Source organism: Schistocerca cancellata, chromosome 1 (assembly GCF_023864275.1).
Source record: "Schistocerca cancellata isolate TAMUIC-IGC-003103 chromosome 1, iqSchCanc2.1, whole genome shotgun sequence".
Taxonomy (NCBI): Eukaryota; Metazoa; Arthropoda; class Insecta; order Orthoptera; family Acrididae; genus Schistocerca; species Schistocerca cancellata.
In genome coordinates, this window is record NC_064626.1 from 75550131 (window position 1) to 75694309 (window position 144179).

General features: G+C 40.9%; 1 protein-coding gene across 1 annotated transcript; it reads right to left on the bottom strand.

Annotated features, from left to right (window-relative positions):
- Positions 1-556: 556 nt before the first annotated feature.
- On the bottom strand, positions 557-60138 carry LOC126165338 (protein deltex). Its single transcript, XM_049920311.1, has 8 exons — positions 59717-60138; positions 55435-55583; positions 50293-50467; positions 37021-37215; positions 29563-29774; positions 20083-20394; positions 12015-12157; positions 557-3326 (listed from the first exon to the last, which is right to left on the bottom strand). The coding sequence occupies exons 1-8, from the start codon at positions 59913-59915 to the stop codon at positions 2987-2989; spliced, it is 1725 nt and encodes a 574-aa protein (XP_049776268.1). The 5' UTR covers positions 59916-60138; the 3' UTR covers positions 557-2986.
- Positions 60139-144179: the final 84041 nt, after the last annotated feature.

Consider the following 144179-nt stretch of genomic DNA (forward strand, 5'->3'; position numbering starts at 1 on the left):
TTTAGCTATTATTTTTGAACTAACAATGACAACTCATTATTAACTGCAGTTTTAGTACCTGAATTTTTGTTGACTATTCCAGTGTCACTTCCAAATCCATTCCTGCATCATACATCTCACCAGATTCAGATTTTAAAACAAAGTTCCCATTCCTCCAATAATCACAAATATTACTTACATTCACGTTTTTTTTTGTAATAAATAATTTTTTAAAAGTTATAAAAGCAAGACAAGCAACCATATATATCTTGAGTCAGTGAGCTGCCGACAAACTGTTCCTGTTTTCGTTGATGGTAAAAAGCTGTTTCTCTCCTGTATGAAATACTGAAAAAAGTTTTGGTTTAGATTTCCTTATCTTAGAAAATGTGCAGTAAAGAAAGAGTATTATGTCACTAGAGAAAAATGAAATGAGTTCCAGCTGATTGTTTATCCAGAACACAGAGAACTGTGAATAATCATTAGAGAAATAACATTAGTTCAACTAATGAATAAGAAATATTATAAAATGTAAACAATTTATTATATTCAATAAAATATAAATTCTACACAACAGCATGATAATTTTAGTGTAAATTTTTGTATCTAATTTTGTTTTCTATTTCACAATAAAATTTGTACATCTCAAAATATATGGCAATTCTCCATTAATCTCATTCTGCAACCATAAATGTCACAGAAAACTTAGGTAAATATATAGTAATACACTGATACATAGAATCTTATTTAAAAAAAAAAAGTGCAAGCACACATATATGCACTCTCTCTCTCTCTCTCTCTCTCTCTCTCTCTCTCTCTCTCTCCCACACACACACACACACACACACACACACCTTCACTGGATACATGTTTGTTTTTAATGCAGACACACACACTATATATTACACAAGTAATATGAACTAGTAAAATGCTTACAAAGGATTAATGAGGTAGTCTGCAGGCATAATACTATTATTCATTGCAATATAAAGGCCACAAAACACTTATATTAACTTATTTGAATGATCAGCACAGTAGTTTAATTACCTGCATAAATATCACAGATACAAGGGGGGGAAACTGAAACCGTATGCTACATGTTTCACACTAACATTTTTAGTTTTTTGTTCATTATTTTTAATTTGTTACAACAGGACAGTTGCAAGGGAGGATAAGCTGTAAATCAAATTCAATATCTATTTCAGAGATGAATGGTTATTTTCTTTGTCTTTTTTTGTAACACTATTACATTCATATCATGAGAGCAGTAAATATTTAAAGATAAAGATTTTTTAAAAATGTGTCGTTCCTATAATCTGATCCTTCAGATACCTAATTTGAACATCATAATTTATGGAAATGAATATTACAAAAGGAAACTATATCCCATAATACTGTACAACACAAAATACAAACAATGTACATACACAGACAGCTGCCACAGAATAATTTGAACTGCATTAATACTATTTGTGATGAAACTAAAGACAACAAGCTTCAAGGTTTGAGAACTTCCGATGCACACTTTTTTTTCCATTTTTTTTTTATAGGTGCCATGAGTTAAGTTTGAACAGAGTGACAGTTGCAATACTGATGAACCTGTAATTCTAAATCTCACCAAATCACTGAAGCAGTATAATGATGAGAAGGTTTAACTGAAAAGTATTCACACTGTGCTGAGAGTTACATAAAAGACATAATCATAATCAACTTTAATTTTTTTTCTAATTAACCATTGGCTGTCTGAACAATAGCCCACTACTCAGAAGAAGGGTCTGATTTGAAATGGAATTAAACCATTTAAAATAGTTTTGTAAATAACGTATTTTATGATTTGCAGAAAAAAGGAAACAATACTGGTTTCAAGTTTAGTGTACCACAAGATAATATAAGGTCAAGTGGTAAGAAAGTGATGCACAAATATATTTTTGCTTTGTGCTTATAATTTATATGACGTATGACAATTTTTCACCAAACAATGTGCCTACTTACTTCACTTACTAAATGGAACAACATCCTACAATACTGAGAGCTAGTTAACTTGAGAACCTCTACACCAATATTTTATTCATGTTCTCAATCACAACTGTTACTCTTAGTCATATTTTGAAGCTCTATTCACAAGCCAAACTTTTGGTAACATGCACCTGGCTCCATGATAGCCAGGGACTTCATAGCTATTGAAGAAAATTATTACAATAGTAATAGAGAAGAAAGACTGGAAACATGAAGAGGAAATGTTACAATTTGTCTTTTGATGCTCATACAAAACTCTTAAGAATCTTACTGCATAGACAATTAAAAGCATCATCAAAAAAATTGTTCTGGCAGTTTACTTTTTATACAGACAGAGAGGTGTGCTTCATAGACCCTCTGTAAGTTTTCAGGAATCTAATTAAGAGAAGTCCTTATCTGCCAAATAAACACTGTTCACCCTTTCTGCAGCTTCTCCATTAACTTTTAAATAAATATTTTTTATTTTGTTTCTACTTCATATTGCACACTTCTTCTATAGTACTGTCTTAATCTCAGTTCCATGTTCTATGAAAGTCTTAAGATACATCCACTTCAGAATTATGAAAGATCTTATAACCATCTGTTCAAGCTATCAGCAGCTTTGAAAGCCACAGCAAATATCATAAGGTATGACAAATACTTAATTTTGTTTCAAAAACACAATAAGCACATTACTTCTACAAACAAAAAGTGGATTTTTTAAAGAGCATCCTCCATTAAACAATGCTTCAAAAGTTGTGAGACAGAGCTACTACCACAACTTGGTGAATTTAAAGGAAACAGTATTTCTCATTTCATTAAATGAAATGATTTTACATATATAAAAATCTTTTACTCGACGTCCAATCTATTATACATATTAACTTGCAATTTGGCACTTAGATATTTGCATAAAATTTTAAATGAGACGAGTTTTTGAAAAAATGATCACAGAGCACACAATGCACTGTTGTATTTACATCAGACAGAGAACACATTACAGGAACATAATATTTTACAGTTCTTGATACAAACTCTCATCTGTAACTCCATGAGCAGCCAGTTCTCTTAAACAGTTGTCCAGATACCCTGGATCTGGATAACCATGTCCCATATTTGATAATCCTGGCTCAGTCTTATGATGTATCTCATTCCATGTTACCACATCTTCCCTGCCAGTAGTAACTGATCGCCCTATTGTAAATATAAGTCTCCGTTCAAATGCAACTGACAACAGTTTCAGCACTTTCCTCCCTTTCTCGCAATCAGGAAGATAGCATATTCTTGGAAATCCAACAGCATAGTATGGTCGTCCTGGGTTTGGGTGCTCTGGGCCCTGGATTCCAGAAGCTATACTGAATTGGAAAAAAAGAAAAGATTGGAGCTTTGCCGAATACCAAGTGCAGAATGCATTAGATATAACATTAAACATGTCTATAATAGCTTAGTTGTCTTTTTTAAAAGTTGTACACAGGAAGTAACGAAGCAGGGTTGCCCACTGCTATCCTGTTTTGGTTTTACACCCCTTCAGTAACTTAGTTAAGCAATGAACTTTTTTTTTTTTTTTTTTTTTTTCATTTCCACTACTCAGATTCCAACTACAGATTCTGTGGCCTTCAGGCTCATAGTACAGAATTCAGAAATAGTTTAAATAAAATTCCCCTAGTAAAATCAATTATTTCAGTACATTCTAATGTCTATTCTGAAAGTAATGAGCTAATTAGTTTTATTGGAAATGCATCCTATTAACAGTTATGAACAATGACATATATTGTGCAATACATATTAAGTAAAATTCGAGTGAGCTAATCGATCGAATTCAGCTATAAGACAGCATCCAAAAGAAAGCCTAAATTTTACTGATTCCTGCAAAATGTTTAAATTAACCTAAAGTCTATTACTTAAATAGATATTAAGACTTGAAATCTGTATGACTTTCAGTGCCTATTGTGACCAAACTACTAAATAATTCCGAGATCTGTTTTGATACTTTTGCTACCTTTATTTTTCTACGTAAAATGACTCCAGTCTAAACTTTGTAAGTGCATTAATTAAGAATTAAGTAAATTTGAAAAAGTAAAAATTATTGTTCAAGATGGCTGCCATGGTTATCAGTCGGGAATTCCCACTGCGGATGCATAAGTTAGATCCGTATATTTAAATTGATACAGCTCACTCATGTTATTTAAGTAATAAAATCAAATAGTTAACTTCAAAACCAATTAGAAAGGATCATTTTGACCCTGGGAAATTATAAACTATAATATATTAACAGAAATAGTCAAATATTCAAGCACTAGTCTATATAAGGTCCGAGCTGGTGCAGTTCTCAAGTTAGTTCTCGGTCAGATTCTCATGGCGCAAAAGTGTGGCAAGTCGGTTAATTTTTTTCGGTCGGTACCAAAAAAAAGTGTAATTGTTAACATTGTTAAAGACTGGAAGTTTTTGACCTACCTAATGTGACGATTAAGTGTAAGAGGCCTGGTCACATGAATATTGTGTGTGTGAGTGATAACAAATCGCACTGTGGTTGACATAAACGTTCAACAATGAATACGGTCTTGACTTTTGGTTTTGGAAAACTTAATCTAGGATCCTGGCTTCTTAATTTCAGTGTGATTTGGGTGAGACGGACGCAGCTACCGGGGAGACAATATTGAATAGGCAAAGCAAGGTAGGTTGGGAACACTGTGCACTGTGCACTATCTACTGGGTGAGGAAATGTTTCAATACCGGTACATCCAGTTGTGACGGGCACTAACGAACAAAGATACAGCCCGGCACGTTACAAGGACTCATTAAGTATTTTGGAAGTATTACTTTTTAACTGCATAGATTCACTGCATAGACATGAAGTTCTTAGTAAAAAAATTCTATCTTCTCATTTGTTCCTCTTTAGACTTCTGCAGGCAGCATAAATCAAATAATTAGTTCGCCTTCTAAAGATTCAGGATTCCTTCTAGGACGTTTTGAATGCAAACTAAATTCAGCTTACGTAATATCTTTGACAGTTTGCTGCATATAAAAATCTTATAGCGTCAAAGCAGATGATGATATATCGGAAGTTATAACACCACCACATTGTGTACATAACTTTCAGCAAGATACATCCATAACTTTTTAAAAAATAACATGTTTCTAAACTCTGTTAGCAGTAAGCCATTTCTCGCTAAGCATATAATTTGACCATTTTATATTAATTTACATGATTTTACTCTTATTAGATAAAGTTTTTATAAACGCTTACAAATCAGCAAGAGATTATTAGGAGAAAAACTTGTCTCTATATTGATATGCTGACTGAAAGCTGTCTATTCTTACTTATCAGAGTTGCTAAGTCAATAATACCAATTTTCCAAATGATTCTAGTGCTGTATAAAATAAGGACTGAGCTCACCAAATTTTACATTCAGTTGTAGTCCAAGAAAAAATATATAAATCAACAGGCTTCCAAAAAGCCAAAAATGCACCCAGATGATGCCATTTAAAAGCGCTGATATCTTGGCTGGTGAACACCTAGTCATTTTCAAGCCACAAGTGCGAAAAGAGAGTGCTGAAGAAGAAAATTTAAACACTCAATCGGTCAGGCTACACTCACCAAGAACCATAATATGAATATGTGGAAAGACAATACATACATCATAAAGCACTAGCACCATCACACAACCAAAGATGACCAACATCACAAGTTATAGATACTGGGCATTAACTACCAACTGTTGGGCAAGTAGCATCATCTTTGTGCCTATGTTGTCTGACCAAGGAATGAGTAAGATTCCAAGCAGAATTTAGCCAAAAACCTCCACCTCTATTTATAAGGTCACTTGTTGAGTTTCTCCTGTTATGTAAGAGGTTCAAACAACTTATTCTGGATGCAGATGGGTGACGTCTTTGGCTACTGTCAATATTTTGATGAGAACACCCACCCTGTCATTTCACCTTCTAAATAGAGATAGAAGTTTCTGCTTAAATTCTGCTTCGAGACCTGCTCTCTCCCTGGTAAAATAAAGAGCCAAAGTTAATGGTACGAGCCACATTCAGAAAGTAAGTGTATTAGATTTTTGTTTCTTTTAGAAGCATATTTGGAAAAAAGAGGATATTGTTGATACACTGTTGACCATTTCTCTAATAATCACCATTCTGTTCAATTCATGTGGTGTGCTGTAGCACAAACTTCTTTATGTCCTTCTTGAAGAACTCTCCTGCCAACTCTTTCCCCCACTTCAGAACCTCTTTCTGCACCTCTCATCAGCCAAAAAGTTAATTCCATAACTCATGCGCACCTTCAGGGAGATTAAAAGAGAATAATCTGAAGGCACTAAGTCAGGTGTAAGTGGAGGGTGGTTCAAAACATCCCAAACACGTGATTCAAAGAGCGCCTTCAAGGCTAAGGTTGCAAGAGGGTGAGCGCTGTCATGTGACAAAGCACACTCCTCTCGTCAGCATTCCCCTCCTTTTGTTCTGAATTCTCATTTTGAGTTTTTTTTTTTCGAGTCTCACTATATTGTTGAGCATTGGCAGTCTCCCCCCGTGGTAGAAATTTGACAAAATGATGGCTTTTCAGTCCCTAAACACTGAGGCAATGATTTTTTTGCCTAACATTGTGGTTTTGAGTTTTTTGGCAAATGGGGAATTGGTGTGATGCCACTGCGATGACTGTCTCTTTGTTTCAGTTGTGTAATGTTTCATTTCTAATCAAAACAGAGTTTAGAAAATCCTCACCTTCCAATTCAAGTCTCTCAAGAAACACACGTCTGCTATCCTGAATTTTTCTTGCACTGCTCTGTCAGCTATTTTGGGACCCATCTTGCATATAGTTTCCGGTATCCCAGTGTTTCTATGTCCTGTACACTACTGGCCATTAAAATTGCTACTCCATGAAGATGACGTGCTACAGACGCGAAATTTAAGCGACAGGAAGAAGATGCTGTGATATGCAAATGCTTTTCAGACATTCACACAAGGTTGGCGCCAGTGGCGACACCTACAATGAACTGACATGAGGAAAGTTTCCAACCGATTTCTCATATACAAACAGCAGTTGACCTGCGTTGCCTGGTGAAGCATTGTTGTGATGCCTCATGTAAGGAGGAGAAATGCGTACCATCACGTTTCCCACTTTCATGAAGGTCGGGTTGTAGCTTACGGCGATTGCGGTTTATCGTATAGCATTGCTGCCCGCATTGGTCGAGATCCAATGACTGTTAGCAGAATATGGAATCGGTGGGTTCAGGATGCTAACACAGAACACCGTACTGGATCCCAACAGCCTCGTATCACTAGCAGTCGAGATGACAGGCAACTTATCCGCATGGCTGTTCGTGCAGCCACGTCTCGATCCCTCAGTCAACAGATGGGGACGTTTGCAAGGCAACAACCATCTGCATGAACAGTTCGACGACGTTTGCAGCAGCGTGGGCTATCAGCTCGGAGACCATGGCTGCGGTTACCCTGGACAGGAGCGCCTGCGATGGTGTACTCAACACCGAACCTGGGTGCATGAATGGCAAAACGTCATTGTTTTGGATGAATCCAGGTTCTGTTTACAGCATCATGATAGTCGCATTCGTGTTCAACACCATCGCGGTGAACACACATTGGAAGCATGTATTCGTCATCGCCATACTGGCGTATCACCCAGTGTGATGGTATGGGGTGCCATTGGTTACACGTCTCGGTCACCTCTTGTTCGCATTGACGGCACTTTGAACAGTGGATGTTACATTTCAGATGTGTTACGACCTGTGGCTCTAGCCTTCATTCGATCCCTGCAAAACCCTACATTTCAGCAAGATAATGCATGACCGCATATTGCAGGTCCTGTAGGGGCCTTTCTGGATACAGAAAATGTTCGACTGCTGCCCTGGCCAGCACATTCTCCAGATCTCTCAACAATTGAAAACATCTGGTCAATGGTGGCTGAGCAACTGGCTCGTCACAATACGTCAATCACTACTCCCGATAAACTGTGGTATTGTGTTGAAGCTGCATGGCCAGCTGTACTTTTACACACCATCCAAGCTCTGTTTGACTCAATGCCCAAGCGTATCAAGGCCATTATTACGGTCAGAGGTGGTTGTTCTGGGTACTGATTTCTCAGGATCTATGCACCCACATTGTGTGAAAATGTAATCAAATGTCAGTTATAGTATAATATACTTGTCCAACGAATATCCGTTTATCATCTGCATTTCTTCTTGGTGTAGCAATTTTAATGGCCAGTTGTGTATAAAAGAATTCTGGAGAGCTGTTGAAACATCGCAGAAATTTCATCCACTGTCAATCAGCGATCTTCACAAACAGTTTCCTCATTTTTTTTGCACCAACTCATCATTCAAAATAGTAGGTCTCCAATTCATCTGTTCACTATGAATATTTGTTCTGCTTCCACTAAATTCCCTATAGCACTTAAATGTACTCATTCTGTTCATAACACTGGCTGTGAACCGTTATGATTCACAAAATAATCTCGATACGTATCATTCCTTCTGCAAGGAGGAAGCAAATCACAGCATATGGCTTGCACTTGGTGGGATTTCTTACTGATATTTTTCACACAACTAGAAACTATGATGTGAGTTTATGTACTATTGTTTTCCTGCAAAGCTTGCTCTGGTCAGGGGATCCCCGTCTACAACTCAGTGTTGACAGCCCTCAAAAAACAAAAGATCCCAACCCATTACAGCCACAGTACACTTACTATTTTAATATGCCTTGTATCTGCTCACCCACTGGCAATTAATAATCACTATCAATGACTTCTCACACTGGTAATATGGATATCAAAGCAAACATATTACAAGGAAAAGATAGTCATATCAGATACCAAAATAAAGACTATATGGGATATAGTGAAGGAGGAGACCGATAGAACCAGACATGAAGAGGGACAAATAGCATTAAGAGTAAATGACACATCGGTGACAGGCGTGTATAGTGTTGCAGAACTTTTTAACAAACATTTTATAACTGTTACTGACAAGATGGGGTTGCCAGGTTCTGTAGATGCTGCTATGGAATACCTCAGACCAGACATTTCAAGTAACTTCCACAATTCCAATTTGACCCTCACTACCCCAGCAGAAATAATATCAATCATAAAATCATTAAAATCAAAAACATCTAGTGGGTATATGAAATATCAACAAAGTTAATTAAAGAATGTGATTCTGAGTTAAGTAATATATTAAGCTATCTGTGTAACCAGTCATTTATCAGTGGAATATATCCTGAACGGTTGAAATACGCTGAAGTTAAGCCACTGTTTAAGAAGGGAAATGAAGAAATAGCATCAAATTTCCGTCCAATTTCACTTTTGCCAGCATTCTCAAAAATTTTAGAAAAAGTAATATACAATCTTATCTAAAATAACATACTGTCAAAGTCACAGTTCGGATTTGTAAAGGGTTCTGATATTGAGAAGGCTATCTACACTTACAGTGAAAATGTGCTTAATTCATTAGATAAAAAATTGCAGGCAACTGGTATATTTTGTGATGTGTCAAAGGCATTTGACTGTGTAAATCACAATATTCTTTTAAGTAAATTAGAATATTATAGTGTAACAGGAAATGCTACAAAATGGTTCAAATCTTATATCTCTGGCAGGAGATTAGGAAAGAGACATGTATCAAGCTATCAGACATCATCCAACTGGGAACTAATTACATGTGGGGTCCCACAAGGTTCCATTTTAGGGCCCTTACCTTTTCTTGTGTATATCATTGAACCTTTCATCAGTAACATTACCAGAAGCCAAGTTTGTTTTGTTTGCCGATGATACAAACATTGCAATAAATAGCAAATCTTAGAAAGGTCAGCTAACAAAATGTTTGTTGACAGTAATCACTGGTTCCTAGCCAATTCTTTTTCACTAAACTTTGAAAAAACACATTTCATGCAGTTCAGAACTTGTAAGGGGTGTCCCAAGAGTATTTGCCTAACATACGATGACAAGCAGATAAAAGAAGGGGACAGAGTTAAATTCTTGGGATTACAGCTGGATAATAAATTCAACTGGGAAGAGCACACCACAGAACTGCTGAAGCGTCTTAACAAATCTCTATTTGCAATGTGAATTGCGTCAGACTTAGGGGATATAAAAATGAAAAAGCTGGCATACTATGCTTACTTTCATTCCATAATGTCATATGGGATTATTTTTTGGGGTAATTCATCAAGCCAAGCTAAAGTTTTCTGGGCACAAAAACATGCAGTAAGAGTTATATGTGGTGTGAACTCAAGAACATCTTACAGAAGCCTGTTTAGGGAACTAGGGATACTAACTACTGCTTCCCAATATATTTATTCCTTAATGAAATTTGTCATTAAAAATGTATCACTTTTTCAAACCAACACCTCAATTAATGGAATCAATACTTGAAATCAGAATAATCTTCACAAGGATTTAAAGTCACTTAGTCTTGTACAAAAAGGTGTGCATTATTCAGGAACACACATTTTCAATATCTTGCCAGCAGCCATAAAAAGCTTAACAACCAATGAAATTCAGTTTAAGAGAAGCCTAAAGGATTTATTGGTGGCCAACTCCTTCTACTCAATTCATGAATTTCTCAGTAGAACCAACATAACTTCTGCACAATTTCAGTGCAGTAATTTGCTCATTGTAAATAAGTGTGTGTGTGTGTGTGTGTGTGTGTGTGTGTGTGTGTGTGTGTTTAAATAAAAAACTTTTTATTTTAAATTCATTGCATTAGTATTTGTAAAATGATTCTTTCATATAGTGTTGGTTAAAAAAATGACGACCATGCCATTTGGGACCTGTGGAGTGATACATTAGCTTATTTGTTTGAGTTGTAAATATTTGTCATGTATTGTTGTTTTTCTGACATGTTCTACATCCTGGAGGACCTTCTCACTACAGATCAATTGGAATGAAAGTAAATCTAATCTGTTGTGTGGTGGCATTGGTTATGCATGTGTTGTCTTCCTGCATGTGCTACATTATGTTGCTCAGTAGGCATAGCCCTGCCTGCCGAGGATTTAAATTTCCTTGCACAGGACTCTGTCATAGCATTTGTGGCTTGAAAATAATAGGTGTTCATCTGTTCAAATACTGGCAGTTATGGAAGACGTCACCTGTCTGCATTCCCATAAGTTGTTTGGACACTTTATGCACTGGGAGAAACCCAAGTTTCACTTCTAAAATTCCTCACTGCATTAAAACTTTATGCCAACATAAGAATGATTTAATATTAAAAGTACAGGATTGCCAATGGCTTAAATTCATGGTAATGACACAAACTCACTTCACTTCACATTTAGATTTCAAATTTAATATATGTGTTACCCCTTTCCAACAAAAATGGAGGAAAAAAAATAGTGCAGGAGGCTAGTATTGGGCCCCTGCTAGGTTTTGAGAACCTGTTACCAGTGAGTTGATTGCATACTGACTTACAGCTCAGTAAGATGAGCATGGAGAAATGAATCAATAGCCTTGTTGATGGAGGAGTTACACTTACTGCCTTCTAAAGTTATTCTGTGAAAATTGTGGCAAAGCCAGATCTGGATAATCACAACTAGTGCTTGAACATGGCTCCTGCATGTCACTCCAGAGAATTATTCAACACACTCTAAATTTGTAACAACATTCAGAATACAAAAAACTTTGGAAAGTTGAAAGCAAAGTGGGTATACATTGGTATAAATATGCTGTTCTGTGCTGCAGGAGGAGGGAGCAGGGAAAAAGGTATGCAATGAACCTTTCTTTTATAGGAAAAAATAATGGCACACATGTAATGGTATATTTCTTAAAGGCCTTAGTACTTCCCTGCTTTGCATTCAGAGAGACTTCTTCCTTTTCCAGTCTTTGCTAAATTTTCAAGGATTCCTCTTCTTTCCTGAATTTCATGCTCATATATGAGAGGTCATCAATTATCTACTTCTTTGATTGAAACTTTACATAATAGGCTGTCACCAAGCATTTTCACTTTATCTACATGTTGCAGTCTGTAGCTTTCAATTTTTGAGTTTGATATCACCTGCCTGGCACAGAAAAGTACTCAATATGATAAAATACTTACTTATATGTTATCTGTATAGTTCTAACTCCTTGATGTCCAGGCAGAGAATAATTCAAAACTGTCCAGTCCATGCTGCCTTCTGGTTGGTTTCCAAATTTCTCACCATATATTGTCATACATACAGGACACTGGATGAAGAGATTCTGCAATGCAATGAAGCAAAATGTTCATATGCAGCACAAAACACACACCTCATAGTACATGATTACAGACATTGTTAGAATAACACTTTGCAAGGACAAAAAAGTTGGTGAAAGGGTTTTTTGCATCTGACATTTGACTTTATGTGATGCTGCCTAGGAAATTTATTGAAGATTAATTAAGTGAAAAAAAATTGTGTTAGACTTTAACATTTCTACCATCAGCTTTCTTCAAAAATTTTCCACAGACTTTCCATGGATGACACATTTTGGGAATATTTCACAACAAACAGGACTAAATATCTACTACGTAGACAAGAAAGAAGAGTTCTGCTTGTATTATTAAGGAATTATTTGATATGGCATATTAGAACATGACTTTTCTAACTGTGTCCTTATGCTGTAACAAGTTTCATTAAAATATATCAATTCACTGGAGCAGGAGTTTACTTCAAAAATTTAATGTGCAAGGAAGGTGTGGCAAAAGAATTGAGAGTGGTGCTGCAAAACTGTGCACTTTACCAAATATGTTCTATTAGTAGTAATCACTTTCAAGATGGAACCCACTTAACCCTTGACTTTCATTCGTTCCTTTCACAGCTCAAAACATTTCTGATATTGTTTTCAATGAGCAGGGACCGGAAAAATTCACATTTTGTGATAAATGGGAAATAAATGCAAATTATGCCTCAAAATGCGAAAGCGTAAAATTATTTAATAGACAGTATTTTATAGTGATTTGTATCCATATGACCTATTTTATCAGAGATAGTTTGAAATAGCTTTATTTTCTGCATATAAATATCGGAAATGTAACTAATTTTCAGTTACTGATACTGTACATCATCTAGCAAAGCCCAATTTGGGAAGATAATGGTGTTAGAACCTGTTTGCAAAACAAAAAGTGTACAAACGCAATGATGTATCAATGGGCACAATGATCTGGCGCCATGCCAACTGTGGATGGTTGAATAGTCTACTGAAGATACATATCATGTAATGCAACGCAGTAGTAGTCAGGAATACAGAAATACAAGTCGCTGAGGAATGAAATAAATAGGAAGTGCAGGGAAGCTACGACGAAATGGCTGCAGGAAAAATGTGAAGACATCGAAAAAGATATGTTTGTCGGAAGGACAGACTCAGCATACAGGAAAGTCAAAACAACCTTTGGTGACATTAAAAGCAATGGTGGTAACATTAAGAGTGCAATGGGAATCCCACTGTTAAATGCAGAGGAGAGAGCAGATAGGTGGAAAGAATACATTGAAAGCCTCTATGAGGATGAAGATTTGTCTGATGCGATAGAAGAAGAAACAGGAGTCGATTTAGAAGAGATAGGGGATCCAGTATTAGAATCGGAATTTAAAAGAACTTTGGAGGACTTACAGTCAAATAAGCAGAAGCGATAGATAACATTCCATCAGAATTTCTAAAATCATTGGGGGAAGTGGCAACAAAACGACTATTCACGTTGGTGTGTAGAATATATGAGTCTGGCGATATACCATCTGACTTTCGGAAAAGCATCATCCACACAATTCTGAAGACGGCAAGAGCTGACAAGTGTGAGAATTATCGCACAATCAGCTTAACAGCTCATGCATCGAAGCTGCTTACAAGAATAATATACAGGAGAATGGAAAAGAAAATTGAGAATGCGCTAGGTGACTATCAGTTTGGCTTTAGGAAAAGTAAAGGGACGAGAGAGGCAATTCTGACGTTACGGCTAATAATGGAAGCAAGGCTAAAGAAAAATCAAGACACTTTCACAGGATTTGTCGACCTGGAAAAAGCGTTCGACAATATAAAATGGTGCAAGCTGTTCGAGATTCTGAAAATAGTAGGGGTAAGCTATAGGGAGAGACGGGTCATATACAATATGTACAACAACCAAGAGGGAATAATAAGAGTGGATGATCAAGAACGAAGTGCTCGTATTAAGAAGGGTGCAAGACAAGGCTGTAGCCTTTCTCCCCTACTCTTCAATCTGTACATCGAGGAAGCAATGATCGAAATCAAAGAAAGGTTCAGCAGTGGAATTAAAATACAAGGTGAAAGGATATCAATGATACGATTCGCTGATGACATTGCTATCCTGAGTGAAAGTGAAGAAGAATTAAATGATCTGCTGAATGGAATGAACAGTCTAATGAGTACACAGTATGGTTTGAGAGTAAATCGGAGAAAGACGAAGGTAATGAGAAGTAGTAGAAATGAGAACAGTGAGAAACTTAACATCAGGACTGATGGTGACGAAGTCAATGAAGTTAAGGAATTCTGCTACCTAGACAGTAAAATAACCAATGACGGACGGAGCAAGGAGGACGTCAAAAGCACACTCGCTATGGCAAAAAAGGCATTTCTGGCCAAGAGAAGTCTACTAATATCAAATACCGGCCTTAATTTTGAGGAAGAAATTTCTGAAGATGTACGTCTGGGGTACAGCATTGTATGGTAGTGAAACAGGGACTGTGGGAAAACTGGAACAGAAGAGAATCGAAGCATTTGAGATGTGGTGCTATAGACGAATGTTGAAAATTAGGTGGACTGATAAGGTAAGGAATGAGGAGGTTCTACGCAGAATCGGAGAGGAAAGGAATATGTGGAAAACACTGATAAGGAGAAGGAACAGGATGATAGGGCATCTGCTAAGACATGAGGGAATGACTTCCACGGTACTAGAGCGAGCTGTAGAGGGTAAAAACTGTAGAGGAAGACAGAGATTGGAATATGTCAAGCAAATAACTGAGGATGTAGGTTGCAAGTGCTACTCTGAGATGAAGAGGTTAGCACAGGAAAGGAATTCGTGGCGGGCCACATCAAACCAGTCAGTAGACTGATGACCAAAAAAAAAAAAGTACTCAGCCATGGCACCCAGCATTTTACAACAAAGAAACGCATATGTTTGTTAGCCAAAGCTCAAAAGATTACATAATGTGGAAACTTTTAATGTGGCAAATTAGGTGGTGAATGTTTTGAACTGTAGTCACATCAAATACTGCTAGAGGTCGAACCTGAACTACGTCATTAACAATGCACTGCTAACTTCAACAAGCAATTGCATGTAGCTGTCCCCGAATGCCTTGAGTCGTACTTTGCTTGTGGTTTCCTTTTCTTATTTTGAAAAAACTGAAGCGATTAATACTGGTCTATCACAGATTTCGATTATCATCCTTACAACACCAGATGAGATTGGCGACATCTGTAACAATGTGTCAGTCCTGCTGTAGACTGCTGCCCTGCTAAAGCGAGGCGGGGCTTGCTTCCCTGCACCTTTCCCCTCGCGTCTGGCTGTCAAAATTCTACACTTGTGGCTATCTGCCACTATAGCCAATGATACCCGCACTCTGTGCTGTAGTGACTGGAAAATAAAATTTGTAACATTTTTGACTGCAGCGAAATCCTTCCCCAGACATAAAAATACAATTACCATATGTTCAGCTCTACTTCTATGCGGAATACCTAGTCAGTTCAATTTTTAGCGTAGTCAAGTATGGGTCACACAGCTATGAATGCCCAAGAAAATTCGAAATTAATAGTCTGCAGACTTTGTAATCATTGAATTGGGCGGGACAAGACAAGTAATGTCCAGAACTCCTTAATTTGACAATGTATTCAGGTCACTGGTGGGAAAATGCTGCTGCTCTTCAACAGATCAATCATTCCTGAAAGCTTAAATACTGCCAAACCAAGAAAACAAAGGCCATTTCAGAACAAAAAGGTGTTGAAGTTTTTTGCAGAAGCAAACAATGCAGTCAAAAAGTTCCCAATCGGCACTTTTTAACAGTAAATTTCAAAGAACTACGGCTTTGTTCGTCTTCACCAATGTAGTGTGACAACTTTTTATATTAGTGCAGAAAAAAATGCAAATTTTGTCACAAATAGATGCAAATTTTGCCACAAATAGACGCGAATTTTCCGGTCCCTATCAGTGAGGTTGTACAAGAGCTCAGTTGCTTCTACACTGCAACAGAGTGCAAAATCGCGTTAACTGTAAACTGCTTCTTCCTCTGTCACCAAGATGACCAATTTTGATGAAACATGAAACTTACCACAGAGTAGGCAGTTCTGTAAAAGATTACAATCAGAACCTGTCTTACTACAAATCTTTCAGTTCAGTTTTGCCTTTCAAGTTTGTATATATCACCACAAAAACTGCTAAATGTGAGTTGGTGTAATTGGACCAACGTTTTTCTTGTCACCACTGGATCACCATCCAACACTAAGTTATCACACTGTCAAGATAGGTCAAACACTGATGTATCTCTATAATAGGCTCACACTCTAAGTGCTACACTGTGTTTGAAGGATAATTTGAAAGTTGTTAGGAGGACTGAGTTCTGCTCATTTGTTCTGCCTTCACAGAATTATGATATTTCAAGAAATAATGATTTGGATTGGTGACCTAGTGGTTAAGTGTTGGATTACAGTGAAAAGGTCTCTGGTTTGATCCCTAGTCAGCCCTAGGATTTTTATCTGTCACTTATCACTTCTTTCCCTCTGATAATGTTTGTTAAAGTGAAAAATACTGAGTTGCACTGTGGTTTCTAATCCATGTGTAACTGTAGGTCCTCCTATAAGTGGCTAGGTAAGTCAGTTCAAAGATCAGATGAATACAATAGAAGCACGAGCAGTAAACCACTATGGTGTTCAAACCAAACTTCTGGTCGATGACAGCTGTACCATTTCTTACCTAATACTCTGGGGATTCTTTCGCTAGTGTGGCCTGCCTTAGTGACTCGCTGAATTTAGACAGGAAACAACTATTCTTTATGATGAAAGTTAGTTCATGTTTTCAGCATCTGTTGTATAAAAGAAACCTTGTTTCCAGAAGGAATTTTTCTCACTGCAGCAGAGTGTGCACTGATATGAAACTTCCTGGCAGATAAAAAAACTATGAGCTAGAACCTGACTCACACCTGTGGACTTTTGCCTTTTGCAGGCCTGTGATCTACCAAGCAAGTGTTTCTCAAACAAGACTCACAACCTGCCCTCACATCTTTGTTTCTGTCAGTGCCTCATCTCTTTATTCTGTGAAGTTTGGATTGTAGGAGATGAGGTACTGGCAGAAGTAAATCTATGAGGGTAGATTGTGAGTCGTGCTTGGGTAACTTAGATGGTAGAGCACTTGCGTGTGAAAGGTAGAGGTCCTGGGTTTGAGTGAAGGTCCAGCGCACAGTTTGATTGTGCGAGGAAGTTTCAAAACATCTTTGTGTTCAGAAAATGATTAAAGAGGATACACAATGCACCTATTCACACATTCAGTACATTCAAAACAACCCAGACTAATCAACAAAGTCATCTTAAAATAAAGTTAGAATAACCCTCTTAAAGGACAGCCAAAAGTCAAGCATTTCTTGAAGAAAGAAAGAAAGAAAGATGGGTCAGATTTTAATGTCTAAATCTATGTCCATTCTCTGCATGTCAGAGGGTACTTTCCTTTGCACCTCATGCAATTACCTTCACATATTTCTACTGGTGTAACCTCTGAAACCACTTGCTATCAGCTCCTTGGTATGTGTCCTTAGAACGGTTGAACAATTATACTCCATTATCATACACGTTATCGTACATACACGTTATCGTAGAGATTTCTCTCCATTTTATTCACTTATGTCAAGAGAAGAATGTCCGTTTAAATGACTCTGTGTGTACTGTAATTAGTGTAATAGTGTCCCTAAGAGACTGATATGTAGGTGGCTAAATTCCGCAATTAATAAGATTCTTTAAACTTTGTAATTAGGCTTTCATAACATGGTTGAAGGCTATTCCCAAGTTTCTGCAAGTTCAGGTTTTGCAGTATTTCTATGATGCTCCCCCACAAATCTAGTTAACCTGTGACCATTCATGGTACCCTTATTTTTATATGTTCAATATTCACTGTTAGCTCTGTTTGGTATGGGCCCCACACATCTGAACAATATTCTAGGATAGGTTGCATAAGTATTTTGACACCAATATGCTTTGTCAAATGACTGCATTTTCTCCTTATAGTTCCACATTACTCAAGTCTGCCAACCGCTTTGTCAATGACTGGGGCTATATGAGCATTCCATTTCATATCCCCACAAATCATTTCATCAGAATCTTTGTATGATTTGACAGATTCCACCAGTAACTCACTGACATTGCTGTCAAGAATGTACATTTCTCCATTTTGTGAAGTGCACAATTTTAAATTTTTGAACATTTCAATCAATTTGTCAATCCCTGAAGTCTTATGAAGATTTGACTGAATGTTTGTGCAGATTTTTCAGTCTGGTGTTGTGGTCATTAAAGACAGAAAACAAGCTCTCGTTGGACAAGGATGGGAAAGGAAACTGGCTTGGCATTCATCTCAAGTAATTTATGGAAACTGTGGAAAACAATCAGGACTGCTGAATGGAAATTTGCTCTTCACTCCTCCTGAAAACACGTCAAATCTTAACCACCGTCTCATATTTCTCACTAGCATTTCTTGAGAAACCCTAAATACACACTCTTCTGTTTGCATGTTACGCTACAGATCCTGCCCAATATGGCTTCTTCGCCCTTCTCCATTCTAACAGAATAAATAGCTTTCTCGTGATGAGTCACTAGTAGTGGCTGTACGATAACGTGTATGATAATGGAGTATAATTGTTCAACCGTTCTAAGGACACATACCAAGGAGCTGATAGCAAGTGGTTTCAGAGGTTACACCAGTAGAATCAACTTCGTGAAGAGTACTTAGGAAATATGTGAAGGTAATTTTTAGCACATTTGGAACTAGTAATACTGTATCAAATTTCTAGAATGAACCTTATATGTAACACAATCTACATCAACAGAAAATTGTTTAAATGTATGTTGCTGCATCTTCATCTTCTTCTTCTTCTTCTCCTCCTCCTCCTCCTCCTCCGTGTCACAACATAAAGGAAGAAAATACTACATTTCATAAAAAATTAATAAAATAAAATGAAAAACCCTAACTCTTGACTGTCTTCTTGTAAAGTTCATTTCTTACCAATCATTTGGTTTTTGATGCTCCGGCAGAAACCATGTTTGCGGACAAAAATTACTGGATTTCATATCCACCTCTATGCAAACAGCAGTTGTTTATAAATGAGAATACAGACTCTATATTTTAAAACTAATTGTAACTAATTGCAGAATATAGTTGCAACATATTTTTACATGACAAAGTTTCATTTCATAGACAAAGTGATATGCTAACTCACCAACCAAACTCACAGTAACATCACTTAGTTGCAGATGACAAACAAGCAGTATACAGAGAGGTAAATAGCATCCTACAGAATCCAACAATGCAAAAAAATAAGGTAATAATTACAACTGGCAAACTGTTTTGAGCCTAATTTCATTATAATAATTATTACATAAATCATGTTTACATTGTACGTAACGGAATAAAAATACCCACTGATGAAACAATGGAAAATCCAGGAAGGAATGTAACAATATTGTGAAAGGGAAAGTAGCTACTCACCAAATACCGGACATGCTGAATCACAGATAGGCACTAAAAAAATACTGTCACAAATAATAGCTTTTGGCCAGTAAGGCCTTGGTCAGAATTAGAAGGCAAACACACAAACATACACAATCACGCAAAAGCAAGTTTGCATGAGTGTGTACGAGTGTGTTTGCCGTCTAATTCTGACGAAAGCCTTACTGGCCGAAAGCTATTATTTGTGACAGTCTTTTTGTTGTGCCTATCCGCGACTCAGCATCTCTGCTATATGGTGAGTAGCACCTTTCCTTTTCGCAGTACCCACTGATGATAACACAAAAGTGCTGAAACATGTTAGGGCATTTATAAACAACAGCTATTTGTGTAACAGGCAGACCTGAAGTTGGTAATTTCAATAGTTACTTTTATAGAGAACTAGATATCTAGCATATAGCTATATAGTGGGCCCATATCTCACTCTGCCCAGTAATACCTTCCCTCCCGGTATCTGCCTGGTGAGCATAGAGTTGAGACAATCCAGATGAAGTTGATGGCAGCATCTTGTCAATGCCACAACCACACTACCCGAGTCCACCAGTCCTATCAAGCAAATGGGACACCGAGCATCAGTCCAACAACCATCTTCTACTACTCGGACGTACTGGGATATAACATTGCTTGCTGGGTCAACACCGACTATTGTGCCACTCTCTGTAGGATATTTCTTCTGTTTATAAGCAACATTAGTTTTATGTCCACTTTCAAATACATCCTCACTTCCAGCACTGCAATCCAACAAATCCCTCTGTAAACAAACAAACAAGAAAACGTTAATGGTGATGAAATAACAGAAAATTAACCAATTAAGGTTGCATATAAAGGTTCCATGACATACATCGCATACTTTATTAAGCAAACTGCATCTTCAAAAGAATTAATTAAGAAATTATCAGGTCAGTTTGCATATTTTAACATCAAAAACTTTTATTACAGTCTTAAAGGAGGGAAGAGACTAAATTTCTAATTGGCAAAGGCTCTCTTTCTTTATTCAGATTTGATGGTATTAATACATTGCACTACATTCAAAATTACAAAATGAAAGTAAGAATCAAATTAATATTTACAGCATCTGATATTATGATAATGGCATCTTCAGAATGGAAATAACACAGTGGTGGGGGCATGAGGGAGTGGGCAGGATACTGTGTGTGTGTGTGTGTGTGTGTGTGTGTGTGTGTGTGTGTGTGCGTACACAGATGTATATCTGTCTTTACATCTACATTCTCTGCTTGCCACTGTTCAGTGTGTGGCAGAGTTGCCATCCCTGTTCTGCTGTTCTGTTTACATCCAGATATGGGTGGTTATTTAATCTAAACAAATTCTGAAGAGGTAAGAAAGAATTTATTCTGCCCAAACTATTGATCAGAATTTAAAAAAAAAGAGCAACATTTCAACAATACCTGTACTGTTTCACTGAAGGTTATGGTATCTGTGACAATGAGTGAACTAAATATTTTATGAAAAGGTCCATATTTTCTAAAATTTTACCCTCAAAGTGAAGATCTTACAGCTAATCTAGATGCCTAGAGTTTGTAATTATATAACAGTAAAATCCCATTCTCCTTAGCATCGATTATTGTTGCCAAATGCTGTTATACAATTGTGCTCAGAACATCTTACAGATGCCCCAGCATCTCATAGCTACTAACCATCAAGGTCACAGCAATGCACTCAGCTTATTAACTAAACAGAGATCAAAGTATTGAATCTGCCATTCCTGCAGGCAACAACATCATCATTTTTTGTTTGCAAATGGGTTGGCCTAGTGACGCAGTATTGGAAGTTTTGAAGTGGTAGCACGATGTACCTGTAATATGGAGTTCATCTTCACTGATTACAAAAATTCGTACATCACTTATGCTGCTTGGGAAAGACTTAAGATATGTCATAAATACGATGTCGCTAAACTGTAAAATAAGGATTTATTAATGGTATAGTTTAGGATCCGCTTAAATACAGTAAAGTTTGAGAACCTTATCTTCTCCTCGATTTCTTCTTCTCTCTTAACATACAGTCACACACCAGCACTACAAAAGCAGCGGCACTAACTACAAGTTTCCAATTGTTTTCCTTTCTGTAGAGCTACTGAACGATGAATATCTGTTGCTCCCAGAGTGACACAATGTATGGCAATGTGCACATGTCTAATTCAACGTGATCATCATCTGGTGACTCCTCCTTGACAGCTCAGTGAGCAGTTTGCCTACTCAACATTCGGTGCGCACTAACTTGGTGCATGCCGAATACCATATGTCTGGCGCTGCCTCTTTGATTAGCTTTGGCTAACTTTTTCCTTGCCTTCACAACCTGTAATATCTAACATTTTAGTTTTTGAGTTCCCTATCTTTCATTTCTTCCCAAAAAAAATGGAAATTCAGTGGTTTTCTCTTGTTGCGTGAGCCTTTCCCAATTATGAAAGAAAAGAAGAATGACAAGTAAATGCTTTCTACAAAATGTAACGTTATACAGTTTTCTGGGTACACTCTTGCTTAAACTTTCCCAGGATATTGCATCTGCACTACTATAATTAGGTACAATGTCAGGTGAATTTCAACATTGTACTTTCCTTTAATCATAGTTCACATTATAACGATATTGGACATTTCCCCTTAGGCATTGCCCTTATTACTCAAAACTATTTATTTATTTATCTTATAATATACAAGTGTACAAGATATAAAACACTAGGATATTTGTGTTTAGAACAAGTCACAAAAATGGAAAGAAATTATATGTGTAGTTGACCTGTATTTGTAGCATTTTCAGAGTATATGTTTCTTACAATTAAAATTATATTGTGGAGAGAATGAGGTAATGTAGTTAATGCAAGTTTATTTACAGGTACAGAATCAAAGGTAAGTTTTATTAGCATTTCCTTTACATTATTCCTTGAAGTAATGGTTTTATTTACAGTGGATAGGGGTAGTTTGCTGAAGTGTATGCTGCCCATAATTCTTACCACATCATAATTTCTGTTAATGTTTGGCTCACCAAATGAATATTTACCTTGTTTCATAAGTCACGCTTGTGTGTTTCTCCTACTGAGGCAAACAAATCAAGTTTTTTCTTGCCCTTTTTCAAAAGAAACTGTTTCTAGAATATAAGTACAGAACACAGGTAACATTCACTTCTCTGAATATAAGTCACATTGGTACCCCCTCTATTATTTTTACTGTTCTTTTATGCAAATGGAAAATATTTCTGTGAGAAGCTCCCCCTCCCCCTACAGAGGGATGCCATATACTGAGTGTTTTGGTCTATGATAGTTCTCAGTGTTTTCATATCACATGACTGACTGGAAATTCTGAATACCGTATTTACTCGAATCTAAGCTGCACTTTTTTTCCAGTTTTTGTAATCCAAAAAACCGCCTGCGGCTTAGAATCGAGTGCAAAGTAAGCAGAAGTTCTGAAAAATGTTGGTAGGTGTTGCCACAACTAACTTCTGCCGTCAAATGTATGTAGCGCAACACCAGGTATGCTTTGCAGGCACAAAGATAAATACTGGTGCCAAAACCTCTGCATCAGTAAATAAATTAAAAGAAAAGGTAGAAGAATGTAAACATTATGCCATATATTCTTTCATGTTTGCTGCTATCTCATTTAAATCCTGTCTGCCTAATAAACTACGAAACTAGACCGAGGCAACAGTAAATGCGGAAGGATATACATATCATGTCATGTTTATATCCGTATTATTCTTATGCTGAATAGTGATACAGTCAGAAATGAAGCACGGCAACTGACTAAATTTTTAAATCTAAGATGACTAATTTCTGTGCAGAATCTAATGTACTAAACAGGCGTCTGCAAAGATTTTCAAACGGAGAAAAATTTTCACTAAACTCTCGTTTAGAACATCATCTATTATACGCAGCTATTATTTGGTTCTTGTTGATCATTATCAAAGAAAGCAGCAGTGTAAGTAATAACAAATAGCAGTCTCTTGCCATTGTTTCGCTAATGAGATAATTCCTTTCTCTCTCTCTCTCTCTCTCTCTCTCTTTTTTAATTGTAAGCGGCGGTAGCGCGCACAAAAGCAAGGCATGCCGCAAGCGGCGACAGGCTGTAAACACTCACTGTCAGAATGCAACAAACAATGCATGACAAAGTCCAATAATGCATTTTCAGCTTAGAGTGACATAAACACTTATAACAAAGAGAACGGCACTTATCAGATCAAAGAAAAATAAGCAATTGATTCAAACCAGACGAAGCACGTGAAAAAGGAAGGGTACCCATATAAACACGGACTGAGCACCTGACACATGGCAATGGCTACTTGGTAAAGCTTAACAGTTAACCTTACGACTCGAACCAAACTACTGTAGCTGTACCTTCATCCATTCGACCTCAATTGTGTTTCAAGTTACAATGGACCAACTTTGTTTCGATTTGGAGGGGCGGTCTAAAACTTTTCTCTCACCTTGAATTTCGAGTCTCAAATTTAAGGAGCGACTTAGATTCGGGTAAATTTTTTTTTCCTTGATTTCGAGTCTCATTTTTCAGGTGCGGCTTAGATTCGAGCGCAGCTTACATTCGAGTAAATACAGTACATAGCATAGGCTGCCCAACTTTTTTAGCAGTTGATCTCTTATAGTACTCCCACTGAAGTGTACTAACAATGCAAACTCTCGAAAATTTTGCCTTTGCTACTTGTTCAGTTGGTTTGTCATGACTTTTTAAGGTTTCCTCGAGGGCAGGATGGCTTCTTGTCGGATTATATGAGTTGCCTTGCTTGTGTTTCTTCTGCAATCATGACAGTAGCCTTTAGATGTGTCATTAATCTTGGACTTCAGTCATAGAACTGGATAGGAATATCAAATTTGCCACACCTGCAAATGACACAGGAGAAGCATTTGAGAGGTTTAACGAAGGTCACCGATAAAAAATAGAAAAAGGACAGAGTATACCGCTGAGTCTTGTGAGACTCCACAGTTTATCAGAGCTTTGTCTCAGAAATTTTTTTTCTGGTTCTGGGCTTATCATTTCTGCCATCAGTCGGTGAAACAAAATGGAAATCTCACTGCTTGTATACATTTGAAGCCAAACAATTCTAGCTTCTGAAGTACCCATAAATGATTAATAAGATAAAAAGTCTTCCTTAGATCAAAGAAAGGTGCTGAGGAAAATTCCTCCTGATTCAAGCATCGAAGAATCTGGTCAGTGAAACTGAAAAGTGCACCATTAACAGTGATGTTCTTAGGAAATTTAAAGTGGTGTTTGGTCAATGATTCTATTTTACTGAGAAATGCTGTTATTTGATTGTACACAATTTGTTTCATTCATCTTTGATATAGCTGAGAGTAAGGAAATAGGACGATCACTGCTTAAATCAAAGCTGCCCTGCTTTTCATTACTGGAATTACTTGGAGTCCATTAACACATATATTACATCCCTTAGGTGAAACAAATGGAAAATTGATTTAAATAATTTAGGAGTAAAAGAGAGCACTTCCCAAACAACAGAAGGTTTAGCCATCAACAGGAACACACATTGCCAGGGCAGGATGAGAGTTGTGTTAGGTGGAGTGGCTAAAGGGAGAAAGAGGTGTGAAGCAGAACAAGGGAATGAGGATGGGTAACTGGCAGCTAGAAGGGCAGTAGCAGATGTGCTGGCTATGAACGTAAGAGAGAGGGGTAGCAGGTGAGGGGCTAGGCATGCAATACATGGGTACCAGAGCCGGTGAGGTGTGGCACACAATGAAGATATCATGGAGGATTGGGAATAGTGAGGCATGACACAGGAAGGGGAAACTGTTGGGTACACAATGTTGGGACAGTGGGTTAATGCAGACTGAGGCTAAGAGGATTATGGGAGGGAAGGATGTTTTGTAACGATAACTTCCATCCACACAGTTCAGAAAAGCTGGTACTGGAGGGAAGGGCCTGGATGACATGGGCTGGGAAGCAGCCATTTAAATCGAGCATGTCGTGCTCAGCTGTGTGTTGTGCCACTGGGCCATCAGCTTTGTTCTTGGCCACAGTTTGAAGGTGGCCAATAATTCTGGTGGGCAGCCAGCTAGTTGCCATGCCAACACTAAAAGCTATGCAGTGACTTTAGCAGAGTTGGTATACGACATGGCAGCTTTCAAGGGTAGCCCTGCCTCTGATGAGATAGGATAAGCCTGTGACTGGACTGGAGTAGGAAGTACTGGGTGGGAAATCAGGCAGGTCTTGTACCTGGGTCCCCTTTAGCGATATGGTCCCTTTGGCAAGGGCTTGGGAATGAAAGTGGCAAAGAACTGGATCAGGATGTTATGTAGGTTGGGAAGATGGTGATGGAATGCCACTTTAGGAGGGGTGGGAAGAATCTTGGGTAGCATGTCCCTCATTTCCGGGCATGACTGTACATAATCAAAGCCCTGGAGAAGTATATAGTACAACTAATCCTGTTAAGAGGTAGTCCTTTGCAGCTGATTCTTGGAGGAGATGGTTCGATTTGGGGTGTGTGAGAATATGGCATGGGAATTCTCTTTTCAGACTAGGTTTGGGGGAAATGGGGAGTGGGGAGTGGGGGGGGGGTAGTGCCTGTCTTTGGCCATGTAATACCTTCAGTATACTGGGCAAGGGAATTCTTGTCACTGCAGATGTGCTGTTATGTACTAGCTACACTGTGTGGAAGTGATTTTTTAGTATGGAAGGGGTGTCAGTTGTCAAAATGTAGGTTCTGTTGATAGCTAGTGGATTTAATATGAACAGAGGTGTGGACGGGGTCATCAGAGAGGAGGTGGTCATAGTGCAGGGAGGTGGCATGTTGGGTAGAGGAGGACCAGTTGAAGCAGATGGGAGAGAAGATGTTGATGTTGTCGAGAAATGAGGATAGGGTATCTTGGCCCTGAGTACTAACCACAAAGACATCACAATGAACCTGAACCAGATCAAAATTGAAACCATTGCCCTCCAGCCCATGGGAGAGCACTCCAGACACCACCTCCATGAATTATGCAACCCATTGACACCGTACAGGGTCATACCTCTGTGTAAAATCCAGCTGCATGAGCTGTCTGATTCACTCACTTGTGCAAATCCTACTCCAAGCGTATCAAAGGCCTATACTGTTCCATCAGAGGCAGGGCCACCTGTGAAAGGAGCCATGTCATGAACCCACCCCTCTGCAATCCCTGCACAGCTTTTTGTGCACAACATGACACTGAGCACTACATTCTTAAGTTAAATGGCTGCTTCACAAATCCTGCCATCTGGATTCTTTCCTCTAGTACCAGCTTTTCTTAACTATGTGGAAGGGAATCATCCTTGCAAGATATCCTTTGCTCCCATAATCGTCTTGGTCTCAAAGTAAACTAACCCACTGTCCCCACATCCTCCACCGAACAGTTTCACCTTCCTGTGTGATGTCACTCCCTCCCAATCCAAGCCTCTGCATCATCTTCATTGTGCTTCACACCTTACTAGTTCCCGATTTGTGTATTCGTGTATCACAGGCCTAGCACATCCACCAGCCACCCCTCCCTCTCGCATTCTTAGCCAGCACATCTGCTGCCTTCCTCTGAGTCATTAGCTACACATTCCCAACCCTTCCTCCTGCTTCTCACCTCTCTCCTGCTTCTCACCTCTTTCTTCTTGTCCCCTCCAAGACCATCTGCCGAACTGCGAAACTGGCACAATGTGTCTAGCTGGCATAATGTACAGGCGCAGGGGTGTGTGTGTGTGTGTGTGTGTGTGTGTGTGTGTGTGTGTGTGTGTGTGTGTGTGTGTTTTCCGAAGATGGCTTTGGCTGAAATCTCAATGTGTAACAGTCTTTTCGTTGTGATCTGCAACTCAAAATGATTTCTTTGCAAAGCTAGTAAGTTTTCATTCTCTTTTGTGTGTGGGTGTAGACAACTCAACAATTCCGCTTTCGATGAGTTGTCTCCTTTACTCCTAAATTATTTAGATTCTGCCAGAAGTTTCCTCACTGTGTGTAAGCTGATTTAAATGTCAACCTAGTTCTACACACACTGACAAATTTAGTAATATTGCATAAAAGCCTTTGCTATTGTTCAACTTTGGTTAACAATTTTGAACCATATATCCTAGTTTTCCATTAGAATGACTATTTCATTAATATGAAGGTTCGATACACGGAAGTACAGTGTTGATGTTTCATTTTAATTTTTTTATGTAAGTTTTGCAGGATCTGTAAGTTATAATAACGCTATCTCCTCTTAACAACCAAAAAGTATTTTTTTAAAATAGTGTATCTTTTTCTGTTGTGTTAATTCAATATTAATGTAGTTAATGAGGATTGGTAAAAAAGATTCCTCAATAGAGTATAACTTTCAATTTGAGTATTTTATTGTTAAGTAAAATTATTTAACTAGATAGAGAAAAAAGTCTACTCACCAAGCAGCGGCAAAACACACACATAAAAGACTGTTGCGATTTGAACAACAGTCTTTTATGTGTGTGTTATGCCGCCACTTGGTGAGTAGATTTTCTCTCTATCCAATTAAATAATTTTATCAATAATTGTTTTCATTGTTATTGGTAAATAACACTGTACTGCAAATCACTATCAACCAAATAATGAAACACAAAGATGTGCATAATGTGGGAGTTTTATCCTAAATGGTGGTTTTTTCCACACAATACAGAAGAGTAATGACAAAAACAGAAACAAACTCTGCACAAGCAACAAACATGTAGCATTCCAATGACACCAACATACAGAATTCTGTTAAAACTCTCAAAATGCTATGTACAATATCACAGTTCATAAACTAAGGGTTGAACTACTATTAATAAAGGAACTTAAGGAGGGAAAGAAGAAAATTTTGACACAAAACATCAATCCTGACAATTGGTCTAACATTTAGGTTTACATACAGAGTTAGTTTGTAAAGTAATAATGAGACTGGCTACCAAGCAGCACTCCAGTTGACAGTAGCACACTCCCCATCAGGAAAAATACTGCATTCACTGGAGCAGTGTTGCACGATTAAATTTTGCTTTAACCTGGGCAAAACCGCTTCCGAGACACTTGCCTTTGTTAAGAAGGCTTACAAAGACAATGTCCTGTCAAGGGCCCACGTTCTCCATTGGTTCAGCGAGTTCAAGAACGGACAGGAGGCTGCTGAAGACATGGAGCGATCTGGATGCTGGTCAAGTGTTTTGTGCAGAAATGCGGCAAAATAAAAAAATATATAATAATAATAATAATAATAATAATAATAAAATTGTACCCTTGGTATGAACTGTTTTCTCCAAGGAAGTCCTTTCATGCTGCACAAAGCTGTCACATGATGGAAACCACTGGAGATTATCGATAGCTGGAAGCTCCCCCATGACAACACTCCAGCCCATACTGCCTTCATTGTGACTGCCTACAAGGCCCGGATAAGAACTGGAATCTTGCTGAGAATTCTTCCAGGTTGTATGACCGTGGTCCATGCAACTCTTCTAGGGATAGAAGAGCTCCATGGACCATGGCCATACAAACCGGAAGAATTCTCTGCAGCTGAAACATCCGGTTGTGAAAAGCTTCATTGTACAATTGAAATCTTACTGCAGCCACCATAAGGCCTCAGTATGAGCCCATTAGGCTTTTTTCTGTTCCCAGAGCTACAGAGAATCCTGAAAGGTCACAGTTTCAACAATGTTCCCACCATCCTGTGGGCTGTTACAGAGTTTCTGAAAGGGGGTATGACAGCTAACATCCAGGGAGTCTTTGCAGCACACGAATCAAGTTTGCAGTGATGTATCAATGCCCAAGGAGACAATTTTGAAGAATTTTAACAATGTGTATTGATCAGACCAATAAATTCTTTAGACCAGACCCAATCTTATTACTTTGCAGACAAACTCTGTATTAAATTCCAGTACTCAACATAAACAGATGGATGCAACAATCTTCTCTCACTCTCTCAAACACACACACACACACACACACACACACACACAAAAATTAGTACCTGTGAAACTCTGAGCTCTCCATCCTTTGACTCATGGCTAAGATAGGTGGAGACTGTGTCAACACTAGGACGTCGCCCACTTTTTGTGCTGCTGGAATCTGCATCTAATACTGATTCACTACCACTGCTTCCACGAACAGGAACTGCCTTAGTGGAACTTGTGACAGTCACAGTAGGTGGAAGTGGAAGAGAGTTGTTACTTGCTTTATTACCTGTAAACGATTAACTGCAGTCATTTTATGACACCATGATTTACACTGTAATTGTGAAATTTAAGATTATTCCATAGGAACTGAGAAAGGGGTTACAGGACAAAGAAAATCACAAATACAAAAGGAAAAAAAATTGAGTAGGAAAAAACCATTTTAAATTTCAGCATACTTTATGCCATCCAGTAGCGAATTGCACAAATTAAATGATTAAATGAGGCCTCAGCAGTTACATACTATCTTCCCCGAATAATAATAATAATAATAATAATAATAATAATAATAAATGTCTCCCATCGGGCGCCTCCCCAGGTGGCGGATAGGGAAATGCTCTCCAGATATGGAGGGTATCGGGGGAATAAAATACCCAGGGTGGACCAAAACTATCAACCGAAATCCACTAACGTCTGCCTGGTATCCAGCGGTTAGGGGTCAGCGTCTGTTCGCCTAGATGGTGCGGCTGCAGCAACCTTCTTGATCTCAACAATCAAGTCGTATTCCTCGTGATCTTTCCTCGGAAGGACCACCACCAAGTTAGTTTTCAACTTGAAAACCAAACATGACGATAACACAAGGAATGAATCCACTACCCCGGGCACCAGTCACAAGGCTGGCTTTACCTGGTCATCGGATCCCGGGGGACCAGGAGCATCATGTTACGCTTAAGGTTGAGAACCAGACGACGTCCAAATTATTACACACAAAACAAAGACACTTCATCGGTACACTTAATACTAATACTCTTTGCAAACTGGGCAAGATCAAACAACTTACAGACGTGCTGCAAAAATTCCAGATCAAAATCCTTGCAATCCAGGAAACACGATTTACGGACGAAAACCATTTTGATACAGACAACTACAGGATCTACAAAGGAAAACCAGCAGTTAAAACTAATGAGAAAGGACTCAAACAGTTTGGCACAGCATTTGCAGTCCACAAATCTATCAGTGACTCTGTCATTGACTTCCAGTCTGCCTCAGAACGTATATCAACGCTCTCCGTCAAATTGGCCAACAAAGCATATACCTTGATCAACGCACACGCACCTACAAATAACCATAACAAGAAGAACCGCCAGAAAGTGGATGACTTCTGGAATGATCTTGAAGAGACGACAAACAAAATTGCCAAACACCATATAATAATCTTGTTAGGCGACTTTAACGCACAATTAGGTAAAGAGAAAAAATACAGGAAAATCACCGGAATCCATACAGCTCACAAGAGAACTAACAAGAATGGGGAAAGATTGATAAGCTTTTGCAAAAATTTTGGCCTCGTAATTATGTCAACACAATTCAAAAAACCGAACAAGAAACTGTATACTTGGAAGTCGCCCAACACAATGTTGGGTGAATTCCAGATAGACCATGTGGCCATCTCCAAGAGTAACACAGCAGAAATTCTGAATGTGAAAACGAGAAGAGGATTTTTTGACTCAGACCACCATCTTCTACAGATAAAGACCAGAATACAACCCAATAGAAAAAAGCCAAAACTAAACAAAGTGCTGAGACCAGACCCCGAATACATAAAACTCAACAAGGAAAACATCTTACAGGAAATTAGTCAGACAAACACCACAAACTGGACAGAACTTGTGGACGTCCTCAAATCCACGATGAAATTGGGTCACCCCCGAGAAGGAGAAAACACAGGTGGTGGGATATAATATGTGACCAAGCAATAGAAGAAAGGACCAATGCCTGGAAAAACTTCAATAGTCACAAAACATCAGAAAAACGGCAACAATTTCTAGTAATCTGAAAACAGACATCAAAAACTATTCGGAGGGAAAAAATAAATTATGACAAACGGCAACTAGATGAGATAGAACAAGATTTTAAGAAGAACAACACCAGGAATTTTTATAAGACGTTTAAAGAACATATTGCAGGATATCAGCCACCCAATCTTTGTTTCAAGAAACCAGATGGTTCACTAGAAACTAACACGAAGAATAACTGCCAAATCCTCGCAGACTATTTCAACAAACTTCTCAACTGCGAAATACCTACAGAGGATATTCACTACGAGACGTCTACATCTACACCAAATCCCGACGCTAAACCGCCAACCATCAACGAAATAGTAGAAATTATCAAGACACTGAAAAACAATAGAGCCCCAGGAGAAGATGGAATTATTGCAGAACTATGGAAACTAAATGATGAAAGATTAACAGGAAAAATTCACAAAATCATATTAAACATTTGGGAAACAGAACAGATCCCTTCTGAATGGAAATGCGCACTCATCCATCCACTCCACAAAAAAGGGGACAAAACTGAACCAAATAATTACAGGGGTATCTCACTCGTACCGGTCACATATAAAATCCTATCAAAAGTTCTCATGAATAGATTAGAAGAACAAGCTGACCCACAAATAGGAGAATACCGGGCTGGTTTTCGCAAGGGACAATCATGCACAGAGCAGATCTGGAATCTGAAAATTATTCTCCAGATGAGAAACACCCGAAACACAGTGGTTACTTTTGTAGATTTTAAAAAGGCCTACGACTCAATAGACAGAGTAGCACTCTGCAAGACGCTGGAAGAATTCAGCATTGACAGAGAGACAAGAGCAATCATTCGGGAAACATTAACTGACACAGTCTCCAAGGTTAAATTTATGGGGGATATCTCGGAACCATTTGAAATCCAAACTGGAGTGCGACAGGGTGACGGACTTTCACCATTACTCTTTAATGTCTTTCTTGAAAAAATTATCAGGACATGGGAAAAAGAAGTCAAAGGAATCCAAATTGGCATAAGCAAAGATAATAGATTCAATGTGAAGTGTTTAGCTTTTGCGGATGACCTTGCAATCCTCACAAATAATAGAAAAGACGCCACTAACGCCATAGAGAAGTTACACGAAATTGCACAAAGAACTGGCCTGCAAATCTCATATGAGAAAACCCAGTACATAGAAAGAGTGCCCCAAGACAAATTGCCTATTGTGACAACCCACGGGAAAATCATACAAGTACCACATTTTAAGTACCTGGGAGAAATCATCCAGCCATCAGGGATCAACCTAAAGGCCAATGAAGAAAGAATAAAAAAACTACAGAAAGCATATAAACTCACATGGAACTATTATATCAAAAAGTCCATATCCATTAATGCAAAATTGAGGCACTACAACACTGTCGTACTTCCGGAGGCACTGTATGCATCTGAAACAACACAAATAGGTGGGCAAACTAAAATCAAAGAAATAGAGAAACAAGAAAGGAAAATTCTCAGGAAAATTTTTGGCCCGATACAAGAGCAAGGAATCTGGAAGAAGAGACCAACATCAGAATTATATAAATACACAGACAAGATTACGGATACAATGAGGAAAAGAAGGATGCAGTTCTACGGACATATCCACAGGATGAATGAAAACAGAATTTCAAAGCGAATTCTTAAAGTCATCAACTCAGGCAGGGGAAAAACAAAATGGATAAAAGACGTTGAAGAGGACCTCAGACAAGCACACACAACAGTAAACGATGCAGAAAATAGAACTGAATTCAGGAACATCATCAAAAAACATAAATTTGACACCACAACACAGAAGAGACCAGGATGCAAATGGACAGCGGAGCGAAAGAAACAACACAGTGAACACATGAAGAAAATTTGGGCTCAGAAAAAACATAAACAATCATCATAAAGGAATTCAAGTTCAAACGCTCTCTTAAATGGGAATAATCGAAAATAATAATAATAATAATAATAAACAGTTAATTTTGTTTTTACTACTAACAGGAAAAAGGCCACAAACCCACACATGTAAGAATCATACTGTCATACTGAAAGTAAATGGTCTCAGATGATGATTACCATTCATATCCCATCTGTCTCACTCTTTCTCTGATATAGTAGGGATTATATTGTTTTAAAAGCTGAAGGCAATTGTGGGTCTACTTGAGTCCTACTATTCTGATGCAGACAATGTACTTTTCCATCAGAGGATGAGGAAACATGATACAGTCATCTTCCCACATAGATAATTTTTGTTGCTGAGAATCGTGCAGAGGGTGAGGGGAAGGGAGGGAGGGGGGGGGGGGGGAGGGCCAGATGGAGCCAAGGTAAATGACTTAGCATATAGATTAATAGGTAACTGCAATAAACACTGTGAATACAGCTTTATATTTTGACAATAGAATAGTGCTTAATATCTTGTGAAAAAAATAAAATAATGTCTGGTTGATTAAATGTGCATGTTTTTGAGAGAGTGTATTTGTCACATTTAATTAATGTATCTCAGTGACTGAAAATTAATAGTTTAAGTGAGCATTTTGTGGACTTAGTGATAATTAATTTTGTACAGTTAATATATTTATTCACATATTGAGTGCTCATTCTGTAGTTTATTTGACAATTTTATGATCTAAAGTTAATGTAAGTGTCTTCTTCTTCTTCACACTTTTTTTCCCCTTTCAAGTTAAGATGGAAAGAAGTTATTCAGTATGAGCAAACTGCAGTGAAAAGCGACAGCTTATCAAAAGAAACTGAAACTGACGTAAAATTGAGAGAGACTACAGCACTGCTGCAACAACAGACAGTATAGTTTACTTTCCTTATTTACAAAATGTATGGTGTCTTGTGAAACTGGTTACACAGCTAGGCAACTTATTTGACTGTTAGAACTTTCAGTTTGATTCACTTTCACACATTCTTAATACCTAAGATTACTAGCAAAAGTACATCACAGAATGAACTTCTTGATGATGTATTGCTTGTCTGTCTGTCTACCACGCACATAAAGGAAACCATATGTGAAACAGAGAACCTGGCCAGACAACTGACCCCATTGAAGAGCCCACTTCTGGAGCACGGGGAGGACTGTTGGCTCTGGATCAAATCCACCTCGAGGATTAATGACAGTGGCCAATGTGCTGGTCAGTCTGGATGTGGTTTCACCTACATAAATACCAAGCTGGTCATCATGTCCCACCTTGGATACGCGACGCACATACACACTGACAAACTAACATATTTGATCATGCAATGTACACTAAATGCTGATAGAATGGTTACACGAATTCCTCCCCAGGGCGGGAGTTTGCTGGCAGTAGAATTAAAAATGTTTTTGGGAGTAGCAACACCTCCATAATAATAGCCTGTATAACAGTAGGGATGGTTCTCTGTGAATGCTGAAGATGAACCATACCAGTTCCAACCTGGCAAAGAGTGAATATGGACCACCAGAAAGGAAGGACAGAATTTTAAACTGAGAAGCAGTATATTCCTGCAGAGAAAATAGCGAGAAAGGACGAGTTACAACGTATGTTAGAAATAGCATGTTCCAATCTATTGTAACCCCCACTGTATGCTTAGACTAAAAATGTTAAGAATTTGTTCGTGCATTGCTGCTACTATAAATTCCATTAATAATTGTTGGAATGTACAGATACCAAATGTGAATGTTTAAAATATTTATAGAAAACTTTGTATCATTATTATGCCACTCTGAAGATGAAGGAAAGCAAATGATAAATAATAATCTGTTCACATTTTACTTTTCTCAAAGCTTCATATAGAAGAGACATTTTAGAACTCTTACTTGCCACTTATAACCTGAATTCCATGGATTTTTCCACCAGAATTTCACATGACAGCAAAGTACTATCAAAAACCATATTTGTAAGTAAACTCTTAAATGTCTAGTTAGTCATGAATTTCACCTCTGATGATAATGCACAACTGGCTATACAAAATAAATTGTCTGATAACAATGAAATAGTATAGTGGAAAATAGAGTGATGTATGAACAGACTAGAAAATATTTCAAAATATTTGAATGGAACATTAAGAAAAGTTTTGTGTTCAAGTCCTTCGTAATGCAGTCCTTGGCTAAAAAGTTCTCGGTTAAATTTCTGCAACAAATTAGGATAAAATCCCAAGCTTTCAATCACTTCCTCCTTCACCATTGTCAGGAGTTAAGTCTGTCATGAAACTAGGGAGGCTTACATTTTTATGCCTGAAGGATGGCGTCTGATTAAATGAGTTCATGATGACATATGGAGATGGTGCATGTTTGTGTGGCACCCTCTGCATCCATAGATTACATTTGTGCTCACTGTCCAGCATCACACGCATTGTTCAATGTGTAGCAATTATTGAAGTTGTTATCACATAGTCTAATTTCTATTGCTTCTCTGATAACAGAGTCCAATAAGTAGAAGTGTGAACCAGAATTCTTGTATGTTCAAACATAATATGGTGCTTACTTATTAGACTGTGTTCAGCTACCACCAATATTTCAGAATTCCTGTACTTAATGTGCACATTCCATTCTGAGGAACTCTCATTTCCTCCAGTTCTTTCTCCTTTCATCTCTCGGGTGAAGGAGCCCTGGATTCTATTAACAGTATAGCTGCTTCAACTGTGTCAGACCAACACAGATTAATGACACTTCATTTCACCATCTATTTTTGAAGTGTGTTTTCCAACCGCAATAAAATTAATTTCAGAGAAGGAGACGAACAGCATGAGTGCTGATCAGAATGTTGTGGACATCAAGAGACACAGAAATTAGAACGTCCTCTTCCTGAAAAATGGGCACTTGACAGTTTGTAAAACTTCCAAACTAAAAGATAACTAAATGATAAGTTTAGTTACCTAGTACAATATTAAATACTGATAACAAAATAAAATACTCCTGACCAATAATATTAGTTGTGATCATTTATCTCCACATCAAGTAACTTATAGTAGAAGAAATAACACTTTAACCAGGTGATTTTATCAATAACAAGTATCAATATCAAATCCAGTGAATATGTGAAAATATTTTACAGTAACAAAAGGTAATACAACTGGATCGAGGTCAACGGCCAGTTCTTGAAACTCGCAACACACATTTTATTCTGAAACAGTAAAATGTAAGCTGCAAAATAACTATGCAACCTCATAATACAAACACAGCATCTAATTAGTTCTTTCAGTTCACATCATTCAAACTTACTTCTCACAATCAGTTGGAATATCCCTAACACATTACATTCTCAATAACATACATTCAAGATTAGATCGTTAACATTGTGTACAGAACATACAAATAACTATCATGGCCTTTCAAAACCAAGGAAACTTAAATTTTCAGTCTCACTGCCAGGCACAGCACCCAAGCTGTTCATAACTATTAAAAAAAACCTGAACAGCAGCCTGAACAAAATGTTAAACTTCCTCGGTAAAGAAATGGCATTTATTCATATTACAACGAAAATAAGTTTTTTACTCACCAAATATATTCAAGTTATTCAAGATACGTGCAATGTTACCAGCACCTTCATTAGACGTTTTCCCTTTCTTCACATTCTTTTTAATCCCAGAGAATGTCTGTTTTTTACTTGTGCCAACATTATCCTTTGACAGCCCTGCTGTTGTTTTCTGGGTAACAACTTTATTGCTGCTGGTGTTGTTACTGACCTTCCTTCCTGTGAAAACATTACATATGTGATTAGTGGCAAGTTATCTTTTATGATTTACTGTTCCAGTTCACAGGAGGAGGAGGAGGAAAGTGAGCTTAATGTCTTGACAACAGCAACATCATTAGACATGGAAAGGAGTGAGGGAAAGAAGAGAATCCACTCTGATGACTGATTTAAGAGATCTGAGAAAACTTCAGCACACTTAAATTCCAGAAGACAGTTGATACTGGACTAACAGAAGCTATACATAGCTTGCTGGGCCATGAAATATGTAAGCTGATACTGTGGCATGCATTTAACAGCATTCAGAACAAGACATGAGTATACACCGAATCCCTAACTTTGTTCTTGCTGCCTTCATTGCTTCCAACATGGTTGAAATGCATGCTGCTGTGTTGATTATTCAAGTCCACCCCTTTATTCAGGTCTGCAAGCTCACATTTCTCATAAATCTTCAGACCCAATTTTTTTCTGGAGGAACGAAAATTTCTTTCTACTCTTAAATGATATTTTACGATTTTAGATGCAAGATTTATATAAATTTATCCATTTTCGAAATATACTTTGTAAATTTGGCTTCTTTCTATGGACTAAAGTAACTAAATTTTGATACATTCACTGTTGTAATGAATAAACTGATCAGTCAATAATTACCATGCAAAATAACAATACTAATATTCAATTATACAGTGGAATGTAGCTAACCAACTACTTCCATTTGTTCTGGCGATCACAAGTTGCTGCACACTGCTACAATGACTTGCATATATTTTTATAGTGAACCCCAACAGCTGGCAGCACTCGTACATGATAAAATAGACTGAACATTCACGAATGTCTACATGAGGTTTCCTCTGTGGAAAAATATTTCTGTTGCAACTAAGAGAGAGTAAAAGTTACTGTACACAACTGTAGCCAGTGTTTCTAAAAGGGGTAGTGTATTCATATTGACTCTATGAGAAAGATTTAATAGTGCACACAGTACACCACTAACAAACTCAAATGTATAAGCAGACAAAGAAGGGTGGCATCAGTGGAGGAAACAACACTACTTAACTCCTATAACTGTTATTATGAGTAGGTTAGTGCTACTCATAATCAATTGTTAGCATACTTTACAGAAATAGCCTCCAGAGCCTCCTTTGGAACCATTTTAACACAACAATAATGACAACACTAGATTTCAAGTGGATCCCTGCATGCAAGAGATCAGCCACCACGTGGATAGTCATCTACACAGACCAATAGACTGAGAAATTGCTGTTTATCCTTGATAATGTACAACCTGATTCTTTCCACATTCCTGGACTCTCTCCTTCATTACCGGAGTTACAGAACATGATGTCTGAATGACTCAATGAATGAATGAAGACTATAGGAAACATGGTGGGACAGTTTACTGCATAAGGTGAAGATGTACAGCTGAGATCTAGGTACACACTAGCGAGGGGTGTGTGAAGTGATCTGATGGATACAGTGAAGTGGAGGAAGGAAATGATCTCTGTGGAGGATTTCCAATTGAATTTCAGTTTAGAGTCCTGCCCTACATTGAGCAAGTGTTAGAGTTCTTAGGGAGAAATATGTGAAACTGAGGTCCAGGTTGCCCACAACTGGGGCCAAGGGAGGGCTGCACCCCTTCCCTAACTATAGTATAGTCGGGAGGTCTTCTTCCAAGGAAATGATTAAAAAGTCAGTATTACCTAGGTTTTTAACAGGGTTGGAAATGGAACTTTTTTTTTTTTTTTTTTTTTTTTTTTTTTTTTTTTTTTTTTTTTTTTTTTTTACAGCTTCTTACAACCAGCCATTCGTCTTTCAAAAGATTAAAAATACTTGATACCACCAGGTTTAGCCCTGCCCCCTACCCCTGCACAAGCTATTGTATGGGCACCCTTTGCTGAGGTAGTTAGAGAATTAGTGGATAGTGGAGGCACAGATAAGTAGTAATTGACAATGCTCAAATTGCAAAGGTAGGATCCCTGACTACACCAAAAAACTCAACTTGTTCAGAAAACCATGGTGGCAAGCCTTACCCCATAATGGCAAACAAGGTCTAGAAGTTGCACTGCCTGATGCCTCGGAACCACATTCCTGGTATCCATACTCCAGCTATGATAAAAATAAGAGCTCTGCAGTATATAGATGCCTAGATGCCTAGAAATATGGCAGAGAGCGGAGTGCATTCAGTTTCCACATGCAGTTTTATCTGACCTGATGGATGTGAAGCAGCTACAACTGTCTGACATCACAGGTAGACCACTTTTTTTTTCTTTTTTTTATGGTTTTAGGGTGCAAAACTGCTACGGTCGTTAGCGCCCGGTCTGTGACTTAGGCCAAGGTAAAAAAAAAAAAAAACTGGAAACCAACAGCAATGGGAGCGAAACTCAAGAAAGTGGGGAAACTAAAAACAGAAGAAAAGCTTCAAAAACCACTATAGAAGGGGGGTTGTTTGTCTCCAAAAAGAGCTTCAAATGACTGACGTCATCTCACTGGCACTAATAAACTCAAGAACGCGATAGGCTGAGTGCGTGTCATCTGCTAAAATGGAAGACGTATCATGCAATAGCTGTAGACGGGCACATTATGGAGTAAAATAGGGGCACTCAAGTGAAAGGTGTCTCACCATCCACAGTTGAGAGCAGTGGGGACAAAGTGGGGGAGGATCGCCACTTAAAAGATGTCGGTGGCTAAAAAGACAGTGCCCTATCCAGAGTCTAGTTAAAATTACCTCCTCCCAACGACGGGTTCGGAGGAAGAGGTACAAGCACAGGGAAGAGCTTTCACGTCCCGCAATTTATTATTTGGAAGTGTCGACCAATGTGCGTGCCATAAAAGAGCAACACGACGACATAAAACACTCCGTAGATCGGCGAAGGGAATCATGCGAATTGCAGGCTGAAGAAGAGAGACTGCAGCCTTGGCCGCTATATCGGCCGCCTCATTTCCACAGATACCAACGTGTCCTGGGATCCAGAGGAATGCTACAGAGACGCCCCTCAAGTGGAGCAAGTGTTGGCAGTCCTGAACCCGGTGGACCAGAGGGTGGACAGGGTAGAGAGACTGAGGAGAGCACTGAGGGAATCTGAGGAGATAACATACTGTCTCTGCTGATGGCGACGGATGTATTGGACAGCCTGGAGAACAGTGTAAAGCTCCGCAGTAAAAACCGAACACTGATCAGGAAGCCGAAACCGATTACGGGTGTCGCCAACAATATGGGCACTCCCAACACCAAACGATGTTTTTGAGCCATCAGTGTAAATAAATGTGGCATCCTTCATTTGTGCGCATAGAGCAGCAAATGCTCGATGATAAACAAGAGAAGGGGTACCATCCTTGGGAAACTGACAAAGGTCACAGAGCAGGCAGGTCCAGGGCTGGAGCCAAGGCAGTGCTGTACCCCAAGTTGTCAAGAAAGTTTTAGGAAAGTGGAAGGAAAGAGAATGTAGCAGTTGAAGGAAGCAGACTCCCGGTGGTAGTAGAGAGGAAGGGTGGCCTGCATACCCCAAATCCAAGGAGGCGTCGAAAAAAATGTCATGGGGTGGATTAGCAGGCATGGAAGACAGATGGCTAGCATAACGACTCAGAAGGACAGCTCGTCGATTGGACAGCGGAGGTTTAGCAGTCTCAGCATAAAGGCTTTCCACAGGGCTGGTGTAGAAAGCTTCAGACGTTAAACATAATCCACGGTGGCAGACAGAGTCGAGACGCCGAAGATGGTTGGTTGGTTGTTTGTGGAAGGAGACCAGACAGCGGGGTCATCGGTCTCATCGGATTAGGGAAGGACGGGGAAGGAAGTCGGCCGTGCCCTTTCAGAGGAACCATCCCGGCATTTGCCTGGAGTGATTTAGGGAAATCACGGAAAACCTAAATCAGGATGGCCGGACGCGGGATTGAACCGTCGTCCTCCCGAGTGCGAGTCCAGTGTCTAACCACTGCGCCACCTCGCTCGGTGACGCCGAAGAACAGACAGCCGAGCAGAGGAGTAAACTATGCTTCCATAGTCCAATTTCGAGCGCACTAAGGCGTGATAGAGGCAGAGAAGGACCACTCTGTCCCCTCCCCAGGAAGTACCATTCAGGACACGGAAGGTGCTGAGGGGTCCAGACAGCAAGCCGAAAGATAGGAAACATGGGAGGACCAGCACAGTTTTCTGACAAACATAAGACCCAAGAATTTAGCGACATCCGCGAACGGAAGGTTGACAGGGCCTAGATGTAAGGAAGACGGAAGAAACTCCATACGACGCCAAAAATTGACACAAACGGTCTTACTGGGAGAAAAGCGGAAACCGGTTTCGATTACTTTTGGACCTCTGTTTCTCTATGGCGTATTTTATAGATCTTTCTCCACATCCCTGTATTTAGCTGTCTTCTCTTCCGTTGATTGGGATTAGTGTGTAGTTGTTTATAACTCCTCTTTGTCTTTGTGTTCTACAGTTCTGACATGGGTGCGTAAATGATGCCTAAAACAGCTGATAAATCAGACAGCAAACACAAACAGGAATGTAAACAGTTAAAAAAAGGGCACTCCATCATGAAATGGCAGGTAATTAAAAGTCGAGCGCAATGTGGAGAAAGGGGTGGGGGAGCACCACTTGACAAATGGCAATCGTTAAAAAGGCAGTGCCCAATACACAACCTAGTTAAAATGACCACCTAGCGGCAGAAGGGCCGAGAGGAGGTCATCCAAGCCGCTGGGAGAGGCTTAATAACCCACGGCTTATTCCCATGAAGGGAGGCTCAGAGGCGATGCCAAAGTAACACCACCTCCTGACAGATGGCAACACAGTGATCATCGGAGGGAATGTACCGTATTTACTCGAATCTAAGCCGCACTCGAATCTAAGCCGCACCTGAAAAATTTGACTCGAAATAAAGGAAAAAAAAATTTCCTGAATCTAAGCCGCACCTGAAATTTGAGACTCGAAATTCAAGGGAAGAGAAAAGTTTTAGGCCGCACCTCCAAATCGAAATAAAGTTGGTCCATTGTAATATGAGAGACAATTTAGGTCGAATGAATGACGATACAGCTACAGTAGTTTGGTTCCAGTCGTAAGCTTAGCAATTAAGCTTTACCACGTAGCCATTGCTATGCGTCAGGCGCTCCGTCTGTATTTATACGGGTATCCTTCCTTTTTCACGTGCTTCGTCTGGTTTGAATCGATTGCTTATTTTGCTTTGATCTGATAAATGCCATTTTCTTTGTTATAGGTGTTTGCGTCACTCTTAAGCTGAAAATGCATTACTGCACTGTGTCATGCATTGTTTGTCGCATTCTGATACTGCGGGTTTACGGCCTGTCGCGGCTCGCGGCATGGCTTGCTTTTGTGCGCGCTACCGCCGTGTACAATAAAAAGAAGAGAGAGGAATCGTCTCATAAGCGAAACAATGACAAGACTGCTATTTGTTGTTACTTATACTGCTGCTTTCTTTGATAATGATCAACAAGAATCAAATAATAGACTGCGTATGATAGAACATGTTCTGAACGAGAATTAGGCGAAAATTTTTCTCCGTTTGAAAATCTTTGCGGCCGCTTCTTTATTACATCAAATTCTGCACAGAAATTAGAGTCATCTTAGATTTAAAAATCTAAGTCACTTGCCGTGCTTCATTTCTGGCTGTATCACTATTAGGCATAAGAATATTACAAATATAAACATGAGACGATACGTATATTCTTCCGCGTTTGCTGTTGTCTCACTCGAGTTTCGTGGTTTATTAGGCAGACAGGATTTGAATGATATAGCAGAAAACACGAAAGAATACATGGCAAAATGTTTATATTCGTATTATTCTTATGGTGAAGAGAATACTGTATGTGATTCAAATTTCATCAGGTTCCTATTAGCAACCATCTCTTCTCACAGATAGGAAAAAATTCAGAACGTAGAGTTGGCCATATTGACAAACATCCCAAACAGTCTCGCCAGTCAGATTTTCGTAGTACACTGAAATTGTGCTACATTCGAAGATGAACAATACGGAATTTGTATTTACTTCGTTGGATAATGTATGAAAATGCAGTGGTCGAAAGTCACGGCGGAGAAAAAAACCTCGTCTTCCACGTTTTTAAAAAAATTATTTACTGACGCAGAGGTTTTGGCGCCAGTATTTATCTTTGTGCCTACAAAATTGCCTGCGTAGGGCTACATATATTCGACGGCAGAAGTTAGTTGTGGCGGCACGTACCAACATTTTTCATAACTTCCGCTTGCTTTGCACTCGATTCTAAGCCGCAGGCGGTTTTTTGGATTACGAAAACCGGAAAAAAAGTGCGGCTTAGATTCGAGTAAATACGGTAAGAACTAGTGGGCTGAGGTACGAGGACTGCAGCCTTGGTAGCAGCCTCAGTTCCTGTCAAACAGGCATGACCAGGAACCCACATAAACATCAAAGTGGCTCCGTCAAGGGTGAGCAAGTGACTGTTTTCCGGACCAGTTGCACTAAGAGATGGATGGTGTACAGCACACAGAGGCTTTGAAAGGCGCTGAGAGAGTCTGAGCGGAAGACACAATTGAAAAGCCTGTATCGCCGGATGTATTCGGTGGCCTGATACAGGGCAAAGCGCTCTGCTGTAAATACTGAGCAGTGTGCCAGAAGCCGATACTGAAAAGAGCCAGTGCCAATGACAAAGGCACACCCGACACCACGGTCAGTCTGAGAGCAATCAGTGTACACAAAGGTACTATCGTGAAGGTCCAAGTGAAGGTCATGAAACTTAAAGTGATAGAGTGAGGCTGCAGTAATGTCCTTAGGAAGAGAATGAAGTCCAAGGTGAACACAGGCCACCGCACGAAGGTGGTGAAGGGTTCACACTCACCGGGAAAGTTGCAGAAAGTGTGATATTAATATGTTGGAGCAAGAGGCAAAAGCAAACTCCAGGAGGTAACAGAGGAGATGGACATGCCCTATACTGGTGATCAAAGGAGTCATCAAGGAAGGAGGTATAGGAAGGATGGCCACACGTGGCAGACAAATGGCATGCATATCTGCTGAGGTGAAAGTCACGGCAGTAGGACAGTAGTAGTTTGGCAACTTCTGCATACAAACTCTCAACCGGGCTAGTGTAAAAGGCGTCAGTGACCAAACTGATGCCACGATGGTGGATAGTATTGAGACAGTGTAAGACGGACAGATGTACAGATGCATCAACAAAGCACCCATAATCTAGTTCTGAACAACAAGGGACCAGTACAAATGGAGAAGGGTAGTTCGATCTGCACCCCCAAGAAGTACCATTGAGGACACATTGGACATTGAGGGACCGCGTACAGTTGGCTGCCGGGTAAGACACGTGGGAGGCTCAGGAGAGTTTCCTATCTAGCACGAGTCCAGGAATTTCGTAGTTTCAATGAAAGGAATAATAACAGGCCCAAGATGTAAAGATGGTGGGAGAAACCAATTGTACTGCCAGAACTTGGTACAAATGGTTTCGCTGGTGGAGAAGCAAAACACACTGTCGGTGCTCCACGAGTAAAGACGATCGAGACATTGCTGAAGACACCGCTCAATGAGACAGGTCTGTGGAGAACTTACAGGGTCTTTCAAAAATGACCGGTATATTTGAAATGGCAATAAAAACTAAACGAGCAGCGATAGAAATACACCGTTTGTTGCAATATGCTTGGGACAACAGTACATTTTCAGGCGGACAAACTTTCGAAATTACAGTAGTTACAATTTTCAACAACAGATGGCGCTGCAAGTGATGTGAAAGATATAGAAGACAACGCACTCTGTGGGTGCGCCATTCTGTACGTCGTCTTTCTGCTGTAAGCGTGTGCTGTTCACAACGTGCAAGTGTGCTGTAGACAACATGGTTTATTCCTTAGAACAGAGGATTTTTCTGGTGTTGGAATTCCACCGCCTAGAACACAGTGTTGTTGCAACAAGACGAAGTTTTCAACGGAGGTTTAATGTAACCAAAGGACCGAAAAGCGATACAATAAAGGATCTGTTTGAAAAATTTCAACGGACTGGGAACGTGACGGATGAACGTGCTGGAAAGGTAGGGCGACCGCGTACGGCAACCACAGAGGGCAACGCACAGCTAGTACAGCAGGTGATCCGACAGCAGCCTCTGGTTTCCGTTCGCCGTGTTGCAGCTGCGGTCCAAATGACGCCAACGTCCACGTATCGTCTCATGCGCCAGAGTTTACACCTCTATCCATACAAAATTCAAACGCGGCAACCCCTCAGTGCCGCTACCATTGCTGCACGAGAGACATTCGCTAACGATATAGTGCACAGGATTGATGACGGCGATATGCATGTGGGCAGCATTTGGTTTACTGACGAAGCTTATTTTTACCTGGACGGCTTCGTCAATAAACAGAACTGGCGCATATGGGGAACCGAAAAGACCCATGTTGCAGTCCCATCGTCCCTGCATCCTCAAAAAGTACTGGTCTGGGCCGCCATTTTTTCCAAAGGAATCATTGGCCCATTTTTCAGATCCGAAACGATTACTGCATCACGCTATCTGGACATTCTTTGTGAATTTGTGGCGGTACAAACTGCCTTAGACGACACTGTGAACACCTCGTGGTTTATGCAAGATGGTGCCCGGCCACATCGCACGGCCGACGTCTTTAATTTCCTGAATGAATATTTCGATAATCGTGTGATTGCTTTGGGCTATCCGAAACATACAGGAGGTGGCGTGGATTGGCCTCCCTATTCGCCAGACATGAACCCCTGTGACTTCTTTCTGTGGGGACACTTGAAAGACCAGGTGTACCGCCAGAATCCAGAAACAATTGAACAGCTGAAGCAGTACATCTCATCTGCATGTGAAGCCATTCCGCCAGACACGTTGTCAAAGGTTTCGGGTAATTTCATTCGGAGACTACGCCATATTATTGCTACGCATGGTGGATATGTGGAAAATATCGTACTATAGAGTTTCCCAGACCGCAGCGCCATCTGTTGTTGACAATTGTAACTACTGTAATTTCGAAAGTTTGTCTGCCTGAAGATGTACTGCTGTCCCAAGCATATTGCAACAAACGGTGTATTTCTATCGCTGCTCGTTTAGTTTTTATTGCCGTTTCAAATATACCGGTCATTTTTGAAACACCCTGTAAATGGATGGCAAAATTGTAAGCAAAAAGGAAGCTCGAGATGCTTGGCGGGAGACAGGTCATTACATGCTCAGGACAGACACCTGAGGCGCACCTTTTTCCAGGATAAAGATGTCCGACAAGACAGAACCCAAATGCACCTTGAAAACTTGGTCTTTTAAAGATTCCTGAAGGAAATGACGCAGGCAGCCACAGAAGTCCCAAGTGTAGAGAGCACGGATGATACCAGTCTCCAGCAGGTGTCGTAGGCTTTCTCTAAATTGAAAAATACAGTCACACTCTGGGATTTCTGCAGAAAACCATCCATGACATGAGTGGACAAAGTGACGAGATGGTCAACTGCAAAACGACGGTTCAAAATCCACACTCTGCAATGGTTAGTAAATTGTGAGACTTGCGTCACCAGACCAGCTGGGCATGAATCATATGTTCCGTTACATTGAAAACACAGCTAGTGACAGAAATGGGGTGGTAGCTATAAGGAAGGTGTTTGTCCTTACTACACTTAGGTATGGGTACGACAGCGACTTCACATGAGTGTCTGGGAAACGTGCCCTCTGCCCAGATACGGTTGTATGTATTAAGCAGAAAGTGCAAGAGAAAGATGCTGCAACATCTGAATGTGAACAGCGTCTGGCCCTGGGACAGAGGATCGAGTTGAAGTGAGAGCATGATCTAGCTCCCTCATAGGAAAGGCAGCACTGTAACACAATTTTGAGAAGAGAAGGGTATCATCCGAGCCTCCACCACTCATTTCAGGTGGAGGAAGGCAGGGGGATAGTGGAAGAGCTGGATATCTCCACAAAATGGCGACCCAAGGTGTTGGAGATAGTAACAGGGTCCACGATGGCATCGTCTGCTACTGTCAGGCCAGAAATTGGGGAATGGATCTTGGCTCCAGAGAGCTGTCAGAGGTTGGCCCACACGACAGAAAAGGTAGGGGAACTGTTAAAAGAACTAGTGAATGAAGTCCAGCTAGCTTTTTTGCTTTCCTGAAGAACACAATGACACTATGTGCACATCTGTTTATAACAAATGCAGTTTTCCATTGTGGGGTGATGGTTAAAAACACGGAGAACACGTCTCCGCAAATGAATTGCGTCACGGCATGCCTCGATTCACCAATGGACCAGGACACGGTGTGGTACAGACGAAGTGTGAGGAATGGGACATTCTGCAGCAGTAAGGATAATGGTTGTTAGATATTGCATCTGGACATCACAACTTGTGAAATCTTGTTCATCGAAGGTCACCAGGAGGAGTAAAGTCTTCAGTTAGCCTTAGCAATATGTCATTTGGATGGGCATACAGGTGGGGTAGGAATCAGCACATAGGAAATAGTTATTTAGTATGTGTCAAAAAGAACAGACCACTCGAGACGATGGGCAAGCTGGGCAGTGCAGGAGGTTAGGTCCAGATTAGAATAGGTGCGCGAGGAGTCTGAAAGCAATGTGGATGCTCCTGTGTTACAGCAGAAGAGGTTAAGTTGATTAAGAAGGTCAGCCAAGAAGGCACCTCTCAGACAGGTTCCAAGAGAACCCCAAAGGGGATGGTGCAAATTAAAGTCACCGAGCAGCAGAAATGGGTGAGGTAGCTGCCCAATAAACTACAGGAAGTCTGTCCTGGTGACATCAAATGACAAACAGATATAAACAGTACAAAGGGAAAAGGTCAAGTGAGCAAGGAAATGGCGAACTGCAACATTCTGAAGATGGGTAGACTGTATGAGCAGCATGATGTCCTCATCAGGCGGAATGCCGACCTCAGGGGAAGATCAAAACGGACTGGGGAGAAATGTGAAAGCTCAAAGCAGTCCTGAGGATACAATGTTGTTTCCTAAAGGCAAAGTACAAGTAGACACTGCAATTCTAAAAGAAGATGTAGACCCTTGTTGTTGGATCATAGGCCATGAATGTTCCATTAGAGGAGAGTCATGATGAGAAAAAATGAAGGGGTGTCACCTCGGCGGCTGGCGAGTGACGGCCTGTGAAGACTTGCTGCTACAGGGTACAGAGGCAGGAGGATACTGTTCCATGAGGTCCACAGAAGCGTCAGTTTCCTTCTGATTTTGGCCCGTGGAGTCCATCACAGAAAAATAGTAGGTAGTGCATACCAGCGACATGAAGCCGGCCTGGTGAGGGAACATGTGGTGACGTAGTTGAAGAGGATCTTCGAGTCATCGAAGGAGAAGATCTTTTGCTTTTGTTGGACTTCTTCGAGCCTTTCCGGTTAGCAGAGGAAGACTCAGCTGTTGGTTGGCTGGAGGGATGGAGGGACATAGGAAGTCTTCATGGGAGTACTCCTCCTCTCCTTTCTGACCTGCTGGTGACTTTGCCCCATGAGGAAAGAGTTTGACGGCTTGTTGCACAGCTGGACGAGGGGACAGTGATGCTTCCATGATGCTGGGTGATTTCACAACCTCAAAGCTGAATTTGAGGTTGCATGTCTGCGTGGCCAATCCTTCATGGAGCTAGATGTAAGAAGAATGGTATGATAAGGGCCAGACACAAGAACGCAGGGTTTGCTACTAACCGATAACTTGCGAGTGACTGGGTAAGGTACTTTTTCCTTTACCCGATCTCCTGGAGAGCCCGCTCAGCAAGATACACGGGACAATCTCTAGAGGAGGTGGCATGGTCGCCATTGCAGTTAATACAGTGGGGAGAAAGAGGCAGACAATCGCTCTTGATCGCATCCCTACCACAGGTTACATATTTGGCCAGGAGTCGACAAGACATTCGAGTGTAGTTGAAATGGTGACAATGGTAGCTGTGCATCAGGTTCGGAATGTACGGTCAAACTGTGATAACCTCATAGCCTGCTCTGATCTTGGATTGAAGCACCACTCTATCAAAGGTAATAAAGAGTGTGTGTGGGCACTAAGGAGACACCTACCTTTTTCATAAACTGATGGGCGGCAATGAAACCCTGATCAGAGAGGTACATTGGATTTTGGCCTCAGTCAGACTGTCAAGCAGCCTAGTGTAAATAACACCACTGGAAGAGTTCAGAGTTCTACGACACGAATAGGATAGCCGTGGAGAAGCAAAGTGGCAAGCAGTGGTTGTGCTTGAGTATCAGAAGTAGTCTTCAAAAGCAATCTGCCATTCCGTGAATGTTAGCAGAATTTCACAGGGCCGGTAATTGCATCAACAACTTTCTGTATCATAAACAGATTTACCGTGGTGAAAGACTGACTGTCTTCACTAGATGAAAAGATGAGAAAGCATGGTGCAACTCGGAGGGTCTTTGAATCGGAAGCTTCATTCCATTTATGTTTGGTAGATGTGGACTGCAAAGACAATGATTGGCTCATTGCGAGGAAATACCCCATGATTGCCAGTGTCTCTGATGGCCCACTCCTTCCAACTGGGGGCCCCCTTCACAAGGAGACACACCCGCCTTAGGTGATTGTTCACACCTCAGATCACACCTCCCAGAGGGGCAAATTGTCAATCTGGAAAGATAATAGCTCAGGCAATCACCCCTCCTTGTGCCTGGACTGCACCAAGCAGTACGTGCAAACCGCATCTGTCAACCTGGGGCTGGGAATTGCGCATTACCCAGTCCCCTGTTATGCAACAAATGCATAGGCTGGCTTCAGGAGCAGACAGGGAGGAAGAAGAAAAAAAGAGGAGCCAAACACCGAAAAAGAGTGGTGAGACTGTTCTTATGTCAGCTACAAACAGTGTGGAACATTCCACAAAAACACCCCAGACAGGTTCCCCAAGGGAGGGGAAAAGGATAGCAAGGCGATAGACATGCAGCATGGAATGGAAAAGATGCTGCAAAGGCCGGGGCCCTGTGGCAGGCAAGCACAGACCCACCAAAGAGCAGCAAGTCCCCTGTGTGTGTGTGTGTGTGTGTGTGTGTGTGTGTGTGTGTGTGTGTGTGTGTGTGTGTGTGTTGGGGGGGGGGGATGTGAGAGGGAGAGGGGGGAGGGAGAACACCATGTATTTTTTCCTATGTAACTATATTTACTGAACAGGAAATATTACCTGCCACACTACCAATCTCTTCTGGCTGTACTTTCACCAATGGATAAGGAGCTTGTTGAACTCTTCTGATATTACGCACATAACCAGTGTTATTCCGTACTTGGGTCAGGTTACAAAAATTAATAATGTAGGGAAAACCACCATGGGTCTTGCTAATGTCAGTCGTCTGGTCTCCCTGAAAAATTAGAAACATTTAGAATCAAACATGGTAGCATACAAATAAATCTGTTTATCAACAACACTATCCAGTATACAATAACCTCATTAAACAACACAGAGATTTGTGGTTTTTAAACAAATCACCACATAGTCAGTTTTTTTCTTCTAACTTGTTTAAATATGCTGCACATGTGTCAAGCAATACAATATCGCAACCTACAAATCATTCTACAAAACAAATTTTAAATTAATTAATGTATTCATATGAGGAGATATATATATATATATATATATTATATATATATATATATATTCACTGCTTATACCTATAACAAGGTATAACAAGTATTCATACAAAAAAAGGATAAGAAATGTATTATTGCTACATAACCCAGCATCACACAAGATGTCATTAAAGATAATGGCTATGTAAAAACCATAAATGAAATGATAAGAAGATGGGAGTAGCTCCCAATAACTGACAAGCAATGACAGTATTCTGAAAAGGACAGATTGCTACTCACCATACAGTGGAAATGTTAAGTTGCAAATAGGCACGATAAAGATACTGTCAAACAATTTGTTTGAGTTTTTGTTGTGCTTATCTGTGACTCAGTATCTCTGCTATAAGGTGAGCAGCAATCTATCCTTTCCGTACAAGGGTCACATCAAAAGAAATGCATACTATTTTTGTAAAAATAGTTTTCATTCTGCATGTGTGAAAGTTTTACAGTGTGCAGATATATCCTTCCCACTTGTTTTCAAACTTAGTTCAACCTGTTCCCGTGAGTGGCGCCGTCACAGCACGTCTTCAAGATGGCTGCTCCACTTGACATTTGTCAGAAGCAATGTGCTGTCATAGAATTCCTGTGCTGTGAAAACGAGACAGTGGGAAACATCCACAAGAGGTTGGAAAAGGTGTATGGAGATGCTGCTGTCAATCGAAGTACAGTTAGTCGGTGGGCAAGCAGGTTACGTAATGAAAGCGGGCACGGCAATATTGAGGATTGTCCTCGCAGTGGCAGGCCTCATACCGCACACAGAGAGTTAACAAATTGGTGACTGCTGACAGACACATCACAGTGAACGAATTGTCACGCTACATTGGGATAGGGGAAGGAAGTGTTGGTAGAATACTGAAAGTGTTGGTGTTAAAAGAGGTTTGTGCCGTGTGGGTTCCCAGGATGTTGACAGTGGCTCACAAAGAAACAAGAAAAACGGTATGCAGTGAACTTCTGGAACAGTACGAGAATGGTGGAGATGAATTTCTTGGAAGAATTGTGACAGGTGATGAAACATGGCTCCATCATTTTTCACCAGAGACAAAGAGGCAATCAATGGAGTGGCATCATGCAAATTCGCCCAATACAAAAAATTCAAAACCACAACTTCTGCTGGAAAAGTTATGGCTACAGTGTTCTTCGATTCCGATTGCTTGTGGACATCATGCCAAGTGGAACCACCATAAATTCTGATGCATATGTGACGACACTGAAGAAACTTCAAGTTAAACTGAGTCGTGTTCAACCACATTGGCAAAAGCAGGATGTTTTGTTGCTGCACGACAATGCACGGCCACACGTAAGTCAAAAAACACTGGAAGCGATCACAAAACTCAGATGGACAACACTGAAACACCCGCCTTACTGTCCTGACATGGCTCCATGTGACTATCATCTCTTTGGGAAACTGAAAGACTCTCTTCATGGAACAAGGTTTGAAGATGATGACTCCCTTGTGCATGCTGCCAAACAGTGGACAGGTTGATCCAGAATTTTACCATGCGGGTATACAGGTGCTGGTTCCAAGATGGCGTAAGGCAGTTGAGAGGCGTGGAAATTATGTGGAGAAATGAAAATATTGTTCCTAAAGGATGTATCTACACACTGTAAAACTTTCAAACATGTAGATAAATTATGGATCTTTTTTAAAAAAAAAAGTGTCCATTTCTTTTGGAGTGACCCTCGTAATACATCATTCCATTCTGGATTTTCCATTGTCTGATCTTATCAATACACAAATGTTTTTCAAAATCGTTTTCGGTTGGCTCCGTTTATGGTATCTATGTAAACAAGGAATATATATTACAAGTATTTTTATATTACTAAATGAATACGAACAGATGTCTACAAACCACACTGACAAGCCACTCAGGAGCAGACAGGAACATTTAGTTAAGTTGTCAGATCAACTCATTCACAAAATGTAGAACACACACACACACACACACACACACACACACACACACACACACACACATACACATATTCAGCTCATACATTGTCACTGTTGTCTCTGAGCATTGAGATGCAACTGAGGTGAGTAGCGATTTCAGCTGGGGTGGGTGGTGGGGGTACAGAAGACGCATGTGGCATGAAGGAGGAGTAGCACGGTAGGGGTGGGTGAAGATGGTGTACCATGCCTGTGGGAATGTGCAGCGAGATGACGGGGAGAGGATGGTGTGCTGCACAGAACAGCACTAGATGGCTGTGGGGAAAAAAGGGAGAGAAGGACAAACAGCTATGCAGATGTACTGGAGAGATTACAGATGTCTGGGAGATGCAGGAGGAGGAGGATGGTAGGGGCCAGAGGCAGATGGAGGACAGGGACTAGTAAAGGTTGAGGCCAGTGGAGATTACGGGAGGAAAGGATATACTGTACGGAGAGTTCCCATGTGTGCAACTCAGAAAAGCTGAGTGTAGATGGGAAGATTCCAGATGGAATGGACTGTGAAGATGAATCCTTCCTGGTCACCCAGAATCCCACAACCCTCACCTGGTTCAGAAATTCTGATGACATCTTCATGATCTGGATCAAGGATGAGGACATGTGATCCACATTTCTTCAGAACCTTAACACCTCATTCACTTACCTGGTTTTCCTTAATCCAATAACCCACCTACACTGATGTCAATCTCCACCTCACAGAAACCTACCAGCCACAAAAAATACCTGCATTTCAACAGCTGCAATCCATTTCACACAAAGAAATCCCATCCATACAGCCAAACCCCCACAGTTGTCACATGTGCAGCGACGAGCAGTCCCTCTCCAGATATGCCGAGAGTCTTGCTGAGGCCTTTGTAAATTTAAATTATAATCCCCACTTTGCTCAGAAAACATATCTGCACCTTGTCTCCCCCATCACCCACCACCATCTGCATACCTATTGATCTGTCACAAAGGAGTAATTCCTTCATGACTCAGTGCCATGCAGCAATAAAGCATTACAATATTCTCCACTATGGTTTCCTATCTCTTGTTGCCCCTCCCTCCCACAGAGGTATTCTGCTATCCACCCAATCTACACAGCATCCCTGTTCATATCTATTCCACTCTTGCCCCATGACTCATATCCCTGGAAAAGACTTTGATGAAGAGCTTGTCCCACACATCCTCTCAATACCACCTACTCGATTCCTGCCACAGGCATTTCCTAACCCATCAAAGGCAGGACCAAAGGTGTAAGTAGCCATGTGGTCCATCACCTTAGCTCCAAGTACTGTACAGCAATCTATGAGGGCATAACCATTAACAAGTTGTCTGTCCACATGAATGGCTACCACCAAACTATGGCTGGATAATCCAGCTGGTGAGAATGCAGCGCAAAACTGTGTGCTTTGACTTCTGCAACTACTTCGCAGCCTGGGCCACCTGCATTCTTTCAACCAACTCCAGTTTCTCTGAAGTGTATGTGTAGGAACATTCCCTGCAAAATACCATTTGTTCCCATAACATCCCTTGTCTCTTCACTACCTGTCCTTCACTTGCCTTAATCCCCTCCCTGTTCCCACTCCTGCCTGACACACACCTTGCATGCTTCCAGGGATTCAGTATAGCACCTTTCCCTACTCTGCTTCTCTTCTCTGGTGTTCCCCACCCACCATAGCCTCCCAATACTGCACCTAACAGCCCAGCATCCTGTTCCTGCCACATCCGTGTACAGTCACACAGGCCGCACTACAGTATCTTATTCCACCTCTACCATGCTATCCCTCTCAGTATAGTGATTCACTACTCACTTCAGTCAATCCTCAGCATCCCAAAATGTATGTGTGTGTGTGTGTGTGTGTGTGTGTGTGTGTGTGTGAGAGAGAGAGAGAGAGAGAGAGAGAGAGAGAGAGAGATATCTGCTACTCACCATGTTTTGGAGATGGAGTTGTTGAGTAGACAGGCACAACAGGAGAACTGCTAAACAAGTGAACTTTTGACCATAAGGCCTTCTTCTAAAGTAGGCAACATAAACATATTCATGCAAGCACAACTCGCACACAACTCCTGTCTCTGGCCACTTTGGCCTCAGTGGCCAGAGACATTGGTCATGGGTGAGTGAGTTGTACTTTCATGAGTGTGTGTGTGTGTGTGTGTGTGTGTGTGTGTGTGTGTGTGTGTGTGTGTGTGTGGTCTACTTTACAAGAAGGGCTTTTTGGTCAAAAGTTCGCATGTTTATCAGTCTTTTTGTTGTGCCTGTTTGCGACTCAACATCTCCGCTAATGGTGAGGAGCACTCTATGCTTTTTATAAAATTGACGTTATTCCATCTAATATTTCCCATTGTTTGAAGGTCTTACTCCAATAGCTTATCCAACAGCCCACTTTTAAATGTACGTGTCTGCTTCTCAATGCCCCCTCTATGTGGCAATTTACTCTTAACTTGTACTGTTACTCAGATTTTCCCCTATATGACACAACTATAATTGATATGACTCCAGCTAACTAACAGTAATGAACATTTGCTTGGTATCTGTTGATTAATTTACAAATTTATCCTAAAAAAGGGGCAACTACTGTTCACCAGGCATGAAAGATATTTCTAAGCTTCTGATTAATGGCACTGCCAATTTTTGATTAGTATTCTACTAAAATATGTCTTGTAACCCAGCAACATGTAACCAGCTAACATAATTGCATAGCTTGGTAACTTAACCTTCAAAAATGTTCTAATCATATATAGCTAATACGAAAATAACGTCATATGTCTTACCCTTGCCCATGCTGTTTCTATAAGGCACTGGATATCCATATCGTAAGTATGCCAGTCTCCCGGGCTGTCACCAGCCCATTCCCACTTTGCTCCTTTTGCTGCAGGTGAATCCAGGGAATAACATTTCCTCCGAACATTGTGGGGAACACCTGTAAAGTAGATATCATTCTGTCAGAATAATTATAAATGAGAAAATATGAATCATGTAAAGCACAGAAAAAGAACAAGCATATACACAACTAGAGCTTTTGTAGACCGAACCTGACTTGAAGTATGCCACTGGAACCACAAGTTACATCCTTTCAGATCACAGCACGGAGAAATTATATTAAAATTTTACGTACAAAATACAATTTGGATCTCACTACTCCAGAATAGTGGCAATGAAGCGAACAGTTAGCATTACCTTTAATTACAGATCTACACTGACAGCAAACACTGTGGGAAATGCTGACTACATCTGATCACAAAAATATGAGAATAAGGTTACAAAAGAGACAGGATACTGCAACGGGGTCAACAGAAACATCCGATCTCACGCGTCGGCTTTGACCCGTGACGTAAGGGTGTTGTGGTGTGTGACGTCATTATGGCGCGGAGTTTGGTTTGTGAGTGTGGTGTGTTTGTAGATGTCATGTTGTTGTTTGTTGTGCCCTCTGGTGGTATGTTCATGGTTTTCGTTTGTTTGGTGTGTTGGGCTCAGTTTGCTGTTGGTCAGTGGTGAGTGCTGCGTGCGTCTTTTTGAAGCGGAATTTGTATTAGTGAGTTAACGGTTTTGTGTGATGGTTAATGTAATGATGATTGCTGTACGTCGGCTGAGTTTGTTATTAAGTGTATTCGGTTGTGGTTTTTTGTTCAGGAATGGATACGAAAGGCCGGATTAATAGTTCTCGGTTGAGGGCTATTTTCGTCTTTATGATACGTATGCGACGTTTTTATATCCGCCATATTTGGTATTCGTATTGGGAGATGTTTTTGAGTTACATAGGTCAAGGGTAGTGGTCGATCCTAAGTTATGGGATTGGTAGCTGCTGTTGAGCTATGTAGTTGGAGGGAAGTGTTAAATCTCAATGTTTGGTGGAGTATGTTGATTTTTGTATTGGGGGATGGGATCTGGAGATGCTGTTGAGCTATATAGGTCAAGGGAAGTGTTCGATCCTAATTTATGGGATCGGGAGCTACTGTAGATCTATATAGGTCAAGGGAAGTGTCAGATTCCGGATAAGAATGTGTTTTGTGGTATTTGGTGAGTTTTGTGATGTCGATTTTTTTCGTCGTCTTGCGTGGTTTTGTATGGCGGTGGGTGGCTAAATTTGTGTATATTTAGTTTCTCCCCACCCAAAAACCCCCAATTTCCCACGCTTGTCCCGTTAGAGTCATTAGGCTTTTTGTGAAACCTGTGTGTGTGTTGTTTTTCTATGTATTTTCGTCTTTATGATACGTATGCGACGTTTTTATATCCGCCATATTGGAATTGTCGTTTATGGTCGTTTCCGCCATATTTGTGACGTCATGGGTCAAAGCCGACGGGTAGGATCGGACGCTTCTGTATTTCCCTGCAATGAATGTAATTAAAATAGCCAGCCATTGGAAAAGAAAGCAACACATCATCATCTGGACAACAGTGTCATTAAAGTTGATCTCCATCTCACTTGCGGCTGTTTCTAACTTTAAGTAAACATTAACAGAACATGCAGTAACTGTGTCAATCAAAAGGGTTTGTTTTTCCGCCTAGCCTTGATATCAACAGAAAGTCATGCAAAAATCTGATTGGGTCCAGATTTGTTAAATGAACACATGTGATCCTTAGTCCTCACACTACCCCTGGGACATAACACTACACTCATTGCTGTGCACCAACAAGTGTTCTCACTGGTTTGCAATTTTCTAAGTTGGGCCAAAATGAGGACCAACTTACACATTATCCTGTCAGATAACACAGAACTGCCACTGCATCTTAGGTTCTTACTTCGCACATTTCTGCATACTACGGTTCACATCATTGTGACTGCCCCAGAGTGAAATGTGCGGCCTCCTACTAATACACACTCCTGCACCACTCTTTAAAAGGAGAACACCTGTGAAGTGTTCTGGCTAATACATCAGTGGCACTGTAACAATTTTAGTTTTTTATGTGGAGATGACACCCACATCATCTTTTACAGTTTCCAAATCCTGGCCGAGTCTGCTTGGAACAGAAGCCTCTCCATCTTTTCCTGTCCTTTCAACATTCTTCTCCTTTTACTCTGTTCCAGTGTTGTTCTCTCTTCTTCATAAGGTCCTTCACTCCAACGATCCATCTGTCTGTTAGTGTCCCTCTAGGTCTTTGGCCTTCTACTCTCATTTTGTGGCCTTGTCTTTGGTATCTTGACCACTCCCATTCTTTTAACATGCCCACACCATCTTAATCTTGTCTTTTCTATGATTTCTTGCATGGGTTTGTCTTTCACAATTTCACTCACGATCTCATTTCTTACTCTATCCATTCTTGTTAGTCCTGTCTTACTTCTTTAAAATTTAATCTCGCAAGTCTGTACCCTGCTCCCCGCCTTTTCTCCACTATCCATGTTTTTGAAGTACATGTATGTATTAGAGCATAATATGCTCAGTACAACATTGTTTTCATTTTATGGTACATTCCTGCTACAGGCCAGGAATCCACACAAAGTGTAAACAAATCAAATTTATACAAAGTAAATTAAAATATAGGGTTTTACATTTTGTTGAGGATTAGCCATTACAGAAACACTACTTTGGATATACAAGCTTGGCAAAGGAAATCACCCATATTCTCCTCACAGGAACAACTCTCAGAATCAACTGGTTTTACACACACCACAGGAAACCTTAACCTCAATGTTCCTCCTGAATGCATATCTAGTGCTTCAACAGGTTTGTCATCCTACTAGAAACAGAGAACCCCTACTTGTTACACAGACTTTGGTAGCATCTTCACCACATCGGTGATTTGATTCTTCATTGCTTTGCAACTTGTCAGGTGGGGAATTGCTATACAGAAAGTATTTAGGCCTACTACCGAACATATGCTTTGTCTCAATGAAGCAAACTGTGCCTTCTGATAACATCTGCCTTCTCGTGGAACACTCCATGGCAATTTTACATTTTTTTCTTTTCCATCCCTCGACCACTTCTTATGGATTTTTGGCCTTTTTTAATTTAAGAGGACCCCCCCCCCCCATTTTTTGTTTTTGGATATGTCATATCAAGACCTCGATAAGTTAAAAGTTAGAGCTGACACCCATTAATGAAAGCTAAAGCTGACCTAAATCTTAGCATCAGATTACAGAGCCCCGAGCTGAATCCTAAATCACAATTCAATTCAAACTGACTTATTATTAACAGCAAATATTATTCAGTAATAACTGAATAATCTATACAGATGCCTCTGCATGATCCACAATACACAATATTTTTATTGCTCACTTTTTCTAAATAATTAGACTATGACCATTAGGCCTAATTGCTATTTTTGGCAAGAGGTCATATTTTCTTGTTTGAGTAACATATAAAATTCTTTAAGACATTAAGACAAACTGTAAGTTGCAAAGCAGTTGCATCTCTGTTTATGTGGCACCTCAGGCATGTCTGGTATGGTTTAGTTTGGTCCTTGGATTGTATACTTGTGTCATTAGCAGACATTAAAGTTTTCAAACAGTCCTTTAGAATAATTAAAAGATAATTTTACAGGGGTTCAAGTAGCTTGTGGTAAGTGAGGTGAATAGCTCCTGGTCCATTGCAAGCAATATCTACAAATTCTTCTTGGGAAAGAACTTAATCTACCTACAGTGGGGATATGCTTAGTGCATCATTTTGCATCAGGTTTATGGGACCTATTACACCAACACAGCTCCTCTCCTCTGTGTACACCCTGCAATGAGCAGAACTTACTTCCTCCATTCCTAAATAGTAAGAATCAAGAAAAATAGTCACACAAGCAAAATTAATTGGTCACCCACTGAATAAAACATTGATAAAATTGAAATTGCTAGTTGATTACACATTTACTTATGAAATGGCGAGGAAGTGTTAAGCCAAAAAAGAAAGGAAACTTTCTGGGCAAAATATACATTCCACGAAATGTACGAGTGTGTTTTTAGGGTTATTGAACAATCACTAGAACACAGTAGTTTCTCGATGAAAGACTCACTGAGATACTTAACTAGCACACTGAGAATGAAGACTGGGGATCCAAAAAGTGAAAGAAAAAGGCCGCCTGCAATAGCTACTTGTTGCAATTCGTATAATTAATGTTATTCCTTACCTGCATCTTCGGAACACTGGGTTTTCGTTTTCAGATCTATGTAGTACTTCTCTAACGATGGGTCGGCGTCACTCAGGAAGACCCTTGTCAGTTTCTTGCAGTTAGCTCTTTCAAGATGCTGTGAAACCTCTGGGCTGTACGGTCGCCAACGTCCGTGTCTATTTTCCCATTCCCACACAACAACAGCGTGTCCCGACATGATTAATTAGAACACTAATAGGAATACAGCAACCACACAGTACCAACATTTCGTTTATGAGCAGTACTTATACTAGCCATGGCGCTATTTTTGTAGACAAGCAATTCTTGTTATAACTGTAACAATTAACAACTACGAAACAGAAACGTTAAATACCTATCACATACTTCACACGACACTTATATCATACTTTCAAACAAGTGTCAATGCACCAAACATACAACAACAGTAGCTTCAAAGATTATAAATGGTAAACACAAAACAGAGATTATGATTGTGTGACCCACAAATTGAGACATCGTACGAGCACCGTACCGTCCCGTTCGATTCCGTTTAGCGTGGAAAGACCTCCAAGAAATGAACGGAATGTTGACTAAGACAAACAGAAATGGATATTATCATTGGCAAGTAAACTAATACTTCGCCTACGACGTGTATAGATACAAATACAGGGACTGAACAAACAGATGCAAACATTGCGAGAAATGCATGCTCGAACATAAATGCAAATGCGAGCCGAGCCTGCATGTTGTGATATTGTGTTTCAGCACGAGCGGCACCTGTGCAATGTCGTCAATACGTTGCAACTATCAGTCGTGGGCAGAACAATGTTCTGTGCAGTTGTAACTGCATTTTGTCGGAGCTAAGTAAATTAGAATGTGGGAAAATTGTTGATGCTGGTATGGTGGGTGCTTCTGACCCAAGATAGCCAAAGTGCTTGGTGTTTCAGGCGACACCATGTCGTAGATTTATACCGCATTCCGAGTTGGTTGTTTGATTCGTGCGACGGGACCAGTCAGTGAGGACATCGGCCCAATCAGATTAGGAAATGATGGGGAAGGAAGTCGGCCGTGCCCTTTCACAGGAACCATCACGGCGTTTACCTGAAGCGATTTAGGGAAATCATAGAAAACCTGAATCAGCGTGGCTGGACGCGGGGTTGAACGGCCGCTCTCCCGCATGCAGGGATAGCGGAAAAACATCATCCGCTAATTCACAACGCGGACGAAAGTATGTGTTGAATGGCAGTTAAGGATGGTCGTTGAGGAGGATTGTGACGAAAAATAAGGCAACGACAACTGTTGTAGCTACTGTATACCTGAATGTCATACTCCAATTCCAAATTCACTCATCAGTGATGCAAATGCCCATAACCAGAAAACGTGATACCAAAGCCATAAAACCTGATAGTTATACAACAAATTAATAACAGGAATCAACCATAATTATAAGTATCCAATATTGGATACTCTACAAGAGTAGAGGAATGAACAATAGGACAAACAGGAGTAGGAGCAACGATAGCCACAGAAAGTCAAGAAGAAAAAGGAATCTGAGCTCTTTTAGTGTTTCTTGCAGTCATGGAGAAATTGAAGAATGTCATTTTATCGGACAACTCCTGTTTCCCATTGTTCGCAACTTCTGACAGAGTTTACAGTGAAACAGGGTAAAAGAGAACAGTGGGGTAACATGAGCTACTTGGACTTTCACCGTGTTAAGTACACGGTGACTACACTGTTGGTCTAGTGATATTGTCTATGTTATCACAGTCTAATATATAGTCGCGAGACTCTCGCTGATTTTTGGTATACACATCGAGAACAGCGCCCCAAGCAGTGGAGAAGCTACCCTGCTGAATATGGTATTCAGTAAACGTAAACAGTATCGTTTATATTCATTTTTAAGATGGTATTTAAGAAAGGCAGCGTATGTAGCGCAATCAATTGCAGTAATAATAGGAAGAAGACACCACATTTTTCATTCTTCAGGTTTTCTAAGGACCCTGAGAGGTATGAAACATCACATTAGAGGGCTCTTTATTTACGATTTTTTTCTAAACTGTATTGAATTAGTGAATTTGTTTTTCTTTTTTAGGAGCAAGAAATGGTTAATAAATAGTAGAAGACAGGACCTGCTGCAAAAAGATGTCCTTTATTTGCACAATAACGTGAAGTTTTGTGCGTTACATTTCGAGTCAAACCAGTTCATGAGCGCGGAAAAGAAGACATTGGTATGGAATGCAGTTCCTAAGTTATTTGACGTGCCGAATAAGCCACAACTAGTGACGATGAAGAGAAAATTGCCACACAAACGTGAAAGTGTTACTGCAAAAACAATAAAACTGTCTCCTGACACAGAAGAAACAGCTACCACAAGTGTTACTACACGAGAGACACATATAAAATCACTAACAAAGGAATCTGCAACACAGACATCTTATGAAGATGAAATACTTAGATTACGTGAAATTATTCGCGTGTTGGAAAATCGTGTGAAATGTAAAAATGTGCAAATCATTAGACTTTGTACAAAATTACTACGTGACAAGGAAAGTGCCCATCCTAAGAATAAACTGCAACCACGTCACAGGACACAAATACAAAAGGACAAGCTCATTTAAAAAGTATTGGTTCCAAGTACTTGAAAAAAGATGCTCTCAATTTATTGATGAGCCAAATCAGTATACCATTGAATGGAAAACGTGGTGCGAGATGGAAAGATGAAACTAAATTATTTACACTTAATTTGTTGTATTATAGTACTCAGGCATACAGTTTTTTATCACACTGTTTTAGCCTTCCATCAGTACGTACCTTACAAAGGTATGTGGAAGATATACAAATAAATTGTGGGATAAATAATAACATATTTCATCTTTTAAAGCAGAAAGTGCAGCAGTTACCAGAAACTGATATAACTGTTAATTTGTCTATGGATGAGATGTCACTAATGGAAAATTTGATATATGACAGCTCTAGGGATCGTGTTATTGGATTTGAAGACATGGGTTTCATACGTACATCTGTGGTTGCCGATACTGCATTAGTTATAATGATTAACGGCATCTCCTCAAATTTTAAACAGCCATTAGTATATTATTTCTCCAAAGGACCAGTAGGAGCCACCCATCTGACGCGCATATTTTTTTAAGTTGTTTTGTGGTGTGGAGGAACAGACTGGCTATCACACCAGTTAATCCATGCTTAGTACACGAAGGGAGTAAGATCTACTTTTTTTATGACACCCCACACTTGATACAAAGCATACGTAATAATTTATTCAGGTATAACATTATCCACAGAACAGATGAAAGAGGGATTGGCACTGCTTCATGGAAGGACATTTGTCAGTTGTACTCAAATGATTGTGAAAGGAAGTACAAGTTGGCCCCCAAGCTCACTAAAAGAGCTGTCCAACTGCCAGCATTTTCAAAAATGAAGGTAAGCACTGCAGTTCGTGTGTTGAGTCATACTGTAGCAGCAGGCATTGAAACACTTGTTACTTGTGGCACCATACCATCATCTGCTACTGCTACTGCATATTTTTGCCAAAAAGTAAACGATATTTTTGACATATTTAATGCATATAGTGTTAAAGGGCCTGTATCCTTAAGGAACTGGATTACAAGTAACTCAAGACATTTAGAAATATTAACGACACTGAAGCCGTGGATACAGTCATGGAAATTTGTAGATGTTGATGGGAAAGATTTTTCATCTAGGATTAAGTGTGTTAAAGGACTTCTGGGTAACATAAGCGCTTTGGACATGTTTGTTGATGACGTTTTGGATGGAACCAAGTTATATTTATTAACACGCAAAATTAATCAAGATCCACTGGAAAACTTTTTCTCAGTGATAAGGCATAAAGGTGGTTTTTGTAGCAACCCATCACCACGACAGTTTTGTGCTGCATTCAATAATTGTGCTTTAAGCAAATTAATGAACACACATAGTGTAGCCACCTCCAATTGTGAGGGGATCAACTGGGGTCAGACAATAGTGGATATGAAAGCAGCGCCCAAATTACTTGTTTCACCACTGTTGGACATCAGTGACACAAGTTCAGTGATCAGACTACCAAATGTGGAAGTCCAAACACACCTCGGAGAGACAAACAGCATGACATACGTGTTTGGTTATGTATTAAATAAACTGCTTACCATTCATGTCTGTTATAAATGTAGGACAGTACTTGTAGATGGCAGCCAAGTCTTAGACTCAAATGACAAAGTTTATTGTCATTTTAAAAGTTATGAAGGGAACTTTGGAAGCCTATTTATTTGTACAGAAGATGTCAAAGAATTTTTAACTCATTGAGAGACTAAGATGACTTCTACTTTTGATGAATATGCTCACATAAGTAAGTGTGGTGCTTTCTTTGTGAACATGTTGATGGACATCCCCAATTTTCACCTGGGTGCTGTGCTGAAACCAAGCTGCTGTTAATAAGACTGTTTGTGAAAGTGAGGCTCTTTTACATTATTAAATTCAGGAATCAAGACTTAGTCTGTAGAAGCAAGAGAAGAAATAAAAAAGTGATGAAGCTGGCTCATTGGGGTTGCTAAAGTGTTAGGACTGACTCATTCATTTAATTTTATTTTCGTTAAATGTATCAATGGGACGTAATAAAGTTTTAAAACAGTCATACTTTTTATTGAGATAACCTGATACCACAAAGAATAAGACGGAAATTGTATTTTTGGAAGCAGGCCTCCTGCAAAGCAGAATGTAATGAAAAGTGATGTCTCGCTACATTTTTACACAAGGAAGATCATCTATATACTTCATATGTGGGATATACAGTGTGTATTCTCTTACTTTCAGTGGAATAAGTGGGACTGTATGCTACTTCTTAATTATTTCTTCAAGAATATGTTGCAACTTATGTCACTTCATTCAATAGTTTGTGCACTGTTTACTTATATTTCACGATCATTTATGTCTCTCGCTGTTCTCCTAACACTTGTGACACAAAAATATATTAACTATTTTGTTAATTAAGTAAAAAACGAATTAAAAACAAACATTATTTTTACGTCGCATCTGCTGTCAGAGGAAGGCGAGCTTTCTGGCCGCTAGGGGCGCTAGTGTCACTTGAACTGTCAAACGGTAACAACTTTCACAGCAGTAAGTGTCGCGACTGTATATATTAGACTGTGTCGAGGTTTGGAAAGAACGCACACCAAGTTGCAGCCATATTCGTCTATTTCTTTGTGTTTGGCATTCGTGTGAATAGAGGAAGTCGAGTGATTGTCAAAAAAATGGACGAAAAAGAATTTCGTGTGGTGATTAAACATTACTTTATGAAAGGCAAAACGCCTCAGGAGACTAAAGAGAAGCTTGATAAACATTACGGTGACTCTGCACCTTCGATTAGAACAGTTTGTAAATAGTTTTAAAATTTTCGCAATGGCCATGTGGGAACAAGTGATACTGAACGTTCTGGACGCCCTGTGGAGGTTACGACTCCAGAAATCATTGATAAAATCCATGATATGGTGATGGATGACAGAAGCGTTAAGGTGCGTGAGATTACTAGTTCTGTGGGCATCTCGAATGAACGGGTATATATTTTGCATAAACATTGGGACATGAGAAAGCTATCTGCAATATGGGTTCCACGATTGCTCACGCTTGACCAAAAACGGAATCGTGTGAAGTGTAGCAAGGATGGTTTGCAGCTGTTCAGGAAGAATCCGCAGGACTTTAACCGTCATTTCGTCACTGTGGATGAAACATGGATACAGGTCCCGAGTTCGAGTCTCGTTCGGGCACTCAGTTTTAATCTGCCAGGTAGTTTCATATGAGCGCACACTCTGCTGCAGAGTGAAAATCTCATTCTGGAAACATTCCCCAGGCTGTGGCTAAGCCATGTCTCCGCAGTATCCTTTCTTTCAGGAGTGCTAGTTCTGCAAGGTTCACAGGAAAGCTTCTGTTAAGTTTGGAAGGTAGGAGACGAGATACTGGCAGAAGTAAAGCTGTGAGTACCGAGCGTGAGTCGTGCTCCGGTAGCTCAGATGGTAGAGCACTTGCCTGCGAAAGGCAAAGGTCCCCAGTTCGAGTCTCGGTCGGGCACACAGTTTTAATCTGCCAGGAAGTTTCATATCAGCACACACTCCACTGAAGAGTTAGAATCTCATTCTGGACTCATTTATACTGTTCTTATTTCTAGTACTGATAATATTTATTGAGCTGTTGGTTGGAAATAGTGACATATTCTTTGCAACAAATTTCACTAAGGAATAAATATACTGAGAAGCAGTGGTTAGTATGCCCAGTTCCTTGAGCAGGTCTCTATATGTTGTTCTTTAATTTACACTGCAAATGGGTCTTGTTACACGCTTTTGGTATCTAAACCTTTTGCTTGACTTGACAAGTTACCCCAGAATATGATCACATATGACACAATAGAATGAAAGTAAGCAAAGTATGTACATTTTTTATACTTATATCTCTTACATGTGTCATAATTCGCACTGAAAATACAGACTTGTTTAGGCGCTTCAGTAACTCTGTGGTATGCCCTTCCCAACTGAATTTATTATAAGCTGTAATCCCATATACACATGCTAGAAAAGAATCTCTTACAGGTTCTGAACTGCATATAGCAGGTCTTTTCAAAATTTAATAATAGTGAATTACCTTTATACCGTTTATTAATGTCAGTGGAAATTTGATTAGAAGCCATTTCTAAGTCTGTACTTAACTTTCTATTTTTTCAATGTTTGTATCATCTGCAAAAAAGAACTTAGCTTCTCACAATGTAACAGATGAGAGTTCATTAATGAGCACAATAAAAAGTAATGGACCCAAGATGGAACCTTGAGGAACACCACATGTAATTAATTCCCTATTAAATGAAGACTGTTTGCTTACTCCACAGGTATTTCACAACAACATCCTTTGTTTCCTGTAAATTAGGTAAGACCTGAATCATTTTGCACCATTGCCAGTGAACTATAGTGTTCTAATTTACTTAAGAGAATGCTGTCTTCATACAGACAAAGGCTTTTGACATGTCACTGAAAATACAAGCAATCTCTAATTTGTTATTTAATGAATTAAGTACATTCTCACTGTACATGTAAATAGCTTTCCCTATATTGGAACCCTTAAGGAACACAAACTGTGATTTGGACAATATATTATTAGAAGACAGATGCTTAACAAGACACTTCAACACACCCTTTCCAAATATTTTTGAAAGGGTTGTGAAATTGTTCGATAGTTTGATAGTATCTCAATATCCTCCTTCTTGTAAAGAAGCTTAACTTAAACAGATTTTAGCCAGCGTGGAAATTTTTCACTGATAAGAGATTTATTACACAAATAACTCTGGATAGAAATGACATGACCACCATTGAATTAATTTTGTTGCTATTTTCTCATAACCACTAGAACATTTTGATTTTAAGGATTTTATGATGGATGTAACTTCTTTGTCAAAAGTGAGCGTCATATCATTTCCATTTTACTGAAGTTATTTATAAAGACTGTTGTCAGATATTCCATTGCACTGTTTACTGAACCCGATAATCCCATCTGTGAGTAACAGAAACGAAGTACTTGTTTAAGAAATTTGCAACACTACATACACTTGTTACCAACGTCTCATTTATTTTTGGAGCTAACTGTTTGTCTTTCTTTTGGCCCCACCTGTCTCTGTCTTCACCATATCCCATATAGTTTTTCTTTTGTTGCCCAATGTAATTATCTTTTTCTCACAATAAAGCTAATTTTATTTCTGGATTCTTTGCTTAAGTACTTTGCAGTATCCTTTGGAATGCATAAAATGTTTACATCAGAGCTGTACCTAGATAGTATGTACAGTAACATGGGATATTGTTACCGCCTTTTTATTTCAGTGTCCTATGTTACCTCCCTTGTTATTTATAAGCACAGTTTCAACATATTGATAGTATCTTCTTTCTGTTTTAGGGGAATCATTATGCCTAGAAATGAAAGGAGAAGCCTCTGTCAAGTAAATATCGCGATTTCAATTATGAACAACTACAGAAAAAGCTTGATGCATTGAAAAATGAATGCACATCTCTAAAAAGAGGCGCTGAATTATATGGGGTCACCAGATACACTTTAGACCATCATATATGTGCTGTAAAGACTGGAAAAGCATCGAGAGAGGTGGTGCAATGGTTAGTACAATGAACTCATATTCAAAAGGATGATGGTTCCAACCTGTGCTCAGCCATCAGAATTTAGGTTTTCTGCGATTCCCCTAAATCACTTCAGGCAAATGATGGGATGGTTCCCTTGCAAGGGCATGGCCAACTTGCTTCTCTATCCTTCCTTAATCTAATGGAATCGATGACCTAGCTGTTTGGTCCCCTCACCCCAAATCAACCAACCAACTGTAAAAGTGGGCAGCCCTTACACAATTTCTGAAGATGATCGTTGGTCTTGTTATTTTGTGTAGCTTCTGCTGGAGACTGGGGCTTGCTTCCCTGTGACATCTTTAGACATTCGTCTAATTGTAAAATCATTCTCCAATCACAAAGGGATTATTGAAAGAACATTCAACAACAATTTACCAGGCCAAGATTTGGCTTTATTATTTTTATCTCATCACAAACAGAAATTCTCACAAAGATTGTCTCAGAATGTACAAAGATCAAGGGTACAAGTCACTCCTGAGATAATAAGTCAATGTCTTGATGAATTACAACAACCTCTTGAAGTTGTGGTACCACATCTTATTTTAAATTATGATGAGATCAATAGCACTGATGAATCAGGAAAAAAGTCAGTCATTGTCAGATGTTGCTGCTGACATCCCAAAAGTATTGTCGCCTCAACTACGAGGGCGGTTCAGAAAGTAACCTCCAATCGGTCACAGTGCGGGTTGTAGGGGGAGTAGCGACGCCATCTGTGCGTTCACGCACTCAACAGGTCAGTCGGTATCAAGCCGTGGTCGAGTAAACGTCGTACCTGCGCTAGTTTAGTTTTTGTGGCAGTTTGAAATGTGTGCTGCAATAGAAAACCCCGCCAAATGTGAAGTGCGTGCTGTCATAAGGTTTTTTACAGCCAAAGGATATTCTGCAGCAGCTATTCATCGTGAGCTTTGTGCCGTGTACGGACCAAGAGTTATGAGTGAAGGAGTTGTCCGTGAATGGGTACGTTTATTTAAAAGTGGACGAGAAAACGTTCATGATGAAGAGAGGAGTGGTAGACCATCATTGGTGACTGACGAACTCGTTCAGACAGTTGATGCAAAAGTTCGTGAAAATCGACGTTTCTCAATGTCGGAGTTGTCTACTGGTTTTCCACAGATTTCTAAGACTCTCTTGTACGAGATAGTGACAGCAAGATTGGGTTACCGTAAGTTCTGTGCACGATGGGTGCCCAAAATTCTTACCGACCACCACAAAACTCAAAGAATGGCCTCTGCATTAGACTTTCTGTCACGTTATGAGGACGAAGGAGAACCATTGTTAAACAGAATCGTGACCGGTGACGAAACCTGGATTAAGTACGTGAACCCTGAGACAAAAGAACAATCAAAGATGTGGGCACATTCAAATTCGCCTACCAAACCAAGAAAAGCCTCGCAAGATTTTTCTGCCAGAAAACTGATGGCAACGGTGTTTTTGGATGCCAAAGGGGTGTTGTTGGTTGAATTCATGGAACGTGGTACTACCATTAATCAAGATGTGTACTGTGAAACAATAAAAAAGTTACGACGGGCTATACAGAACAAACGCCGTGGTATGCTGACTACCGGTATCGTTTTTTTGCATGATAACGCCCGTCCTCACTCTGCTCGCAGAACAACGGCCCTTCTTGAGTCCTTCAAGTGGGACGTTATCAACCATCCACCTTACAGCCCAGACCTGGCGCCAAGTGATTATCACCTCTTCATGCATTTGAAGAAATGGCTCGGGTCACAGCGGTTTGATGACGACGAAGAGCTCAAAGATGCGGTCACAGGCTGGCTCCAGGCACAAGCGGGTGATTTTTATGCAGAAGGAATTTCAAAGCTTGTGAAGAGATATGATAAGTGCCTCAATCGCTATGGAGACTATGTAGAAAAATAGTGCAAAGATGTAGTTGTAAGATGTATACATTAAAATATTTTTATTTAACTTGGTGTATTTTTTTAAATCAACCGGAGGTTACTTTCTGAATGGCCCTCTTATATGTTATGTTTCATTCATGTTTTTGGGAACAGCTAGTGAGATAGTGCTGCCTCGCTATGTGGCACATAAAGTTGAAAATCTGTACAACAGCTGGACAGTAGGTTCCTCAAGCAACAGTTTAGAATAAAAGCAAAAGTGATTGGTTCCCAATGGACATTTATGACATGGATTTCAAGCAATTCACACTCAGTCCCAAAAATTTAATTGGAGGCGATCTAAGTAGCAATGTATCAGAAAAGGTAATACTTGAATGTTAGAATAACAACATTAGATTTGTTTTACTTCCTCCCAATAATGAATCCTTATGGCAACCATTTCATGATGTATTTTTCACGACTTTAAAAATTAAATGGAGAGATGTGATTTATGGTTGGAAACAGTAGAACAGGGGAAGTTTTCCAAAGCACAGGTTTCCTGGACTGCTAAAGAAATGTCTTGGTGAGCTTGGTGACAGCTGTGGAAAGAATCTGAAATCAAGGTTTAGAAGCACAGGCATTGTTGCTATAGACAAGGAACAACTGCTGAGAGAATTGCCTGGATCCAAATCCACCAGTCTCAATCTTGATGGAAATGAACCAGAATGGGTTCAAACCTTAGGAAATTTTTTTGAGGAAACAGGAAAAAAAGAAACACAACAAGCAATAGGAAAAGCTATATCACTGAGGGATTGCGCTACACTCACAGGTCCTATGACTTCAAGGACTTCAAGGAAACATGTCAACAGCAATGAAGATAAGAAACCAGACACATCAAACAGTGATGAATGCGACAAGCATTCACATCATGACTCTAATTCGAATGGAAACATATCGTTTCTTCTGTAGAGTAGTTAGCAGGAGAAAAGGAAGAAGGCCAACTGTCATCTAAGAACAAAAGTTTCCTCCAAGCTATGAACTAGTAGGTGCATTTGTAGTCATAATACTTATGTATAACAATGACAGTATGAAAGAATATGAAAAGAATTTTGTGCATCTATGATTTTCACAATTAATGGTTAGGGAAAGTTTCAGACAAAGTTCACTAAGATGTAATAAATCACATGTTCCCAGATATTGATGATTTAATGAAAGCCAGAATGACATTGATAATGGTATTAGTGACACCGCAAAGTGCATAACAAGGATGCTACAGGTTTCAATTTGAACTATGATCTGTTCAATTCAAATTTGAAAGGGTGACCAGTTCTTCATATTTAAATAAAAGAAGATTCTTTTGTGTTGCAAATTACTCAATTTTGAATAACTTTCATTATCCTTCTGTTGCAAAAACCAGCTTTTTGTGAAATAAAACGTAGTTTTCCTATGTTACCCTGTTCTGTAGGGTAACTTAGGACACCTGAATTTTTGTTTAATAAGGCTGTCAGATGCGAAACTAAATTGAAAACTTTCACAAAATGTACAGACTACAAGGTCACTAGGATTTTGGACATAAAATTATATGTATACTTGGATTAAATTGGAGAAACCAGTAGATGGAAGAAGGTGTCCTATTTGACCACATTTTATGGTGTATTCCAACAGTGAAATATGGCATAGGTTCAGTGATGATTTGGGCAACGATGTCATGGTATTCTGTGGGTCTACATGGTCGTGTTATTGCCAAAGATTACATGATCATTTTGGGTGATCAGATCTATCCCATGGCACAATGTTTGTTTACCAATGGTGATGTTGATGCTGTGTACAAAGCTGACAGAACCCAAGAAAAGCAAATATTGAAATTTGAGGAATTTCCTAGTCCTGCTTGGAACGATTGTACAAAGGAAAACATTACAAACAGTGATTATTACATTGACTTTTCTGAAGGGATAAATATATCTTGTGCATGAATGGTAACATTTAAAAATATCATTGTAATGAAAAGTTAAGTTCTATATTCCAGAAGGAATATTTTATTTCAGTCAGCATATTGCGTGTTCAGCCTGATACATAGTCGTTGGTAACCTCACTTGAGACAACTACCTGACTGTAGGAGTAGTTGCCTGCATTTTCTAATTACTTTAGGAATTACTTGCAATTGAAATTTAAACTAAGGCTCCCATTTTTCTTCTTCACTGGAACTACAGGTCATGCTGATTTTCTTCCTGAATTGTTATAATCAGTCAAAATTTCATTGCAGGTACCTGGTATGTTCTTTGACAGATGATTAAATAATGATAATGCTGACCTCACCATCACTTGGTTTTTCTAGAACTCTTGGAGAACGAGAAACTACATTTTCTGCCAGCCCGAAATTAGTTCAGGAGGCAGATGTGTATGAAAGATTTTGTTAACATTACTTTTCATACTTATGGTTTATTTGTAAGATTATTCTGTCACTTCCAAATACTCTGTTGGTAGTAGGTCTATTGTCAGTATCTACCTTTATACTATGACAATGACTGGCTCTGGAGATTATTGACAATGGACACTTACACAGTATCATTCTCTTAAATGTGACAACAAAGAGGGATGTGATTTTTTCCTGCATAGTGATATTCCTGATCAACAATTATAATCATTAACATCTATTTTACTTTCATCTGGCAGAAGTAAGCCACAGCCATAATGTGGCCAGTTTTCTTTTGCAATAAATCTCCACTCATTCAACAATATTTCCAAACATTCACTCATTCAACAATATTTCCAACCACTGATGGTCTATGAGAACCAGAGTAGCTCCTAAAAATCCTTTCAAATAAAGATTTTATGGTTACACTTATGGAAAACAACAAATTAAAATCGTTAAATTTTGTTTTTCTCTGGCAGGACAGCTAATGTGCCTCTCAATAAGCTCTACATATTCTGCATTGTCATTTAGAGTTGAACATTAGGACTGTCAGTATGCCTCTTTTTCTGTAATTGTCTATAAATAACTGAGAATATAGGCCCATCTTAACTGAAGGTCCCAGTTCCTGTAAATCCCTAGAAATATTCTGAGTTTATAAACAGTTGTCTGCAATTAGTTTTCCATGTTGCACCAGCCAACAGTTTTGTTATAACATTAAAATCGCAGTGAAATATGGAGTGATGTTATTTATTGTTTTTATTTATTTATTTATTTATTGTTCACAATTGTAGCCTGGGAAGCTAAAATAGGCCAATAACATACATCTTTCTAAAATAAAATACGTACAGAATGTCTCAAAAGGTACATTACAACTTTAATGTGTTATAACACTCAAATTAATGAAGATGTTCACACCACATTTGGCTAATCTGACACACTAATTCACAAAGTTTTTATGCCATTCAATCAGTTTCAACATGTGCACCTTTGGGGCATACACAACATCCAGCCAGTATTCAAGCTCTGTCTACACTTGGTGCGACATATCTGCATCAAATGTGACAATGGCAGCAAAGATTCAGTTCTTTAATTTATTGATGTGGTTGATAAGTGTTTGGCAGACTCAGTCCTCCATAGTGTTTTGATTAAATGCAGCTAATATTTACACCGAGAACTCTAGTTATTAGCAAAGACAGTAAACGCTTACAGAGAGGCACCCTGATTGAATTTCATGCACAATATGTTTTGGGTGACTTTCATTCAACTTCTTCATCTCTCATCAACATCTGAGCAGAAGGGATTTGATTAGGCACCTTTGCTTTACTAGCTCACTCAATAGTATTAGTACACTGAATATACAAATATATAGTCAGAACAGGTGGCACAGGCTGATGTAAAGTGCTATTTTGAAAGGAAATATTAATAGTAATGTAACCAAATTATTCACCACTTCAGTGTACTAATTTCTCAGTTGTAATAATCTTGATCATTATTCCATTATTTAAGTACTCACCCATGTTTCATTCTTGTGTAATGTTCTTTAAAATGCGATTTGTAGCATCATATAGACATACTGGGGCAGAGTACGTCTATTAAGAAAGCACACCTCTGAGCAAAGGTACTGTCATTTAGATATTGTTCAAGGGGACTTGCAGTTAGTTTTCAAGGTCCTTTACCCGGATCATGAGTTCACACTAAGCACTGGGGTGGGCTGTCACGTCATGTACAAGCCCAGCCCACACCTAGCCAGGTCAAGTTGCCGTCCTGGGTGTTCACATTTCTCTCCGGACGGGAGGATGAAAAAGGGGAAAATCCACTTGCCGATTTTGCCAAAACTCTTTCTGATGTATAAGACTATGTGACAACATTTTCTGAACTTATTTGTTCTTTAAAAGCTTTACTTTATTCGTGAAGAAAGAAAACTCCTACTTTTTTTTAGCGTGATTATTTTAGTTATGGAATGGTTGTCAATCGATTTTTAAAAAAATGTACCATTTAAAAATATGATTTTTGTACACTTGGTAGTGTAGCATCTTGGCTTCTTAATAAACCATTTACCTTTCAATAACAGTCATTGTGAAATGATGCTATTTGTCAACCTCTTGCACTTCATTTACAAATCTTATAGTGAAAAAGGTTGGTACCAGGTAGCTTACTGCTAGATGCGTTTTAGACCATACACAATTCTGAATGAAATATAGCTAAAAGTACATAAAAGTTTTTGTATTGGTAGTGACCCCGATATCTGTCTCTGTTCACAAGTAAATGCAACTTGTGTCAATGGCAGAGTCGCAAGCCTACTGAGTTCGCCAGGCTTTAGCTTAGTTTAGCATAGTGTCAAACACTGTAGGATAGAAAAAACAAATTACTAGCGATCAGTGCAGGCGTAGTGGCGGTCCCTGATGTTATTTCAATGATCCATGTCCAGAAAAACCCAAATATATACTAATTTTTCCCTCAGTGACATCTGATTATATTGAACAATCATCAGCTATGATTTTACAATAGGCTATACTGTGCAAAAGACAAACAATTATTTGTTTTCTACATACTACAATAAGTAAAACGCATATTACGTACTTGGAGGTAAAAGGGAAGAACAAATTAATATAACAACGAACTGCTTGACTGCAAGGTCGCATAAGGCCGATGTTTATGGCATTCGATGCCTTTCACAATAATAGGTGCTAATGGTAAGAGTGGGTGGGACTGAAGGTATCCAGTGGTGAACATAGCTTGGGGCTATGGAGCATAGATGAACTGCTTGGTCGATGGGTAACTCACAACAGTGCTACAAAGTTAGTGATGGCAATAATAAACAAGGCAAACATTGCATTATACGAGGTGTGTTCAAAAACTAAGGTGACTTTACATTTTTATAAAAAGATATTTATTTATTCAGCAATATTCATGTTGTCCACTTCAAAGTAATCCCCCTCAGATACAATACACTTGTGCCAATGCTTCTTCCAATCTTCGAATCACTTCTCATAAGCTATTTTTGGTACAGCCCTGAATACTTCCAGCAATGTAGTTTTTATTTCCTCAGTCGTTGAAAATCTTCGTCCTTTCATGGGTATCTTCAGTTTTGGGAACAGGAAATAGTCGCAGGTGTCAAATCCGGTGAATATGGTGACTGAGGCATGATTGTCGTGTTGTTTTTAGCCAAAAAATCTCACAAGCAACGATGAATGAGCAGGTGCATTGTCGTGATGCAAAAGCCGTGAATTGTTTTTCCTCAATTCTGGACGTTTGCGTACTGCTTCTCGCACACGGCGCATAACTTCAAGGCAATACTCCTTATTGATAGTACGATCTTGAAGCAAAAATTCATAACGCGCCACGCCATGGGTATTGAAAAAAACAGTGAGCAAAACTTTGACATTTGATTGAACTTGGCTCTCTGGGACGCTTCCACTGGGACGACTGGGCTTTGATTTCGACGTCATAACCGTAAACCCATGTTTCGTCACCAGTTACGATCCCTTTGAGCAAATCAGGATCATCACTGACGTCATTGAAGAGGTCCTGAGTGATGCTCATGCGACGGTTGTTCTGATGAAAATTGAGAAATTTTCGAACAAACTTCGCTGTCACACGTCTGATGCCCAAAACATACGAAAAAAAATTGCATGACACGATCCGACCGATATGCCAACATCCTCAGCTATTTCTCTAACGGTAATTCGACGGTTTTCCAAAACAATTTTCTACACAGGTTTGACGTTATCATCTCCTGTTGATGCGCTGGGGCGTCCAGAGCGAGGTTCGTCATTGGCATCTTCTCGGTGCACTACTGCGCACACACTACACTACACTTTCACTGCACAATACTGCACTTTGCATGAACACATGGAGGCTGTCGCGTAGGCCACTACATCAGCCCCCCCTCCCCGCCCCTGGCAGAAGTAGAGCAACAGTATCGAAGAGCTTCACTAGGATGTGAATTCGGTGGTCGGAACAGGTCGTCTACAGCAGATGAGGTACTATGGCAGTTGGCAGATGCTGGACTGTATCAGGCAGCAGACACATCATGGAGTAGTTGCGCGCCTGGTCACCAGGATCGCTCCATTACACATGCGTTTCATTTCTCCGTGTGCACGTTTACTCCTAGACTTATATTTCTTTTCTTTTGTTGTTCTATTTGACTACTTCCGACATGGTGCTACCAAGTTTCTGGCGTCCTTTCTGATTAAAAATTGTAATTTTGTAATGAGGCTAAAGATTCAGTTGAGTTATCCTTGAGTTACAAGTGGACAGTAGTCTTACATGTTTCAATTAATAAAATCTGTTCTTCTGTTCCTATGTACCGAACATATCAAACAAGGGCGGGCAGCATGTCCCCTGCAACAACCGACAGCCCTTATGTAAGCAAACTGTTTGCTTGGGCTCATGTTTTGTTTATTCATGCCATAATTAATGGTCAATTACTGTCATGATAATTATCATAATTTGTGGCAAGACGGTGGCCTAGTGGGTTCATGTTTACCCAAGTGATCAAGGCTTTTAGCTTAAAGTGATAACTATTATTTTTTGTGGTGGTAATTTATGACCCAACTAAATTGAAAGCCCCACCATGCTGCTACCCCACTGTGCTGCTATTGGTCGCCTCCCCGCTGTCACTCACACCACCACCACCACAGCCCCCATTGGCCCTTAGTGTTCTGTAACTATCATTCTCAACGTCGATTTCACTGGAGCAGCAGCAGCATCACCATCAGCAAATTCAGAAGATATTTTCCAGCGTAGCGTAGCACCCAGCAGTAGTGGCCTATTTTTTGAGAATGCTTGGTACACACTCTATTTTCTGCAACATACAACGCTATTCATGGTTTTGTGGCTAATTTTTTCCAATTTTTTTAAAAAACGAAGCACATTTCATTGCTATTTTCTGATTCTCCCGAATTTTTTAAGAAGATACGTATAAATACCCCCACGAATAATGGAACTTGCCATTGGTGGGGACGCTTGCGTGCCTCAGTGATACAGGTAGCCGTACCGTAGGTGCAACCACAATGGAGGGGTATCTGTTGAGAGGCTAAACAAACGTTTGGTTCCTGAAGAGGGGCAGCCGCCTTTTCAGTAGTTTCAGGGCCAACAGTCTGGATGAATGACTGGTCTGACCTTGTAACATTAACCAAAACGAACTTGCTGTGCTGGTACTGCGAATGGCTGAAAGCAAGGGGAAACAACTGCCATAATTTTTCCCGAGGGTATGCAGCTTTACTGTATGGTAAAATGATGATGGCGTCCTTTGGGTAAAATATTCTGGAAGTAAAAAAGACCTCCATTCAGATCTCCGGATGAGGACTACTCAGGAGGACATCGTTATCATGAGACAAAACTGGTCTTCTACGGATCGGAGCATGGAATGTCAGTACCCTAGTCGGACATGTAGGTTAGAAAATTTAAAAAGGGAAATGGATAGGTCAAAGTTAGATGTAGTGGGAATTAGTGAAGTTCCGTGGCAGGAGGAACAAAACTTCTGGTCAGGTGAATAGAGGTTATAAATACAAAATCAAATAGGGGTAATGAGGAGGGGTTTAATAATGAATAAAAAAACAGAAGGGCGGGTAAGCTACTACAAACAGCGTAGTGAACGCATTGTTGTAGTCAAAATAGACAAGAAGCCCACGCCTACCACGCTAGTACAAGTTTATATGCGAGCTAACTCTGCAAATGACGAAGAGATTGAAGATATGTATGGTGCGATAAAAGAAATTATTCAGGTAGTGAAGGAAGACGAAAATTTAATAGTCATGGGGGACTGGAATTCGATAGTAGGAAAACGAAGGGAAGGAAAAGTAGTAGGTGAATATGGAATGGGGCTAAGGAATGCAAGAGGAAGCCTCCTGGTAGAATTTTGCACAGAGAAGGACTTAATCATTGGCCTGGAGACACTGGAAGGTTTCAGATAGGTTATATAATGGTAAGACAGAGATGTGGGAACCAGGTTTCAAATTGTAAGACATTTGCGGATGTGGACTCTGACCACAATCTATTGGTAATGAACTGTAGATTAAAACTAAAGAAACTGCAAAAAGGTGGGAATTTAAGGAGATGGGACCTGGATAAACTGAAAGAACCAGAGGTTGTACAGAGTATTACGGAACGATTGACAAGAATGGGGGAAGTAAATACAGTAGTAGTAGAATGGATAGCTTTGAAAGATGGAATAGTGAAGGCAGCAGAGGATCAAATAGGTACAAAGACGAGGGCTAGTAGAAATCCTTGGGTTACAGAAGAGATATCGAATTTGATTGACGAAAGGAGAAAATATAAAAATGCAGTAAATGAAGTAGGCGAAAAGGAATACAAACGTCTCAGAAATGAGATTGACAAGAACCGTAAAATGGCTAAGCAGGGATGGCCAGAGGACAAATGTAAGGATGTAGAGGTATATATCACTAGGGGTAAGATAGATACTGCCTACAGGAAAATTAAAGACCTTTGGAGGAAAGAGAACCACTTGAATGAAAATCCAGAACTCAGATGGAAAACCAGTCCTAAGCAAAGAACGGAAAGCAGAAAGGTGTAAGGAGTATATAGAAGCTCTATACTAGGCCGACCTCCCCCAAGAACCATGGACCTTGCCGTTCGTGGGGAGGCTTGCGTGCCTCAGCGATACAGATAGCCATACCGTAAGTGCAACCACAACGGAGGGGTATGTGTTGAGAGGCCAGACAAACGTGTGGTTCCTGAAGAAGGGCAGCAGCCTTTTCAGTAGTTGCAGGGGCAACAGTCTGGATGATTGACTGATCTGGCCTTGTAACACTAACCAAAACGGCCTTGCTGTGCTGGTACTGCGGGCGGCTGAAAGCAAAGGGAAACTACAACCGTAATTTTTCCCGAGGGCATGCAGCTTTACTGTATGGTTAAATGATGATGGCATCCTCTTGGGTAAAATATTCTGGAGGTAAAATAGTCCCCCATTCGGATCTCCGGGCGGGGACTACTCAAGAGGACGTTGTTATCAGAAGAAACAAAACTGGCGTTCTACGGATCGGAGTGTGGAATGTCAGTTCCCTTAATCGAGCAGGTAGGTTAGAAAATTTGAAAACGGAAATGGATAGGTTAAAGTTAGATATAGTGGGAATTAGTGAAGTTCGGTGGCAGGAGGAACAAGACTTTTGGTCAGGCGAATACAGGGTTATAAATACAAAATCAAATAGGGGTAATGCAGGAGTTGGTTTAATAATGAATAAAAAAATAGGAGTGCGGGTAAGCTACTACAAACTGCATAGTGAACGCCTTATTGTGGCCAAGATAGACACGAAGCCCACGCCTACTACAGTAGTACAAGTTTATATGCCAACTATCTCTGCAGATGATGAAGAAATTGAAGAAATGTATGATGAAATAAAAGAAATTATTCATATAGAGAAGGGAGATGAAAATTTAATAGTCATAGGTGACTGGAATTCGGTAGTAGGAAAAGGGAGAGAAGGAAACATAGTAGGTGAATACGGATTGGGGGTAAGAAATGAAAGAGGAAGCCGTCTGTTAGAATTTTGCACAGAGCATAACTTAATCATAGTTAACACTTGGTTCAAGAATCATAAAAGAAGGTTGTATACATGGAAGAATCCCGGAGATACTAAAAGGTATCAGGTAAATTATATAATGGTAAGACAGAGATTTAGGAACCAGGTTTTAAATTGTAAGACATTTCCAGGAGCAGATGTGGACACTGGATACAATCTATTGGTTATGAACTGCAGATTAAAATTGAAGAAACTGCAAAAGGTTGGGAATTTAAGGAGATGGGACCTGGATAAACTGACTAAACCAGAGGTTGTAGAGAGTTTCAGGGAGAGCATAAGGGAACAATTGACAGCAGTGGGGGAAAGAAGTACAGTAGAAGAAGAATGGGTAGCTCTGAGGGATGAAGTAGTGAAGGCAGCAGAGGATCAAGTAAGTAAAAAGACGAGGGCCAGTAGAAATCCTTGGGTAACAGAAGAAATATTGAATTTAATTGATGAAAGGAGGAAACATTAAAACGCAGTAAATGAAGCAGGCAAAAGGGAATACAAACGTCTCAAAAACGAGATTGACAGGAAGTGCAAAATGGCTAAGCACGCATGGCTAGAGGACAAATGTAAGGATGTAGAGGCTTATCTCACTAGGGGTAAGATAGATACTGCCTACAGGAAAATTAAAGAGACCTTTGGAGAAAAGAGAACCACTTGTATGAATATCAAGAGCTCAGATGGAAACCCAGTCTTAACCAAGGAAGAGAAAGCAGAAAGGTGGAAGGAGTATATAGAGGGTCTATACAAGGGCGATGTACTTGAGGACAATATTATAGAAATGGAAGATTATGTAAATGAAGATGAAATGGGAGATACGATACTGCATGAAGAGTTTGACAGAGCACTGAAAGACCTGAGCCGAAACAAGGCCCCGTGAGTAGACAACATTCCACTGGAACTACTGACGGCCTTGGGAGAGCCAGTCCTGACAAAACTCGACCATCTGGTGAGCAAGATGTATGAGACAGGCGAAGTACCCTCAGACTTCAAGAAGAATATAATAATTCCAATCCCAAAGAAAGCAGGTGTTGACAGATGTGAAAATTACCGAACAATCAGTTTAATAAGCCACGGATGCAAAATACTAACGCGAATTCTTTACAGACGAATGGGAAAATTGGTAGAAGCCGACCTCGGGGAAGATCAGTTTGGATTCCGTAGAAATATTGGAACACGTGAGGCAATACTGACCCTAAGACTTATCTTGGAAGCTAGATTAAGGAAAGACAAACACACGTTTCTAAAGTTTTTAGACTTAGAGAACGCTTTTGACAATGTTGACTGGAATACTCTCTTTCAAATGCTGAAGGTGGCAGGGGTAAAATACAGGGAGCGAAAGGCTATTTACAATCAGTACAGAAACCAGATGGCGGTTATAAGAGTCGAGGGGCATGAAAGGAAAGCAGTGGTTGGGAAGGGAGTGAGACAGGGTTATAGCTTATCCCGAACGTTATTCAATCTGTATATTGCGCAAGTTGTAAAGGAAACAAAAGAAAAATTCGGAGTAGGAATTAAAATCCCTGAAGAAGAATTAAAAACTTTGAGGTTTTCCAATGATGTTTTAATTCTGCCAGAGATAGAAAAGGCCCTGGAAGGGCAGTTGAACAGAATGGATAGTGTCTTGAAAGGAGGATATAAGATAAACATAAAAAAAGCAAAACGAGGATAATGGAATGTAGTCGCATAAAATCGGTTGATGCTGAGGGAAATAGATTAGAAAATGAGACACTTAAAGTAGAATATGACTTTTGCTATTTGGGGAGTAAAATCACTGATGATGGTCCAAGTAGAGAGGATATAAAATGTAGACTGTCAATGATAAGGAAAGCGTTTCTGAAGAAGAGAAATTTGTTAACATCGAGTATAGATTTAAGTGCTAGAAAGTCTTTTCTGAAAGTAATTGTATGGAGTGTAGCCATGTATGGAAGTGAAACATGGACGATAAATAGTTTGGACAAGAAGAGAATAGAATCTTTCGCTATGTGGCGCTACAGAAGAATTCTGAGGATTTGATGGGTAGATTACGTAACTAGTGAGGAGGTACTGAATAGAATTTGGGAGAAGAGGAATTTGTGGCACAATTTGACTAGAAGATGAGATCGGTTGGTAGGACACGTTCTGATTCATCAAAGGATCACCAGTTTATTATTGGAGGGAAGCATGGAGGGTAAAAATCATAGAGGGAGATCAAGGTATAAGTACACTAAGCAGATTCAGAAGTATGTAGGTTGCAGCAGTTGTAGATGAAGAACCTTGCACAGGATAGAATAGCATGGAGAGCTGCTTCAAACTAGTCTCTGGACTGGGTCTCGCTCTAATTTTCCCTTACCTTATAAAAACAAAGATAAATATTGGTTTTGCTTCTATTTTCTCCTACCTTTACGAAGATACACAAAAATACTGGTTTTGTGACAAATTTTACCCACTTTTTAAAAACACGCACATAAATACGGGTTTCTAAATAGCATCACCATTCATTTACAGCAGGCATCTTAATGTATGACAATGTTTATGGTTCTGGGGCAACTTGCATGTGTAATTTCCTGTGAATGTATAAAAAAATTCTGCAAAATATCATCTGTAAGCACACTGCTGATATGTATGTTTTTAAAGATTTTTTCCTAGTATTCCACAAACAGCTACTTTTTTCAGGAAAACATACGTAAAAATATCAGTCAAACACTCACCATATCATAGTAACCTAATAAATTACACGGATATGAAGCGTTAAACAATTTTTATTTAACAGTATCCACAGGTCTACATACTGCTGAAATGGATTTTAAGAAGTCAAGCAGAAAAGCTTGTAGCTTACTAAAGAAGTTAGGGGGAAGCAAGCCAACAATCAAAGCAGCTCATACAGTGCTACCAGACCAGATAGGAAGTCGAATTGTATCACTGTCTAGAGCACCATGAGACAAACACCACACACAAAAAGTAAAAAGGGGATACTGAAACATACAGCGAACAACACCTCAAGAAACTGAATACTCTCGGAGCTTCGCAATTGAAGAACTAGAAGCTACTCTCAGTGATGTTAAAACGGGTAAGGCGCCTGGTTATGACGGAATGCACCCTGAATTCCTGACTCGATGTGGGAAGGAAATGAAAAAATGGATGACCAAGTTTTACTCATGCATATTAACATCATACTGCCTGCCAAAAGCTTTTAAAATTACTAAAATAGTTGCTGTGCTGAAACCAAACAAACCATCAGATAAAGCCGAAAGTTACCGCCCTATCGCTCTTCTCAGCTGCTGTTACAAGCTTCTGGAATGGGGCTACTCCTCAACAGGCTGGGTCCACGAATCCTAGAAGTCATCACACCAGAGCAGGCAGGTTTCAGACCCAATAGTAGCTGCTGCACAGACCGGGTTCTAAGTCTAACGACATAATTGAAGCAGGTTTTCAAAAACAATAAAGACTGCGGTAGCTTTCATAGACGTAACAGCTACCTATGACACTGTATGGAAGGAAGGACTTCTACACAAACTGATAAAAGTAATCCCCTACCGTATGACACTGAGACTTATCAACAACATGCTTTCGGATAGGTACTTCCCGGTGATACAGGGTAATGACATAAACAAACAGAGGAAACTGAACAATGGACTGCCTCAAGGATTAGTTTTACCAGCAATGCTCTTTAATCTTTACATCTCTGACCTGCCTAAAACCATCTCAAGGAGATTCAGCTATGCTGATGATATGGCCCTAGCTATCCAAAGCAAGCAGTTTGAAGTCACTGAAAACATCGACACAACTGACCTAAACAAAATGCATGAGTATTTCACCAAATGGAGGCCAATACCAAATCCCCCCAAGGCTGAAGTCAGCTGTTTTCATTTGAACAACAGAATGGCGGGATATGAGCTGAAGGTTCATATGAATAACAGTCAACTGCGATATCAGCCACATCCAAAGTACCTGGGGGTCACTCTAGATAGGACATTATCCTTCAAAAGACACCTGGAAATGTATCCAATAAAATAAGCTCACGGAACAGCCTCATTCAGAGGCTCTGCAGCACTAACTGGGGAGCAGCAGCAGACACACTACGAACTTCTGCAGTCGCCTTAGTGTACTCTGCAGCCGAGTACTGTGCACCAGTGTGGTTAACCAACAAGCATGTAAACAAGGTGGACACCCAGCTCAACGCTGCTATGAGAACCATAACTGGATTCATAAAGACTACCCCACTATTTTGGCTTCCAACACTTAGTCATATAGCTCCACCCTCCCTGCGAAGACAGGAAGCTCTGATGAAGGAATACACAAAAATAATGAATAACCCCCTACTTCCTATCCATGAAGATGTCCCAACTTTGGAAAGAATACGACTCCGCTCCAGAAATCCCCCTTTAAGACTGGCCCAACAACTGTCAGCTGCCAACTTCAGCATGGATACTAAATGGCACGAGAGCTGGAGTGATAGTGCCTCCCCTGACAACCGTGAACTTATCTGTCCATGAGAGAAACCTAAGGGCTTTGAACTTCCACGACAGCTATGCAAAAGCCTAAACAGAATCCAAACAGGACATGGACTATGTGCACACAATCTACACAAGTGGGGAAAGCTTCCCAACCTGTGACTGTTGGGTACCTAATCAAACAATACAGCACATCGCCCAGGACTGTGAATTAAGAGCCTACCAGGGTAGTCGGGCTGACTTCTTCAACGCCACACTGCCCTGCCTCGAATGGATGGCCAATTTGGACGTCAGAATTTGAAGGCTTGTGTAATGCAAAATATCTGCTGTGGTGTTACTTTTTATTGTGTTTATGTATCATACTTTATCTGAATATGTATCCTTCACTTATGTATTTTATAGTGTATTTTATCATATAATTTCATAATGTAATAAGTGTAAACCGTGTGTGTAGCGCCATACGCTAAATACATACATTTCGCTTACATTTCGCCTACATTTCGCTTAAACGAACTTATCCTCCTCGCTTCTTGTGTATGAAGTAACTGTCAGGTCCCTTAAAACTGTGTGATTATAGTGGGATAGCGGCTGGAACGCTTCTACAGAGAACTGTATATGCACTCACACAGTCCGCAGTAGGCTGGGGGCGAACAAAACTGTGCATGTTCACGTGTGCCTGGCGGATATATGTCACTTCCAACTTGTGTAACTGCCGCTACCACCCACTGCTCGGTATTTTAGGGACAAACTGCTGGGATAGTGCACGAATAATTGCCATGTCTGTGGTAGTGTCTCCCCCAAATGCACCATAGAGTACTGCTGTGATGACCTCCATACAGCTTCTGTCCCACAGCTGAACAGTCCAGTAACGCTCAATTCTGTGCAGGTCACTGCCTGTGACAACTGTTCTCTGTACTATTTAAGCAGCTCCCCCATATAACTACCACCCACCACCCTCCCCACGCTGCCCCGATCCACTCACCCGCCCAGTGTCCAGGGGGCAGAGAAGCGAGGTGTCTACCGCTGCAGCCAGCCTCTACAGGCGATGGACGTATATCAATTAAAAAACTGTAGTCTGATTAAAATTACTTGATAGTTGATGTCTTTCACTTGCTGCTACAGTGTTGCCACATCAGCTGCTGGCTGCCACTCGATTAAAAGACACACACACACACACACACACACACACACACACACATCAGGTCACTTCGCAAATGCTGTTAATTCAGAGCAATGTTTGCAGCAGCCTTCGTGAGGTACGACAGAAATGCGTGATGCTCAGTCGGCAGCTAATTTTCAAATGGTCGGTTACTGAACTGGCAGACGTCATGTTTTGTAGCGCTGAATTTAAACTCGTGCCCTAACGTAAACACAAACTTGTGGTGTGCAAAATATCCGGGAAAATGGAGTTCAATACTCTGTCGCAGAACTAAAATCATGATCACTTTCTTCATGGCGATTAAAGTTAGCCTCTACGAGCAAACTCGAGAGGGAAAACTTTGAGCTTCAGTGCTAAAAGCAAACCACAATATCTCGCTAACACGGTTACCGGGACCTGAAAGTATCCTCACAGTGGCTACACGAGCCACCGCATTACCATCCGATGAGCAATCCTGATTGATACTTGACTGCAGATTATAGGCGACACAGACAGATTCAAGTAGAAAAACAAATTATAGGAAAAAAATTAGAGCAAATAAAAAAGTCAATACAATTATGAAAGTACGTAACAATGTGCCAGAAATAAAAAATACATTAAACGAATTAACTGGATAAAAATAATAATCAAAGGCTTTTGATTAGAATTAGAATTTTAAAAGAAATTCGTGTAGTTGACAACATTTGAATCTAAAACTTTCTACACTTCGAGTTTATACACTAACCAGTATGCTAGTGCACTACGCTACACAAGTTTGTTATGTATTTATGATTCTGGTGACCCAGTCATAACGATGAGTTGCAGCCTCCTCCAGTCATAACGATCCGTTACAATTCTACAATCCGTTTTCACGGAATATCGTGCGAATATTTCTAATGTAAGCCGACCTCTACGATTGTAATACCTGTACATGTGTCGCTGAATCGCATCGTGTTTTGTTAGTACTGTGTAAGAAAAGTGCGTATTTCAGTAACATCATTTGTGCGTGTGGTTGTTGTTTTTGTTATGGTTATCATGTATGATGAAACACGAAACAAAAGGGCGAGACCCAATATTCGAGATCCAAATACATCAAGAAAGAATGCTGGACAAGGAATTAGTGGAGAACTGAGCAATTGTGGCAGTTTGGCGACAGCAAACGATTAGAACGTGACGCTGAGCGCTCTGATTGGAGCAAACCAGCTCTAACGCGTGAAGGATCAACTATCAAGTAATGTTAACTGGACTATGGTAATGCGCCTCCTTCCACTAGCCCTAAGTATTCTAGCACGCCACATGTGCGCGAATTTGTACCCTACTTGGTCGCTTGTACAGTGATAAAGTTTTGCCATGCAACTGCAGGTCTAGCACTTGCTAGTATCTCACATCTGCTTCCGCGGATCGCTAGTACACTGTGCGGTAAGTCAAATGTTCAAATGCCTGTGAAATCTTATGGGACTTAACTGCTAAGGTCACCAGTCCCTAAGCTTACACACTACTTAACCTAAATTATCCTAAGGACAAACACACACACCCATATGCCCGAGGGAAGACTCGAACCTCCGCCGGCACCAGCCCCACAGTCCATGACTGCGGTAAGTCAGCCACTGGTCTCAAATACTGTACGTTAGTAGGACTAGAAATCCTGCACACTCTCGTCGGAAGCATTGAACGCAGTAAAATGCCTAGCCGTAAGCATGTGGAGCGAGCTGAAGAAGAATGCAACCCTGTCAGATTGTGCGGGACGCAAGCAGCCGCAAATCCCGTCCGCATGTTAGCCAACACTACAACTCGAAATGACTGTAAGTACTGGTGTGTTTGTTTCGAAAAGACGTATGCGCACTGCCAACTGCTCCAGGTGGAATATGATAAATTATGCATGGTTTTGCGAAGCAGCTGCATCAGTGTAAGTGATTCTAGGGCGAGTTTACGTGTTGGGAGCTCTGTGACACTGTTAGAATCGCATTATGCCGCTATATTCCACTTGAAAAACAAGGCGACGTATTTCGCACAAAATGCTAGGCATTCAACAATGACTCTGACACCATTATGACATCATACAACTAGTGTAGCGATCATAGAAATACGATAAAGCTTATTAAGGGGCTCCGGAACGCACTATACTCGCAATGTTAAAATAACGCTAATAAATTACATCTTTCCTCACAAAGTATTTGAGGTAGGAAGTTGAACTTTTTACAGATTATTTATTGGAATATGGCTACAACTTAACACAGGGATTTTACAAAATTTTAGTTCAGTTATTAAAGATGATTTTTTTCAATTGTAATGAAAATTCACAACATTTTTTTGCAATTTTTTATTTATATATTCAAAAATATATAGTTTTTTGGAAAAAGGCTGTGTTAAATTATGCAGAAGGTACTGTGTAACATTTACTGAAAGTTTGAAACAAATATGTTTGGAAGATCCTTAGAAAACATGTAATTAGTATGAGAAAATAAAAGTTTTGGGAATCGAGCGACAAAGATTGGATTAACTTTTTAGTGCATTCCAGGTCCATAGGATGGATTATCTTCATCCTCTGCAAACTCCTCCTCCAGCTTCCTCTTGTTCCTCCTCCTGTTTACTCTTGCTTGTATTTCTAGACTCTTTACAGCCCTGTCTGCAGCCCGAAGGCGTTCCTTGTCTAAAGCAAGCATCGCTCGTACCATGTTAGAATGTTATTATTTACAGTAATAACACATACCTTTGGCTTTCCAACATTTCTCCTTTTCTTAAAAGCCTTCAGAGGATTTCTAATAACTTTACTTTTACTCATTATTATACTTCAACAAAACAGAGACTCAAGAAACAGAATTAATTACGAATATTTTCGAGATAACGACAGAGTAAATAAACATGAAACAATCGACAATCACACCAGCGATATATATTGAACCACACAGGTTAGCCACAACACATACTTTATCTCACATCACTAAAATGTACCTGATGAACACGGACGTTAATAATAACACCATTTGACAGCAGTTTAACAGCGCCACAGTGGGTCACGCCCATGTAGAACACATTTCAAAAAAAATTTAAAAATAGTTGTAGTCTTCGGAATTGAATAAATTATATATCTATTAAAAGGTAATAGTCTGCAGATCCAGAAAACGCAAAAAAGTAAAAATTGAACTTTTCATGATTTTTAGCCTTTCCGGAGCCCCTTAAGACATGTGATGATGATGATGAGGTCCCATACTCTGAGCAGCGTAGGGGATGATGGTTTGCCATTGCCTTCCTCCGACCGTAATGATTGATGATGATGAAGACGACAGAACAACACCCAGTCATCTCGAGGCAGGGAAAATCCCTGACCCCACCGGGAATGGAACCCAGGACTCCGTTCACGCGAAGAGAGAATGCTGCCGCAAGACCACGAGCTGTGGACATTAAGAGATGTACAGGGACGTACTTATAGACATTCATTCGAAATCGACGAACTGCAGATCTTATCCATTAGATTTACTTTGTTAAGTCATCGTAAACTATAGGTGCAGCAGCATTGCTCCCTTCGTCTTCAAAAAACCTGCATAGCGATGATAGAGGAGTTTGGGTATACAAGTATACAGGCAATCATTTTTGCTTTTCGCATGTGAGAGGAAACGGTCTCGTAAATTGTCATACGGCCGGGAGTGCAGTGTACTGACCATATGCCCCTCCATAGCCCGCATCTCGTGGTCGTGCGGTAGCGTTCTCGCTTCCCACGCCCGGGTTCCCAGGTTCGATTCCCGGCGGAGTCAGGGATTTTCTCTGCCTCGTGATGGCTGGGTGTTGTGTGCTGTACTTAGTTAGTTAGGTTTAAGTAGTTCCAAGTTTTAGGGGACTGATGACCATAGATGTTAAGTCCAATAGTGCTCACAAGGGAACCTCCCCATCGCACCCCCCTCAGATTTAGTTATAAGTTGGCACAGTGGATAAGCCTTCAAAAACTGAACACAGATCAATCGAGAAAACAGGAATAAGTTGTGTGAAACTATGAAAAAAAAATAAGCAAAATTTACAAACTTAGTAGTCCATGTGCAAAATATGCAACGTCAAGGACAAGGTGAGCTCACGAGCGCCGTGGTCCCGTGGTTAGCGTGAGCAGCTGCGGAACGAGAGATCCTTGGTTCAAGTCTTCCCAAGACTAAAAAATTTAATTTTTTTATTTTCAGACAATTATTATCTGTCCGTTCGTTCATTGACGTCTCTGTTCACTGTAATAAGTTTAGTGTCTGTGTTTTGCGACCGCACCGCAAACTTGCAGTTCGGAAAATATTCATTGACCTTGTTATTGAAGTCGCGAGCTATATTTGCTGGATTCATATAGCCCACGGAATACATGTTACGTATTTAATGCACTCTCATCCAAAGTAGCGAACAGTCAACTGCCAGCCAGGGAGCCTCGTTAGCAGGAATACTCTCTCTTCCGTGCGCTGTGGTCGACTGTTTCGATGTTTGTTTAGGTGTAGCGTCCGCAAACTACGGCGCAGTTACCTCGCATCGGACGGACGGACGGACAGAGAACAATTGTCTGAAAATAAAAAGTTAAACTTTTCACTTGGAGAAGACTTGAAACAAGGACCTTTCGGTCCGCAGCCGCTCACGCTAACCACGGGACTACGGCGCTCGTGCGCTCGCACTATCCTTCATGTTGCCTATCTTGCACATGAACTACTCACTTTGTGTATTTTGCTTATTTTCTTCATAGTTCCACACAACTTCTTCCTGTTTTCTCCATTGTCCTGTGTTCAGTTTTTCAAGGCTTATCCACTGTGCTAACATATAACTAAATCTGAGGGTGGTGCGATGGGGAGGTTACCTCGTCAGAGCCATTTGAACCATTTTGCCCCTCCATATCCGCATCCAGTGACGCCTGTGGGCTGAGGATGACACGGCGGCCGGTCGATACCGTTGGGTCTTCATGGCCTGTTCGCGAGGAGTTTAGTTTTTATGCGAGTGGAAAAGGGGCGAACCAATCGATAACACTGCTACCACATAATCCACACTGCGCAGTTTTGCGAAATATGTGTTTAGATTTAGGCTCCTGTCTACAGCATGATTGCGAGACCGGTAGGCTATAGCGATTTGGATAGGGTTCAGGACTGGTTGGAGTTTGAGCTGAATGTACATAAATGTAACGATTGAAACTAAAATACCCGAAGAGACCCTTCAGACCGGAACCGCGAGGATGCTACAGTCGCAGGTTCGAATCCTGCCTCGAGCATGGATGTGGGTGATGACCTTAGGTTGGATGGTTTAGGTAGTTATAAGTTCTAGGGGACTGATGACCTCAGATGTTAAGTCCCATAGTGCTCAGAGTGTTTGGGACCATTTGAACCGAAGAGATCTGTTACTGTTCCGTTATGTCATTGACCACAAATCACCAGATACAGTTGTTGTTGTTATGGTCTTCAGTCCTGAGACTGGTTTGATGCAGCTCTCCATGCTACTCTATCCTGTGCAAGCTTCTTCATTTCCCAGTGCCTACTGCAACTTACATCCTTCTGAATCTGCTTAGTGTATTCATCTCTTGGTCTCCCCCTACGATTTTTACCCTCCACGCTGCCTCCAATACTAAATTGGTGATCCCTTGATGCCTCAGAAAATGTCCTACCAACCGATCCCTTCTTCTGGTCAAGTTGTGCCAAAACTTCTCTTCTCCCCAATCCTATTCAATACTTCCTCATTAGTTATGTGATCTACCCATCTAATCTTCAGCATTCTTCTGTAGCACCACATTTCGAAAGCTTCTATTCTCTTCTTGTCCAAACTAGTTACCGTCCATGTTTCACTTCCATACATGGCTACACTCCATACAAATACTTTCAGAAACGACTTCCTGACATTTAAATGTATACTCGATGTTAACAAATTTCTCTTCTTCAAAAACGCTTTCTTTGCCATTGCCAGTCTACATTTTATATCCTCTCTGCTTCGACCATCATCAGTTATTTTGCTCCCCAAATAGCAAAACTCCTTTACTACTTGAAGTGTCTCATTTCCTAATCTAATACCCTCAACATCACCCGACTTAATTCGACTACATTCCATTATCCTCGTTTTGCTTTTGTTGATGTTCATCTTATATCCTCCCTTCAAGACACCATCCATTCCGTTCAACTGCTCTTCCAAGTCCTTTGCTGTCTCTGACAGAATTATAATGTCATCGGCGAACCTCAACGTTTTTATTTCTTCTCCATGGATTTTAATACCTACTCCGAATTTTTCTTTTGTTTCCTTTACTGCTTGCTCAATATACAGATTGAGTAACATTGGGGAGAGGCTACAACCCTGTCTTACTCCCTTCCCAACCACTGCTTCCCTTTCACGTCCCTCGACTCTTATAACTGCCATCTGGTTTCTGTACAAATTGTAAGTAGCCTTTCGCTCCCTGTATTTTACCCCTGCCACCTTTAGAATTTGAAAGAGAGTATTCCAGTCAACATTGTCAAAAGCTTTCTCTAAGTCTACAAATGCTAGAAACGTAGGTTTGCCTTTCCTTAATCTTTCTTCTAAGATAAGTCGAAAGGTCAGTATTGCCTCACGTGTTCCAGTATTTCTACGGAATCCAAACTGATCTTCCCCGAGGTCGGCTTCTACCAGTTTTTCCATTCGTCTCTAAAGAATTCGAGTTAGTATTTTGCAGCTGTGGCTTATTAAACTGATTGTTCGGTAATTTTCACATCTGTCAACACCTGCTTTCTTTGGGATTGCAATTATTATATTCTTCTTGAAGTCTGGGGGTATTTCGCCTGTTTCATACATCTTGCTCACCAGATGGTAGAGTTTTCTCAGGACTGGCTCTCCCAAGATACAGTACGAATCGTAAAATATCTAGACGTAACCATCCGCACGGTATCGAATTTCTTCCTGTACGTTAGTTTGTTACTTTTTCTTGTTGTGATAGCTCTCTACACAGCCAGTGCCGGGTAGAGGGCAGACAACCTTCTAACTCATGGAACAGTGCTGTGACAACATGACGAGATTTCGAGTGAATAAGCAGGGCCCTGTGACTTCGCTGGGGATATCTATAACCAGCTTTACTCATCAAACTCAGGTCGATGCAAACGCCGTATATTGAAGCCTGGAAGATCCGTGCATTCTGACAAAAGGGAGACCGAGAGGTGATCACTTTACCGCTTCTTCTAAGAGTTATCTATAAGTAGACATATTGCTCTCTCCCACATACGTTTCGTAACTGCAATGAGAGAATTAGGAACTGGTGTGAAGGTTTTTCACTGAGGGACATCCAGCAGGAGAAGTTACGTCTTTTCGTTTTTTCTCGATAAATATTTTAGGGGAGGTTAGGAAAGAAATAAAGACGATACTACTGCTATGTTGTACATCTACACTCCTGGAAATGGAAAAAAGAACACATTGACACCGGTGTGTCAGACCCACCATACTTGCTCCGGACACTGCGAGAGGGCTGTACAAGCAATGATCACACGCACGGCACAGCGGACACACCAGGAACCGCGGTGTTCGCCGTCGAATGGCGCTAGCTGCGCAGCATTTGTGCACCGCCGCCGTCAGTGTCAGCCAGTTTGCCGTGGCATACGGAGCTCCATCGCAGTCTTTAACACTGGTAGCATGCCGCGACAGCGTGGACGTGAACCGTATGTGCAGTTGACGGACTTTGAGCGAGGGCGTATAGTGGGCATGCGGGAGGCCGGGTGGACGTACCGCCGAATTGCTCAACACGTGGGGCGTGAGGTCTCCACAGTGCATCGATGTTGTCGCCAGTGGTCGGCGGAAGGTGCACGTGCCCGTCGACCTGGGACCGGACCGCAGCGACGCACGGATGCACGCCAAGACCGTAGGATCCTACGCAATGCCGTAGGGGACCGCACCGCCACTTCCCAGCAAATTAGGGACACTGTTGCTCCTGGGGTATCGGCGAGGACCATTCGCAACCGTCTCCATGAAGCTGGGCTACGGTCCCGCACACCGTTAGGCCGTCTTCCGCTCACGCCCCAACATCGTGCAGCCCGCCTCCAGTGGTGTCGCGACAGGCGTGAATGGAGGGACGAATGGAGACGTGTCGTCTTCAGCGATGAGAGTCGCTTCTGCCTTGGTGCCAATGATGGTCGTATGCGTGTTTGGCGCCGTGCAGGTGAGCGCCACAATCAGGACTGCATATGACCGAGGCACACAGGGCCAACACCCGGCATCATGGTGTGGGGAGCGATCTCCTACACTGGCCGTACACCACTGGTGATCGTCGAGGGGACACTGAATAGTGCACGGTACATCCAAACCGTCATCGAACCCATCGTTCTACCATTCCTAGACCGGCAAGGGAACTTGCTGTTCCAACAGGACAATGCACGTCCGCATGTATCCCGTGCCACCCAACGTGCTCTAGAAGGTGTAAGTCAACTACCCTGGCCAGCAAGATCTCCGGATCTGTCCTCCATTGAGCATGTTTGGGACTGGATGAAGCGTCGTCTCACGCGGTCTGCACGTCCAGCACGAACGCTGGTCCAACTGAGGCGCCAGGTGGAAATGGCATGGCAAGCCGTTCCACAGGACTACATCCAGCATCTCTACGATCGTCTCCATGGGAAAATAGCAGCCTGCATTGCTGCGAAAGGTGGATATACACTGTACTAGTGCCGACATTGTGCATGCTCTGTTGCCTGTGTCTATGTGCCTGTGGTTCTGTCAGTGTGATCATGTGATGTATCTGACCCCAGGAATGTGTCAATAAAGTTTCCCCTTCCTGGGACAATGAATTCACGGTGTTCTTATTTCAATTTCCAGGAGTGTATATATCGATGGTCGAAGTGTTTTTAGTGGAAGAACTGTTAAAGGCGAGAATATTTGGGGGAAAGCTGTGTCATCCACAAAGGATCAGCCCTCGTTCGTTAAAGATTTTGGTGGCCTACCTCTAATTAAATTGCGCTGTGAAGGTATTGAAGTAAAAGTAACTAGCTTTTTTTAACATTTCTTTTATTTTTATACAAAAGGTGCCACTGATTTAGCACAACCAGATGGCGATGAGGGTCCACTCCCCTTCTTCTCTCTATTTGCAATCACGCTACTGGCTGTGCTAAACCAGAAACGCGTCAGTAAGAACTTTAAATTAGGTGCAAAATCAGGCAGCGTGGGACAACATTCTTTCTTCAGTTTTGTGTGCTTAGAAACGGATGGACCGTCATCAGAGACTTCGCGAGTGACTGAGAAGAGGGATAGTGCACATATTTCCGTGAGTTTTGTCTGTCTTCAAATAGATGGACTGGTATCTTAGTAGGTGGACTAAATGTATGTACACGACTGGCCATTAAAATTGCTGCGCCAACAAGAAATACAGATGATAAACGGGTTTCATTGGACAAATATATTATACTAGAACTGACATGTGATTACATTTTCATGCAATTTGGGAGCATAGATCCTGAGAAATCAGTACCCAGAACAACCACCTCTGGCCGTAATAACGGCCTTGATACGCCTGGGCGTTGAGTCAAACAGAGTTTGGATGGCGCGTACAGGTACAGCTGCCCATGCAGCTTCAACAAGATACCACAGTTCATCAAGAGTAGTGACTGGTGTATTGTGACGAGCCAGTTGCTCGGCCACTATTTACCAGACGTTTTCTGTTGGTGATAGATCTGGAGAATGTGCTGGCCAGGGCAGCTGTCGAACATTTTCTGTATCCAGAAAGGCCCGTACAGGATCTGAAAAATGCGGTCGAACATTATCCTGGCGAAATGTAGGGTTAAACGGGGATCGAATGAAGGATAGAACCAAGGGTCGTAAACATCTGAAATGTAACGTCCACTGTTCAAAGTGCCGTCAATGCGAACAAGACGTGACCGAGATGTGTAACCAATGGCACCCCATACCATCACGCCGGGTGATACGCCAGTATGGCGATGACGCAATACACGCTTCCAATGTGCGTTCACCGCCATGTCGCCAAACACGGATGCGACCATCATGATGCTGATCCGAAAAAATGACGTTTTGCCATTCGTGCACCTATATTCGTCGTTGAGTACACCATCGCAGGAGCTCCTGTCTCTGATGCAGCGTCAAGGGTAACCGCAGCCATGGTCTCCGAGCTGATAGTCCATGCTGCTACAAACGTTGTCAAACTGTTCGTGCAGATGGTTGTTGTCTTGCAAACGTCCCCATCTGTTGACTCAGGGATCGAGACGTGGCTGCACGATCCGTTACAGCCATATGGATCAGATGTCTGTCACCTTGACTGCTAGTGATACGAGGCCGTTGGGTCCAGCACGGCGTTCCGTGTTACCCTCCTGAATCCACCGATTCCATATTCTGCTAACACTCATTGGATCTCGACCAACGCGAGCAGCAATGTCACGATACGATAAACCGCAATCGCGATAGGCTACAATCTGACCTTTATCAAAGTCGGAAACGTGATGGTACGCATTTCTCCTCCTTACACGAGGCATCACAACAACGTTTCACCGGATACGCCCGTCAACTGCTATTTGTGTATAAGAAATCGGTTGGAAACTTTCCTCATGTCAGCACGTTGTAGGTGTCGCCACCGGCGCCAATCTTGTGTGAATGCTCTGAAAAGCTAATCATTTGCATATCGCAGCATCTTCCTCCTGTCGGTTAAATTTCGCGTCTGTAGCACGTCATCTTCGTGGTGTAGCAATTTTAATGGCCAGTAGTGTATATAAAATGTAATGAATAAGGTTATGGAATTTCTCTGCGGCACAACATTTCTGACAGACAGACGTTCTTTCCGCATGCAATTCACGAATGATTCTAACTGCAGACGAAAAACAAGTACGCTTGACGTCTCCTAGGAATGGCCGACACGATAGAGATACTTAAAACGAGGGGGGACCCATCTGCCATAACATTCTGTTGGAATAAGGGAAAATAAATACTGGGACTGTCAAACAGTAATTGAACGTGAATTTCGTAAAACGTATGGAGTCGTGTACCTTTGAAAACTAGCCTGACTATGGAAATAATTCCGTCAGTTTGAGAGAACTGATGACGGATAGACGCAGGTGATCGGATCTTAAAGGTAGTCCTCAGTAGCGCTGATGTGGAAGATGTAGTAAACGTAAGCCGGCCTGAGTGGCCGAGCGGTTCTAGGCGCTTCAGTCTGGAACCACGCGACCGTTACGCTCGCAGGTTTGAATTCTGCGTTGGGCATGGATGTGTGTGATGTCCTTAGGTTAGTTAGGATTAAGTAGTTGTAAGTTCTAGGAGACTGATGACCTCAGTCCTATAGTGCTCAGAGCCATTTGAACCATTTTAGAAAACGTGAACGCAGTATCACATTAGATGCTGGCAGACGTGGAGCATAACCGAGGGACCATCGAGGGCGACATTACACAGCTGGCAAGTCTCGAGAAAGACGTGTTAAATAATACCAGACACCTCCGTTCAATGGCTCCCATGCTTATGACATACATTCAGCAGAGAGCAATCATGATTAAATGCCGTTTAGGGATCGTTAGAGACCGCATGGATAATTCTGACTTCCAGTTCGGCACCGCGAGGCTCCTCCCAGCCCTGGTGCATGCATTGATACCAACGAGCAAATACAGCTTTCTTCTCAATTTCCGTCAATTTTGTCTGAATATCAGTCAGAATATCAGAATATAATCCGCCCATGTTAGCTGAACCACCAAATCAATGATCTTTACAATTCGACACAGGCAAATCAAATCGTCTTATTAAAATTACTATAATAAAATCAAACAGAGCCTTAGCTGTGGTAATTTGTGTAGAGGATAGCCCCAAACAATAATTGTTCTACTTCTAGCAAAGCATCAACAAATCTTATACAGACACTAAATTACTCTTCGGGTGTGTTGTTTCATTGCTGTGATTGTAAAGTACTATGCACTTTTGATATCAACCAACAATTTTCTAAGAAGTGTATGACTTAAAGCAACCAAAATTTCATTTCTTACATCATAGGATGTCCATTTATAAGTTTCGCGCTGTAGACACGTTAAAAGTTGCTGGTTATCTTCGCATTGAAGGCGTAAAAAGCTGTGCAAGTTACAAGTTTCATCAGTATGCCCTCGTATTGCAAACCTCAGCACAGCAGAGTAACGGAAGGAAGATATGATTTTCAGTAAACAAGCTCGGTTTTATAGCATTTGTGTCAGTTTTTCGTATGAAACTGGCTAAATACACTGACACTAATTTTAAGGATTTGAATATCAGTACAGCTTTTCTGTGGAAGTTTGATGTTTCATGCACTTTCAACCTTTCTGACCGTTTCTTCCAGTTCGAAAAACCAATTTCCATTAAGATTTTTTTTTCCATTTTATGAGATAACTAATGACGATTTCATTCAAGTACCTGTTTGTTCAAATGTGTGTGAAATCTTATGGGACTTAACTGCTAAGGTCATCAGTCCCTAAGCTTACACACTACTTAACCTAAATTATCCTAAGTACAAACACATACACACAGCCATGCCCGAGGGAGGACTCGAACCTCCGCCGGGATCAGCCGCACAGTTCATGACTGCAGCGCCTTCAAGTACCTGTTTGCAAAATAATAGTATCCTTTACCTTATTATAATCGATCCACACAAATTGGTGGCTTCAAGAGGGATGAAACTGCGATGTTTTTTTTTACCCTGGAATAGTACTTTTTGTTATTGCCACACTACCGCCAACATCTTTGCCTTCGTTTTGACACGCGGACACAGGTTCACCATCACAGTGGCGGCTGCTTTACAAGTGCACGTGAAGAACCTAACATTGCGGATTTATTGGTTATTTTTCTTTGAATTGTGTTAAACGTGACACAGCTGCGGTAATCTGAATGAAATATAAGGCACTTAAATCTACCTCGCTATGCTACATTGCTACTCATCTAGACTCCGTGAAACTTGGCCCCCGGGTCAAGTCCACAACTGTTCACTTATGCACATTTTCAGGAACCTTTGCGCATGCGTAACTGGCATGGCGTAATTCCATGATGGGTCAAATGCATATGTTGTTGTTGTGGTCTTCAGTCCTGAGACTGGTTTCATGCAGCTCTCCATGCTCCCCTATCCTGTGCAAGTTTCTTCATCTCCCAGTACCTACTGCAACCTACATCCTTCTGAATATGCTTAGTGTATTCATCTCTTGGTCTCCCTCTACGATTTTTATCCTCCACCCTGCCCTCCAATGCTAAATTTGTGATCCATTGATACCTCAGAACATGTCCTACCAACCGGTCCCTTCTTCTATGCAAGTTGTGCCACAAACTCCTCTTCTCCCCAATTCTGTTCAATAACTCCTCATTAGTTATGTGATCTACCCATCTAATCTTCAGCATTCTTCCGTAGCACCACATTTGGAAAGCTTCTATTCTCTTCCTGTCCAAACTATTTATCGTCCATGTTTCACTTCCATACCTGGCTACACTGCATACAAATACTTTCAGAAACGACCTCCTAACACTTAAATCTATACTCGATGTTAACAAATTTCTCTTCTTCAAAAACGCTTTCCTTTCCATTGCCAGTCTACATTTTATATCTTCTCTACTTCGACCATCATCAGTTATTTTGCTCCCCAAATAGCAAAACTCATTTACTACTTTAAGCGTCTCATTTCCTAATCTAATTCCCTCAGCATCACCCGACTTAATTCGACTACATTCCATTATCTTCGTTTTGCTTTTGTTGATGTTCATCTTATAGCCTCCTTTCAAGACACTGTACATCCCGTTCAACTGGGCTTCCAAGTCCTTTGCTGTCTCTGACAGAATTACAATGTCATCGGCGAACCTCAACGTTTTTATTTCTTCTCCATGGATTTTAATACCTACTCCGAATTTTTCTTTTGTTTCCTTTACTGCTTGCTCAATATACACATTGAATAACATTGGGGAGAGGCTACAACCCTGTCTCATTCCCTTCCCAACCACTGCTTCCCTGTCATGCCCCTCGACTCGTATAACTGCCATCTGGTTTCTGTACAAATTGTAAATAGCCTTTCGCTCCCTGTATTTCACCCCTGCCACCTTTAGAATTTGTTACATGGCCAGATCAGTCAATCAATCATCCAGACTGTTGCCCCTGCGACTACTGAAAAGGCTGCTGCCACTCTTCAGGAACCACACGTTTGTCTGGCCTCTCAACAGATTGTGGTTGCACCTACGATACGGCCATCTGTATCGCTGAGGCACGCAAGCCTCCCCACCAGTGGCAAGGTCCATTGTTCGTGGGGGGCAAATACATATAGATTTGATAAATACATGGGCAGGTCATGGCGTGCACAGTCAGCCCTTAACTACAAGTTTATGCCAATGCCACTAGGTGGCAACACACTGTGGCAGACGTTTTATCTCCATTCGCTTGGCATAAATCCTGCTAGATGACAGCACTCGTTACATAGTAAAATTAGATGGGATGTCAGTGTATGTCGTAATTATAGTGACAGAAAAATTTATTTTGTGGGTTTCTGAATGAGATACAATATACTGAGTTTTTGATTTTATCACACAGTAATCATTTTGTATTCCTAATAGAAAAGTAGGCTTGTCTAGTGGGTTTCTTGTACCTGTGGTCAAGCGACCATGTTGGGAGGCGTTACTACTTGAATTTAACTGTTTCCTGAAACGGCGGTTTGGGTTTGAAGTTAGTTGTTCACTATGCAGGTAGCAGTACGATCGACAAACAGTGAATTGGCTTTCGTGTGCAGTGTTAACATGAACTCTGTTGTCTATTTCAAGCGCTAACAAAAAACTGAATTACGGCCAAGTTAGTCGCAAAGGAACTAGGGCCGCCCAGACTAGATTTGTTGATTGAGAAAGTGACGAAATCAAATAAGCATGGCTACAAGCGAACATTTAACGAAGTTTACAACAAGCATAAGTTGTTGTGCGGGCGCAACGGAGGAAACGCACTGTGTTATTTCCCATGTCTGATTTTTTCAGCCCAGAAGTTAATTCGTGGGCTAATGCAAGGGGTAGGGATTTTGTACATTTGTCCAAAAAAATAATAATAAAAAAGCACGAAAACTCCCACCTACACAAAAATGCGAAACAGAGAGTAGCAAAGCTAACACATTATTTTCTTGCTCCAAGCTGTACTTAGTTACGTACAAAACAACAAAATTGCATAAAAACAATTCTTTCTTTTATCAGACAAGTTATGCACATTATTATTATTATTATTGACAGTAGTTGCAGTTGTATAAATTTGTTCACTTTTTAAAGTTTACCTGAATCTAAATATTTGTGAACATGAGTGTTCACAAATACATGTATACTCATGAGCCGCCAGTGACCATCACTAACTTTTGGCGCCATTATCATTTTTCTTCCTAATTATAACATGTCAGTATTAATGTGGCCAGTAAGGGGCGAATGACTGATTAATAATTCGACCGAGCCGCAGTAACACTAACTGGCCATCGATGTTGTCCACTTTGTTCCGTATTGGTGGCGTACAGCCTAAAACGGTAAGATCTTTGGATATGATGCAAGGGACACTCCGTCAAGATAGCTCGTCACATGCAGAGGTTACAGCAGTAGCAGAGATGAACTCGCAATAGATCGTCAAATCGGCATTTTTCTCATAACTAATCATTACATACTCTTAAGCAACAATGTTTATGAAGGTTTAACGGATTTCCTGGTACAGAGGGTGGGGAATGCAAGTTTGAACTTTTGGGGCGAGGGGGGGAGGGCAATAACCCTACTCTCCCCCCCCCCCCCCCGAAGTCTGTGCCTCTGCTCCAGTAGGCAGATGAACATGTAAATTCTTACCGGACAGTAAGACAATAACAAAAAACTATAATACAGGTAATAATATTACACTATTGTTATATACCGCCACATAAGATAAACATGTATTACAGGCCAATGAAGATGCTTTGATGTTTAAAAAGAAGTGGAACGCATATGGTATAAAACAAATTGCCTTTCACTCAGCTGCATAGACGGACCACATTTCCAAGAATACAGAAGCAACTAATGGACGATGGAAACATAAAAAATGTCGAACATACGACGTTTGTCATTAATTTTCAGGTAAGAGTTCAGCTGAAAGAGGGACAATGTAACTACAGGAAGATGTGTGTACTTACTCCCTCCAGCCGAGTGTACATCGGTTTTATAGAGAAACGTATCATCACGAATTACCATGGTGTTTTCGTGAATTCGTATCTGGAGGAAAGGGATCAGCTATTTTGATGACGAACACCTCCCGTTTGTTTTCGAAGAGCTTGGGTGCAAGAACAAAAACTCGGAAGATAGCGGTCCGTTTATGACATTACTAAGAAGGTTTTTCAACCACGAGTCTTATTCTTGGGTATTTCACGTAACATGGTGTCAATGCGCGGCGGCACTGTTGTATGTAACGGTTTCAACTTGCAACCGAGATATGAGCCGGCTTTACTCGTGTTGATAAACGCTATCGCGCAACAGCGCTGTGCAACATGACCACTCGTCTACAAAGGGCAGTCGTCTACATACAAGTGTCATTACTTACAGGGGAACCTCCCCATCGCACCCCCCTCAGATTTAGTTATAAGTTGGCACAGTGGAAAGGCCTTGAAAAACTGAACACAGATCAATCGAGAAAATAGGAAGAAGTTGTGTGGAACTACAAAAAAAAAGCAAAATATACAAACTGAGTAGTCCATGGGCGACACAGGCCACATCAAGGATGATTTGAGATCAGCAGCGCCGTGGTCCAGTGGTTAGCGTGAGCGGATGCGGAGAGAGAGGTCCTTGGTTCAAGTCTTCCCTCGAGTGAAAGTTTAAATTTTTATTTTCAGACAATTATCAGAGTTCAGGCACTCACACATAATCAACTTCGCTCTCCAAAATTCCAGGACATGTTCAGATTTGCTTGGACATATGCAGGATTTGACGATCTACACAAGGAAAAATTTGAAAACGTGAAAAACATATGTTTTGACAGAGCACAGAGAAAACTGTGCGACTGTGAAACTGTTGCATTCATTTGTTGCAGTTTATGTGACACACTCTTATGTTTTCATCACTTTTTGGGAGTGATTATCACATCCACAAGAAAACCTAAATCGGGCAAGGTAGAATAATCTTTTTACCTATTCGCCAAGTGTGCAAGTTAGGTGGGTCGACAACATATTCCTGTCATGTGACGCACATGCCGTCACCAGTGTCGTATAGAATATATCAGACGTGTTTTCCTGGATCAAATGTTTTCCGTTCCCATTGGAGAGGCACGTCCTTTCGTCTACTAATCGCACGGTTTTGCGGTGCGGTCGCAAAACACAGACACTAGACTTATGACAGTGAACAGAAACGTCAATGAACGAACGGACAGATCATAACTTTGCAAAAATACGGTAAGTAAACTTTTCGCTCGAGTTAGACTTGAACCAAGGACCTCTCGCTCCGTAGCTCCTCACGCTAACCACGGGACCACAGCGCTCCTGCGCTCTGATCATCCTAGTTGTTTCTTATGTTACCCATGAACTACTCAGTTTGTATATTTTGCTTATTTTTTCATAGTTCCGAACAACTTCTTCCTGTTTTCTCGATTGATCTGTGTTCAGTTTTTCAAGGTCTATCCACTGTGCCAAATTATAACTAAATCTGAGGGGGGTGCGATGGGGAGGTTCCCTTGTTAGCAATCGCTCTCTGTTATTCGATTAGTACGGCAGCGCCAGAATTGACATGCGCACTCACCTAAGTATTGGACGTAATGAATTTATATTTTGGTGTATTCCTCGAAACAAATGCATGAGTCCCACGCAGTCTCTTATTTTTGTACGAGGACAATGAATGAGGGCACCCGAGGGGAATTCGTAAGTGTGGCACAACAAGAATTAATAGCCCTTTCTCTTACGAGGAAAACAATAATTGTTTAACATACTCCTCATACTTATAAGATACAATGACGCTTCGAGGAATGAAGATAGGCGTGATTGTGCTTACTGCTGTCACAAACGTGAAAAATCTGTGCTGCCTCACGAAGGAAAGATTATGGCAGCTGAGCTTATGGCTACGCCACGAAAGCTTTTATAAAGGGTGTTTCACAATTCATGTTACACACTTCTAGAGGTTGTAGAGGGGACTTAGTAGATCATGTTTTACATAGGAACACATGTCCGGAAACGGTTCGTTTCCATGTTACAAGTAAAACAAGAAGTATACATTTCACTCACATTTATTGTGATATTACAACAGTTGTGTGATATGACGACCACCACGTTCGTGAATCTGCACAGAAAGTTCGCATGAACTCTGTCAGAAGAGTTTCAAAATTTGCTCTCGAGACAACGTTTATTAGGTTTACAGAAATATGCGCACAAAATTTCATAATTCTAGCATTCATAGAATCTGAAGAAAAGATAAATAAACTTTAAAAAACAAACTTTGTAGGAAACGCATTTTAAAGTTCAGTCTAACTTTTTTCCTTATGTCACTTCTTCAGAAGGCACCACGTTTGTACTCTGGGTAGTCTTTCGCTTCAAGGCTTCTCTTCTGGTTTCTTGTTGTCTGTCTTCTTTCCTTTACCAGGTCTTCAACTGACTTTTCAGCTGCAGAGACGCGCAGTAAATCTATTTTTCTCAGGATGTCTTGAGTAGAATTTCCTATCCTGAAGCCCTTTCTTTCTAATTCCTTCATCCTCCCGACGTTCCCATCATTAAAACAATAACTGCATCATACGTTGTAATGCTGACAACTGTAGCAGATGCAAATGTGTTCTTAGGGCATCGTTTACATATGAGTGAATTTAGAGACTTATTTGGATTTTGGGTTTTGCCATGAACACACTTTTTGAGAAGTGCAGGATTGGCCAGAAACCTGTAAGTGGGCTTGACAAGATCCAGGACACCATTTGGAAATCTCTCCTTGTGAATGTAGGGGTTGTTATCCCTCTGAGCTTGGCGTGGCAAGGGAGGCCGCGTCACACTTTTAATTAATTTTCGGGCATTTCGGGTGCGATTTCAACATTGAAACTTTGGGAACTTATTGTCCATGAGTTGTACTAACAAGTAAAAAATAAATCGAAAGTTGACATTTTTGGTCAATTTCATCAACGTCCCCCCTTCACCAGCCACTGAGCTCCAACGAGACGAATAAAGTTATAAATTACATCATCACTTTCGGAGATGGTCGTTTTAAAATAATAGACCGGAATCTGGCAGCTGAGTGTGTCAAGGTCATATTAAACTAAAGGCAAATGCGAAGGACGTAGAGTAGAACATAAAATAGGAAACTAAGCGTTACAGCTTATACAGACGGACGGAAGTTTATTCTTTCTATAGGGTGTAGTCCATAATCGGTAAATACAATCTCGACTTCCAAATACAAAATAGTACACGAAAACCATGCCTTGACTGTAAAATTTATCTGATAACATTTGGCGTTTAATGATCAAGGGAGTCTCCCGTGCCTCCACTAAAAGGACATTCGTGGGCGTCGAACGCAAGGCGCAAAGCTAAGCGCATTGTGATACAAGAGACAAGCATCATCTTGTCGAGATCGAATAATTCCTCAGCACATGGTGAGTAAAGTACTGTGATGTGCTTCTCACCACACACGGGTGCAAGAGTGCATTACATTTAACTCTTGTTCATGCCCGCCTCGATAGCTGCGGATCACGGCTGCAGGTTGGTGACAACGGGCCCGGATTCGATTCCCAGGCAGGTTGAAGATTTTTTCCGCTCGGAGACTGGGTGTTGTTCTGTCCTTACGTTCGTATCGTCGTAATTGACAAGAAAAATCATCTCCATTATAGAGATGGCTGAATGAGTCCACCCGAAAGTCAACAAATTGAAATAATAATAATAAAAAAAACCTTCTGCACACTCAGTAACAGTAGTCCGCATATGAGGCGCCCAGCTTAGCCGAGGAATCGAGCAAGAGATTTATCTGGAAAGTGTACTTTCCTCGCGTGGCGTCAGCATCAAAGTGAGCAGCACTCGATTTGTAAAAGGGATGATCACCAAATCCTCAGCCAAAATCTCCAGCCCGTTACTTGACAGCCGTTGATCGATGTGTGCTCTGGTAGTGAGTAATGTCGTGTTAGTCTGAAGGTAGGACTCGATCGTGGAATAAGCACTTGCACCGTCTGCATACTGCAATATCTTAGTGGGGAGAGAGGTGATTCTGCGTCCAAAATCATAAGTACGATGTCTGTGCAAAAAATTCCGGAACTTTAACCACAGAATATTTCTACACTTACCTCTAACTTACGGTGCATGATCTTCGAAATGCTCTCTCTTCCACAATCGATGCACCGCTCCCAAAGCCGTTTCCGCTTCTGGAAGCAGCCTTGGTACGGCTCATGCTGGATCGCGAGAACTGCTGTCTGTGAATTTTCTGTTATCTCATCTGTCGTTACCAATCTTTCAATGGGGTTTTCAACTCTGGAAATAAAAAAAGTCCGCAGGGGTCAGGTCTGGAGAGTACGAATAGTGAGGCGGCACAGTGATTTCGTCTTTTGAGCGATAGTCACGCGCCAACAGGGATGAATGCGCAGGTGTGTTATCATGATGCAAGAGCCGTGGATTGTCTCGCCATATATCAGGCCGTTTCCTTCTCACATTTTCTCACAGGTGTCGGAACACGTCCCGATAGTACCATCGATTAACAGTGTGTCCCTGTGGCACGACCCGGCCGCTGTGGCCGAGCGGTTCTAGGCGCTTCAGTCCGGAACCTCGCTGCTGCTACGGTCGCAGGTTCGAATCGTGCATCGGGCATGGATGTGTGTGATGTCCTTAGGTTAGTTAGGTTTAGGTTTCTTTGTTACTGTGGCTAGTCTGCCAGAAGCGATGTGCCACTAGGTGTGTATCTTAAAAGAGTCATCGTTACTCCTGCCAGGTGTTCCTCGAGATTGCTGATGGGTTTTGCCTGGAGACGAGGCATTGGCTACCTTAAGAGAGTCATAGTTGCTCCTCCCAGTTGCTCACCTGACGACCTCAGATGTTAAGTCCAATAGTGCTTAGAGCCATTTGAAGCATTTTTGAACCCTGTGGCACGGATTCATGATGAACTGAGCCTTCAAAGTTAAAGAAAACTATCAGCACGGTTTTGACATTTTACCTATCCTGACGAGCTGTTTTTGCTCTTGGAGAGCCTTTCCCCACCCATTGTGGAGACTGAACCTTGGTCTCAACATCATAATTGTAAACCCACGTTTCATCACCAGTTATGGTTCTTTATAGGAACATCTCTTTCTCGTTTACGTGATCCAAAAGCTCTTCACAGATTGCGAGGCGATGGTCTTCCTGGTCTTGAGTCATGAGCCGTGAGACGAACTTGGTGGCAACACGGTGCGTTCCAAGATGCAGTGTCAGGATTTCATGACATGGGATAACTGAAATGTTAAATTCTTCTGCAATCTCTCGGACAGTCAGTCATCGATTGGCATGCACAGCTCCATTGACATTCCTGACATGAGCGTCATCGGTCGACATGGAAAGCCGTCCTGAACGGGAGTCACTTGGAACTTCCGTCAGGACATTTTTAAACCATGTGAATCATTCATAACACCAAATAGGGCTTAAGCCCTCGCCATCATAGGGTTCCAGCATCATTTGGTGTGTCTCTGAAAAGGTTTTCTTGAGTTTTACGCAAAATTTTATGCATACGCGTTGCTCCTCTAACTGCCATCTCGAAATTCGCAAAATTGTGCGACAGAACGTTCTACTCAGTACAGCACTGGACAATAACTAACAGACTTACAACAATGAAACTTATGCTGGCGTAAGATGTCGCCAGCGCACTGGTCGGCAAAGAGGTTACAAGAAGATTGATAATAGACGCTGAATCAAACGCACCTACAGGGTGTTTCAAAAATGACCGGTATATTTGAAACGGCAATAAAAACTAAACGAGCAGCGATAGAAATACACCGTTTGTTGCAATATGCTTGGGACAACAGTACATTTTCAGGCGGACAAACTTTCGAAATTACAGTAGTTACAATTTTCAACAACAGATGGCGCTGCAAGTGATGTGAAAGATATAGAAGACAACGCAGTCTGTGGGTGCGCCAGTCTGTACGTCGTCTTTCTGCTGTAAGCGTGTGCTGTTCACAACGTGCAAGTATGCTGTAGACAACATGGTTTATTCCTTAGAACAGAGGATTTTTCTGGTGTTGGAATTCCACCGCCTAGAACACAGTGTTGTTGCAACAAGACGAAGTTTTCAACGGAGGTTTAATGTAACCAAAGGACCGAAAAGCGATACAATAAAGGATCTGTTTGAAAAAATTTCAACGGACTGGGAACGTGACGGATGAACGTGCTGGAAAGGTAGGGCGACCGCGTACGGCAACCACAGAGGGCAACGCGCAGCTAGTGCAGCAGATGATCCGACAGCGGCCTCGGGTTTCCGTTCGCCGTGTTGCAGCTGCGCTCCAAATGACGCCAACGTCCACGTATCGTCTCATGCGCCAGAGTTTACACCTCTATCCGTACAAAATTCAAACGCGGCAACCCCTCAGCGCCGCTACCATTGCTGCACGAGAGACATTCGCTAACGATATAGTGCACAGGATTGATGACGGCGATATGCATGTGGGCAGCATTTGGTTTACTGACGAAGCTTATTTTTAGCTGGACGGCTTCGTCAATAAACAGAACTGGTGCATATGGGGAACCGAAAAGCCCCATGTTGCAGTCCCATCGTCCCTGCATCCTCAAAAAGTACTGGTCTGGGCCGCCGTTTCTTCCAAAGGAATCATTGGCCCATTTTTCAGATCCGAAACGATTACTGCATCACGCTATCTGGACATTCTTCGTGAATTTGTGGCGGTACAAACTGCCTTAGACGACACTGCGAACACCTCGTGGTTTATGCAAGATGGTGCCCGGCCACATCGCACGGCCGACGTCTTTAATTTCCTGAATGAATATTTCGATGATCGTGTGATTGCTTTGGGCTATCCGAAACATACAGGAGGCGGCGTGGATTGGCCTCCCTATTCGCCAGACATGAACCCCTGTGACTTCTTTCTGTGGGGACACTTGAAAGACCAGGTGTACAGCCAGAATCCAGAAACAATGGAACAGCAGAAGCAGTACATCTCATCTGCATGTGAAGCCATTCCGCCAGACACGTTGTCAAAGGTTTCGGGTAATTTCATTCAGAGACTACGCCATATTATTGCTACGCATGGTGGATATGTGGAAAATATCGTACTATAGAGTTTCCCAGACCGCAGCGCCATCTGTTGTTGAAAATTGTAACTACTGTAATTTCGAAAGCTTGTCTGCCTGAAAATGTACTGTTGTCCCAAGCATATTGCAACAAACGGTGTATTTCTATCGCTGCTCGTTTAGTTTTTATTGCCGTTTCAAATATACCGGTCATTTTTGAAACACCCTGTATCAGCAGAGAGGCCAAAGATAGACTTTCAAGTAATCCGTCGCCAACGCCCTCTCGAGCGCCAATATTCAGATTTCCGCCGAAGACCAGAGGCCTAGTCAGTCTCAGACATCCACAGCCCAATCGCAGACAGTCAGTCGGAGTCACAGTCTTTAGCTCAGAGCCAGACAGTACATAGCAACCAGAGTAGTGTACATAGTGGGACTTGTACTTCACCAGCAGTGAGACTAACGTGGACTATTACAGAAGAGCTTGTACCACAACAACTTGCTTTAAGATAAGTAGCTCTCTGTTTATGTTAATAAAGAACCCTTTTAGTGCATGCGTGCAGTTTTGTTGTAGAAAGAGGATACCGGCCACGAAACAACATCCTCTCCTTGCTTCTCATGGTACAAGACTCTACAGTGGCAACGAGATGACACAAAAAAGCTTCCAACAGTTACACATTAAAAGCAGGCGTTTGCAGGAATGCCAACAGCATATCGTCCCTACACACCACTGACGCGAAATTACGAATGTTCCGGAATTTTCTGAACAGACCTCGTATACATACAAACGCGGGCTTAAGCTTGCACGCTGTGGCAAGCCCTGGGAGACATGAAAAGGTCCGAGCAAGTAGCCTTCGAATCTGGCATAGAATGCTCTTAGAGCGACGAGGGTACTGATGCCATAAATCATACTACGACTGATTGTTTAATTTGAAAGGCCGACGTGATATTCTTAACAAACGAATACAGATTGCCCATAGCCCCCTTGCCTTTTCTGAACCATATTACCATTTTCAAGCCAACTCACTACTCTCCTTTTCACTATTCTTTCCAGTGTTTCTGCAACAAGTGACGGCAAAGCGTTCGGTCGATAGTTAAAGGCCGTATTTCAATCTTTCCCACTTTTCAGAACTGGAACTATGAGTTGTGTCTTCCGTGTTGCCATGAATTTGTGTTTGATCCAATATCTATTAAAAATGTACAAGAGCAAATCTTTCGCTACTATGGCCAGGCTTGCAAGCGTAGAGAAACGAATAAAATTAACAGCAGGACAACTGTCACTCGATATTTTAAAAGCATTATTGAGTTCTTGTTGAGAGAAAGGACGAAGCAGGGCAAGACGTCGCTCATCTTCAACGGTGACGGATGACTTGGGAATGGAAAGGTGGGAGCAGCGAGCTGATCGATAAAGTCCTCCAACCAGGCGTTGGTAGTAGGAACAGGGGAAGGCAATAGGCTGTTTTCAAAAGCTTTTGTTTTACACCATATGCTTGCCATGCTAGGTGCTTTATTAAGTGAAGGTTGAAACTTAACACAATTGTCCTTTTATTTTTTTCAGTAAATTTTTGAAGCACGTTTACTCCTCTCCTTCTGAAGAAATTCTCCACAGTAGGATTATGGCGCTGTTTTCAGAACAAGTCTGCGTTTTGCAACTCTTCGAAAGCATTCAGGATTCCGCCAAGGAGGGGAATGTTGCTTCATAACAGAAACTCCTTTTTCTTAGGAGTGCTGACATCCACAGCGCTTCTTCTTCCCGTAAATCACATCGCATGTTTTCGAGTGTCCGTCGAACTGTGCTGTTATATTTGCCGCAAGTGGCTTCTGCAAATTTCCACTTACTAGTAGCGTAGCATATCTGTGTAGTATCAACCTTTATATTAATATGGAACCGTTTAAGGAGATGACAGATTTACATCTATTGTAGAACGTCTACTGAATATACGTGAATATACCATACTACAACCTTCGTCAGTGGCTATCATCTACGGTCGCAGGTTCGAATCCTGCCTCGGGCATGGATGTGTGTGATGTACTTGGGGTAGTTAGGTTTAAGTAGTTGTAAGTTCTAGAGGACTGATGACCTCAGATGTTAAGTCCCATAGTGCTCAGAATCATTTGAACCATTTTGGCTATCACTAGGTTATTATCTTCAGTACCATTCATCAAGGTCCTCCCATTTCTGTCTGTCATGTCTCCTCCCCACACTATTTGATGGAAACTCAACCTTCTACCTGTTATAAAGTGTGGACAAAGTTGGCTTATTAAGTGTCTCCAGGCACCTTCCACAATACTGTCCACAGCTCGTGGTCTTGCAACAATCAATGGGAGGCACTCCAGAAGACCACACCTCCTTCTCATCGTAGCAGGGCTCTCACACTGGGGTCAATATAGTGTCGAGCATGCAAGAGCGCAGCCCCATTTCTTGACCTCATTTGAAGCAGTCAGCCTCACTGTGTAGGACCAACGAGTTGTTAAAGTTCGGATGAAATTGTACTGTTGTTTATGTCGAACATAGTATCTCAAGAGAACAGTTTCTTACATAGTGTAGCAAGTGATGCTATCATAGTCAATGACGGTATAAATCATCAAGCACTCTTCTGGCGACGGCCGCCGTGACCGAGCGGTTCTAGGCGCTTCAGTCTGGAACCGCGCGACCGCTACGGTCGCAGGTTCGAATCCTGCCTAGCGCATGGATGTGTGTGATGTCCGTAGGTTAGTTAGGTTTAAGTAGTTCTAAATTCTAGGGGACTGATGACCTCAGATGTTAAGTCCCATAGTCCTCAGAGCCATTTGAACCATTTGAACTCTTGTGGCAAAGAAGTGTGTCAAAGTTAAAATATATCTTTTATTCATTTATATGACAAAGTGAACAAATATTTCATGTGCTCGAGTTTGACGAGCTTTCCCCAAAGCAATCGAAGAATCCACAGTTATGGCTGGAAGAAAGTTGTTTCGTCTGGTCACAACAGTTGTTTTTCACATTGAGCGCATATGGTTGATGTGGCAGCGAATGGTTTACCAATATAGCAATTGCATATTGCATCCTTCCTAGCGAGATGCTCCTACCTTATTATGGAATAGTTTTTAAAATGAGCAGTCGCCTGAGACTTGAACCATGTTTCGCATAACAGGACTATATCAGGCTCTCTGCAAGCTTTCTTTGTTGGGAGTAACAACGTCTGTAACATGTAATATCTTATCGACTATAAGTGTGAACTCGAGGCTGTCGTTGATTCTGTTTCTGCTAACCTGTGAGCACCAGGCAATAAAGAGTCTGGCTTGTAGGTGCGACTGAACGTTGCGTGGGGTATATGAGGCTGTGTTACTGAGGCTACTCACGTACGTTACTGTTTGCTTACTTCCGCCTGGCGGCGGTAAGGTCGGTGAGCGGTGTTGGTCTGCTGAGGCACAACCACACATTGGTTCCTGTCTCTTCTCCTGCGCTGTTGACGCTACACGCATGTGGCGGGCAGCAGCGAGAAAAATCGTGTGTTTTGAAAATCTGGACGACAGCAATTCGTCGGAGCAGCGATGATCGGCGTAGGCATAGGAAAGAAATGTTGTCCCCGAGGATGCGTAGGTTGGCATACGAACAATAAGAGTTTCCCTGAAATAAATTTCATTGTACCATTTCAGATGAGAATAACTCGAGGTTGTACCGAGACCTTTTCATCTGAAATAGGTAGAAATAGGCCATTATTAACCAACATGCTACTTAGACTGCATTACACATCCAAATATCACTTCCCTCTACATACTACAAATTATTTTCACCACGCTCATTGTGCTACATTTTATTTTTTTTATTTTTCTTTGACACTTGCATTATATAAATTATATTCTCATCAACTAGGTAGTAACCAATTACATGGAACAATTTTAATAATTGTTAAACATTCAATTCGCTGTAACCCCAGAGAAATCTTTATGTATTATGTTCTTTATATTATTATAAAAAAAGCATTAACAACTGTATACCAATAAGATTGTAACAATGAGAAGTCTTTCCTATTACATTCAGGAGCATTCGACTCACCTTACATTTCAAAGCGGTGGGTTACTCAGTACTGTTTGTTAATGAAATAGCCGGCCGGAGTGGCCAAGCGGTTCTAGGCGCTACAGTCTGGAACCGCGCGACCGCTACGGTCGCAGGTTCGAATCCTGCCTCGGGTATGGATGTGTGTGATGTCCTTAGGTTAGTTAGGTTTGAGTAGTTCTAAGTCTAGGGGACTGATGACCTCAGATGTTAAGTCCCATAGTGCTTAGAGCCATTTGAACCATTTGAACATAAAGGTGATTATTCTGTTAGGTATACAAATCGCCCAAAGGCTCTTCGGTAGAACCAAGTTTTTATGTGCGGCGTTTTGGAACGTATTAGTCGCTGTCGCATGCGTACCGATATACACTGTACTGATAGTTATCGTATCTCCCCTGTTCACACTATATTGTGACATGATTCCAACATTTGGACCTCTTCGGTTTTAAGTCCGCCCTTCATTCTGATAACAGCGCCTGTGTTTCGACAGATTCCGTTGTTCTGTATGGCTTTGTGACAGGTTTTGTCATCTATACTGAAGTAACATCGCCACATGTACTGCAGCCGCATTTAGGTATTCCTTCAAGGTTGCTCTTTAATGTCACTTTGCTTGAAGTATTTCTTTTAGTGTCCCTTTGCAGCCCGCGAATGTTTAAAACTGATACCGATATGCAATATGTTTAGTAACGGTGTGTGTGAGGTTATTTTTAGCCAAGGTTAATCCTTTCATTCGGAAGCCGCTGTACGTGTGTTTACTCCGCAGCTGTTGGTCCAGCTGGCGGAAGTTACGACCTGTGCGTGTAGGCGTGCGTCAAACGCTGCTTGTAAATGTTTTTTACTGGGTCTTCGAGTCTAATTCCCTTCATTCGTTTCGCTTTCGGATATCGCATTTGTTTTTCGATGAGTCTGCTCACGCTTTTCCTTCGTATTTTTTTTTTTTTGTCCCAATGCTCCTGTAGATATTATTCCTTGTGTTCCTTCTCTTTCTAATCTGGTTGCTGTCTGACTCGTTCTCTTCTGAATAATCATTAGATGATAGTGTGCTTGATGGCAATTCTGGTGTTCGTTCTTCTGTATACTGTCTGTGTATACAGGGTGTTTCAAAAATGACCGGTATATTTGAAACGGCAATAAAAACTAAACGAGCAGCGATAGAAATACACCGTTTGTTGCAATATGCTTGGGACAACAGTACATTTTCAGGCGGACAAACTTTCGAAATTACAGTAGTTACAATTTTCAACAACAGATGGCGCTGCAAATGATGTGAACGATACAGAAGACAACGCACTCTGTGGGTGCGCCATTCTGTACGTCGTCTTTCTGCTGTAAGCATGTGCTGTTCACAACGTGCAAGTGTGCTGTAGACAACATGGTTTATTCCTTAGAACAGAGGATTTTTCTGGTGTTGGAATTCCACCGCCTAGAACACAGTGTTGTTGCAACAAGACGAAGTTTTCAACGGAGGTTTAATGTAACCAAAGGACCGAAAAGCGATACAATAAAGGATCTGTTTGAAAAATTTCAACGGACTGGGAACGTGATGGATGAACGTGCTGGAAAGGTAGGGCGAACGTGTACGGCAACCACAGAGGGCAACGCGCAGCTAGTGCAGCAGGTGATCCGACAGCGGCCTCGGGTTTCCGTTCGCCGTGTTGCAGCTGCGCTCCAAATGACGCCAACGTCCACGTATCGTCTCATGCGCCAGAGTTTACACCTCTGTCCGTACAAAATTCAAACGCGGCAACCCCTCAGCGCCGCTACCATTGCTGCACAAGAGACATTCGCTCACGATATAGTGCACGGATTGATGACGGCGATATGCATGTGGGCAGCATTTGGTTTACTGACGAAGCTTATTTTTACCTGAATGGCTTCGTCAATAAACAGAACTGGCGCATATGGGGAACCGAAACGCCCCATGTTGCAGTCCCATCGTCCCTGCATCCTCAAAAAGTACTGGTCTGGGCCGCCATTTCTTCCAAAGGAATCATTGGCCCATTTTTCAGATCCGAAACGATTACTGCATCACGCTATCTGGACATTCTTCGTGAATTTGTGGCGGTACAAACTGCCTTAGACGACACTGCGAACACCTCGTGGTTTATGCAAGATGGTGCCCGGCCACATCGCACGGCCGACGTCTTTAATTTCCTGAATGAATATTTCGATGATCGAGTGATTGCTTTGGACTATCCGAAACATACAGGAGGCGGCGTGGATTGGCCTCCCTATTCGCCAGACATGAACCCCTGTGACTTCTTTCTGTGGGGACACTTGAAAGACCAGGTGTACCGCCAGAATCCAGAAACAATTGAACAGCTGAAGCAGTACATCTCATCTGCATGTGAAGCCATTCCGCCAGACACGTTGTCAAAGGTTTCGGGTAATTTCATTCAGAGACTACGCCATATTATTGCTACGCATGGTGGATATGTGCAAAATATCGTACTATAGAGTTTCCCAGACCGCAGCGCCATCTGTTGTTGAAAATTGTAACTACTGTAATTTCGAAAGTTTGTCTGCCTGAAAATGTACTGTTGTCCCAAGCATATTGCAACAAACGGTGTATTTCTATCGCTGCTCGTTTAGTTTTTATTGCCGTTTCAAATATACCGGTCATTTTTGAAACACCCTGTAAGATTACTGTGCCGTTTCCATCTCTTTTGCGCTGATTTGTGTGGTCGCTTTCAAAGTTCAGATCACTATTGTCTGTGTCTTCATCCGCAATGATCTGCTCTCTGTCGATACCAGATTCTTTAAAGAATCGAACTCCCATGTACAAAACAAGTTCAGACGTCTGATTACTTTACGAACTGGTTAATGTGTAAAATATTTGACGTTAAGCATTGATGTGAGCAAAAGGTCTAGAAAAGGTTTGAAACTATACTTAGTTTGTTGGAAGTCGCTAAGTGTTCTCATTATTACACACTGGATGAATATAGTCTGGGTAAATTGCTGTCCATTCCAAGAAAAAGCGTATTTTTTACGCATCTCAATGTTTCCTGCGTCATTTCTCCTGAACTACGTGTATATATTCGACAGCGTAACTGATAGCACGAAAATACCCGGACTTTGCTCATCCATTATTTGAGAACGAGAGAACTTAGCGACTTCCAATAAGCACTATACATAATGCCAAACCTTTACGATACTTTCTCGCTAGTATCTCCCATATGAAGGGGAAAAAGTTTATCGCTTACTACATATTGCTCTTCTTGCAGGAAATCTTCAGAATAAGGCAGGACTTTCAATTTATTACTTCTTTATTACCGCCTGTATTCGCAGCACAGTTTGCAGGCAATATCTACATATACCACCTAATGTACCTACAAAATTTCATCGTTGCAGAACAGAGTTCAGCAATTGTAATGTCATATACATTCAGATGCGTGAAAAACTAGCTTCTGTTTGATATACAGGGTGGTCCATTGATAGTGACCGGGCCAAATATCTCACGAAATAAGCATCAAACGAAAAAACTACAAAGAACGAAACTCGTCTAGCTTGAAGGGAGAAACCAGATGGCGCTATGGTTGAATATGCCGGACATTTGCCACTAGCCCCTTCGCCAGGTAGCGATCCCTCGGGTAAGGGACGCCCTTCCTCGTACCTCTTCTGTCCGCTTTCAAACCGCCGTCTCCACATCTTACTCGATACAACCAGTACGTAAGGGACCTTCTTCTTCGACATCTTGGCCAAATACAGAGCTTCTTTTCCGAAATCGAAATATTTATAACTTTTGGGAAACGAAAGCAATACCGACGATTATGTCAGTATGTAATTAGTTCTGCCAAGTATAAATATAGATTCCTCTGTCTGTACGGTAGCTTCCTTTCACGCTTACTGATTGCGATAGAAACAGTCCATCGACATGGGAGCAACAAGAAAGGAACGATGTAACGGGAATGCGAATGTACGCTAATCATTTCTTTTCGATCACTGCATTTGTGCCTACTTTAATTACTACAACTGCATAGCCAAAAGACAACAGGGAAATAATAAATGGGTATGTGAATGTTTGAAAAGAAGAACGACATACATATTAACTCTCTAGACCTGCCGTGTGGTGGCGCTCGGGCTGCAATTACTGACAGTGGCGACACGCGGGTCCGACATGTACTAATGGACCGCGGCCGATTTAAAGCTACCACCTAGCAAGTGTGGTGTCTGCGATAGAAACAGTCCATCAGCATGGGAGCAACAAGAAAGGAACGATGTAACGAGAATGCGAATGTACGCTAATCATTTCTTTTTGTTCTGCATATTAAAAACATTAGTTAATAAAAGTGTAGCGGGACAATGTTCAAAACATAACTGAAAACACGTTCACTAAACAGAGATAAGAACATCTATGATTGACATGTCATATAAAGTCGATTTACAATTTTGAAATGTTAGAAATAAGGAAATGAAGTAATACAGAATGCTACGCTTGTAACGTACGTTGTTGTTCTACATTGTTTAGCTCTGGTATTTACAGGGTCACATAGAAAGCATTTTAGGTTCTGGAGGGAAAAGCCGTAATTGTAATTATCTGCACTACAATAGAAACAAGAAGGACAACTTAAGGAAAAATAATGTAAGCTCACAATCTACTTTGAAGCGGATAGTTCCTGCGACTTAGTATGGGCAGAGGTTATATTCGACAACCAGAATAAATTAATAACTGGCTCCTTTTACCGACCCCTTGTCTCAGATGAAACAGTTGCTGAACAGTTCAAAGAAAACTTGAGTCTCATCACAAATAGGTACCCTACTCATACAATTATAGTTGGCAGTGACTTGAATCTACCTTCCGTATGTTGACAAAAATACATTTTCATACCCTATTGTAAATAGAAGACAACTTCCGTAATTGTTCTAAACGCTTTTTTAAAATTATTTTTAACAATTAGTTGACGAGGCCATTCAAATTGTAAATGGTTACGAAAACACACTTGACCTCTTAGCCACAAATAATCCAGAGCATCACGGCGGATACAGGGATTAGTGAACACGCAGTCGTAGTGAGGCTCAATTCCGTAACAAATAAATTCACCAAAACTAAACGTGAAATATATCTATTTATAAAAGCAGCTAAAAATTCGGGTGACGTCTTTCTAAGAGATAGTCTCCAATCCTTCCGAACTATGTAAATGAAGACCATATGTGGCTTAAGTTCAAAGAAATAGTATCAACAGCACTCGACATATACCAAATAAATCAATAAGAGACTGAACTGATTCTGCATGGTACACAAAACACGACAGAAAGCTGTTTCAGGAGCACCACAAAAGGCACGTATAATTTAGACGAACGCAAAATCTCCAATATTGGTGAAGTTTTACTGAGGCTCGAAATTTGGTGCGAATTTCAATGCGAGATACATTTAATACTTTCCAAAACCAAACTCGCTCTAGAAATGTGGCGGAAAATCCAAAGAGATACTGTTCCCATGTTAAGTAAAGGCACAGTAAGTAACTTTACTGCACGACAGCGACGGTAATGTTACTGATGACAGTGCCACTAAAGTGGAGTTAGTAAATGCATTTTCCAAAATTCCTTCACCAAAGAAGACGAAGTAAATATTCCAGAATTCGAAATGAGAACAGCTGCAAACATAATTTAGAAGTAGATATCCCTGGTGTTGCAAAGCAACTGAAATTACACTGTCAGTGACAGAGGAAATGATCAAATATCTTTTCAAAAAGTCTCTAATGTATAAGAAAAGTAGGTCTAATACATTTGATTCTGACGTTCTTTAGTGACAATTAATTTTCAATAGTAAGCTCCTTGCTTTTACTGACCTGTTTAAAGATAATCAACGATTTACTAAGAAATTTTAATTTTTAAAGGGCTCTATCTAAATGTACTTCAGTAGATTTACATCTACTGTAAATGTTTGCAGCTAAACTTAAATAAAAAATATTTGAGGTGGCAAAATTGTCAACCTTAGGATCAGATCAGTTTTGGGATGTCAGTTTTAGGTGCAATTCAAAGGTTCAGTTCCCATTTTCTTTTACAAAAACGTATACTATCCGTTTAACAAACCATGATATTTTAGGTGATAGTTGCGATTCTGAAGCTTCAGAAAATTATTTTAGAACTCACAATTATTTAATAGTATGGCCATAATATTGGAAGGGAGAAAAAGTTATCTTAACGTGACAACAATAGGGATACGTTTGTGAAGCTTGAAACACTTTGCACAGGCTTTGGACCGTGAAAATGATAAATGACCATCTACCATTTAGCGTGTGTAAAATCAGCGTAAACACGCTGAACTAATGTACACTCTATTTATACAATTACAACTTAATATTAGCTCCGATAATGCTGCTTCAATGTTTTAATAATTTTATCTCTTTAATCCTCGAGGACTCAGTGGTCTTCATAGTTCTTAATACATTATTTTTAACGTATTTTAGTCCAGTTTCTGAATATGGGCAATGGCTTTCAAGCAAGGCCGAATGTTGCCGGCCTCTTCATAATTCTTTACGATTCTCTCTTTCCTGTCGTCCAGCTTCAAGTACTTCTTCTTCCTCTTCTTACCTTCAAGATTCATTTCCAATTTCATGTACATGCAGTTTGTGAGCTCTGCTTCCTTTTTCAAGCACTCCACCAAATAGTTGATTCTAGGGTGAGGTTTTCCAATAATACTATTTATTTTGTTGTGCCACCCTTCAACAGTATTCGTCGTTCGATGCCTTTTTCCGTAACAGTCCCGCATTTCTATTGCGATATCCTCATGCTCCAGCCAGTTATCCACAAAGTAGTCAAAAAATTGAGAAAAACTTCCGTTATCAGGAGCTTCTGCATGAATCTGAATCCATCCATTGCTTACGTCCTCCGGTTTTATAACTGCCAGCGCTGCACACATGCTGACGTGAAGTCTTAAATCCTCGTTCTAGCGATACTCCTCAGTTAGACCGAGAACTCGAATTCTTCTCCATAAACTCTTCTTCATATGGAAATGGAATCCATTTATTTCAGTTGTGGGAAAAACGTGACGAATGGCCGATATCGCAGTTGCCTCAAAGTCCGCCTTTACTTGTTTAGGACGCCACTCAGAGACTGCCTGTTATCAGACGAAACAGACGAACATATGTGTCTTTCTTCTTATTAGGGAGCAGTGCAAATACAGTAGGAAGAATGTTTGTTTCTTTAATCGGGCATCCTAAGTCTACGTTTATGGTGTAGACGTGTGCAAACTGCTTGCTGCATCTCTTAAATGTTCCATCCATAAAAAAATGGGAACATGTTTTTAAACTTTTTTTCTTTTGCGTCCACTAAAAATCATTATTCTCATCTCTAATCTATCGTCTTCCAGAAGAAAACTGCCATCTCCCATTTTTAATAGATCTTCATGAAGATCAATTTCATAGGAGTTCTTAGACTCTTGTTGGTTCCCCCGCTCTTCACTCCATCGACGACACACGGTTCTCTTCATAGATTCTGAATTAGGCATCACTGTAACAAAGTCATAAACTTTATTATCTAGATTTCCCATTTCATCCGCGTATATCTTCGATAACTGTGTAGTTTCCTCTCGAGACCTTCTCTTCGCTCTTCCCGCTTGCTTTCTCACTTTCAGGGCCGCGTCGTCAGGTGGTCCACAGAGATGTTCTAATACGTTCAACACTTCTCCGTTCCTCGAAAGCAGCTTTCCCTTGCAATGATCCGCTTTTCGGCGTAAGCACATCCATGTAACAACACCTTCTTTAGATTCCCTCTGTTTAAGATGCGCGTAACCATTGTAATGAGCAGAAGGCCTGCCCTTGTTCGTTGTAATAACTTCCGTACTGATGGTCACGTTAGGAGCTTCGAAAGCAAACTGGGCGGGCGGTTGAGGGGGAGGAGGAGGAGGTGGAGGAGGGTGGGGGGGAGACAAGGGACCCAACCCCTCGAAGCGGAGGATGCTAAGTTCACCGGACTTGGATACGATGTGACGTCATTATGACGTATACACGCTACATGGAAAACGATAGAAACCGTACATCGACTATTCGACCTTTGTGAACTTTCGAGAGATTGTGACAGGGTAGCGCTGTGCTCTGCGCCATTCGTTTAAATGTGTTTTGTGTTCCTTACGTTTAAATCGTGTATTGTACTGTGTTTGTGTCCTGTGCGTTGTTTTTCGTTTGCTCGTCTCTAATTATGTGTTCAGCATTCGAGAGACTAATGAGAGGAAAGCTTACCACCATAGAATGCTTTGACACTATCATACCACCATGGAATGCTTTGACACTGCATTCAATCATTTCATACGTCAATCAGTACTAGACACTAACCTTTGGTTAAGATTACATTGAGAAATCCACTTCCCCTCGTATTTCTTCTCCGGTCGACGATTTTTCTTCAACAATGCCTCATATTTTTCTTTTTAAGTTCGAAATTCAATCATTCTACACATCAGTCATTACTGGACACTAAGGTACCTGTCTCTGCGGTCCGAGTGTAAAATTACTTGGAATTACGGTTGATAAAAGACTATCTTGGGATGGACATATAAATTATTTAGTTAACAAACTTGCACGAGTTCTCTTTCAGCTATATAAATTAAGAAAAAAAAGTCAGCAAGAGTATGCTGCTACAATCTAATATGTACTGACAAGACCAATTGTATGAAACCATACTAAAATGTTGATAATAAATAAATATTATTTTCGGCGTAAGCATTCAATACAACAATCACACAGCCCGCATCTCGTGGTCGTGCGGTAGCGTTCTCGCTTCCCACGCCCGGGTTCCCGGGTTCGATTCCCGGCGGGGACAGGGATTTTCTCTGCCTCGTGATGGCTGGGTGTTGTGTGCTGTCCTTAGGTTAGTTAGGTTTAAGTAGTTCTAAGTTCTAGGGGACTGATGACCATAGATGTTAAGTCCCATAGTGCTCAGAGCCATTTTGAACAACAATCACACAATCTAATCTGGTCGGGACATAAGAAGACTTCACTTTTTTACGTGATGTTTTCATGGCCACGGTCAGGAATATTTCTATTAGTATCCAGCACTTTTATTTTGGCGAAATACATTATACGCTGCCACACTGAGCTGTTTTCAGAATCGCACGTGTCATAACAAACCACTAGCTGACGACAGTTTAGAATCACGAACGTTAGTAAAAGTCGATAGGTGTGTTAATCGACTAAACCGTAAATACGTCATAATGACGTCACATCATATCCGGGTTGGGTGAACTTAGCATCCTCCGTAAAACCGTGGCAAATGTCCGGCGTGGCCCTATGGTTGGCCCGCTGGATGGCGCTGCCATAAGTCAAACGGATATAAACTGCATTTTTTAAAATAGGAACCCCCATTTTTTTTACATATTCGTGTAGTACGTAAAGAAATACGAATGTTGTAGTTGGACCAAATTTTTCGCTTTGTGATATATGGTGCTGTAATAGTCACAAACGTATAAGTACGTGGTATCACGTAACATTCCGCCAGTGCGGACGGTATTTGCTTCGTCATACATTACCCGTGTTAAAATGGACCGTTTACCAATTGCGGAAAAGGTCGATATCGTGTTGATGTATGACTATTGTGATCAAAATGCCCAACGGGCGTGTGCTATGTATGCTGCTCGGTATCCTGGACGACATCATCCAAGTGTCCGGACCGTTCGCCGGATAGTTACGTTATTTAAGGAAACAGGAAGTGTTCAGCCACTTGTGAAACGTCAACCGCGACCTGCAACAAATGATGATGGCCAAGTAGGTGTTTTAGCTGCTGTCGCGGCTAATCCGCACATCAGTAGCAGACAAATTGCGCGAGAATCGGGAATCTCAAAAACGTCGGTGTTGAGAATACTACATCAACATCCATTGCACCCGTACCAAATTTCTATGCACCAGGAATTGCATGGCGACGACTTTGAACGTCGTGCACAGTTCTGCCACTGGGCGCAAGAGAAATTACGGGACGAAGACAGATTTTTTGCACGTGTTCTATTTAGCGACGAAGCGTCATTCACCAACAGTGGTAACGTAAACCAGCATAATATGCACTATTGGGCAACGGAAAATCCACGATGGCTGCGACAAGTGGAACATCATTTCCTACGTAATGTTCTACCGATGTTACTACAAGATGTTTCACTGCATGACAGAATGGCGATGTACTTCCAACATGATGGATGTCCGGCACATAGCTCGCGTGCGGTTGAAGCGGTAGTGAATAGCATATTTAATGACAGGTGGATTGGTCGTCGAAGCACCATACAATGGCCCGCACGTTCACCGAATCTGACGTCCCCGGGTTTCTTTCTGTGAGGAAAGTTGGAGGATATTTGCTATCGTGATCCACCGACAACGCCTGACAACATGCGTCAGCGCATTGTCAATGCATGTGCGAACATTACGGAAGGCGAACTACTCGCTGTTGAGAGGAATGTCGTTACACGTATTGCCAAATGCATTGAGGTTGACGTATATCATTTTGAGCATTTGTTGCATTAATGTGGTATTTACAGGTAAACACGCTGTAACAGCATGCGTTCTCAGAAATGATAAGTTCACAAAGGTACATGTATCACATTGGAACAACCGAAATAAAATGTTCAAACGTACCTACGTTCTGTATTTTAATTTTAAAATCCTACCTGTTTCCAACTGTTCGTCTAAAATTGTGAGCCATATGTTTGTGACTATTACAGTGTCATCTATCACAAAGCGAAAAAAGTGGTCCAACTAAAACATTCATATTTCTTTACGTACTACACGAATATGTAATAAAAAATGGGGGTTCCTATAAAAAAAAAAAGCAGCGCCATCTAGCGGGCCAACCATAGCGCCATCTGGTTTCCACCTACAAGCTAGACAAGTTTCGTTCTTTGTAGTTTTTTCGTTTGACGCTTATTTCGTGAGGTATTTGGCCTGGTCACGACCACACTGTCTGCAAAGTGTGCTGCGATTGCGATCAGAGCTGGTAGCACAGAAATAAGTATTTAAACGTGGTGCCTGATATTGAAGTTTTACTGGGCTCCATTTTAAACAGAAGCTAGTTTTTCACGCATCTGAATGTCTATGACATTACAACTGCTGAGCTCTGTTCTACAACGATATAATTTTGTAAGTACATTCGGTGGAGTATGTAGATGTTGTCTGCAAACTGTGCTGCGAATACAGGCGGTAGTAAAGAAGTAATAAATTAAAAGTCCTGTCTTATTCTGAAGTTTTCCTGCAAGAAGACAAAATGCAGTAAGCGATAACCTTTTTCCCCATCATGTATTTTTTTGGCGGTGGGGGGGCGGGGTTGTCGTGGGGGAGGGAGATACCCGCGAGAAAGTATCGTAAAGGTTTGGCATTATGTGTAGAGTTTATTGGAAGTCGCTAAGTTCTCTCGTTCTCAAATACTGGTTGAGTAAAGTCCGGGGATTTGCGTGCCATCAGTTACGCTGTCGAAAGACAAACACACAGCTCCTAACCGTAATACTTGAATTATTGCATTAAACTATTAACCTAAGATTATACCTCTTGAAGAGTAGATTATGACAGAATTTTAAATTTTTGAAACTGGTCAATAATTGCGGGAAGTACTGAAAATCAAATTTTTGCTGCCCCCGGTAGCCGTTAGATAGGCAACCTGAAACTTGTTCTGGGTTGCGGCACGGTCACTTAGTTATACACACAGCAACGATTCTTGTCGTTGAAACCTGCGTTTTTCTATGTGGCAACTGATGGTTCTGTTCTTTTCCCAGGCATGATGTTTGGCATTCCTGGTCATTTGTTCCCCTGCTCGTTGGCAGTATACATATCTATATTTTCTCGTCCGGTTGCGCTATTTCTATGAACGCGTTTTCAGTACTACTATCTCACCCCCCCCCCCCCCCCCCCCCCCCCATGAACCATGGACCTTGCCGTTGGTGGGGAGGCTTGCGTGCCTCAGCGATACAGATGGCCGTACCGTAGGTACAACCACAACGGAGGGGTATCTGTTGAGAGGCCAGACAAACGTGTGGTTCCTGAAGAGGGGCAGCAGCCTTTTCAGTAGTTGCAAGGGCAACAGTCTGGATGATCGACTGACCTGGCCTTGTAACAGTAACCAAAACGGCATTGCTGTGCTGGTACTGCGAACGGCTGAAAGCAAGGGGAAACTACGGCCGTAATTTTTCCTGAGGGCATGCAGCTTTACTGTATGATTAAATGATGATGGTGTCCTCTTGGGTAACATATTCCGGAGGTAAAATAGTCCCCCATTCGGATCTCCGGGCGGGGACTACTCAAGAGGATGTCGTTATCAGAAGAAAGAAAACTGGCGTCCTACGGATCGGAGCGTGGAATGTCAGATCCCTTAATCGGGCAGGTAGGTTAGAAAATTTAAAAAGGGAAATGGATAGGTTAAAGTTAGATATAGTGGGAATTAGTGAAGTTCGGTGGCAGGAGGAACAAGACTTCTGGTCAGGTGACTACAGGATTATAAACACAAAGTCAAATAGGGGTAATGCAGGAGTAGGTTTAATAATGAATAGGAAAATAGGAATGCTGGTAAGCTACTACAAACAGCATAGTAAACGCATTATTGTGGCCAAGATAGACACGAAGCCCGCGCCTACTACGGTAGTACAAGTTTATATGCCAACTAGCTCTGCAGATGACAAAGAAATTGAAGAAATGTATGGTGATATAAAAGAGATTATTCAGATAGTGAAGGGAGACGAAAATTTAATAGTCATGGGTGACTGGAATTCGAGTGTAGGAAAAGGGAGAGAAGGAAACGTAGTAGGTGAATATGGATTGGGGCTAAGAAATGAAAGAGGAAGCCGCCTGGTAGAATTTTGCACAGAGCATAACTTAATTATAGCTAACACTTGGTTTAAGAATCATGATAGAAGGTTGTATAAATGGAAGAACCCTGGAGATACTAAAAGGTATCAGACAGATTATATAATGGTAAGACAGAGATTTAGAAACCAGGTTTTAAATTGTAAGACATTTCCAGGGGCAGATGTGGACTCTGACCACAATCTATTGGTTATGACCTGTAGATTAAAACGGAAGAAACTGCAAAAAGGTGGGAATTTAAGCGGATGGGATCTGGATAAACTGAAAGAACCAGAGGTTGTACAGAGTTTTAGGGAGAGCATAAGGGAACAATTGACAGGAATGGGGGAAAGAAATACAGTAGAAGAAGAATGGGTAGCTTTGAGGGATGAAGTAGTGAAGGCAGCAGAGGATCAAGTAGGTAAAAGACCAGGGCTCTTAGAAATCCTTGGGTAACAGAAGAAATATTGAATTTAATTGATGAAAGGAGAAAATATAAAAATGCAGTTAATGAAGCAGGCAAAAAGGAATACAAACGTCTCACAAATGAGATCGACAGGAAGTGCAAAATGGCTACGCAGGGATGGCTAGAAGACAAATGTAAGGATGTAGAGGCTTATTTCACTAGGCGTAAGATAGATACTGCCTACAGGAAAATTAAAGAGACCCTTGGAGATAAGAGAACCACTTGTATGAACATCAAGAGCTCAGATGGAAACCCAGTTCTAAGCAAAGAAGGGAAAGCAGAAAGGTGGAAGGAGTATATAGAGGGTCTATACAAGGGCGATGTACTTGAGGACAATATTATGGAAATGGAAGAGGATGTAGATGAAGATGAAATGGGAGATACGATACTGCGTGAAGAGTTTGACAGAGCACTGAAAGACCTGAGTCGAAACAAGGCCCCCGGAGTAGACAACACTCCATTGGAACTACTGACGGCCTTGGGAGAGCCAGTCCTGACAAAACTCTACCATCTGATGAGCAAGATGTATGAAACAGGCGAAATACCCTCAGACTTCAAGAAGAATATAATAATTCCAATCCCAAAGAAAGCAGGTGTTGACAGATGTGAAAATTACCGAACAATCAGTTTAATAAGTCACAGCTGCAAAATACTAACACGAATTCTTTACAGACGAATGGAAAAACTAGTAGAAGCCGACCTCGGGGAAGATCAGTTTGGATTCCGTAGAAATACTGGAACACGTGAGGCAATACTGACCTTACGACTTATCTTAGAAGAAAGATTAAGGAAAGGCAAACCTACGTTTCTAGCATTTGTAGACTTAGAGAAAGCTTTTGACAATGTTGACTGGAATACTCTCTTTCAAATTCTAAAGGTGGCAGGGGTAAAATACAGGGAGCGAAAGGCTATTTACAATTTGTACAGAAACCAGATGGCAGTTATAAGAGCCGAGGGACATGAAAGGGAAGCAGTGGTTGGGAAGGGAGTGAGACAGGGTTGTAGCCTCTCCCCGATGTTATTCAATCTGTATATTGAGCAAGCAGTAAAGGAAACACAAGAAAAATTCGGAGTAGGTATTAAAATCCATGGAGAAGAAATAAAAACCTTGAGGTTTGCCGATGACATTGTAATTCTGTCAGAGACAGCAAAGGACCTGGAAGAGCAGTTGAACGGAATGGACAGTGTCTTGAAAGGAGGATATAAGATGAACATCAACAAAAGCAAAACGAGGATAATGGAATGTAGTCGAATTAAGTCGGGTGATGCTGAGGGAATTAGATTAGGAAATGAGACACTTGAAGTAGTAAAGGAGTTTTGCTATTTTGGGAGCAAAATAACTGATGATGGTCGAAGTAGAGAGGATATAAAATGTAGACTGGCAATGGCAAGGAAAGCGTTTCTGAAGAAGAGAAATTTGTTAACATCGAGTATAGATTTAAGTGTCAGGAAGTCATTTCTGAAAGTATTTGTATGGAGTGTAGCCATGTATGGAAGTGAAACATGGACGGTAAATAGTTTGGACAAGAAGAGAATAGAAGTTTTCGAAATGTGGTGCTACAGAAGAATGCTGAAGATTAGATGGGTAGATCACATAACTAATGAGGAAGTATTGAATAGGATTGGGGAGAAGAGAAGTTTGTGGCACAACTTGACCAGAAGAAGGGATCGGTTGGTAGCACATGTTCTGAGGCATCAAGGGATCACCAATTTAATATTGGAGGGCAGCGTGGAGGGTAAAAATCGTAGGGGGAGACCAAGAGATGAATACACTTAGCAGATTCAGAAGGATGTAGGTTGCAGTAGGTACTGGGAGATGAAGAAGCTTGCACAGGATAGAGTAGCATGGAGAGCTGCATCAAACCAGTCTCAGGACTGAAGACCACAACAACAACAACAACATCTCTCAGCGTATTTGTCACACACGCAACTGGTCCAGTGTATTCGGCTGTAATTGTTTTTGTTTTTGTTTTCTAAGGTAGGCCACTTTTTCTGTTGTTTCACTTCCGAGCATCACTGTGTTCCTGCTGGTGCAGTGGTGGCAAATGGGACTGATTGGAGCGGGATGATATTCTTCATTTAAATCCTCCGCCAATCGTCGAGTTAGCATTGCGCCTGACGTAATTTAACAACAGTCTGGTCACGTGGCCACAGAAACACTCCGCCACAGTATGAGCTGAGCTGCACACTGCAAAAGTGCACAATTCCCCGCCATAGACTACGAGAGCCCCACTCACTGTTATGGATGAGGACGTGGCTAGAGATTTTTTGTTTTGAAAATCCTGGCGCCGTAGTTTTTATTACATCGCACGTCTTCTCGTCATGAATCAATTTCTATTGACACAGAGTCGACATGGGTTTAGAAAAAATCGTTCCTGTGTTATTCACATGAAGTGTTGAGTGCTATTGACAAGGGATTTCAGATCGATTCCATATTTTTGGATTTCCGGAAGGCTTTTGGCACGGTACCACACAAGCGGCTTGTAGTGAAATTGTGTGCTTATGCAATATCGTCTCAGTTATGTTACTGGATTTGCGATTTCCTGTCAGAGAGGTCACAGTTCGTAGTAATTGACGGAAAGTCATCGAGTAAAACAGAAGTGTTTTCTAGCGTTCCCCAAGGTAGTGTTATAGGCCCTTTGCTGTTCCTTATCTATATAAACGATTTGGGAGACAATCTGAGCAGCTGTCTTCGGTTGTTTGCATATGACGCTGTCATTTATCGACTAATAAATTCATCAGAAGATCAAAATAAACTGCAATACAATTTATAAAAGATATCTGAATGGTGCGAAAAGTGCCAGTTGACCCTAAATAACGAAAAGTGTGAGGTCATCCACATGAGTGCTAAAAGGAACTCATTAAACTTCAGTTACACGATAAATCAGTCTAATCTAAAAGCCGTAAATTTAACTAAATACCTAGGCATTACAATTACGAACAACTTAAATTTTAAGGAACACATAGAAAATGTTGTGGGGAACGCTAACCAAAAACTGCGTTTTATTGGCAGGACACGTAGAAAACGTAACAGTCCTACTAAGGAGACTGCCTACATTACGCTTGTCCATCCTCTTTTAGAACATTGCTGCGTGGTGTGGGATCCTTACCAGATAGGACTGACGGAGTGCATCGAAAAAGTTCAAAGAAAGGCAGCACCTTTTGTATCATCGCGAAATATGGGAGAGAGTGTCACAGGAATAATACAGGATTTAGGCTGGACATCATTTAAAGAAAGGCGTATTTTGTTGCGACGGAATCTTCTCACGAAATTCCATCACCAGCGTTCTCCTCGAAATGCGAAAATATTTTGTTGACACCGACCTATATAGGGAGGAACGATCACCACGATAAAATAAGGGAAATCAGAGCTCGTACGGAAAGATATAGGTGTTCGTTCTTTCTGCGCGCTACAGGAGATTGGAATAATAGAGAATTATGAAGATGATTCGATGAACTCTCTGCCAGGCACTTAAATGTGATTTTTAGAGTATCCATGTAGATGTAGATGTAGATGTATCGCACGTTTTCTCCTCATGAATCACTCGATGTGTCAATGATGTGTTCAAAAGGTGTCGTTCACTGATAATTTCACGTAGTCGTTACTGATTTCGCAGTGTATATTCTAAATTCTCATGTGTCTTATGCCATCCTCGCATTTGTTACTGCCACATTGCTGACATCACCGTCGAACTAACTGAATTTTAATGGCATTGAGCAGTTTTTTATAATTTTACTGAAGTATTCTTGGTTGTTGTTGTTGTTGTGGTCTTCAGTCCTGAGACTGGTTTGATGCAGCTCTCCATGCTACTCTATCCTGTGCAAGCTTCTTCATCTCCCAGTACCTAATGCAACCTACATCCTTCTGAATCTGCTTAGTGTATTCATCTCTTGGCCTCCCCCTACGATTTTTACCCTCCACGCTGCCCTCCAATATTAAATTGGTGATCCCTTGATGCCTCAGAACATGTGCTACCAACCGATCCCTTCTTCTGGTCAAGTTGTGCCACAAACTTCTCTTCTCCCCAATCCTATTTAATATATTATATATTCTTGGTTATTCTTCTTTAAAAGCGTACTATTCTGGAACGAGTCCACTGAATTCCGTGTGCTACCTCATCTGTGGTCTCACTGTCTCAAATAGCCATGCGTGAATGTGAATGTTTAAGTGACGTATCTAGAAACATACAACAATCTCCTACGTATCGCTCCTATAGTTGTTGCGAGGACAAGATTAAACTAATATTACAGATCACACAGAGGCATTTAATCCAAGAAGCCATAATAAGTGGTACGTTGGGAAGAACTCTCTACCATGCACTTAACTCTCGTTTACAGACTGTAGCTTTAGATGTACTGGGTGATTATAATTAAAGTTAAACTTTTAAAACGCTTTAGAAATAACACCACAGTTCAGAATTGCAACGTAATATTATCGGAGAAGAGGGGAGATGTATGACAGAAGAAAAAAAATAGTGTAAAATTGTTCCCTATATGGCGCTGTGTGTGTCAGAATACGTAAATAAAAACGCCTATCATGCGCACGACCCATTGAAGTTGGTATGAACGCGCCGGGTACACGGCTTTTCCTCCTTTCGCGTCTGTGACGTTCGCAATGACTGTCTCAATGCAAAGTTCGCACTCTGTTTTTAAAGCTGTTATTACAACAATGATGACTGCGCACACGTCGCTCTGCAGAGGTTCCGGCCACTGAAGGGTTCAAAAAGGCGTTGGTCCGATGACTGCCATGGGTCTGGAGAAAATGATTCGGAAACTCGATAAGACGGGTTCTTTTGGTGGAAACGAATTGACTGGACATCAGTGGAAGCAATGCAGGAGGTGACGGCTGGTGGTGTGCACGCGTTTAGTGCAGGGGCGGGCAAACGTTGCACGCGGCTCATGAGCACACAGCGCTGCACGTGTGCTGCTCGCGTGCAATCGTCGAACGGGACAGTGCCGACAGCCTGCAGGTTGTGGCAGTGTAGTGCCAGGCTAAGCTGCGGACGTTGAAGCGAAGCGACCACTACGTAGTGCACGTTGTATTTCAATAACCGGAAAATGCAGAGTGAATCAAGGAAACGGAGAATTGGAGATTTGCTATCTTTTAAAAAGGAATGGGAGAATCATTTGTTCTCTGTGGAAAAACGTGAAAATTGGAAATGTATAATATGTGACAGTATTGTCGCTGGTGAGCGGAAGTTTAATATTGAACGCCATTATAATAAATTTCAGTATGTTGACGTTTTTAGTGCAATAAAAGAGGAATTTCTCAAGCGATTTGGGGATATATCTTACTTATCCCAAGGTTTTGAATAGTTCTCGAGAGAATCTGGTTTCTGTAGATGATATTCATCTCAGTTTACAAATGGAATTAGTAGATCTACAGTGTAATTCTCGTCTGAGAGACAAGTTCCTTTTGGCAAGACGTGTAATAGATTTTTATCACGACTTTCCACAGCAAGAGTTTCCTCGTCTCCATCGTGAAGCCATGAAGATAGTCAATGTTGGGCTTGACATACTTTTGTGAGAGATTTTTTTCTGTTATGAAAATTAATAAGTCTCGGTTAAGAGCAAACATCAGTAATGAAAATTTACGTAATTGTTTGCGTTTGTCTGTATGTAGAAATTTTGTTCCAGACGTTAAACGTATTGTAAACTCCGCCTGTGATAATTAAATAAAACGTATCGTAGGTAATAGGTACTCTTTCAAACCATGATTTCTGTCAAGCACTTATACTAACCTTATTCCTTCATTTAATAAAGCAGGCCAGGAAACAAAACGCGTTACAGAGGAAGAAGCGGAGAGACGGTATGGTGGGGAGGGGTGAGAAGCGGGTGGCCAGCTTGCCCCTGTGTGCACGCAGAACACCTGTTAATTGCACACGTGCATGTGCACCGCACACGTGCAGAATTCCTGCCCGCCCCTGGTTTAGTGCATGGAGAATTGCCTGAACATTGGGCATACCCGTGAGCACGCTGCGTAAAATCCTACGAAACATCCTTCTTTGCTATCCATTCAAAATTAACCATGTGCACGAGTTGCTTCCTGTTGAGGTGCCAGCAAGAGAGAGCTTTGCTTCAGAATTTCTTGCTCGCATGGAAGTGGACAATGATTGGCCTCGCACGATTTTGTGGACAGACGAAGCCCTCTTCCACCTGACAGGATATATCAATACACGGAATTGTCGAATATGGGCAACGGAAAATCCACATGCAAATCAACCAGTACCACTTCATCCTGAAAAGGTCACTGCATGGTGAGGGTTTACGGCGTCATTTATCATAGGGCCATATTTTTTCGAAGAGACAGGTGCTTCCGGTCATGTTACTTGTACCCTCACTGGTAAGTGCTAACAAGGGGAGGCCGCCAATTGTGAAATTCAGATTCGATTCATACTGCGCATAATAAAAGCTCATGGCCAGAGGTGTCATGTGGCAAAGCACCAAGATGCACTTCTCAGCCGTTGTCGAGAAAATCGACAGTTAAAAGAAACCGTTGCGGTGAAATACTCTCTAAGATTAATAATTTTCTACAGCGTCGTGGTGCAGCGGTAAGCGCTCGGGTTCGTAATCCGAAGGCCGCCGGATCGAATCACGCGCCATGCCACCTTTTTCTAGGTATTTGTTTTTTGTAATTCAAATGTGTATATTCCCGGCAATCAGTTGCAACAATTATGCATATAATAAGTTGTTGAAAGTCGTTTGTCGTGGAAAAACTGGCAACTTCGAACATCATTATGTTTTCCGCCAACAAAGTTTTATTTCACAAATGTTATTAATTGTTTTCATAATGTTAACCACGTATAGTTAACGTAAGACGTAGAAACGATATTCCGAAACGAATACGTATAGCGTAAGTCAAACGTTCGAATTAGAATAGAGACCCCACGAACACAAATTTGCTGTGGCAGGTATGAAATATAAACTCCGTTACTCGCTCGTTACACTTGAAGGACAGATATTGAATGGGCCGAAACGAGCCGCCGCATAACAGCGTATTTGCCTGCTAACTTCGAAAGAAGGTAGATGCAGTCCCTAGCTTTGGTACACCCTGTTAAACAAACGGAAAAATGGAGGCGGTACAATTGGAGAGCGATCCGCCTTCACCAACACGCATAAGCAAAAAACTAATAATAAAAAGAATTGCATGGCGCGAGATTCGATCCGGCGACCTTCGGATTATGAACCCGAGCGCTTACCGCTGCGCCACGGCGCTGCCGAAAATTACTAATCGTAGAGAGTATTTCACCTCAACGGTTTCTTTTAACTGTCGATTTTCTCGACAATGGCTGAGAAGTGCATCTTGGTGCTTTGCCACATTACACCTCTGGCCATCAGCTTTTATTATGCGCAGTATGAATCGAATCTGAATTTCACAATTGGCGACCTCCCCTTGTAAGAGTGTCTTCTGTCACGTGATTCCAGCTCTCTAACAGCATGGATGGGATCATTTTCATGCAAGATGGCGCACCTCCGCACATTGCAAATCCTGTTAACCAGTTGCTGAAGCGCCATTTACGAAATGCTAAAATTACCAGCCGCAATTTCCCTACAGCCTGGCCGTCCCGATCACCTGATCTTAATCCGTGTGACTTCTGGCTGTGAGGCTATCTGAAAGATGTGTTCAGTGTTCCGATTGCGGACTTAGCTGTATTGAAGGCAAGCACTGCGCAACACAATCTGAACGTGACCCCGGAAACACTTCGATTAGTTGAGGAATATGTTGTTTTTCGATTTCAACTTGTTTGCAGAGAACGGTGAACAGCATACTCAACATGTTTTGTGCCAGTCACACGGAAATTAATAATCCGATTTGATTTTGATTGATGCTTTTTACGTGGTTTTTGGCCTCAGGATAGTTAAAAACCGACGTGAGTGATGCTTTTTATGCGGTTTTTGGCTTCAGGACAACTGAAAACCGATTTTTCCCATCCAATGTGATCTGACCTTGCCGCGGTTGATGTTGTTATTGGGATGTTTAAGGGGGACTAAACAGCTAAGGTCATCAGTCCCCGCGGTTGATGGGCTTACCTAACTAACAGTATTACATCTGTACACCCATACACACTGAGTAGTACAGTTTGTTTAACGTCAAACGTACACCTTAGGCATTGTTGTATGATTCATTTGTCATTTGTAGTCGACCACTATTAAATTATGATGCTTACAGCGTCATCTATTGCTACATTTTATAACTATTTATTTTTCTTCTGCCATACGTTTTACCCATTCCCCGATAATATTCCGTTCCAATTTGGCGCCATTCTGACCACTGGTGTTATTTCTGCAGCGGTTTGAATGTTTAACTTTAATTGTAATGACCCTGAAATCAGAGGCGAATTTTTCTATCCTGGCTTTCCCAGTTGAGCTTGTGGCCATTCTAGTGATATTCTTTGACAATACAGCTGAACAGTGCATTTTCACCTTAGCAGTCAAGTGTGACCACCATCCGTTTGAGCTCCTTTGCGATGCAAAGGGTACATAGTCGAAGCGCCAGACAAACACGTACGCGTTCCACAATGTTGTTGTTGTGGTCTTCAGTCCTGAGACTGGTTTGATGCAGCTCTCCATGCTACTCTATCCTTTGCAAGCTGCTTCACCTCCCAGTACGTACGGCAGCCTACATCCTTCTGAATCTGTTTAGTGTATTCATCTCTTGGTCTCCCTCTACGGTTTTTACTCTTCACGCTGCCCTCCAATACTAAATTGGTGATCCCTTGATGCCTCAGAACGTGTCCTACCAACCGATCCCTTCTTCTAGTCAAGTTGTGCCACAAACTCCTCTTCTCCCCAATAATATTCAATACCTCCTCATTAGTTATGTGGTCTACCCATCTAATCTTCAGCATTCTTCTGTAGCACCACATTTGGAAAGCTTCTATTCTCTTCTTGTCCCAACTGTTTATCGTCCATGTTTCACTTCCATACATGGCTACACTCCATACAAATACTTTCAGAAACGACTTCCTAACACTTAAATCTATACTCGATGTTAACAAATTTTCCTTCTCCAGAAAAGCTTTCCTTGCCATTGCCAATCTACATTTTATATCTTCTCTACTTCGACCATCATTAGTTATTTTGCTCCCCAAATAGCAAAACTCATTTACTACTTTAAGCGTCTCATTTCCTAATCTAATTCCCTCAGCATCACCCGACTTAATTCGACTACATTCCACTATCCTCGTCTTGCTTTTGTTGATGTTCATCTTACATCCTCCTTTCAAGACACTGTCCATCCCATTCAACTGCTCTTCCAAGTCCTTTGCTGTCTATGACAGAATTACAATGTCTTCGGCGAACCTCAAAGTTTTTATTTCTTCTCCATGGATTTTAATACCTACTCCGAATTTTTCTTTTGTTTCCTTTACTGCTGGGTCAATATACAGATTGAATAACATTGGGGAGAGGCTACAACCCTGTCTCATTCCCTTCCCAACCACTGCTTCCCTGTCATGCCCCTCGACTCGTACAACTGCCGTCCGGTTTCTGTACAAATTGTAAATAGCCTTTCGCTCCCTGTATTTTACCCCTGCCACCTTTAGAATTTGAAAGAGAGTATTCCAGTCAACATTGTCAAAAGCTTTCTCTAAATCTACAAATGCTAGAAACGTAGGTTTGCCTTTCCTTAATCTTTCTTCTAAGCTAAGTCGTAAGGTCAGTATTGCCTCACGTGTTCCAACATTTCTGCGGAATCCAAACTGATCTTCCCCGAGGTCGGCTTCTACCAGTTTTTCCATTCGTCTGTAAAGAATTCGCGTTAGTATTTTGCAGCTGTGACTTATTAATCTGATAGTTCGGTAATTTTCACATCTGTCAACGCCTGCTTTCTTTGGGATTGGAATTATTATATTCTTCTTGAAGTCTGAGGGTATTTCGCCTGTCTCATACATTTTGCTCACCAGATGGTAGAGTTTCGTTAGGACTGGCTCTCCCAAGGCCGTCAGTAGTTCTAATGGAATGTTGTCTACTCCTGGGGATAGTTTCGACTTAGGTCTTTCAGTGCTCTGTCGAACTCTTCATGCAAAATCGTATCTCCCAATTCATCTTCATTTACATTCTCTTCCCTTTCTATAACATTGCCCTTAAGTACATCGCCCTTGTATAGTCCCTCTATATACTCCTTCCACCTTCCTGCTTTCCCTTTTTTGCTTAGAACTGGTTTTCCATCTGAGCTCTGTATATTCATACAAGTGGTTCTCTTTTCTCCAAAGGTCTCTTTAATTTTTCTGTAGGCTGTATCTATCTTACCCGTAGTGAGATAAGCCTCTACATCCTTACATTTGTCCTCTAGCCATGCCTGCTTAGCCATTTTGCACTTCCTGTCGATCTCATTTGTGAGACGTTTGTATTCCTTTTTGCCTGCTTCATTCACTGCATTTTTATATTTTCTCCTTTCATCAATTAAATTCAGTATTTCTTTTGTCACCTAAGGATTTCTACTAGCCCTCGTCTTTTTACCTATTTGATCCTCTACTGCCTTCACTACTTCATCCCTCAAAGCTACCCATTCTTCATCTACTGTATTTCTCTCCACCATTCTTGTCAATTGTTCCCTTATGCTATTCCTGAAACTCTGTACAACCTCTGGTTTAGTCAGTTTATCCAGGTCCCATCTCCTTAAATTCCCACCTTTTTGCAGTTTCTTCGTTTTTAATCTACAATTCATAACCAATAGATTGTGCTCAGAGTCCACATCTGCCCCTGGAAATGTCCTACAATTTAAAACCTGGTTCCTAAATCTCTGTCTTCCCATTATATAATCTATCTGAAACCTGTCTGTATCTCCAGGCTTCTTCCGCGTATACAACCTTCTTTTATGATTCTTGAACCAAGTGTTAGCTATGATTAAGGTACGCTCTGTGCAAAATTCTACCAGGTGGCTTCCTCTTTCATTTCTTCCCCCCAGTCCATATTCACCTACTACGTTTCCTTCTCTCCCTTTTCCTACTATCGAATTCCAGTCACCAATGACTATTAAATTTTCGTCTCCCTTCACTACCTGAATAATTTCTTTTATCTCATCATACATTTCTTTAATTTCTTCGTTCCACAATAGTCAGCAGCAAACTTTGCTAAAACAAGATTAAAAAATCGCCTGAAACACACCCTCGGACCGCCCGGGTTACCAGAGCAACGGTAGCTAAACGCCGCGCAGATTCGGTATGAACCCGGCAGCAGAGTCCGCTACGGAATAGAGAACTTCCGGCAACAGACAGGTAGCTGGCTCACGTGACGGCACGTAGACGGTGACGCGCCAGGCCGGGGTCCAGCTTCAAAAGTCACCATGACCTTGGAAATCCTGTACGTTACGTCCGATATTTTGAACGTTCGTTCTCCTAAAGGCGCCAGACACACGAGCGAGAGGTTGCAGCGATGCGTCGTCAGGTCGTGGTATCTGTTCGCAGATGGTACGTGTGTAAGCGAATAACAGCTCACAACGATAGATCGCTGACAGCTAGGAATTCCCATGCAGTCTGATGAATCGCTTGCGATATGTTGCATTGTGGTTGCCTGGCTGAGACTCGTTTGTCTACTTATGAAGCGTGACTGTGTTTTGTTTCGTTTCGCTTTGCTCACGTCGAGTAAGAGCTGTACTTTGGATCTATAGTTATTCATGGAGCACGAACGACACTAAAAGTGAAGTTGAAGTAAGAATTGTCACTTGGATTAAAAAGACTACAAAAATAAAACATTGATTTTGTAGTAATAAGCATCTTGATGTTTCTGCTGTCAACGTAGAACTTCGTGGGAAATTGGAAATGGAAATGAGCGTTTGGCGTCATTGGCCGGGAGGCCCCTCGCGGGGCAGGTCCGGCCGCCTTGGCGCAGGTCTTATTACATTCGGCGCCACATTGGGCGACCTGCACGCCGGATGGGGATGAAATGATGATGAACGCAACACAACACCCAGTCCCTGAGCGGAGAAAATCTCCGACCCAGCCGGGAATCGAACCCGGGCCCGGAGGACGGCAATCCGTCACGCTGACCACTCAGCTACTGGGGCGGACGTGGGAAATTAATAATAATAATAATAATAGTAAAGATATACTGCGCTTCTTTTTGTGGTTTTCTATTATTTATTAAACATCTGCAAGCATAATTAAAAGTTTTTAACTTCTAAATACGATGACACAATATTAACTGCACTTATAATTCAAATGTTTAAGGTATACCTGTAATACAGCTATGCTCGAGTGCCTTGGCATTTCATATAATCTAATTGTCCCTCAAACTATTTACATCAAGAGTTATGGAAATCAACAGTGCCGATATTGATAACATTTCCATACACACATCGAGACTGCAAAACCACTGTGCAAATACTTGGTGTTCAACTATGAAACTAATAAATGAAAAACGAATGAGGGCTAGTAAATGAAAATGAACTGTAGCATCACGTTGGTAAGATATACACAATCCACTTCTCATTTTCTGGAACATAACCTACAGTTCCCAAGAGAAGCTTTCCAAAACACGTTTCAGTTATTGTTCCTTTTGTTTACTTTTTATTTATTTATTTTGTAAATATCGGCGGAGCTACGGGGACAAATTACCACTGCTGCTAAAGATAACAGGTCGTTTTCCATAGCAATTACTCACGAGACACTATGTCGTCTGTACTTCATCGGATTACTCCTACTCTTTTTAGTACTGGTGAGACTTCCTATTTACCAGTCCTTAGGTGTGGATCTTTCGTCGAGCGAGTGTATATGTATGGTTGTCAAGTAACTGGCACATTTAACTTATGTGTTAAAAACGATGGCAATGTCTATGTTTCAGCTAAACTTCTTGGGATCCATCTTGACTTAAAATTAACATGCAAGAGTCCTACTTATTTCAATTGCGCTAAGTTAACTTGCGTTACATATTTGTTAGGTATACTAAGGTCTTGTGTTTGTAATAAGCTGTTACTCAATGCATGCTAGGCCGCGATAATGAACAAAGGCCAAAACAATGAAGTAAAATTTGTGTGAAGGCCGGGTACAAATTGATTATCATAGATAAAGTTGAGACTTAAGATGTCTCTAGATCATACTATGCCATTTGCCACACCCACTTGACATATACTACTTTCTTATGGAGCAATTCCTCTGGAACAAAAAAAGTTCTCATTTGGCGAGAAAAAGGCAATCAGAAGCTTCTGTGGAGTCAGAAATAATGAGTCTTATAGACCATATTTCAAAAACTGAAAATACCAACAGTTACGGTACATCTCTCTTTATACTAAGTTCTCTGATATACACAAAAGAAGACCAACACAGTCACAAACTACGACAAGCTGTCCGGGAATATGGCGCAACAACCAGTACACAGGATCGATGACACCATTAGTCACTACCTGCTAAATGCTTTCAAGTTCCTGCTGCAGAGAAAACCACTACCTGTGCCTTCCCCTAAACATACTGAAAAACTTACACCAAATATACTTTTTAATTGCTATATATTACAACTACACTCACTCGTTTTATTAAATATGATGCCAGCACTTCTGTATGCTGGAAACATTTATTATTGAGTAAGCTTCAGACTGATCCTCTTATGAGAGGGCTTAGTTGTAGAAAAATTGGTAGTGCATACTCTCTTGTATCAGTTTAGGTCATAGATTCTGAAAAGAAACTAAAAAACAATAAGTGTATTAAAATGTGATTTGCATAGTTTGGGGACTTCTGTGCAAAAGACCTGGCACTAACCTCTGAAGAAACACCTGTTGAACAAGTGTGGTATTACACATATAGTGATTTAGAACAGTTTCATGAACATGCAAGTAAAATAAAAACCTCTCAGAATAACTTAAGTGTCCTGATCCACAGGGTGAACTAGAATTGCACCAACAAACTTTTAGAGGTGGTAGTATGGGTCAAACCAAGAAAAAAATGGCCAATATGCATGGGCCCTAAAATGCACACCTTAAAAGGTACGACCAATTATGCATCATCACTACTTTGAGGCATCTCTTTTACTAAAAGCTCTTTTTTCCATATTTTAAGAGGCGATAGTATGGACCAAAGTAAGAAAAAAAATTCCAGTAAGCATGGGCTCTAAAATGCAGACCTTAAAGGGTTTGAGTACTTATTCATCTTCGCTCCTGTGAAATGCATCTCTTCTACTGAGCAAGTGCTCATAGCTCTTAAGTAGGGCCCATGTTTACAGCATTTTTTTCTGTTTGGCCCATTCTACCTTCTCACAAAGTATGGAGAGCAAACAGCTTGCAGCAGAAGACTTGTGTCTCATAGGAGTCAAGGTGAACAAATGCTCTTAAGTCTTAAAAGATTTTGGAGCTACATTAGTTTCTTGTTTTGGTCCGTACTACCACCTCTGATTCATGATCTACATAGGAGGCTACGTATCACATTGTTTATTAAATTTCACTGGTAGCGTAAATGTAAACCACTTGTTGACACTAAAGATGAGTTCACTGCAAGTGGGATAAACAGTGACTTTATATGTACTTAGTCTGTGCTTAGGTACCTTAAAGCAAACATCTAATTTAATATTTCAAATTGCTGTTGAAAGATGCCAGTTTCTTCAAACGTTTATGTGTGATAACGCTGAAAGTTTGTTTGTAAGAAGTGCAAATCAAAGAAAAATGATGAAACAGCTTTTGGGAATAATGGCTAACTATGCTCGCTTTTCTGAGACACGTCATTGTGATAAAGATGTAAAAGAAATCACTTCAAAAACATGGCACATTTTGAAAAATAGCTAAACAAACGATTACTCTAAAATGAAACACAACCTCATTATAAACAACAGGAGACAGCAGTTACTTAAATTTTCAAAAGAAACTCATTTCAGTGTACTAGTATTTATTTTCCTTATTAATGGCCTCTTCTAAACGTTAGTTTTTCCTTGTTAAGTGACATAGAAGCTGAATTTGACATTAGATCAAGCTCCAGGGTGCACATTTTACAAAATCTTGCAAATGAAGAAAGCAGTCATCTTGAACGAAGATTTTGTTAAGTAATATTGCTAAAGAGTGTTTATAGCCTTTACTTTTCATTCTTTATTCCTCTACAGCGTAACATAATCTGTGTGAAAAGTGCAATATTTGATGATTTATACGCTTGCAACAAAATTTCATACCGCATATTGCACAGCTTTTTCACGCCTGCACCTGTGCATAGCACTTAGGCTGTGACGTCACTAGTGGCAGCCCACGTCCAGTGATAAATAGAGGCTTGAGTATGTATGCAGTCAGCGATGTAGCGTTAGTTAATTGGTTGATTTGGCAATGTAGTGTTAGTTGATTGGTTGATTTGGGGGAATGGACCAAACAGCGAGGTCATCTGTCCCATCGGATTAGGAATGGATGGGGAAGGAAACCGGCCATGTCCTTTCAAAGAAACCATCCCGCATTTGCCTGAAGCGATTTAGGGAAATCGCGGAAAACCTAAATCAGCATGACCCGACGCGGGTTTCAATCTCCGTCCTCCCGAATGCGAGTCTAGTGTGCTAACCGCCACGCCACCTCCCTCGGTTAGTGTTAGTGGCCAGCACAGTCTAACATAACAGTCGCGACACTCACTGCTGTAAAAGTTGTTGCCGTTTGACAGATAGAGCGTCACTAGCGCTCCAAGCGGCAGGTAAGGTGAACATCAGACGCGTTGTAAGCATAATGTTTGTTTACATCCATTTCCTACGTAATTTCCGAATTATTCGAGTTATTTTCTTGCTTCCAAGAGTTTGTTTAGTATCGGAAGGCATATATGTTTCTATTCATGATTCTAAAATAAGCGCAAGTATGGACAAAAACCATGAATAGAGTGGCAAGCTACAACACATTCGTGAAGAAACACTTGTGACATTGGACAGAATTGCAGCTTACCACGTTGATATCAAAAGAATATAAACACACAGATTCACATGCAAGAAGCACAGACATGTACCTCTACATGCAAAAGCGATCGACAGCTCGTTTATCGTTCAGTAGGCCTACTGTGTGTGTCATTGTTGCCTGTTGTCACAAGTTCGACCCTAATCTTTATACTATTCAAAGTGGGGAAAGCAACTGCCAAATAGTGGTAGAAATATGCTTAAAACATTATAATGAGCTGATTCCATTACATTTCACGAAAAACGAAATATTTGAATAATTTTCAAACAATGTCTGTAGGCACTTTCCTTGTCCCATAATAGTTTCGCTCGATCTGCACATTCTGACACTTCACACGGTTTTGTAAGACATGAACAGCTGCACTTAATCTAACCACTTTATCGTCGAAGCACGTCTGTGGTGACGATTCGCACGAATCTGGCACTGATACATGGAGAGCTGAACTGGCTGCTTCTGTGTCATACGACTGTTTTACAGCTTTAGATTGACTGTCGAATCTTTGTGGCAGTTTCCTCTTCATCGTCAGTTGAGGTGGCTTATTTAGGATGTCAGTGTGGGTACTGCATTCCACACGAGTTTGTTATTGTCTGCGTTCATGAACTGGTTTTCTTCGAAATGTAGCGGACAAAAACCTAATATTATTACACAGGTAAACTGGGTCTTTCTTCATAAGGTCTTCTCGTCTGCTATTAACAAGCCATTTTCTGCTCCTAAAACGATACATTCATCATTTATACACATATAGTTTGCAAGTGAATCCTGACGATACAGTTTAGTAACATGATGATATATACCTCTCAGGATCCTTAGGAAACCTACAAAGAGACAGCTGTGGTGTCTTCTTCCTGTTGTTGCTGCAATTTATTGCGCTACAAACGCTCCCGATGGTATAAACCATTGCATAAATCAAAATAATAAATCACTATTTGCTTTCACGATCGCGCCGAACTCACAGTTCAACCTACCAGCCGCTTGGGGCGCTGCTGGCGCTGTAGGCAACAAAATCGAGGCGAAGTGTCGCGACTGTTATGTTAGACTGTGGTGGCCAGTGATAAGTACTCTTCAAAGCCCTTTGGTCAAACTTTTGACTGTGTACTAGGGATGCTCTTTGCAAAATTCTTTGATGAAAGGTAGAGCGAGGGCCGTTGTTACATGTCGACTCGCTACTTTAGTGCATTTAAGCTATAAAATGACGAAGTATATTTGGTGTGTGGCTACCTCCACAGTGATCATTGCAAAGTGTCAAGAAAGTTATTCACAATTCAAAGCACGCGGATTACAAAAACCGCAATAAGCGGTTAGTACCTAAAAAAAAAAAAAGTTGCAGCAATCAGCTGCATTCGAAGTTGCTGCACTGTGGAAGCTGTGAAGCTTACATATATAAAGGAAGGATGTGGAAGGAGATGGAATGTGAGAAGCCAAGTGTTTTCAGAAGTGTACGAAAGTGAAATAAGTGTATTTATTTGTACTCTAAATAACTTAACCTTCATACATTCTTCATTAGGTGATTAATATTTTGGTTGACATGTTTCTGGAATAATACGTAGAATAGTACACGGGACTTCGAGTACTATATTGCAAGCTGGAATAGCTTTCGCCTGGTGCTAAAAATTTTAACTTAACAATGAGACGATCTTTAGCAGAAACAGCATTCATGATTTAATCTGTGAAACACTGTACCAAACACATATTTTTTCACGATGCTTTGCGAGAATTTAATCTCATGATCAAGTACAAATATTTGCATAGGTATTTTATGTAATTTTTCTGAAAATCGGACAAAAGAAATCTGTCTGGCTCCAGTAAACCATAAGACCCAGCCTCAGGTACAGAGAGACAGAATTACACACATACAAACATCACATAACACATACGTATGTGACTGTTTCCTTTTGATAATGAGAGTAAATTCTCGAAAAGCGTCATATCATGCACAAAAATACATAATTAGCGCAGTGTTTCATTGTTTAAATCGTGAATCACACAGTTGCAGGCTTTCTAAAAACACGTATTATAGCAAATGATTTTAAGAAATGGTATTTCTTAAATGAGTCTTGTTCTTTGTGTCCTCTCGCTGTAGCTCATGTAGCTAAATTTAGTGAACACTTTGAGCTTCTCCTCTCGCTGTGCACGGTTTCACTGACTATGGTTTCCAGTTCTCTCTCTTTTTTTTTTTTTTTTTTCAAGCAGTGCACTCGCCAAAAACATATGTTGTTGCCATCTGTTTGGATCCATTTCCGAACATGTATGACAACAAATTTTACGATCAGGTCCAGAGAAGAAGTTTAACCAAAGAAGTTTGACAAAATCTTTGACAAAGTATGTGTTTGTGTCGGCCGACAATTAACACTACATTACTGTCGTCACACAGACATGCGCTTAGATCTGTATTTATCGTTGGCTAGAAGGCAGCATAAGGCACATGCGAAAGACAGACTGCGATGGGTACGTCTCTGCACATCGTACTGCAGGGCTTACTTGAGCAGCAGTGTCCCTTGCGAGTATCTATTTGGGACGAATTTCATAATTCTTAACGGCGACTTTAAATGTGTGCAACTTCTCGATAGTACATGACAAAGTTAAGACCTTCATTGGGTACGTTTTCATTGATATTCTGATTTCTCATGGGCCCTGGATAGAGCCGAGCATTTGCGAAGTATGATGAACAAGGCGACTGATGTGACGTCACAGGTTCGTTGTGAGCCCGTATTTCTCTTGGGCCCCATGGCAGTCGCAGGGCCCCTTTTACCTAAAGTACAGCCTACTTAACATGGTAGTGTGATCTAGACTATAGCAGGTATCCTGGAGAGATATGG

What these genes read in the sequence shown, in the direction of transcription:
- LOC126165338 (XM_049920311.1), bottom strand. Translation starts at nt 59,915, where the DNA reads ATGTCGGGACACGCTGTTGTTGTGTGGGAATGGGAAAATAGACACGGA. An exon ending in GAATAACTTGAATATATTTG is followed by an intron (nt 29,775 to 37,020) that starts GTGAGTAAAAAA and finishes AATCGTTTACAG; the next exon opens with GTAATAAAGCAAGTAACAAC. An exon ending in GGCAGATACCGGGAGGGAAG is followed by an intron (nt 12,158 to 20,082) that starts GTATTACTGGGC and finishes ATTGCATTGCAG; the next exon opens with AATCTCTTCATCCAGTGTCC.